Source organism: Myotis daubentonii, chromosome 4 (genome assembly GCF_963259705.1).
Source record: "Myotis daubentonii chromosome 4, mMyoDau2.1, whole genome shotgun sequence".
Lineage (NCBI taxonomy): Eukaryota > Metazoa > Chordata > Mammalia > Chiroptera > Vespertilionidae > Myotis > Myotis daubentonii.
In genome coordinates, this window is record NC_081843.1 from 22778805 (window position 1) to 22922983 (window position 144179).

Genomic DNA, 144179 nt, shown 5'->3' on the forward strand with positions numbered 1-144179 from the left:
ATTCATGGATAATAGAGACCATTCTAAACTTTTGAACAATAATAGATACAGAGGCAGAGCTGCCTCAAACAGATTGTCAAACTGCAGCGGGAAGGCCGGGGAGGGTTGGGGGGGCAGGAGGTAGGGGGGTAAGAGATCAACTAAAGGACTTGTATGCATGCATATAAGCATAACCAATGGACATAAGACACTGGGGGATAGGGGAGGCTAGGGGACTGTCTAGGGCGGGGGGGGGGGAAATGGACACATATGTAATACCCTTTGTAATACTTTAAGCAATAAAAAAAGAAAAAAAAAAGAATGATGGGTGAGGTGTGTGTAGTAAGGAAGAATGGGTAGTGAGGAAATGAGGTGCCTGAAATGATGTCTTGGGGTCTTACAGGTAGCAGTTATGACAAGGTACAAAACATGAACACAGAGGTGGGTATCTGATAGAAGAGCAGGACACTGCAGGTGAGGAGGGCTGTGAGCTGGGCACTTATGTTCTTGGGTGGGTCACTTATGTGCACAGTAAAATCTGCAGGAATTGATGTGAAGAGTCAGAATGAGAGGCAGCAGCTGGATCTTCAGTGATGGTCCGAGGAGAGCTGAAGAAACAAGCAGGAAAAGGAAACTACAGCTGACCCTTGAACAACACGGGGTTAAGGGCTCTGACCCCCATGCAGTCAAAAATCCACATAAGGTGACCAGGAACCTCCTATATACTTCTGTTTCCGGCCTATCCTCTTCCTTTCCCTGCCCTTAGCGCTTTAGCAAACATGGTGAACATTCCTAAAACCCGCCGAACTTTCTGTAAGAGGTATGGAAAGCATCAACCCACAAAGCCACACAGTTCAAGACAGACAAGGATTCTCTATCTGCGCAGGGAAAGCGGCGTTATGACAGGAAGCAGAGTGGCTATGGTAGCCAGACCAAGCCAATTTTCCGAAAAAAGACTAAAACTACAAAGAAGATTGTGCTGAGGCTTGAAGGCGTTGAGCCTAAGTGCGGATCTCAGAGAATGCTGGCTTTTAAGAGATGCAAGCATTTTGAACTGGGAGGAGATAAGAAGAGAAAGGGTCAAATGATCCAGTTCTAAGTTTCATATTTTGTTTTATTATAGGACAATAAAATTTTGATATGTTCAAAAAAATCCACATAAAACTTTTGACTCTAATACATAACTACTGTTGACCAGAAAGAAGCCTTACCAAAAACATAGTCGATAAACACATTTTGTATGCTCTATGTACTACAGACATCCTTACAATAAAATGAGCTAGAGGAAAAAAAATGTCACTAAGAAAGTCATAAGGAAAATACATTTACAGCACTGTATGTATTTACTGGGGGAAAAATGCATGTATAAGTGGATGCATGCAGTCCAAACCCATCTTGTTCAAGGGTCAGTGTACTTGGTCCACCTGACCTGAGTTTGAGAGAGAGGACTTTTGCAGAAAGGAAGATTTTATACAGGCAACAGGGAACAAGAGCATTTTCAAATTCAGAACAAAGCTTTTTAGAAGTCACAGCTTATTTCTATTTAAATAATATTCAAGAAACTTTCAGAAAGTTAAAAGGCCCACAGATATCTGGGCTTAATATAATATGACTAGAGGCCTGATGCATGAAATTCGTGCAAGAGTAGGCCTTCCTTCCCCCAGCTGCCTGCACCGGCTTCCCTCTGGCACCCGGGACCCAGGCATCCCTCGCAGCTCTGGCTTCGTCCTGAAGGTCATCTGGTCTAATTAGCATATTATGCTTTTATTATTATAGATAGCCAGATGCTAGTTGTTGCTCCCTCTATTTTCAAATCCTTAAAATGACCCTCGGCAGTAATTCTTCTAGCCCAAGAGTGCTGTGTTCCTCTGTCTCGCACCATCTATCCCTCCAGTAATAACTACAAAAACAATGACAGAAGCAACCATTGTCATTGAGAGAAAGAAGGGTATATAATCAGAGAAAAAAGCCACCACAGTGATTTTAAGAAGTAATATTAATCCAGCATAGAACAAACAGAAATGTTTGCAGAATCTACATGAAAACCCTTCTTGTGTTATTCCTTGAAACCAGGTCCTCTGACCATGAGCTTGAGTAGCCAGAATTATACCAGGTTTTACCTGTAGGATAAGGGATAGGAAAAGTTAACCTCAGATAAATCAAAGGTTGACCAGGAACCTAGCTCCCCATTTGGCATGAACTGCTTTTAGATCCAATTTTAAATTATATTCACTGTGAGTTACCAAGTGTCCCAATGGTGTAATACAGAGGGCTACTTTCTGAACAACCCGAGAATCAACATCCAAAGATAGCCAGAAAATCCAGGAGGAGTATATATTCTTAATTTCCTCTAACTATTTCTTCATGAAGCCATCTATCACAAACTTCTGGATCATTTGCCAGAGAGACCAAGACTGAACTGGTATATCACGTAGACTTGAGGTTTGCATTTTACTGAACTATCAGCATTTCATGGTCCCATATTTAAGACTGTCATACTAACTCAGATATAGATGAAATGGAACACAAAGCAAAAGCTATTCTAATTCTGACACAGGTATCATGGAACACATGCTAAAAGCAACATGCACTCCAGACAAAGCCTAACAAGCGAACTGTGAACTCCCCCAGCACAGGGGGAGGACCTGGTGCAGTTTGACACTAAGAGGGGAGAAAGCTTCCAGGTGTTTCCCACTGATGCCCTTGCCCTTGCGCTTGCCCGAGTGAACTGAAGGGGGATTTTAAGGTCATCAGACTTGAAAAGGTCCACTTGTGAGGGGCAGAGACAGCCAGCAGGTAGCTCTTGTCTTGGTTGACAGTTTCAGACAGATGAGCTGCCTGCTGTCTCAGGACCATCTGCAGATGGACGTGGTTTCTAATTAATGTGGTGAAGAGCCACAACCTCAACTGACTCAAGTAAGTCACTCCTTCCCTTTATTATTATCTCTTGTTTTTCAGGCATATGACCTGTTATCAGCAAGTACTGGTGCTGGACGGTTTTGTTAAATTTCAAGAAATATTTAAGAGGCAATGTTCTACCTCAAGATTATGAAATCTTCTGTTTTGATACCTATCCTATTCATTTTAATCCATTGGGAATTTTTGTACGTTGCTCAAATGGGAATCTGTATTTTCCCTCAATTGGATAGGTGTTTATATTAAGAAAGTGAATGACTAATGATTGGGTAAAAAAGGCTTTTACAAGATGTCTCTTATTCTTTACTGTTAAGAAAAAATGGAGGAATTAATGGAGCTGCCAGCTCAATAAAAATAACTCAGCAAAAGATTACATAACTTTTGCATGTAACTTTGAAGCAGTTCAAAGAACTTGGTGACGCAGCTCTAATCAGAGCTTTTCCAGTTTCATGTTTTTATGCATGTGGACAAGATTTGCTTTTGCTTCTATAAAAAATAAGAGCAATGGTCAGTGACTCTCTTTAGATATATCTGACTTAACTAGTAAAAAGAAACTTTACTAACTTCCAACACACCACAACTTATATTTATAAATGAAGTTTTCTATACCTGATTAGATGAATCTACTTAAAAACAGCAGAATACCTTTCATGATGAAATGTCAAACACAGTTACCTCTTTGCATTTCTTTTACAGGAGATAATCTTGACTGATTGAAATTTTCATTGGCAGCAGTTTTCACACAGCAGATTCGTTTTTTAAAATAGAATTAATCCGATAATGTGAATGCTTTGATTTTATAGATTTGGAAGAAATTCTTAATGTAGAAAGACTGGGGCCAAAAGCATATAGTTCTCTTGGAGGTCTATAAACATTTTAATAATAAAGAGGAAAGAGAAGAACTGGTTTACCTACTTGTCTTTTAGTTGGCTTTAACCTGTGGATGACTTGGTAAAGTTGTTACTAAGTGGAGGCAACTTTGAGGGACCACAATTTAGTGTTTCCCATCTTCCCTAAGCAAAGAACTCACTGGCTGCTTGTTAAAAACAGATTCCTCGGTCCCACCAACTTAGGTCTGCAGTGGGACCGGGGCTGTGTATGTTCCAAAAGTGCCACCCTATCCCTACCCCAAGGATTTCTTAACATTTTCTCTCCGTTCTTAATGAGAGACATTTAAAGGAGTAAAGTGAAGGAGGGCTGGCATGTGTTCATTACAAAATAATTTCATTAAGGACATCTTGGAAAATACAGACTGGAAAAGGAATACTTATGCATAGAAGACATACAGGTGGCAAATAAGCATATTCCTTATCAGTATCATCAGGGAAATGCAAACTAAAATACACCTATATGAATGGCCAACACCAAATGCTGGTGAGGATGTGCAGCAACAGGAACTCTCATTCATTGCTGGTGGGAATGCAAAATGGTAAGGCCACTTTGGAAGTTAGTTTGGTAGTTTCTTACAAAATCAACATACTCATGATTTAGTAATCATACCCTTGGTGTTCATCCAAAGCACATAAAACCTGCACACAGATATTTCTAGCAGCTTTATTAATAATTGCCAAAAACGACAGACAATATGTTTTTAGCACAAAAAAGAAATGTGCTATCAAGCCATGAGAAGACATAGAGGAATCTTAAGTGCATATGACTAAGTGAAAGAAACCAGTCTGAAAGGGCTACGTGCTGTATGATTCCAACTATATGACATTCTGGAAAAGGCAAAACTATAGACAGTAACAGTATCAGTGGTTGCCAGGGGCTCTGGAGAGGGGGTGAGAGCGATGAATAGGTGCAGCACAGGTTACTTTTTAGGGCAGTGAAAATACTCTGTATACTATAATGGTGGGTACATGTTACTATACTTCGCCCATAGAATGTGTAACACTAAGCGTGAACCCTAATGTCAACTATGGACTTTGGCTAATAGTGATGTGTCAAGGTAGGCTCATCAGTTGTAAATGTACCCCTCTGGTTGGAGTATGTTGATGTGGGGGTAGCTGTGCATGTGCGCAGGAGGGGGAAATGGGAAATCTCTCTATCTTAATTTTGCTATGAGCCTAAAACTGCTCTAAAAATTTTAAGTCTTAAAAACAAAAAACAGAAGGGAGCATTTGAGATAGTCTCCCAGCATGTCATTAGTTTGGCTCAAGGAAATTCATAAAAATTCTTAAAAACACACACACAAAAACAGAACACCTACTTCTAAGAATTGCCTATATGTAAGATCACTTGGTGCTATAAAGTCTTTTATTTGGCTAGAGGATGGAATTAGGAAAACTTAAAACCCCAGAAAATTGTCACATAAACCACATCTGATTATGTTTCTTTGCCCTATGCAAAACAGCACTTAAATCTTCACCTTTGAGTAAATGAAGTGAGTCTACCTGAACACTCTCCCACAGAACCTAGTCTCCATGGAAAATGTTTCAATTAAGCTAAACCCCTACCACACACACTTCTATTCATTGCTGACCTTCCCTTACTACAGTGAACCCATCACTTCCTACTAGTGTTGTGTACCCCCAACTCATACCCACTGAAAGGCTGTGCACCTGAGAAGTCAGCATATATTTAATAATCACCCAAATTTAACAGTCTCCACTTCCAGGTTTCCTATCAGAGAGGTGCCAAATCTAAGTAACTCTATATAGGGTGAGGAGTAATCTGCAGGAAGATTGGAAGGCTGAAGGAGGTTAAGTATGTACTTGCCTCTAGAAGGCAGGATTCAATTTGGTGCCTTTATAAATGATGCCATGTTAATTTTTCTCACCAAACATATGCTAACTCAGTGGTTTATAACCTTGGCCAACCACCACCTAAGACCCACTGAGATATACCAGCTCCGCATGATGGGCCAAGAAACCTGAGATGTTCCATAAATTCCACAGTTGATTTGCATGCAGGGAGCCCACCACTGACTTGAAGACAAGCTTTGGAAATATTTGCACAAACTGCTGTTCTGGAGCCAGATAAGGAAAAGGTCATATCATAGGCATTCAAGTAAAACTAACAAGATCTGGAATAGTTTACTCAGGAGCAAATGTTACACTTAATAAAAGCACTGTAATTTCTATTATATTAGCTAATACATGAAAGAACAATTTAAAAAATGGATTCAAACTACTGGTTCTTACACCCACAAACATGCATCAGAATCACTGGTGAGGTTTTAAGTCCAGGTCTCACTCTTGGAGAAGGCTGTGGCCGGGGTCAGGCCCCAGGTATTTTTCAAAAGCTTTCCAGGCAGCTCTGATGTTTCCTCCTGGCCAAGTCACTGACTTTAGGTCGGCTGGGGCACTTTGGGTTTTTGGGGCCACTGTTTGGGGGTGTGGGAAGCTTTTCTTGCAGATTTATTAGCTGTAGTGAAGAACTTGGCCTCTGGCTTTTTGGGCGTCTGTCTTGGGTCTTTTTTCCCCAAAGGAGAGTTTCTTTGCTTCTCCACTTCTTCTTTGACTCTTGGCTTCTTCCCTGGGCCTTTACCTGGGGTCTTGGGCTCTGGTGCTTTCGGCATCTCCAAAGCTGGAAAGGCCTTTCTCTTCTTCCCACGAGGTGGGTTGGAACCAGGACTCTTTACTGGAGAGTTCTCTCCTGTGGCATGTTTTTGCATCTAAATAAAGAAGAAAGTTAGGTTTTTCTGGGCCCATAAAGACAACAACTCAGAAGATACTTGGTCTTGATCAACACCCCTCTTTCTCTCTATAAACCAGGCTTCCTCCACTGACCATTAATCTCCTTACTAGCAAATATTTTCCTGTCTCCATTTCCTCCCCTGCTTCACTTCCTCTTTGCGACCTCACAACCCAGTCTTCACCACATTCTGTTGAATATGCTTCTTTTTTTGTTTTTAAATATATTTTATTGACTTTTTTACAGAGAGGAAGGGAGAGGGATAGAGTTAGAAACATCGATCAGCTGCCTCCTACACACCCCCTATTGGGGATGTGCCTGCAACCAAGGTACATGCCCCTGACTGGAACTGAACCTGGGACCCTTCAGTCTGCAGGCTGACGCTCTATCTACTGAGCCAAACCGGTTAGGGCTTATTTGTTTTTAAATATATTTTTATTGATTTCAGAGAGGAAGGGAAAGGGAGAGATAGAAACACCAATGATGAGAATCATCTATTGGCTGCCTCCTGCACACCTCATACTGGGGATCGAGCCAGATAGCCAGGCATGTGCCCTGACTGGAACTGTGACCTCCTGGTTCATAGGTCAACACTCAACCACTGAGAAACATGGGCCAGGCTGAATCTGCTTCTTAAATTCATCACAGTTTCATCCATTTCTTGCTGTCTCCATTGTCCGGGTCTGACACTACCACTTATCTAGTCTGACACTCCACGACCACTTTTCTCCTGGATTAATCCACGGTCTCCAGTGAAGCCGGAGTGTTATTTCTGAGACATGATTCTCCCTGTATCAGTTCCGGAAAGCTTCCAAATCTTTAAGTGGCTTAAAGACTTCTGAAAAACACTGAAAAATTTAGCTGATAGATCTGGTCTACCCTTACTTCCCCAGCCAGATCTTTGGCATTTCCAACTCTTCTTATTCACAATCTCTTCTCTTGCTTTCCCCTTGTCCTTCCCGTCTCTCCACCACTGACACTGTAGCCATTTATTGCAGTTCCTAGGATATGCCCTGCTCTTGCTCTCTCCCCAAAGCCTTCACTCAACACACTCCAAATCCCTTCTTTCTCATCCTTGTAAAGCAGAGGTACAGAACCTTTTTTCTGCCAAGGGCCATACAAAATTATCAACTTAAAAATTAGTCTGCGAGCCCTGACCGGTTTGGCTTAGTGGATGGAGCGTCAGCCTGCAGACTCAGGGGTCCCAGGTTCGATTCTGGTCAGGGGCATGTACCTTGGCTGCGGGCACATCCCCAGTGGGGAGTGTGCAGGAGGCAGCTGATCGACGTATCTCTCTCATCGATGTTTCTGACTCTCTGTCCCTCTACCTTCCTCTCTGTAAAAAATCAATAAAATATATTTTAAAAAGAATTAGTCACCCTAACCGGTTTGGCTCAGGGGATAGAGCGTCGGCCTGCGGACTCAGGGGTCCCAGGTTAGATTCCGGTGTAGGGCATGTACCTTGGTTGCAGGCACATCCCCAGTAAGGAGTGTGCAGGAGGCATCTGATCGATGTTTCTAACTCTCTATCCCTCTCCCTTCCTCTCTGTAAAAAATCAAAAAAATATATTAAAAAATAAGTTAGTCTGTGAGGCCATTATCAACAAGACAAGCAACAACAAGTGTTGGAGAGATTGTGGAAAAAAGGGAACCCTCATTCAGTGCTGGTGGGAATGTAGACTGGTACAAGTACTATGGAAAGCAGTCTGATGATTCCTCAAGAAATTAAAAACAGAGCTACCATACGACCCAATAATCCCACTCCTGGGTATATACCCGAAAAACTAGAAATTTATACACAAAGATACATGCACCCCTATGTTCACTGCAGCATTATTCAGGGTGGCCAAGAACTGGAAACAGCCAAAGTGCCCTACAATAGAGGACTGGATAAAGATGTGGTATATATACACAGTGGAGTATACTACACAGCCATAAGAAAGGATGAAATAGCATCATTTACAACATGGATGGATCTTGAGAACATTATGCAAAGTGAAATAAATCAAACAGAAAAAGCTAAGAACTATATGATTTAACTCATGTGGAATATAAAACTGAAACTTACGAACACAAACAGCAGTGTGGTGGTTGCCAGAGGGAAGGGCATAAACACTTCCATAGCTCTTGCCAGACAACACCCTGTCAGCTAGGCTTTCCACTCTTTAATTCCAACATATTACCTGCCAGCCCCATTATAAGCAAACAGCTTACTTTTTCTAAAAACAATTATACTGCACAGTTAATAGCATGATCATTTATGTTAACTTTAAGGATATTTAAAAAATCCACTAGTGCTCTGAGGGTACTTACTATCGAAGAGTTTAAGGGTCACTGTTAGAACGAAATACAAAACAGGTAATGTGCTGTAATAGGCCCAGGATACACACAGAGGGACCAAAAGTCCTCTCTGCACACATGGGGGGTGGCTGGTAATCTTCTAGACTCTTAGGGACTTATTTCTCTCCTTGTTTTCAAGGTTTTCTCCCAATGTTTGGACAGATATAATGAGTAGAGTAAAAGCATTACCAAAGGACCAAAAATAAAAAACCCAGTTCCTTTAAATCACCTCCTCTGAAACTCAGGAAGTCAGATTTCTGTTAAGAACCATTGGGGGTGGGGTGTTTGGAGGATTTTAGAGGCAGGGTCCAGGACCCACGGTTCCCCTGGTAAGTGATCCTGGACTCACCCTCAGAAACTGAACCACTGCCCCAAATGTCCACCGTGGCCTGCTTTTTAAAACCACAGGCAGAGTTTCTTAGATTAATATGGTCAAGTCTCCCTTGATTCCAATGTACACAAAGGGCTGTGTTTACTATACTGTGGCTCCAATATTTAAACAAAAGGTCAGGTAATTCATGGTAACTATCTCCTGAGTTCTTAGGGTTTACCCTAGTATTTCTCTTTTAGTTCAAGTTTCCTAAAAACAGTGCCTCCCATCTTACATTCACCACTCAGCAGTGCCTGTAGGACACACAGTGGCCACTAAACCAATCCACTGTGAATCTTAAACATTAGCAAACATACCTCTACATTTTCTTTGGCAGGAGCTTCTCCTATTGGGACCAGCAACGGGATTTCTTCTTCAGATTCAACTTGCACTTTATTTTTGGTTTTTATTCTGCAGGTCTCTTTCTTCTCAGGCTTAGGGGTCTCTTTCTTCTGGGGTCCAGGGTCCTTCACTGGAGAACCACAAGTTTTAGAGGCCGTCTCCTCTGTAGGTAGGGCTGGTGTAGACTTTCTACCCCGTTTCATAGGCTTTCTGTTTCTTTTCTCCTTTCGTCTCGTTTTTTCTTTTAGTTTTAATATTTTCTTTGCTTCCTACCGAAAAACCAAAATTTTAGTGAGAGATACTTTAGTTGGAAAATAAATGACACTTGCAGTTCTGATTATTCATAAGCTCCCTGAAAGGGCCTTGACCTGTACAAGCTCTGAGCAAACAAACCCCATTACCAGTACTTGAACCCCATCGCCACTTTGTTTCCGAGTCATGGCCACAGATGCATCTTATGTGGTAAATTATAGATAAGATACTCAAAATCTGGGTATCTGAGTTATGCAGTCACAAGTTTTGTGAAAGTCGATCTCATTGATAGGTGAGTTAACACACTGTATGCGGGAAACATATTTAAACGTTTTACGTTGACTGGTAGTAGAGCGCAGGACACGTACTAATACGTTTTTTATAGACTAGCGCTAGAATGCGGGTAACGTATAAATACGTTTATTTTTATACCTTTTTATTGCTTTAAAGGGATGCTAACATGCAGATATACGAATTCCAAAGGACAAAATTTGGGTCTCTAACACATACAATGGTGAATTATGTATGTACTTCCAGGTATAACGGTAATCAATCTATTCAACTGCAAAAATGGCCCGTGCCACCTGTTAGCGCGCGATAAAAACTACCCGCAATCTGTTAAGAATTATACAGATTGCATAGTATGTGATATAAATTACATCTCAATAAAGCTAACAACAACAACAAAAATCCCTGACCATTCTTTTCCTACTTCAAGTTATGGTGGAAAGTTAAAAGAGTAAAAAGTTTACATAGCTAGAGGTACTTAATCCTTACCACAGAGTACTGTTAAATAACATCTAAAATAGCATCCAAATTCCATTTTCACCAGCAATTCCAATATTTTTATAAAGCCCACAAATGACTCTGCTGACAAATGGCAAAAAAAAATCTAGCCTTCCTGCTTCCTTTACTAGCAGTCTATACTATTTTGGATCACCCTCCCAATTAAAACAAAAAGGCAAGGTAAAATGTTTTTTAAAATTTTTTCAAAAAAGCACCGATAAGCTGATTATATTGTCAGAAATTAACAACGAGGGCACAATGAAGTAAGTCCAGAATCCATTTGGCCCAGAGAGTATCTCCTGATCACTGACTTCTGTTTTACCCACCATGTGGGAAATAGGGGGTGGAGGTGGTGTATAAAGGGATATCAAATCCCAGCATCCACACTGGGCAGGGGTTCTAGGAGGAACCCCTCTTCACGACGATAAGCTGAGAGCCCATGAGTTCAACCCTCAGGGCAAAGATGAGCAGGAAAGAGTCCTACAACTTTAGCACCACCATTTGTTTGTCATTCAGAGATGTGCAAGCCTAAACTGAGAGTGCCCCAAGGTGCCTGGCAGATGTAAATGTCAGTCCTCCGGAGATAAGATCTTCTTCCTACACCTCAAGTCATTTCTACAAATAATTTTCCAAATGCCACAACCTTCAGTAATATACTAATAAGACCAGACGTCAGGACGACCGTCTTCCGGACGAAGCAGGGGCTGCGAGGGAAGCCAGTGCTGGCAGCCGGGAGAAGAAAGGCCTGCTCTTGCACAAATTTTGTGCATCGAGCCTCTAGTTTCTAGATAACAGCAAACCAAAAAAAGCAAAGTCAATTTGAAGAACAAAAAATGAAACTTCTGGAAGTAAAAAAATAAAAAGAACAAAATAAAATTCACTGAACAGGATTAACATGGCTGAAGAAAAAATAAACAAATGAGGAGATAGACCCAACAAAGAGCAAAAGTTTCAATTTTCTCTCGTTTTGGCTTCTTTTTTGCTCACCTGAGGATATTTTTTCCATTGTGTGTGTGCGTGTTTTTTTTTTTTTTTTTAGAAAACGGGAGGGGAGAGAGGGTGGAGAGCGAAACACAGATGTGAAAGAGATACACTGATTGATTCTAGTGGGCAACCGAGGTAGGTGCCCTTGACCGGGAATCAAACCCACTACCCTTTGGTCCGAGGGCCGATACTCTAACTACTGAGCAACTGGCTAGGGCTCATTCTGGTTTCTTTTGCAATAGTACCTATTAGCACCAAAAACCTACAAAAACAATAGGTACGTGTTAGCCTAATAGAATCTTAACTTTTGCCCATAAACACCAATGAACTTAAACTAAATTTTGGATTTCCCCTCTCTTAGCTCCTCTTGCCAATGAATAGGTCCTTCTAAAGCCGAATTAGACCTTTGATGAGAAATTAAAACACCTACCTTATCATAAATGTATGTCCTACTGTACTTTATTAACTAATCTCATAGGTAAAGAGGGAACAATGAACACAAAACCAGTCACTGAAAACTACTGCAAGACAAAAGCCAGGCAGAAATGGCAATCTCGTTCTCTCTTCTGGGCAGCATTTACATCCTTGACTAAGTCTACCCAGTACTTAAAATTCTACTTACTTGTTTCTTCAGACTAGAAATATTCACTCCTTTAGCTTCATCCCAACTGCTGACAAATGAAGAAAAGATAGGAAGGGCAACTGATCTCTCAGTTTTCACATACAAGAGTTTCACACTCTCCCACTTCTGAAACAAACAAAAAAAGAGTAATGTAATCTACACATGCTTTGTGTCTTTTAAATGAACGACCAATTGATGCATCTGCAAGACTATACCTCTGGCAATTTCTGTGAAAGCTTTTTCGTAACAGCAAGAATGTTTTCGGTGATGTGCTGAACCTGCATTCCAGTGTGACCGATGCGGATAGTGCTGCAATTTAAGAATTTCAGACAAAAACGATTTTTAAAAATAATTTTTCAAAATAAGGCATAGGCAGGTATGTGAGAAATAGAACTATACAGACCTAAAAAGGAAAACAGGTCCAGGAATCAGCCCACAGCTTTTCTGAGGACAATTACCTCTAGTAATGACTGCTTTGAAAGGAATGATTCCTGGAAGGGTTGCTTGCTTTGCTGTCTTTAGAGTTCCATGGCCCTGACCTAGCTGCCACCTCTACAACAAAGAGCTCTCCTCCCTCCTACAGTATCAGTCTTCTGGCCAAGAGCAAGACCATCCCTTCATTTGAAACAGAGTGCAGACATACGCCAAGTGGGAAGCCCAGAAGCGCCGGATGCTCCCCACTTTCCCTGCCAGTGCCCATCCTCCCCACCATGGGAGCCAAAAGGGCGGTGTCTCAGAAGCAGGGTGAGACAGGGGCGGGTGCCCCCACCTCCCTCCAGCCAAAGAAGGGGCTTTGATCACCTTCTATGTCTGCTGCCGCCTACCTGCAAGCACACTCTTGGCTTTGCAGATGGAAAAATAGCAGAAGGGAGGGGGAGAGAAGGGAGAAAGAGGAAGAGGGGTGGACATAAGGGGAGGGTGGGAAGAAAGATAGAAAACAACTGTGTTAGGGAAGCGTAAGAATGGAGATAAAAGAATGATTATGTTTTTGTATTGTTTTTATTAGCTCTCCACCATGTTTCTTAAGCTCTGGACTTGCCTTGGAAAAACCTTAGAGGCAGAAGATTCCTACTCCTTTATTGGATGCATGGTGCTGTCCCCTTTTCACAGCTACTCACCTATCCCATGAACCAGGCCTCAGACCTTCTAGCTAACTGCTTCCCATGAGCCACTACTCTTATGTCAGCCTATAACCAAAAAGTAGGGGCCAGGCCTGATGAACAGCTCTTCTCAGTTACCTAATGACACTCAAATAAGGGACTTCCCACCTGAAGGCAGAAGGTAACATCAGAGTCCATGTGTTTTGCCCGAATTCTGTTCTGCCATACCTGGAACCACTCTGCCAAGGACTACCCTCCCTGGCGTGTGGTCAAGAAACCCTGGTGGTCCTATTTTATAGTACGTGTGACCACTACATACACATGGGCTCCTGGGCATCTTTGGGAGAAAGGACCATACTCTACAGCTCTACACTACTGGCAGCAGCCCAGCACCACACCACAGGTGACCAAATCAGCACACTAAGTATTTTATAAAATAATTTTGAATATGTTTAAACCAAGACTGAGGTAGGTCTTCACATTAAAGGATAATATGATGCTGGTCAACACGAAAGCCCAGAACTATATGGATGTTCTCTAAGCATTTAATCTCATTCTCCCTGCTATCCTTAACCTAGAGGTGCCCTATCCAATATGGTAAGCTTTAGCCACACATGTCTATTTAAATTAACTAAAATCAAATAAAATTAGAAATTTGGTTCGTCAGCTATAGTTCCTATAATGCAAGTGCTCAACAACCACATATGGCTAATGACTCCTGTAGGAGACAGCAGGGATACAGACCATTTCCATCTCTGTAGAAAGTTCTATGGGATAGCATTGTTTTAGAGAACAGAATACGTCTAAGGAATGGATTTTAGTTTTAATAGAAGGATCTGGTTTCATTAGCGCTATCTTATAAAAACTGTTTATAAAAATCATTATTAAGTGTAAGATTAAACACATGTATACATTTACCTACCTGCAAGAACCACTTTTAGAGATGTTTAAGACAGTTCCACCTATTGAGGAGTTGATTTCTTGGGAAAGATTCTTGGCTTTCAGATTGACAGGTATTGGAACTCTGTAACGACACAGACATTTAGAATACAATGCATATACACCTATAAGTTCTGTGATGCTCAAGTCCAGTCATTGCTCAGAAACTTACTTCTTTCTCTTATAGAAATGTCTCCCGAGGTGTGAGGGTAAGAGCCGCCGGATTCTTGCATCAGAAAGGAACAAGTCGAAACTACCCAGGAGGCGGAGCTTGGCCTCATAGGCTTTATACTCCTTTTTTAAAGTTCGGAGGGGGATAATCTAGAGAACACAGAACACAAAAAGAATATGAACAACTACAAGAAATACTCAGGGAACAATTTGTATTCAGATTTTAAAATGTCCTTGAGCCAGTTTAGTGAACATGTGAGTGCCTAAAATGTGCCAGGCACTATGCTAAATGCCACGAACACGGAGACAAATAAGATGGGACGACCTCAGCTAAAGAAATGACACCAACAATTGTAAGACAGGGTGAGAAATGCCAAGTCAGAGGCAAACACAGGATCTCCAGAAGTTCAGAGTAAACGACCTAATGGAACAACTGTTTGTAAAATCTTCAAGAAAGGTACTGGTGTACAGTGAGCTTGTGGATCAACAAACCTGGACAGCTGAGCCATCAGGTGAAAGATGGAATATGTCCTACCTAAAGCCAAGGAGAATTAAGTTAAAAAGAAAAAAGTAAAAATTAAATTCCTAGGAGAGAAATACTAGGTGATACAGCCATGTATTATTTTTCGCTTCATTTGAATCAAATCTTTTCATTATCTTGAAAATATTAACCGCTCCCTACCTGAGAAATGGTTTTTATTCCATGCTTGTTTAGAAGCTTCTTATAAAAACGTTCCGTCTTTTCAGGAGTTACATTGGGTTCGTCCTTAGTAAACAGACAGACATCTGCTAAATCTGATCGAATACCATGAGGCAAGGGCCTGCAAAATACAGAAGAAACCACGGAATAAAGCATTATTATACAGAGAAAGTGTTTATACGCCATAGAGCACACAATCAATTTACTGTCATTTCAGTAAACTTCACTCACACTATTTAAGTAAACACTACAGGGTGCTTCCCCCAAATGTGAATAATTATAAAGGCAGTATTTATTAAAATACATTTAATCTTCAAAATTGAGCTATCAGCTGTTAAAGTGTGTATATGTTCTCTATATTGAGAACATTTTAAAAATATGTTTGACTTTCAATAGCACAGAGATTTAAGATGGAAGTCAACACAAATACCCATAGGTCAAAATATCAATTAATATTTGGGATAGAATAAGAGTTCAAATACAAAGACACCCAGAACAGTGCATATATAACTATTATTTCATATGTTACTATATGTGTACACATCCTATAATGTGCCAGAATCGATTTCCAGCAGGGCAATGAGAATGTGTAATTGCCATTGGTTTCTTTTCTATAAGTAGTTCACTGCCAAGTTTTAAATAGTGTCTGTATAAAGAAGCGAGTTCAGCCTGGCTGGTGTTGCTCAGTGGCTGAGCGTCGACCCATGCACCAGGAGGTCACTGGTTTGATTCCCAGGCAGGGCACATGGCAGGGTTGCAGGCTCAACCCCCAGCAAGAGGTTGTTGATCGATGTTGATATTCTCTCCCATCGATGTTTCTATCTCTCTAAAATCAATAAAAACATATTTTAAAAGAGGCGAGTCTGGGACATCAGGGGTTTTAGCTTGGAAGTAGTTTGACATGAAAAGATGACAGATTCTACTAAAGTACAAAAGCTGTTTAATTTATTCTAACTTTTGTTCTCTCAAAAAATAGATTTCGTATTCAATAGAACTGCTATCAGTGACAGCGAACCTTTTGAGCTCAGGGTGTCAGCATTTTGAAAAACCCTAACTTAACTCTGGTGCCGTGTCACATATAGAAATTTTTTTTTGATATTTGCAACCATAGTAAAACAAAGACTTATATTTTTGATATTTATTTTATATATTTAAATGCCATTTAACAAAGAAAAATCAACCAAAAAAATGAGTTCGTGTGTCACCTCTGACACGCGTGTCATAGGTTCGCCATCACTGGCTTAGGTTAATTGTCCACCAGACTGGTGAAATTTCTAAAAAATTTAAGTTTGTCTGAATTCCTCTGTGTTTTTTTGTAAAGCACAATTATTTGTATCAACTCAGATTTTTATTTTGAGTTTGCAATGTTTACACTAGAAACTAAATCACAACTGTTAACACTACACAGAATTGACTGATTAAAACAGCAAAGGCAGAAAACCAGAACTTACAATCTGGCCCTCAGTTCTTTACTTGGAATTTTCCATAATACCACCATTAAAAAGAAATTTTCATTCTCATTCAAAAGCAATCCATTCGCGTTTTTCCTGGACCTGGAATGCGCCAACAGAGTTTTCACTGCCTTTCTGGTCTGCAAAGTGAAGATAGACAGATAAATTAAATCTCAATCCAATTTAGCATTTGCCCTCTTCCTACAGCTTTTACCTTTTATTTTTCTGCTCTATTTCTAGTTTAACAGGCAACCTCCAAAACCATAGCCATTAGGATCCTACAATTTGTAGTCACAGGAATGCAAAACCCTATCAGAAATCACCTGAGTATCCGTTCGTCTGCAGAAAAGTGCCAGATGGCACACGCTTCTTCCCCTGCCCGCGATGATGAGGGCAGTGATGCCAGTAAACGCGCATCACACTGCAACTAGCATTCAGTGAGCGCCGACTGCATGCGAGGCCCTTGGCTACAGCGCCGCACGCGCACTGCCTCCTCTAATCCTGGAGAGCGGAGGGCAGCGGAGCCCGTTCTAAATACGAGGTAACCGAGGCTTACAAAATTAAACGACTTGGCCACAGTCAAACGGTAGGGAAGTAGAGCCAGGTACACCTCGCTCAAGAATCCCAAGCTAAATACCTGCATTCCAATTCAAGGGAGCCAGGCAGCAGGGTCGGGGTAAGCGAGCGCCTACCCGTGCGCATGGGAGGGCGGGCAGGCCGAGAGCACCGCGGCCAGTGACCCTCGAGTCTTCGGGGGAATCGGAGGAAGCGCGGGCCCGCCTCCAGCACCCCGCGCACCACACGGCCAAGGCCACCTCGCTTCCGAATCCCCCTCCCAGAGGCCTCTCACCTGCTCTTCATCCAGCTGCCCTAGTGCGTCCGGGGTTGCTGAGGTCGAGGCTGGGGTTGCGGCTGAGGCTGGGGTGGCGGTTGAGGCTGCGGGTGGTGTTGAAGCGGAGTCCTCCATTTTTTCCGCCGCGTGCAGACTTCGAGTGCGGAACACCACGCCTGGCTCCCCAGGCGCACGCGCGAGCTCAGGCCTGTAGCCGGAAGTCAGGGAGCGTGGGGCGGGTCCTCGCGTCACTTCCGGGCGTCGCGTCGTAGAGGTTTGGCGGGCGCGAGCAAACTGAGTGTGTGGCTCCGCCTGTAGTCGGAGTCTCTGAGGTGACACCTCTCCGTGTTTCCGTGAGGCTCGGGGAGCAGCCTGGCGACATTTTGGTCTCTCTCGTTCACAAAAGACATCGAGCAAGCTCCTGGAGGCGGGAGAGGAGGCTGTCCATGCACCCAGTGAGGTCACCCGCTCTCCGTGGACCCCGCCTTTGGGCAGGCCCCGAGGGGCGTGAGGAGAGCGGGGCGTTCTGGCCCCACCACCCACCTGTCCGGTGACTTGGGGGGAACCACTGACGCTGTCCAGCCAGTCTCCTCCAACACGAAGGTGGCGGGAACCTCCCCACCGCTGGTGAGAATTACGTGGAATCAGGCGCGGGAAACACCGCGCGCGTCGTTAAACGGTGGGGGGCCCCGAACGAGGAGCCAGAGCCTCTGAGGTGGGAGGTAAGAGCGTCCACACCGAGCGTGCAGGCCGGAATGCGGCGGAATCTGCCCCCGCCCCGCTTCCCCAGAAGTGACCACTGCCCCTGGGAACCTGCCAAGGGTACCCAAGGCATGTTTACGAAATAGTTGTAATTTTTCTCTCTCTGGATGGCTGGTGTCATTTTTTTCTCTCTGTGTGTGGCTGGGTTTGGTCTTTTTTTTTTCTGACAAGTGTAGCCAAGTCTATTTATTGTTCTGTACCTTGACTTTTTCTCTCTTTTTACGTTGATGTGAGAGGGAGAGAGACATTGCCTGGCTGTGCGCCCCCAGAGCGAACCAGCAACCCAGGTAGTGAGTGCCCTTGACCTGGAAGAACCCCCGACTCTTGGGTGCGCGTGGCCACGCTCTAACCACTGGGAAACACGGGCCCAGGCGGGTTTTTTCTCTTAATGTATCTTGGAGGTTGCCCAAGTCAATACAGAATGCTCTGCCTCATCTGTTTTAACTCGGAATGTCCTTCCAGCATGTAGATAAACAATAGTTTATTTGGGAGTTTTTCTTCGTTTTTGTTTTCTTCTTTTTCTTTTTAGGAGCTTTTCAATGGACCTTCAGGATGGATGGTTGTAGTCTTTTTGGAACTAGCTGTGGAAATGTTTGAGAGAGAAGGAATGAGAGGAGACTTTCCATATCAGTTGTTTCCCCCCCAAAAAATGCTCCTTCCACATTGCCAAAGGTGTAGGAATGGGTATTCGGCTGATCTCTAATGATGACTTTGTCTTCATTCCATTTTAGAAGAAATTTTCTTAAATCTCTGTTACTTACTCTCACTTACCTATTCTAGAATCTAGTATAAGGTGAAACTAGTTTGAGCACAAGATTATGAATTGTTACATTCGGCTTCATTTATCAGTTTTTCTAGTATGTGTTAAGAGCCTTAGGGCTGTCAGATGTGTCGTCTGCATTCAAGTTTGAGAACGAGGCTGGTAGGCCAGGGGAATGGTATGAAGTCAGGAGAAGGTGCACGGTGGTGTTTGCAAGTAGTAAGTAGCGGGATCAGGAATGTGCAGAGGGGAGGAATGGGAGATGAGGCTAGAAGAGCAGGTTAAGGAATTTTTGTTGTCTAGCTGAGGGTTTATACTCTGGAGAAATTGTACATGGTTTTGGAACTAGTGCTAAGAAAAGAAGAGGAGGTGGTGATGAACTGTGCTTCAGGAAGGTTAATAATTTGGATGTGGTATTGTGGTGGTTTAAAAAATGTCATGCTCACAAATTCTTTGATGCTTAGTGTGGGCTGGACTTAATGACTTGGTGCTATCAAATAGAATGTAGCAGAAGTTACAGGATGTCACTTCTGAGATGAAGTTATAAAGACTATAGTTTCTGCCCGGAGTGTTCTTTTCCCTCCATCTCTCCTGCTCTCTCTTTCCTTCATATTACTTGCTCTGAGTGAAGTCAGCTACCATGTCTTAAGGCTCCTCAAGCAACCTGCCAGCAACCACGTGAGTGAGCTTGGAAGTGGATTCTTCCTCAATCAAACCTTGAGATAACTGCAAAGTCTTGAGAAACCCTGAGCCAGAACCATTTAGCTATGTTGCTTCCAAATTCCTGACCCATAAAAAGTGTGATTGTAACTGCAGAATCAGTTCAGACAGGCTCTGTCCTATTTCTAACAAGACATTGAGTTGCTTTTCAGAGACACAAACCAAAACCACAAGTCATGCAGCTGAAGCATGTTCAGAGGAGACAATTTGACCTCTAGTTGCACCCAGAACCAAAGCTGCCCTTCCCCCCCACCTCCCAGAACAAAACGACTGGGACATGACCAAAACTTGAACTCTGGAACTCTTTCAGAAGCCAAGGGTCGGTTGTCCCAGGAAGATCTGGTGCTGAAGCCCCTTACCATATCTTTCAATAAATGGCCAAGGTCCAAAGCTCTTCAATCAAAACTTGCCCTGCCAGTGCTTTTATATACCAGTCTTCCTTCTCCTAACCTCTTAAAACTCACCTAGATTAGAAGAGATTTGAGCCTTGTTTTCTGTCTCCTTGCTGGTGATTTCACAATAAAACCTTTTCTCAAAAGCCAATGTCATAATATTGGCTTCTGTATGCAATGGGTGGCCAGTCCTTGTTTAGTAACAAGATAATGTTTTGTTTTGTTTTTTAAGTATATTTTATTGATTTTTTATAGAGAGGAAGGGAGAGGGACAGAGAGCTAGAAACATCGATCAGCTGCCCCCCGCACACTCGCCACTGGGGATGTGCCCGCAACCAAGATATATGCCCTTGACCAGAATTGAGCCTGGGACCCTCCAGTGCGCAGGCCGACGCTCCATCCACTGAGCCAAACCGGCCAGGGCAAGATAATGTTTTTTTAAGCCGTTGAGTTTGGGGTGATTTGTTATCCCTCAACAGATAATAGAAATTTGCAGACCTCCCATCTTGAAACTCGTCAACTGTTGATGTAGAAGTCCTATTACAGCTTCATACTCAGCATGCCCCACTATGAGCTCATTATCTTTCCCTCAAAGTGCTCCTTCTGTTTTCTCTGTCATTGGCACCCCCAACAGCCTAGTTGCCCAGAATATAGGAGTTAATCTTTTCTCATCCCCCAAATATAGTCAATAATAAAATCTTGTTTATTCCTATTAAATATCTCTTGAACTTATCCCTTCTACGTAGTAGTGTAGGGCATCATTTTTTTCCCCTAACAGCCTCCTGGGTTGTCCTACCTCCAGTTTTGCATCTTGTAGTCCATTCTGTCCTGCAGTTGGAGTGATCTTTGTAACGTCCAAAGTCATAAACAGTGCTTGTGAAGGAATATAACTACAGGTAGTTATATTAGAGCAATGGTGATAAAGGAAAACTAAATACAGGGAGTCCCAAAAAAATGTACACACACTTAACAGCTGATAGCTCAATTGATGTTTCTTCCTTCATATTTAACCTGTTGGAGTGAATAGTTATTCAAAGTGTATATATACATTTTGGGGGGACACCCTATGTAAGTATCTTGAACCAAATATGTGAATTACTCCTTTTTGTTATTAATCCCCTTTTGAGGATATTTTTCCATTGATTTTTTTTTTCAGAGATGGAAGGGAGGGAGGGAAACACAGAGAAAGAAACATCGATGTGAGAGAGACACATCGATTGGTTGCCTCCCACACACACCCCGACCAGGGCTGGGAATCAAGCCTGCAACTGAGGTACATGCCCTTAACTGGAATTGAACCTGGGACCCTTCAGTCTGTGGGCTGACGCTCTGTCCACTGAGCCAAACTGGCTAGGGCGAAATACTTCTTTTTAAATCCTCATCCAAGGATTTTTTGTTGTTGATTTTAGAGGGAGGGGAAGGAGAAACATTGATTGGTTGCCTACTGAATGTGCCCCGGGGATCAAACCTACAACCTGGGTATGTGCCCTGATTGAGAATAGAATCCGACTTCAGTGTACTCAGGATGATGCTCCAACCAAGCCACACCAACCAGGGCATGAATTATTTTTAAAAAATTAATATGTACGGACTAAGACTCTTGGGAAGAAAATAAGGTAATTAGAGCATACACTTCTAATGGCCATCATTTATTCTAGGTTGGGAAGTATATAGTTCTTCACTACAAATCTGCAGTATCCAAGGTATTGATGCTGTTTTTCAGAGAACGTCTCTGAAAGGGGTCTCATGGGTCAAGAAGTGTAAAATTCTCTACCATCAGTTTTCTGCTCACTGCAGTACATTGCCTATGTATGGTTGGATGCCCAAACACATTTAAGAAAGTTGTTTTTTCAACAACAAACCCAATGTTTGATGGACTGAGTTGGAGAGCTGGCCATTGAAAAGTGTGGGAAATGTCAAACCATTTATTTAGAACTTTCACATGAACCCCTGCTTTCATGGCAAACTTGCTCATAAGTTTTAAGCTAAGATTCATTTAATGTCAAACACCCATACTAGATATTGAGGAACAAAACCCTGAAGTGATTGCCTTCACCTAATGTTAAACAAGAACTCATCCTAACTCCGTAATAAAAGATGAGTATATACGGAAATGTATAATGCTTGTTTATCAGTAATTTCTTTTTGCCTTTATACTGTAAAGAAGGACAAGTACTATATGGTCTCTTGATCATTATTTAAAATTCTGAACAATAGAAGTTTGTAGTTTTGGCAGAATCATTGATGTTCCCTCAATTCTGTTCATAAGCCACATACTGTTATATAGTTATTTGATTTATTGTTAAGCATCTGTAACTTCCTATCAGGTTGCTGTTTTGTTAAGAATCATACACTGTACAAAGGCCTTGCATACTATATGCAAGCAGACCATGTTTGTAAATTCCTTATGTGACAGAGCTTATTAGATCCATCTAATTAGGTCCATGCTGGTAAATGGTTCCAATACTTGATACAAAAAAAAAGGATTGTACAGAAAATTGATATAATGCAGGTAATTATAAACAAACAGACAAATTCTTCAAAAGAGTAGGTGACAATTTTTATTATTACAAAAGCAAGTACTTTTAAACTTGTCATTTGAGTAATTGCAAGAGCAGACGAAGGGCTTAATCCTCACACAGGCACCAATTCAGGCACAGTAGGTAGCTACAAATCATAAGAAAAAGGTTTCTTTACCTCGGATTCCCCTAATTCCTACCTATAGCACTCTGCCATGCTTTGGAATTTAGTTTCTTAAAAAACCAGCAAACCTAATTAGCCCCCCCCCCCCCCCCCACACACACACCTCTTTTTTAAATGAGAACTAGGTACTAACCTGCTGTCTAGTGAAAACTAGATTCTAAATCTTGGCCTGAAAGAGATCCACATTTCCTTTAGAACAAACAGAAGAAACTAACTAAGATGTGTTGATTTCTGCGAGCCCACTTGCAAGTTCTTAAAATGCAGACCTTCAAAGCTCAGACCTGTTTCACCTAATTCATGTGGATGATCACCTGAGGATTGAATGCAGGAGTTCCAGCTCCAGCACAAATACTCTTCCAGGGCAGCAGGAAAGGAGGTAGCAGGGACTTGGGCTGACATCTGAAGCACTAAGCTAATGTGCCTGGCAGAGGGGACAAACCTGAGGTTTCCACGTTAATTTTTAAATGGCACAGTGGCATGTGTGACAAGGCAGAAAAGGCAATTGCCATCCCAAGAGTTGTTTAAGAAATTCTGTGTAATTTTCTGCCTAATCAGACATGGTGCCTCTGCTTTTCCCTTATGTTGGAGAACATAAAGGTTTTAATCACCATTTCCTCCAGGGCCCTTGTAACATTCCTTAGTAAACAACTTGCTAGCATATTACTGTTTCAAGGAAGCATAGGATTAGAGGTATGTGAAAGTGTATTTATTGAAGGGAAGACTTAATATGTTCTAGGATATTGAAAATCAAGAATATCCTAGAGCCAAAACCATTACAAGTTGAACCAAATCTACCCTGTCTGAATTCCAACAGTAAATTGGTTCAAATGGGGTCCACTGAACTACTACAGGAATATAAGAACATTTCTATTCCATTTACTATCAAATCTAATATCACCAACTGGCTGCTAAATTTAAATCTAGTCTTTTGAGTTGTGCTATGTAATTACATTTATTTAACAAGTTGCTGCCATGGCACGACCTCTAAAGAAAGAAACAAGATCATGAATGAATTAGATGCTATCTGCTAGAATCACTGAGAAATTTGCTGGAGGAAATAAAAACTGTATTATTTGGAGACAGAAAATCGTCCCCTAAATCCTATTGATTGCTATCTACCTTACATATGTCTGTGAGAGGATTGATAGCACAGTTTATTCTGATAAGGTAGGCCAACACTGAATATAACACTTAACCTACAATCAGAGCTATAGTGCTAGAACCAGAATTTTCACAAAGATTTTAAAGGTTGATAGTTGCCTGATGTTAAGAGCTGTAATAAAAATTGTGTATTTGTCCCTTGACTACCTTAAATCCCTACCCAAAGCAATGAAGCTACCATCCATGAAGCAGCAGTCAATGAGGAAGTCCATGCCAATGATGAAAGGTGCTATAGTGCTGTCATGTGGAATAGTCATCAAAGATCACGGAGTAATTAGTCATAAATAGTGTTCCTGAAGATTGCCAGGGAGTTTAGCTGACTTTTTTCAAAAGTTCATCATGGAAGCAGTTTTTGAGCATAGGTTCACCTTTTTCTTGGATTACAAAACTGCATCTGGTTGAAACTATGACCCAAAATATCTGTAGCACTCAGCTGATAGGATGGCATCTCACTCAAAGTACATCCCATATTGTAAAGCAGTTCTTGTACTCTATATAACTAGCAGAGAAGTATTAATTGCCTCGTTACAGTGAACAACCTGGACTTTTTTTTACAATTTACAAAGTTTTTACATTCAATTATCACACATATCAAGACTTTCAATTCAAACAAACAAATGTACATGGGCTTAATTCAACAACTTTACTATTTGTTTACATTAAGTTCATGGCAATACATACTCAGTTCAACTCTTGATTTCACATAGATTTTCACTGGGCAAGTCCTTTTTTGCAAATTAAAAGCAAGAAATAGATACTATACCAGCCCCCCACAGTAAGAAATAAGGGTTTAGAATAGCAAATTACTTAGACATTTATTTCAATGGTATCTATCTTCTCTTAAATTCAGTTAATTTTAAAAAACTATAATTAAATAATCTAGCATGAAAGTTGTATAAACAACATCAGTAATGTAAAAAGATGCAAAGACAATTGTTCTAACACATTTATGTTAAAGATGAAATGTTTAGGTCTGTAATATCCCAAATCTGCTGCCAATTGTCCTCTATTTTTGCATTGTCAACCATATAAACAAACCTGCACTTGCAGAAGACAAAATGACAGCATAGGAATCTGTATTGCTTTTTAAAGGTCCAACATCACCACACACTGCCAGTTTATTTCAGTCATTTATTTCCCCATCCAAATAACTATCCATTGTAATTTAAAATGCAGCAACTTTAAGAATACTTATCTAAAAAATGTCAAAGCTCATAAAGCATATGATGTTGGTTAATTTAACAATGAGGTTATTGTTAAATAATTATTTGCACAAATGTGCAAGAATTCATGAAGTTTTTCTTCCATAATTACCTTTTAGATGTAGGCCCTTCACAGTTAATAGCCATGTTTTACTTAAGAGTGTTGGCAACATGCACATAATATTCTAAAAATGTAAATGTCTTAATAGCAAGCATAACTGGTTTTTAAAATGTGTTCAATTTAAAAATGGAACTTGATATATCTTTAGAAGTAATTTTAACAACTCTTGAGTTTTTAAAGATTCATTAAAATCCAAGCAATTACTACTATTCTGTTATTAACTTGGAAGTACAAAAAGTTATTATGTACTGATTAAAATTCCCATATTTCCCAGAAAAATAAAAGCCCAGAGATGTGCAGACACAATAGAATTAAAATTCATGCAATTTAATAGCCATGAGTATAGTTACAGGAAGCTGCAAGAGAATAATGTTGCTCTGTTCATAAAATATAGCCCATTCATGAGATGAATGGGATTTCTATAGTTAAGAAAATAAGAGTTAAATTAAGTTTCAGGTTTTGTGATTGGAATTAGTTTGACTAGGCTTTTCTTTTCTAAGGAAGACTACAGGGAATTAAATTAATGCATTAAATAAATAATTACAGTGTATCTTATTTAGAGATAAATTATAATCTAAAAGAGGCCAAGTCTTCTTCAGTAAATGGCAACACTCAAAATCAAGGGGGGCTTCCCATAAACTCAGAAATTCTTTTCCATTTCCCATTTATTCTCATTAAAAATGTCAAAGTCATGAGTTGTAGCAGAAAGTCATCCTTCAATCTAAAAACCACCACAATGCTACATTGTGGTTCATCCAAATCATAGTTTAACAAATTTCAGCTTTATATTTAAGAAAACAATTTCAAATAGTTGAAAAAAGCTTATACTGTGCTTGATTCTACTTATCACTGTTAACTGTAATCTGTGCAAATTCTGATGGTTCCTAAGAATGTGTTCATTTAGTTGCTGGATGAGATTTATCATTAACCAGCAAGGAACACCCAAACGTTTAAAATCAGTGATACAAATAGTAAAATGAGTAATTTGTAGATCTGGCACTTCCAATTGATAATCTTCTTACTAGATGCATGCAGCTCTTATAAATTCTAAAGGAGGCAGTTTTGCCAGGTCTCACCATGCTTTCTTTATTGTAAATTCCACTAATTTAACATGGTAATGGAATTTATTGTAGGGGTACAATTATGCTTTCTTATAAAAACTACAGTATGCTTTTATTTTAAAACAATTTACTGTGTTTAAGAAATAATGTTAAAATATAAATTGACCAAAAATAACTGATAGATCTAATAAAGCAGTGTCACAGTTACAGAAAGGTATTTAATTATATGTATGCATTACCATCAAAAAGAGGTCAAACTAATTCTTTCCTTTAATACAAACTTGAATACTGTTTGTAAATGCCTCATTTAAAGTAGTGTATAGGGAAAGAGTTTAGAAAAGTCCAAGTAATAAAATGCATTCAATTACTTGGTAACGTTAAAAAGCTAATGCAACAATGTTATATCCAGATAAAAAACATTATTCAAAAGCAATTCAAATACCGAAAAGGGTTTCAAATTGAATATTTTATTAACATGGTAGTTGTCTTTGTAACATGTGCACACACACTCGCACACTCAGAATGATCTGCCTGGGGGGAAAAAGACTATGTATGCCTAAGGGGAAAATGAAAAATTAAAAAATTTCTATAGGTTTTCATTATTGTAGGCAATTATGTCCACATCACTTACAAAGCTATTGCCAAATCTGTCCAAGGAAGCAGTTTGAGAGGGGAAGAAAAAAATATTGGGAAAAATTCAACAGTGGCATAGCAGAGCTCTCAATATGAGAAAGCTGACATAATGTGGACTTTTGCTGTGAATTTTGTCTTGCAAAATATGGGGAGAGGTTTGTCAATGGGCAGAAAATATGAGAAGGCGGTGTGAAGTAGGCTTTTGCAGTCGATTTTCCTCACAGTATTGTGCAGGGTCATCGAGAAAATGCTTAGTCTTTCTCTGGAACCAGTTTCAGAACTTTTCCAATTGCAATGGTCTTACCTGAAAATGAAACAAAAACAAAAAACTTTTTCAGTAGTTAACAGCAAAGCCATCTAAGGTATTTAAAGGTTATTAATTTAAATCTTAATGTTTACAATGTGAAGTATTAACTTCAGTTTTGGATCTGACAACCCTTTCATGCTGATACCTCAGCCTGACAAAAAGCGTCTTGCTGACAACAAAGACATGATTTCTGATTAAGAAATCTTAATAAGTGGATCTTTTGAGGGGGAGAGGGAGAGATGCTGAAGAAAAGACATGATTTCCTATATAAGAAATCTCTTGCCCTACCTGGTTTGGTGCAGTGGATAGAGTGTCAGCCTGCACACCTAAGGGTCCCCAGTTTGATTCTGGTCAAGGGCATGTACCTTGATTGCAGGCTCCTTCCTGGCCCGGGGGCCCTGATCAGGGCACATGCAGGAGGCAACCAATCAATATGTTTCTCTCACATCAATATTTCTGTCTTCCCCTCTCTCTAAAAATCAATGGAAAAGTATGTTCCAGTGAGGATTAAAAAAAAAATCTCTTAGAAAAAGTAAAATGTGGAATATTAGTACACTTGAATACTATTTGGCAACAAAAAGGAATGGCATATACAATACATGATATATAACATGGTTGAATCTCAAAAAACACACTGAGTGACCCTGGCCTGGTGGCTCAATTGGTTGGAGTGTCAACCCGTACACCAAAAGGTTGTGGGTATTTTTTTTTTTTAAATATATTTTATTGATTTTTTTTTTACAGAGAGAAAGGGAGAGAGATAGAGAGTTAGAAACATCGATGAGAGAGAAACATCGATCAGCTGCCTCCTGCACACCCCCCACTGGGGATGTGCCCGCAACCCAGGTACATGCCCCTGACCGGAATCGAACCTGGGACCCTTCAGTCCGCAGGCCGACGCTCTATCCACTGAGCCAAACCGGTTTCGGCAAAAGGTTGTGGTTTTGACTCCTGGTCAGGGCAGCACATATCTAGGTTGCAGGTTCTATTGGACATATACGGGAGGCAACTGATTGATGTCTCTCTCAAATTGATGTTTCCCTTTTTCTCCTTCCTCTCCTTAAAAATAATTTTTTTTAAAAGCCACCCTCCAGTGAAGATTTTTAAAAACACACACACCATACTGAGTGGAATAAACTAGACACTAAAGACCACAAATTTTATGTTCTATGTATATGGCTTATCCAATAAGGCAAATAGAAAAAAATGCTGTGATTGCCTAGGTCTGGGGGTAGGAGTAGGAGATAACTGTAAATAGGTAAAAGGGCTTCTTTTTAGCTATAATAAACATTCTAAAATTAGAATGCGATGACTGCACAACTCTGTAAAGATATTAAAATTCATTGCATTGTACACTTAAAACAGGTCTATTTCATAGTATGAATTATCTCAAAGATGTTAAAAGGGGCTCTCCATCTTATGGGGGGAAAAAAACTAAAAATCAACCTACTACAGTGAAACCTCATTTCTCAAAGGTCTCCCATCTTGAACAATTTGGTTCTTGACCAAGATGTTCACAGAAAAAAAAAATGTCGGGGTTTTCCACCTGACAATCCTTTCATGCTGATACTTCAGCATTACAAAAGGGGTCTCAGACAACAAGCAAAGGACAGAACACTAATGTTGTCCTAGCCCAGTGGTTGGCAAACTCATTAGTCAACAGACCCAAATATCAACAGCACAACGACTGAAATTTCTTTTGAGAGCCAAATTTTTTAAATTTAAACTATATAGGCAGGTACATTGTTATTAACTTAATTAGGGTACTCTTAAGCTGGCCTTTGCTAAAAACGTCCTCAATCTGATTGAGGTACGTTCGCCGAGGTCGACCCCTTCCAAAACTCTCCCATCCACACTTGTCTTGTATACTTGTTTCAGACACACGAGTGTGGATGGGAGAGTTGGGAGGGGTCGACCTCGGTGAACCTCCCCCACACTGCGTCTCCTGTCACCTGACGGACCGACACCTCCCACTTCTTCTAACGCCACTTCTTCAAAATAGACTCACCCAGGCCAAAAACCGACTTCTGCGCATGGGCCAGGAAGTTTCAATCGCACTGTACGTGCGCGCCCTCATGTGGTATTTTGTGGAAGAGCCACACTCAAGGGGCCAAAGAGCCGCATGTGGCTTGCAAGCGCGGTTTGCCGACCACTGCCCTAGCCCGGGTTTGACTGCGGTCAAGGGCATATGCCAGGATTGCAGGCTTAATCCCCAGTGGGGGCCATGCAGGAGGCAGCGAGCAATGATTTTCATCATTAATGTTTCTATCTCTCCCTCTCCCTCTCCCTTCCTCTCTGAAATCAATAAAAAAAATTTTTTTTTTTTTTAAAAAGAGTGCTAATGTTGCCAAGGGTCTGAAAGTACTCACAAACAGCAATCAAATTTGGATAAAGGAAAAGCAGTTAGCGGGTGACAGCATTTCGGAGGCAATGATACAGAAAAAAATTCCTTTAAGGCTAGTAGGGGGTGGTTTGATAAATTTAAGAAAAGAAGTATTTATTTATAAATTAAACAGTACATTAAGCATGTACTGTATATAAGAAAAGTTGAAACAGAATCATTTGGGTGTTTGGAATGAATTAATTCAATTTACATAATTTCTAATGGGGAAAAATGATTCCGTTTTTGAACAAATCACTTCTTGAGCAGCCTTTTGGAATGAATTAAATTCGATAAACGAGGTTCCACTATATTTAGGAAAAAATAATTATTGGGGGTTAAAAATTCATGCTACATTAATTTCTTCTGTAATTTTATTTTTATTTCCTCTGTAATTTTGATATATATATATATATTTTTAAAGATATTTTTATTGTTTTAAGAGGGAGAGGGAGAAAGAGATAGAAACATCAATGATGAGAGAGAATCATTGATTGGCTGCCTCCTTCACTGCCCACACTGGGGATCTAGCCCACAACCTGGTCATGTGCTCTGTCTGGGAATCGAACCGTGACCTCCTGGCTCATAGGTGACACTCAACCGCTGAGCCACAGGCCAGTTGGGCTAACTTTGTAATATTAATAGGACAACCAGTAATCAGTGAATTTCACTAACACCAAGCAGATTTTTAAAATAAAAAATTTTAAGAACTCTATAGTGTCTTTATAAAGATTTCCCTAAACTAGAACTAAGGTGCAGCAACCACATTTATCATTATATTTCCAGTACTAAGCACAGTTTTTGACTTGCAATACAGTCAATTTTTTGCTGAATGGAATTTGAACATACAATTGTATTCTATATTTCAATGGAACCAAAGTTTTATATAAATTTTCCAATCTTAAAATAGTTATCTAAGTTAACAATCTATAGAGAAATGTTTAGTAAAAATCATTTTGTTTTCATGATACCAAAGAATTTCATGGCCACAAGACAGAAAAATTACAGCTCTTCAGATTAACTCAAAAAAGAGCATGAATATTAACCCTCTAAAAAAAAAAGTGTTAAAAGGCAATCAATCTATATATCTTTTATTCCCACCCTCGTATCAGTGCAGTAAATGTATTATATTTGATTTTTAAATGATTTCCTCTGACCACAAAATGACAAGATATGTACCTCAAGCTCACCTTGCAAAATCTTAAAAGGGCAAGATGGGTTTTAATCACATATATTATAAAGGATTACATCACAGAAATGTCTTACTTATAGTAAATACATGGCTCTCAAAACTCACTACTGGCAAAATATCAAAATTCTTCTAGAATAGTGGTTCTCAACCTTCCTAATGCCGTGACCCTTTAATACACAGTTCCTCATGTTGTGGTGACCCCCAATTTCATTGTTACAAATTGAACATAATTAAAGCATAGTGATTCATCACAAAAACAATATGTAATTATATATGTGTTTTCCGATGGTCTTAGGCAGCCCCTGTGAAAGGGTCGTTTGACCCCCAGGTTGAGAACCGCTATTCTAGAGCATTACTGCTAAAATGCATAGCTAATTTTACCTGTTGTCCAATTCATTTAACTCATAAAACATGCACCCAGGTTCTCTATGAACTGTACTCGGGTGAAGAGTCTATTTTAGACATACTACTACACATCAATTTAAAGGCTTACCCTCATCTCTCAAAGTAAATCGACCCATCTGAGGGAAGTCTTTAAAGGTCTCAAGGCAGATGGTTCCTGCTGTCCTTAAGCGAGCAATGCATACTTGATCTTGTTTCACAAAACGGGGTCGAGTCTTACTTTTTTCTCCTGATTTTTTGTCTACCAAGCAAATTAAGGCCTATCCAAGATAAAAGGATGAAAAGACATCAGAATAATGCCAAATAAAAGAATCTTTAAGAATAGGCATACAAATAAGAGTGCATCACTACTATTGGTAAGAAATTATTCAGATGAAATGGCCTTAAGACAAACAAAACCCCCAATTATCTTAATACTCACTGTTATTTCAACTTCCTCAATACAGGTATGAATATGCAGCACCGCATTATAACCTGGGCAGATGATGGATTTGTGCTCTATAATCACTATCTGTCAAACAAAAAGAAAATTCACATCTTTATACCCAGGGCAAAAAAATAATTGAATGTGCTAAAGTGTATATAGTATCACAAGAATATATAACTTACCATCTTAAAAGTTATTTTTGTGTTAGAAGTGATAGGTCAGGTCACTCGACCTCGAAGAATGAACTCTGATATCCTTAACCAACTGATCTTCTTGGCAAGTGCCCAAACTTTCAAAACAGCAGGCAGACTCTTTCCCCTAGTAGAAACCTTTCCCTTATACCTCCCCCAAGGAATCATTACTGCTCACATGCTACTGGGTTCCCTCCACCGCTAGATGTGAACATCATAGTTTTATCCATTTCTCAATATCTAAGGTCCAGTAAAAGTAAACAACCTTGCATCTGGCATCAGAATTTAATTTGATTAGTTATTATATTTTGTAAAAGAATTGAAAAATTCTGTGAGCTACACCAATAATTTATTCTGTCACTGTCCTGGGGAGGGTCAGGTTACTAATAAGAAAAAATTGGGCATGTTTTTCTGTTTGGAGAGTTATTTGCACTAAAGGAGCAGACAAACCATGACTTCCAAGGCAACTTGCTCTATTTAAAGTGAAAGACACTGAGTAATGATATAAACAGATTAGAAAAAAAGGAATTTACAAAGAATACTATCTAACCAGTAAGAAGACCTTATATTGTAAGATACCTACCTTATGGCTGTTGTGACACACACACGGATTTATTCTATTTCAATTCCCCTTCTACACACGATGACATGTCATCAATATCCCGAACAAAGGACGACATGTCATCAATATCCCGAACAAAGGACATTTAAATTCAAATTTCATTTGAACAGTAAACATCACTGAGATAACTATAATAACTGGTTTACCTGGGCATCAAATGTGCGTCCAGAATGACAAAGATTATTAGGATCACAAAGTATAAATCCTGGAAGAATCTCCTCTTCTTCAATTCCTTTCAGTCTGATTTTGAGGTTTTCACCTGGGGCTACAGAATCAGTTTCTACATCATCAGAAAGGATTCCAAGAACTTCCACGTTGTGCTTAAAAAGAAACAGAGATTGGAGGTTTTCTGACACTTTCACTCATTGCATTGCAGACCATAAAACAACCTGTTTATTGAGTTGTTGCATTTTTCCGTGCTTGCTGATTATCCAAAGTACTTATTACATTTGTATGACATGAACTTTTATAAAAATCATATGCCGAAGGACAACTGCCAATTAAAATTATCTGTTATCCATTTGCACCTCCGGGGTGGCCCCTTGGCCTGTGCACCTGGTGGACATCTTCAGATCACTCCAGATTACAACTTTACCACATCCACCAGCGACACACTCAAGGGGCAAACTCAGTGAGCACCAAAGCCCCACTGAAGCAAGTACTGTTCCATAGGGGTGTCTCCTGCACTTCCCTCTGTAGTCACAGCTGGGTCTCATATCCAATTGGCCAGGGGATCAATACCTCCCAAAGTCACTAACATCCATCAAGGCTCAACTAACTACACAGGACGGTGCACACAGCTCACACAGGAGCATACCTAGCATGCCCTGCTCAGGTGACTGGGGAGGCTGAGTCACTGGGGTCTACAGAACATCTACTACACAAGGCCACTCTATCAATTCCAGGAGACATAGCAGCTCTACGTAATACATAGAAACAAACACAGGGAAGCAGCCAAAATGCAGAGACAAAGAAACATGTCACAAATGAAAGAACAGAAGAAAATTCCAGAAAAAGAACTAAAAGAAATGGAAGCAAACTACTAGATAGAGAGTTCAAAACAATGATTATAAAGATGCTCAAGTAAATTAATGAGAGCTTCAAGGAACTTAGTGAGAATATCAAGGAACTTAGTGAGACTGTCAAAGACATGAAAAGGGACCAGTCAGAAATGATGGATATACTAACTGAAATGAAAAATTTATAGTGAATCAACAGAGTAGAGCAGGGGTCCTCAAACTTTTTTTTTTTTAAATACATTTTATTGATTTTCCACAGAGAGGAAGGGAGAGAGAGAGAGAGTCAGAAACATCGATGAGAGAGAAACATCGACCAGCTGCCTCCTGCACACCAGCTACTGGGGATGTGCCCGCAACCCAGGTACATGCCCTTGACCGGAATCGAACCTGGGACCCTTCAGTCCGCAGGCCGACGCTCTATCCACTGAGCCAAACCGGTTTCGGCTCCTCAAACTTTTTAAACAGGGGCCAGTTCACTGTCCCTCAGACCGTTGGAGGGCCGGACTATAGTTTAAAAAAAAAACTATGAACAAATTCCTATGCACACTGCACATACCTTATTTTGAAGTAAAAAAACAAAATGGGAACAAATACAATATTTGTATTTGCATGTGGCCCGCGGGCCGTAGTTTGAGGACCCCTGGAGTAGAGGATGCCAAGAATCAAATCAGTGACTTGGAATATGAGGAAGCAAAACACACCCAATCAGAAAAACAAAAAGAAAAAAATACCCAAAAGTAAGAAGATAGTGAAAAAAGCCTCTGGGACAACTTCAAGCATACCAATATATGCATCAAGGGGGTGCCGGAAAGAGAAGAGGAGGAGCAAGAAATTGAAAACCTATTTGAAGAAATAATGACAGAAAACTTCCCCTACCTGATGAAAGAAATAGATCAGGAAGTAGAGTCCCAAACAAGATAAACCCAATGAGGCCCATACCAAAGAACATCCCAGCAAAGGTATCGTTTAGAATTGAAAAGTCAGATAAAGAGCTTCACAGACAATAAAAAGTGAAAGGAGTTCACCACCAAACCATTATTACGTGAAATGTTGAATGGTATTCTTTAAAAGGAAGAAGGGAAAAAAGAAGATAAAAAAATATGAACAATAAATATGTATCAATAATTGAATCTTAAAAATCAAAATAAAAAAAATCAAAATAAACAAGGAATCTAATGAACAGAATAAACTGATGAGTAAAATAGAACCAGAGGCATGGAAACATGGAACAGACTGATGAATCTCAGAGGGAAGGGGGGCTGTGGGAAGAGATGAACCAAAGAACTTATATGCAGGCACCCACTGGGGTGCCTGGCCAGCCTGGATGACGGGCTGATGGCTGTTTGCAGCTGGCCACACCCCCTTCAGGGTGGGGGTCCCCACTGGGGTGCCTGGCCAGTCTGGGTGAGGGGCTGAGGGCTGTTTTCAGGCTGGTGGGCGACTGACGCTCCCAGCCTCTCCTTTTTTCTTTTTTCTTTGTATTCTGGGATTTATTTACCTTCTATGGCTGTCACTGGAGCTGAGAGCCGGCTTTAGCTCTGAGGCCATTGCTGGCTGAAAGCAGGTACCTGGGTTTGTTTAGATTCTATAATTGAAACTCTGTTGCCATCACTGGCCGCTCTAACCTCTGAGGCCGTGCTGGCTGAAAGCAGGTTTCTGGGGTTTGTTTAGATTATATAATTGCAACATAGTTGCATCCGGAGCTCGGAGCCCAGCAGGGGCAGGCGGGGAACGTTGGCTTCCTCCGTCACTGGAGCAAGCAAGCCTCATGTTCGTTTCAGCTGCCTGGCTGCCAGCTGCCATCTTGGCTGGCAGTTAATTTGCATATCCCGCTGATTAGCCAATGGGAAGGGTAGCAAAGTTATGGCTAATTACCATGTTTCTCTATTATTAGATAGGATATGCATTACCCATGGACACAGATAGTAGGATGGTGAAGGTCTGGGGTGGGGTGGGATTGGGCAGGGAAAAAGGGTGGAAGGGGACATCTGTAATACTCAACAATAAAAAAATATCGAACATGGATTTTAATTTTATGGATATAATTTTTATTGTGGAATTTAGGATTTAACTGACATATATTCCATTACCTGTCAATCCCCAAATACCTGAAGAGTACTTTTTCTTTTTAATCCTCACATGAGGATATTTTTTTCCATTGCTTTTCAGAGAGTGGAAGGGAGGGGATAAGGAGAGAAAGAGAAACACCAATGTGAGAAAGACACCTCAATTGGTTGCCTCCCACACGGGCTGCCAACCAGGACCAGAGAGCAAACCAGCAACCCAGGTACATGCCCTTGACTGGGAACCAAACCCACAACCCTCTCGTGGGCAGGCCAACGCTCTAACCACTTAGCAAATATGGCGAGGGCAAGAGTACACTTTTTAGATAACATTTTGATGGTTGCAAGATGGGAGAGGATTTGGAGGGTGAGAAAGGGGAGAGGATTTAAAATAAGCATACTAATGATTATAGGTTTTCCTTTGGGGTGATAAAGTATTCTGGAATTAATGGTGATAGCTGCACAAATTTTAAAAAGATATATAGATGGGGAAATGTTAAAAGTAATACCCACAAGTATTTCCATTTGTGCCCTTTGAGATAATTCAGATTTTTAAAACATCAACCAGAAAACTGCCCGAGTTGGTGTGGCTCAATTGGTTGAGCATCAACCCATGCACCAAAAGGTCACTGGTTTGATTCCCAGTCAGAGCATGTGCCAGGTAGCAGGTTGGTTGGGTGTGGGCGGGAAGCAACCAATCAGTATTTTTCTCTCACATCAGTGTTTCTCTCTCTCCCTCCTCCCTTCCTTTCTCTAAAATCAGAATGGGAACAAAAATATTTTCAAAAATATATACCAGAAAACCAAATAAAATAACCTTCAAGACAAAATGAATTATCTCATGATAGTAAATGAACAGTGAAAAATGCCGATCAATATATTCCATACCAGAATGCTACAGTCACTTGCTAAGCTCTAGTACCTTTACCCCTCTTCCGCATGATATTCTTTCCCAAAAGGTCGCTTATATCTTAATAATACCTGTTCTACTGAAATTCATCTTAAATGAAATAGAGCCATATTTGTTAGCTAAGTTCTTTGTAGTAACAGCAGGATAAAGGGGTAGATCTTAGCAGTTCTACCATGTACAAACTATTGTTCACTATTTTTTTGCCCTAATAACCCAACATAACAATCCCTTATGGCCTTGTATGGGTAAACACAATAGAGCTAGTGTAAGATTAACTTAATCCACTTGGTAATCTCAGTCAAAGTTTAAAAACAGAGCAGGCACACTCTATCCCAGTGGTTCTCAACCTTCTTAATGCTGTGACCCTTTAATACAGTTCCTCATGTTGTGGTGACCCCCAATTTCATTGTTACAAATTGAACATAATTAAAGCATAGTGATTAATCACAAAAACAGTATCCTATATAATAAAAGGCTAATAAGCAAACAGACTGAACGGCAGAACAAATGAACAACGGGTCGCTATGATGTGTACTGACCACCAGGGGGCAAGCGCAGGACATAGTGGGCATCGTTCATGGCCAGATGGTAAAGAAGGTGAGTGGGAGTGCCAGTCCAAGGCGGGTTGCCAATCACTGTCATCAGGGCGAGCCTCTGGTGGTTACTAAAAATTCTTTGCTCCCGTGCACAACAGTCCTGCCCTGCACTTCACCCACTGCCGGCACTGGAGCCACCACTCGCACCCACTGCTGGCACCTGGCGCCAGCCCCAATTGCTCAGCGCTGTCAGTGGGTGCAAATGGCGGCGCCGGCCCGATCACCCCTCAGGGCTTCTCCACCTCCCCCTGCTCCTGAGGGGCGATCAGAGCAGCAGTCACCACTCACACCCGCTGATGGCGCCAGCCTTGCTCGCACCCACTGCTGATGCTGGCCCCAATTGCTCTGCGCCATGAGTGGGTGCAAGCAGGGTCGGCGCCGTCAGTGCATGGGATTGGCAGCAACAGGAGTGGGGCTGCCAGCAGAGAGGGGACCAGGGGCCACAGCAGGAGGGGCCAGCAGGGGCATGAAGGATGGGCCAAGACCCACCCCTGTGCCCACCACAGCCTCACAGCCCACAGTTCCTTTCAAGGTGCACAAATTCGTGCACTGGGCCCCTAGTGCAATTATATACGTGTTTTCTGATGGTCTTAGGCGACCCCTGTGAAAGGGTCGTTCGACCACAGGTTGAGAACCGCTGCTCTATCCCCTCTGGGAAGCCTTTCCTTTATACTCCCCCCAAGGAGTCATTACTGTTCACCATAATTACTCAAAAATTAAGAGTGAGACCAACAACTTCTCGTAGTTTATGAAAGGTATTAAAGATAACTAAACATTTCCATATTTTCTAGAGATTCAACATGTAGCTGTGCAAGGAGTGAGTTTAGGCTATATTTAAGCAATTTGATAGGGATAAGTGGTTAACATTTCTAAGTAAAGGGTATCTACAACTGTCTTCATAGATGCCCTTGTCTTGACTGAGGTGTGATACCCTGTCTTATCAGTTCAACAAGTTTTGGAGACAAGCCTGCAATGTGTTTACCTATTATACAGTACTAGAGGCCCGTTGCAGCAAGATTCCTACAAGAATAGGGCTTCCTCAGGCCATTGCACTGCCCAGGGCCGCACATGGAGGGGGGGGGGTGTCCCACCACCCAGGGCCGCACACGGGGTCCCGGCTGGCGGTGGGGCTTAGGCAGCAAACGAGGGTCCTGGCTGGCAGCGCGCGCTGGCCCGCCCTGCCTGCAGCATGCAAATTAGCCGCCATCTTTGTTTCGGTTAATTTGCATATCACTCTGATTGGCTGATGGGAGTGGCAAAGGTATGGTCAATTAGCATCTTTGTCTTTTATAGGATATGATTTTTAATGTTTGAGTCCACATTTCTAATAACATATGAGCTGGAGTTTATACAATATCCTTTTGGTATCTCAAATTATCAGAAATGAGCATTCAGATTACTGCACTGAAGGGGGGGAAAAGCCACATTGCACTAAACTTGCAGATTCAGTTAACTCCAACTTTTTTGCATACAAACTCAAAGCCAATTTTTAAATATCAAAGCAGTACTCAGAAATGCCATCACACAGATAGTTTTTATCCTCCAACAGCACTTCTTTTGCTTCACTTTACTGCTACAGCCCAGCATAGGAAGCAGAAGTAATGCAGGCATCAGAAGCACAGGCTTCCATAGACTCCTTAAAAACCAGAAGTTAACAAACCAGCAATCTAAAAAAGATCTAAATAGCAATCTGTACATTAGAACAATTTTGTAAATAGCAAATGAAAAAATGATCAATTTTTAATTTTACTCATTAATTTTTAAATACTTTTTAAATACTGTGGTAAAATACAGAACATAAAATGTATCCCCTTGAACATTTTGTCAGTCCAATAGTATTAAGTACATACTGTATACAACCAATCTTGAGTTCTGAAAATTTTTCATCTTACAAAATTGAAACTACACCATTAAACAACTCCCCATTATTTCCTCCCCACAAGCCCTGGAAACCACCATCTACTTTGCTTCTATGAAATCTGAGGACTACTCTAGGTACCTCATAGAACTGGAATCATTGTGACTGGTTTATTTCAGTTAGCATAACGTCCTCAAGGTTCATCCATATTGTATAGCATATGTCAGAATTTCCTTTTCTGTGGTTGAATAATCCACTTATACATATGTACATTTTGATTATCTGTTAATCTGCCAGACACCTGGGTTGCTTCCACCTTTTGGCAACTGTGAACAATGCTGTTATGAACATGGGTGTACAAATATCTCTTTGAGGCTCTGTTTTTAATTTGGGGGGGGGGGTGTGGTTTACATACCTAGAAGTGAAACTACTAGATTATATATATGGTTTTATTCTATTTTTAATTTTTTTGGGGGGAAACACCATTATGTTTCCCATGGCAGCTGAACAATTTTACGTTCCCACCAACAGTGAACAAGGGTTCCAATTTTTCCATTGCCAACATTTGTTATTTTCTGGGTTTTAAAAAAAGGATTTTTAAAATTCCCACCCAAGGATATGTTTTATTTTGAGAGAGAGGAAAGGAAAGGGAGAGAGACATCAGTTGCCTCCCATACCCAACCTGACCAGGGATTGAATCTACATCCTTTTGGTGTACAGGGTGACCCTCCATCCAACTGAGCTACCTGGCCACGGCTATTTTCTGGTTTGTTTTTTATAGTGGCCATACAGATGGGTGTGAAATATTTACTGATTGTGATTTTGATTTGCATTTACCTAATGATTAGTGATATTGATCATTTTTCATGTACTCATTGGCTATTTGTACATCTTTGGAGAAATGTAAATTTAAGCTCTTTGCTCGTGTTTTTAGTCAGGTGGCTTGTTTTTTGTGTTGAGTTGTAGGAGTTCTTTATATATTCTGCATATTAGCCTCTTACCAGATTTAGGATATGCAATTATTTTCTCCCAATCCATAGGTTGCCTACCCATTAATTTTCAAATGTAAAGCAGTATGACATCTGTATCTTTTAAATATTTAACTGTTCCACAGAGATTGAGGACAAAAGTGAACTGAGTTTTCAAGGCTTACTTAACCAACTATAAGATATGCTACACCTGCCCAGTAAGTAATTAGTATACAGTGACAGCTTCCACAGAGAAAAGCCACTCTGTCTATAACAGGGGTGGGGAACCTTTTTACTGCTAAAGGCCATTTGAATATTTATAACATCATTTGCGGGCCATATAAAATTATCAACTTAAAAATTAGCCTGCTATATTTGGTCAAACATTTAATTAACTTGCCCCTAATGCCTTGGCAGGGACAGACCAAAGCTCGCAGGACGGACATTTCCCACCCCTGGTCTATAACTAGTATATTAAGGCCCATGCCTATAGTGAATTGTACTTTTCTTTCTGTGGTGATGAAATACTCACCACATAACATTTGTCTTTTTAAATCATTTTACACTGTACAATTCAGTGGCATCTAATTCATTCACACAATGCCCTACAATCATAACCACTATCTAGTTCCAAAACTTTTCATCACTCCAAAAGGAAACACTGTACCCATTAAGCAGTCACTCCCCATTCTCCCGTCCCCAACCCCTGGCAAACACCAATCCCACTTCCATCTCCCATGATCAACTATATTTCTAATGACTACTCTACACAAATTCAAATCAACTATCATTTTTATTCAGTAGTCACTGACTTTCAAGTTGCAGAAAAAGTAGGCTTTAATGCAGAAACACTTTAGAATAAAAATACTATGGTGGAATACTCTAATCCCCAATGCCTAAGGCATCAAGAAACCCCAGAGTATAATTTGTAAGGTATCAATTATACTTAAACACTACATTGACAACAGACATCTTTTCTAATTCACTGTGCCTGGAATTGAGCATGGTAAAAAAATTCTCATTTAAATCTAACAAAATCTCTGATGATTCAGATCTGTTTCCCTACATTAAACAACATTTTTAGAGTTTTAAGAGAAGCCCTCTCTGGAAAACAGGTAACTTTCTTAGTAACATGTCATCTACAAATATCACTAAGTGAGCAGTCACAAATAACAGAAAGGAATAATTCATAGAAATATTGCATGTTTTAATAAAACCCTCTCCAATGATGAAGAAATCACAATAAGTAGGAAAGAGTCAAGACAACTACCTATATATAAAAGCCTAATATGCAAAGTGTCCCCTCGGGAGTTTGATCGCTTGCTTGCTATGATGTACGCTGACCACCAGGGGGTGGCGCGGAACAAAGGAAGGCCCCAGACGGCAGCTGGCAGCCGCTAGGCACCCTACCCATGCACGAATTTCATGCACTGGGCCTCTAGTTTATGATAAAGACAAATGCTTTACTCTTATAATTAGGAACATAGCTTAAACATATTATGTGAGAGTATCCAATGTAACCACATACAAAAAGAGAAAGAAAGCTAACTGTATTGTGATTAAACCTGAGTTTCCACCCTTGGCTTACTTACTAATCCAGTGTATTAACGGAAGCAAGTCACTTAATCACTCCAGATCTCTTCCATCTTGTAAAATAAAAGAGCTGAAGTTCTCTTGGTGCAGCTTTTAGCTCTACCACTGTGCTAACACTGGCCTCTCCCCATTTGTCAGTGAATAACGCCACATATTTTTTTCTTAAGTTTTATACCTGACATTAATAAATGTAATCCTGGATTTTAAAAGTTAAGTTTATTTTCATGGAAATCCCTAACCTTTTGAAAAGTCCTGGCTTGCTAAAATTTTCAAGAGAAAAGCTAAATGGGAAAGGACATTATTAATTCTTACCTTGTTTGGCATCATCACAAGCTGCTGGCCTTTACTAATAGATCCTGATTCCAGCTTTCCCAGGACCACAGTGCCCATATCCTGTTGAAATTTAAAATTTAAAAAAAAAAAGTTTCAAATATTTATTACCACTCTACAACAGCTCAACAACCCCATGTGAAATCTTGCAGGGCTTACTCATAAAATAAAAATAAAAATCATTAGAAAAAGTGGTACAATACTCAGAATTAATCTTAAATACAGGATAGATAACAAATAATCTATAATACCTAGCTCATAAGCATGTGAACAACTATAGTACCAATAAATAAGTATGCCTAAGATTTAAAAAGAAAGCATGGTACAGGAGAGGGCACAGAATTTTGTTTGAAGATCTGAATTATTTGTTCAAATTCAGGTTCTTGCAATCTCTGAGCCTGTTTCTTTATCTATAAAATTGAGAAAAGCAATACTTGTTCAAGAAACCTAGTATGGAGCCCTAGCCAAAGTGGCTCAGTGGGTTGGAGCATAGTCCTGTACACAAAAGTCAAGAGCTCAATTCCTGGTCAGGGCACATACCCAGGTTTCAGGTTCGACCCCCTATCAGGGCACCTGCAGGAGGCAAACGATAAATATTTCACTCTCACAATGATATTTCTCTCTCTCTCTCTCTCCCCTCCCTCCATCCTTCCCTTACCCTTTTCCTCTCTCTAAAATCAATAAAAGCAAGTCCTCAGGTGAGGATTTAAGAATAAAGTATTTGAGGAGGGACAAAACATTGCACTGATATTGCAGTAAAAATAATGATGCTTTTTTTTTTTTAAAGTAGAACATCCAGTTAGGTGAGGTTGTGGTAAAACTAGAACTCATATACTGCTGCTGGCAATATAAATTAGCACAGTATTCGGAAAGGTTATTTGCCAATATGCATAAACTTTAATGTGCAAATCCTTTTGAGTCTAGCAATTTCACTTGTATGAGTTTCTCTCTAAAAGATTATTGGCTCATTGGGAAACAGATGAAATAATTTAAGTTGGTTGAATAAATTATGGTCTATACCACAAAATAATTTGCAGCCATTAAAAGAGACATCTATGTTGTTATTAAAGTTTTTTCAATAATTTAAAACAAAACACAAAACAACTATTTCACCTCCCATAAAACCCAATTTCTTGAACATTTTGGGTACCTTGTATTTATCCACAATTGGCAGCCTGATTGGTCCATCAACTGATCTATTGAAGTTTGGCAAATTATCCAGATATGGAATAAATGGTAATCCACTGAGAACATAACAATATCCATTAAAGAGAGTCAACATAAATATCAAAATATTAAGTTACATGACTGTATCTTTATACAAAAAAAATGGTTATAATCATGTTTTCATTTTACCCATGTACTCATCTCATTAATCCAATTCATTATTTAATTCATTTCATTTATTCCTCAGAAAATTAAAAATAAAATAGCTGAATATAATGTGAAAATAGCTGAGTATAATATGAAAAACCTCCCCATTAACACTTGAGATTTAGAAAAATATTTTATAGCAAATAGCCCACATGTTGTAATAAATGACTGCACTCTTTTATTTAATTTTTATGGACTTTTCCAGCTCTGAAATGAAAATTCTATAAAATAATTTCCCCTTTAAAGCTACACTTTATAGGACACATAAAATACTGTCAAGATGGCAATGCTCTCCAAACTGATCTACAGATTCAATTCAATCCTGCTGAAATCCCAGCTGCCTTTTTTGCAGAAACTGTCAAGCTGATCCCAATGTTTATATGGAAATTCAAGGAACCCAGATAATCAAACAATCTTGGGAAAATAACAAAATTCAAAGACTCACCCTTCCCAATTTGAAAACTTACAAAGCTATATAATAATCAAGAGTTCACCTTATAAAAAAAGTAGCCTAAAGTGAAATGCACACCTAAATGTCAATAATAGGGTTCTAACTCTTCCTAACTGGATTAGGCAGTTTTCCTATGTATGACACCAGTTTTTGCAGTATGTACAATTGGCAAAAGAAAAAATAACCTAGATTTAATAAAAATTAAAACCTGTTATGCTTCAAAGGACGCCATCAAGAAGGTGAAAAGATCTCCCACAGAATGGGAGAAAACATTTGCACATCATGTATTTGATAAGAGACTTGGGGTACCCAATGCACAAAGAAGTCTTACAACTCAATCACAAAAAGACAACCCAGTTAAAAATGGGCAAAGTTCCTGGTATTTTTAAAGCCAAAGTTACATTCATTATTTTCTTAAATTACTTATTAAGACATAAACTCTTTTAAAGGAAAAAAAGAATTACTTACATGTACCAAGGACAGAAATCTGATTGCTCTTTAAGATTTGCTCCAGTCAGTCCTGAGCAGGGCATAAAGTGAATATCCTTTTTGGGATTGAAGCCAACTTTTTTCAAAAATGGCACTAGTTTCTCTTTACATTCTTCGTATCTATAACATTTATAAGTAATCCAATTATAATATAAAGCAACTGAACTCTAGTTTCATTTTTAAAAATGAAGTTTAGAAAAACCACAGGGGAAAAACATAAAATACCAAAAGCATCCTTTATTTTACTAACATGTCTATAAAAAAACAGTAAGATATGTAAGCTTACCTCTCATTGCTCCAATTCACTGTGGGATCATCCATCTTATTAATGAGCACAATTAAGTGTTTTACACCTGCTGTCTTTGCCAACATTGCATGTTCTCTTGTCTGTCCTCCTTTTTCAAATCCAGTTTCAAACTCTCCTTTCCTGGCAGAGATGACCTATTCCAAGAAATCAAATAGTTTATTCTTACACATTCAGGTATACCCTTCTAGCAATAAAATGTCTTCCCTTTCGGTTTTATCAGAAGCTTTCTGCAAGAATATAGAAGAAAATTAGTCATAATATACATGCTTTCAAATATCACAATGTCTAAGTGATTTAAGATTTAAGTATAAATGTTTCTTCCGATCCTCAATATTCCAAATTCTAGTATGCCTCTATATATGTTACAAATTAAACATGCATATGATTTAGTGCTGGAACAGTGATTTAAAAAAATTGCAAAATGATGGAAGGCCTCAAAAAAAAATTGATCATTTCATATTCATCCTCACTACCTAATTTGTAGGCTTGGCATTTAGTGGACACTAAGTTCTGACACATAATAGATAATAGCAATGGCAGAGGAAAGTTGAAACATATTTTCATAAGTAAACTAAATTATAAAGACTTCTTTCACAGATCAGTAAGACAAAAGTGAAAATTGTGACTGTGTATATTATAGTTCACCACAACATAAATTCCAGCTTTTACAGATAAACTCAAATATTTAAAAATTTAAGTGGGACCGGACTGGCGTGGTTCAGTGGATAGAGTGTCGGCCTGTGGACTGAAGGGTCCAAGGTTCGATTCCCGGTCAGGGCACATGCCTGGGTTGTGGGCTTGATCCCCAGTGTGGAGCGAGCAAGAGGCAGCCAATCAATGATTCTCTCTCATCATTGATGTTTCGATCTCTCTTCCCCTCCCTCTCTCTTCCTCTCTGAAATCAATAAAAATATATTTTTAAAAAAAATTTAAGTGGGGTTGCTAACAAATATTAAGGTGAATTAGAAATGTCTTTCTTACCAGTACAGCCAAATCAGCTTGAGAAGCACCACCAATCATATTTGGGACAAAACTCTTGTGACCAGGGGCATCTAGAATTGTGAAATGCTTCTTTTCTGTTTCAAAATAGGCACGACCCACTTCTACTGTTTTACCCTTGTCTCGTTCTTCCTGATTTGTGTCTAAGGCCCAAGACAAGTACCTGAAATAATTTTAAAATAAGAATAATACTGATAAGAACATGAAAATTTCTAAGATATTCTTCTACCATTAAAGGTGTAATTGATGACATCTAGCTTTATGTCCATCATACATTTAAACCAGTAACAGAACTAGACAGAAATGACAATTAAGAGAGTAAAACTTATGTTAATGTGGTTCAAACACTTGGAAATTTTACATATATCCAGTCAACCATTTATTCTAGAAGCAAACATTATTTATGAAACAGCTGAAACATACACAGAAAGACTACTTTAAGTACCAATCCTAATATCACCATGAGTTAATAAGTTCCTCTATATTTCATTTTTATAATCATCTGTCACAAAATATAATATGAATAATGGCTGTCTAAGGATGTCTTTTTAACGTGAAGGCCATTAACCTGCCACTTGGGAGCAATAGTTACTTGCTAAAATTATTTCAATATTATTTGCCATGTAAAAATTACTTATTTAAGTTCAAATCATCCATAATAGAAGGCATTAATTTAGATTACCGAATCATCTGTATTTCATAGTATATACTCATTAAGATTTTCCCTTTACAGAGCAATATAACAACATAAAGCACACCAATGCCCCATTCAGATAAGCTTGTTAACTTTTAAAAAATAAGTTAAGGTTAGAAAACTGAAAAAAGTTGACCTTTTCTCTCACCACTCAATGGAATCATTGTCAATAATTCCTTCAATTATTTTTCTTTCCACTGTTTATTTACATAGTTAATGATCGTGTCCTAAGTACTATGATGTTTCCTGCTTTCTTCCCAAATTCCACTGTAACATATTCTATTCCTGGTTACTATAAATTCTTTAAATGCAATTTTATAGTGGTTAGATAATGGCCCAATTAGAATATATTCAATAAGCCTTTTATTATTGGATGTTTGGATGTTTCCAAACTTTCTCTGTGCAAGTTTTGAAGTCATCGGGAAATGATCTAGACTATGTAGCATGAGGGGAAAGAAACTTCCTTTGTTATGACACCATTTCAGTAGACTGCAAAAGCATTAAGTGGGCAGCATTTCCTTAAAAGTAATTTATAGTATCATAAAAGTTTAGTATACCAAGTTTCTCTGTTTTTCTCTTTAGCTTCTCTTTCATATTTCTCAAGTGTCCTTTTGTCAACCATTCCAGTCAAATACCTGAAAACATTTAAAGAAACACAAATTACTCAATGAAATTAGGAAAACTTTAAATCACTTCAAAAAGAATTTCAATTCTAAATATAATGAAGTAAAGGTACCTCTGGTGGATGCTTGAATCAGGAAACTTTCAGTAGAAAAGTTATTTGCATAGTCTCAAATTAACTCCCACAAAATAAAGGGGAAAAATCGTGACTTTATGGTGGAGAATCCTGGTAACACCTTAACCAAGTAATTTTTAGCAAATATCACCAGTAATAAATAAAGCATACTGAATATTGGTATCTTTTACCCCAATTGGATGCCCTAAGAGTACATGTCTTTGATGATATTCTTGCCCAAAATGCCTAACCTCAGCGTGATTGTAAAAAACATCAGTTAACCCCAATTGAAGACTCTATAATAGTAAAAATAATATGCTAATTAGACCAGACGACCTTCCTGACGAAGCCGTGGCTGCAAGGGAAGTTTGGGCCCCGGGTGCAGGAGGGAAGCCGGTGCCAGCAGCTGGGGGAAGGAAGGCCTTCTCTTGCAAGAATTTCAAGCATCAGGCCCCTAGTCCTATATAATAAACTAGGGGCCCGGTGCACGAAATTCGTGCACTGTGTGTGTGTGTGTGTGTGTGTGTGTGTGTGTGTGTGTGTGTAAGTGTCCCTCAGCCCAGCGTGCCCCCTCTCACATACTCAGAGCCCTCAGGCGTTGACCCCCATCACCCTCCAATCGCAGGATCGGCCCCTTGCCCAGGCCTGACGCCTCGGCCAGAGGTGTCAGGCTTGGACAGGGGACCCCCATCTCCCCTCGATCACTGGCTCTGGCCCCCGCCCAGGCCTGAGGCCTCTGGCCCAGGAATCATGCCTGGGCAGGGGACCCCCATCTCCCTCTGATCGCTTGCTCCACCCCCCGCCCAAGCCTGACGCCTCTGACCCAGGCTTCAGGCCTGGGCAAGGGAACCATCATATCCCCTCAATCCCCGGCTCCGCCCCCCACCCAGGCCTGATGCCTCGGCCAGAGGAGTTGACCCTCATCACCCTCCGATCACCAATCACCGGATCGGCCCCTTGACCAGGCCTGAGGCCTCTGGCAGAGGTGTCAGGCCTGGGCAGGGGACCCCCAGCTCCCCGCAGTTGCAGGCTCCGCCCCTGCCCAGGCCTAACACCTCTGGCATAGGCGTCTGGCCCGGGCAGCGGGGACCCGCAGCTGCAGCGGCCCCGCGATCATGGGCTTCGCTTTAGGCCCAGGCAAGGGACCCCTAGCTCCCGGGACTGCCAGCTTCGACCGTGCCCAGCTCCCATTGCTGGCTCCACCCCTACTTCCTGCTATCACTGGCCAGGGCGGCAAAGGCACCTGATTCTCCGATCATGGCTTGGGGGCAGGGCAAAGGCGGCCCCAGGGCCGCCTTTGCCCTGCCCCCTAGCTCTTAGCTCCCCCCTGGGTTTCCGATCAGTGTCAGGGGGCTTCTTCCTGCTTTCCCTTTCGCCTCCCTGCATTGTGCCTACATATGCAAATTAACCGCCATCTTGTTGGCAGTTAACTGCCAATCTTAGTTGGCAGTTAATTTGCATATAGCCCTGATTAGCCAATGAAAAGGGTATCGTCGTACGCCAATTACCATTTTTCTCTTTTATTAGATAGGATGGCTAACATGCAAATCGACTGAACGCCAGAATGATCGGTCGCTATGGCATGCACTGACCACCAGGGGGCAGACGCTCAGCGCAGGAGCTGCCCCCTGGTGGTCAGTGCGCTCCCGTGGGAGCGCTGCTCAGCCAGAAGCCCTGAGCCAGGCTCACAGTTGGCAAGCGCAGTGGCTGTGGCAGGAGCCTCTCCAGCCTCTGCGGCAGCACTAAGGATGTCCAACTGATGGCTTAGGCCCGCGTTGGACATCCCCTGAGGGCTCCCAGACTGCGAGAGGGCGCAGGCCAGGCTGAGGGACGCCCCCCTTCTGCGAGTGCATGAATTTCCTGCACCGGGCCTCTAGTATCCTATAAAATAACTGAATAGCAATCTTCAAATAATGAAGGTGGTGAAAGACAAGACTGAGGAAATGTTGCAGGTTAAAGGAGACAAAACAAACACAAAATGGAATTCTAAAACAGAGAAATATTACTGCAAAAACTGGTGAAATTCAAACAGATCTGTAGTCTAATTAATAGTATTATAGCAATGTTAGCTTTTTTGTTTTAATGATTATACTACAGTTATGTAAGATGTTTCCATTAGGGTAGGCTAAGTGAAAAATATATGGAAAGTATGTACTTTTTTTACCACCTTTCTGTAAAGTCTAAAATTAATTCAGAATAAAAGTTTATTATATTTATTTATTATTTATTTTAGAATAGTTTATTGATTTTGAGAGAGAGAGGAAGGGAGAAGAGAAACATCTAGGTGAGAGCTCAACATCGGTTGCCTCTTGCATGCACACTACCAGGAATCCAGCCCACAACCCAGGCATGTGACCTGACCAGAAATCAAACCAGCAATCTCTTTTGTTGTACGGGATGACACCCAACCGAGCCACACTGGCCAACGCAATAAAAGTTTCTTTTAAAAAGCAAGTGTAAATGCTATATAAAATGATTCCAACAGTGTTGTCCGGGCAATTAAGTCTTACTAATATACTTTAATACTTTAAATATATTATTTCTCAAAGTGAGATTATCTATGTATATAAAAGACTAAGCCACCATTACAACCGGATGACCAGAACGACCGGTTGATCAGTCACTATGATGCGCACTGACCACCAGGGGGCAGACACCCAATGCAGGAGCTGCCCCCTGGTGGTCAGTGCACTCCCACAGCCAACCTCCCACAGCCCCTCCCCCGGTCCCTTTTCCCAGCCAACAGGCCCCAGCCAGCCCGGCCCTGATCGCCGGTCAGACCTAGGGCCCCCCCCACCTGTGCATGAATTTCGTGCACCGGGCCTCTAGTTTTAAAATACTTCCTTAGGAATTCCAGTTCTAGCTTTCATCTCTATGGGGTTCTCTGTGCAGTCATCTGTAGTGCATGTTTCTAACCATTTAAGTATAGTATCCCAGTGAAATACCAATGAAAATTACAGCCCATAACCAAAAAACATACATTCTTCTAAAAAATCATCAAATTGCCCAACACTATTATCCGTAGAGCCTTAGAAGAGGATCCTTGTTTTAGAGTCTGTTGGGGAATCTTCAAAAGTGAGAATTGGAAAGATTATCAATTAAGATTACTTAACAAGACAAGATGATGACATCTAGATTCTCTGATGACAGTTTTAAAAAATGGGTCTAATCTAAGAGGGATTAAATATTTAGGACCTGTGAATTTGAAAGATTTTTCAATACTAGAATATGTTCCTGAAGGCCAACCATGGTGTCTTCATACCTTAATAACTTATATAATATAATAAAAAATTATCTTAGCATGTTAGCCAGACTACCTTATATTTGATTAAATCCACATAAATTTAAGGAGTTGATGATGAGGAAACGCCAGTTCTCTTTATGCACCAGGTTCAAGAGCTGGTTTTTATTATTTCCAAGAAAATTATATTCAAAGAGTAAAATTTCCTATAAGTGAGGGTTGGTTCTTTTATTAGTTTTTATAAAAAATGTAAAAGGTAATTTTCAGAAGTATATTTAATTCATGTTACATCAGAGTCTGACAGTGATCATGAAAGAATTTTAGTGATGGTCTATAATCCATCAGAAAATACTAATGATCACATTGCAAAAATTACTCCTTAATATCAGTCTTCTCTACAGGTAATGTCATTTTATTATTAACTAGAGGCCCAGTGCACAAAATTTGTGTGTGAGGGGGGTCCCCCCCCCCCCTCAGGCCAGCCTGCACCCTCTCCAATCTGGGACCCCTTGGGGGATGTCTGACTGCCGGCAGTTGGATATCCCTTTCATAATCCAGAACCTCTGGCTCCTAACTACTCATCTGCCTGACTGCTTGATCGCCCCCAACTGCCCCCTCTTCCAGCCTGGTCTCCCCTCATTGCCCCCCTCTGCCGGGCTGGTCACCCCACACAGCTTGCTGCTCAGTCATTTGGTCATCCATTCAGTTATTTCAGATGTGACGGCCCCTGGCTCTTTATATATATAGATTTTTCTTAACTTGGGGTAATCTCCTTTGTATGATTTTATGAAAGTTGACAATTCCCAAAATTCATTCAATTGAGTTAATTCTATTATATAAGAAAAAAATATACTTACATTATTTGTCCTCCAATGGTTGACTTGCCAGCATCTAAAAGTAGTAACATCAACAATATGCAAAGCATAGGTATAAAAAAAATTTTAAAAAGCCAACCAGTATATACATATAACAGAACTACGAAGATATGGTTTAGCATATACTATATAATTAAATCGTGCAAAAGCAACAGAAACTGTAGGAATCTATTGGTTAGTTACCTTCTCCCTTGGAAAAAGGAGCTACCAAGTCCCCCTAACAGCTTGATAATGATTTAGAACTACTTTACTGATAAAGAACAAAAGAAAGAATTTTAAACAGAGTATTCCCTGACCTTCAGCTAAGAGCCAGGCAGCAAATGAATATAAATTACGTAAGGGTAGCCCTGCCAGCATGGCTTAGTGGTTGAGCATCTATTGGTACCTATGAACCAGGAGGTTACAGTTTGATTCCTCGTCAGAACATATGCCCAGGTTGTGGGCTCAATCCCCAGTATGGGGTGTACAGGAGGCAGCCGATCAATGATTCTCATCATTGATGTTTCTGCCTCTCTTTCTCCCTTCACCTCTGAAATCAATAAAAATATGGTGTTGTGTTTTTTTTAAAAAAACAACAACCTACTTTAGGAAAAAACAAAAAAAAACCCTAAGGGAGCCTTAGAGAACAGCAAAAATAGCCAAGAGCTGAGACTACATTTAAGTAGTCTGCCTTTCACTTTTGGTAGAGATTAGTGTTCCTATACAAATTTCAAAGGAGTTCTGGCTACTAAAAAAGTAGAAGGGTGTATCATCATATTCAGGGGAAAACAGAGATAAAGGGGGGGGAGGGGGAGAAGGACACATAATTGTATTATTTTTCTCCTCAGAATTTTGGGGATAGGTTAGATGATTAAATATCTAAGTAAATCAAATGGGTGGGGGGTCGGGGGTTGCTAAATCAGCAACCTATTACTAATTCTCATATACCACAACATTAAACTACACAGTAAAGTTAATACAATAAAATTAATAAATTAAGTTCCCTAGGATATTAAGATATCATAATATGCTCAGCTATCATCAAAGGCTAATTTACACATTATATAAAAATATACTGAAGCTTTTCTCCCAGCTTCCATGCCATTACAGAATTGTTCATCTGCCCACCCTTTGAGAACAAAGTATTTGTTGACAACTTTCTGCCAGCTAAATAATCTAGCAAATCACAGTTCAGTTTCATGAAACATCTCCAAGTTATTAAAAAGATGTTCTGTTTTATGTACCCAATCATAGCTATGAGTAACTTACCTACATGCCCAATGAATACTACATTTACATGTTCTTTTTTAGGAGCACCTGGTGGTGCAACCACAGATTTAGGTTTTGGTATTTCCTCTTCTTCCTCCATCATTTCTTGGGCATTTTCTTCTGGAGGTTTTCCATCTCCTAAGGAACCACCCCCTGGCTCTGCTTCACTTATTTCTTCTTTGTGCTCCCATGATTCTTCAGGGGACATTTCTGTCTCTCCATTTTCTACTGAAAGAAGGCATTTTAAATTTAGTATTCTAAAAAAGATTTGTAACATATACAGGCACTTTAAAACATAGGTGCTTTCAATAAATGGAACTTGGCATATTTAGCTCCATTTCCTAATGTCTAGTGATATATAAGCAAGAAAATCTTTCACAACAGAAATGGATAATAGCTTTCAAGCTGGCCACACTGCTGGCATCACAGCTTGACTCAGATACTATGAGAGTTGCTATTTTATCAAAGCTTCATTTTCATTAGGACAAACAACATGTAAGCAGGAGATCTTAACATTCTTAACAGCCCTGTTATTCCAGTGTTAAGATGTCCTGACAGTAGAAAAAGAGAAATTTTTAAATCAGAACATAGGAAAGTGTGAAAGAATTTAGAAGATCTTTTCTTTTTCCTCTGCAAGTAGTAACTTTGGCTTCAAGTTTATTAATCACCTTGGGAATATGAAACCCTTAAGAGTAATAAGTTACAAAAGGGAAGAAAAATTTTCACCAACTAAATGGAACAGATACAACTATTTAAACTGACTTTAACATTCCTCCATTCAATTCTTTTGTATTTGGAACACTAAATTGTCACAGCAGTATTAATGTCTAATTAGTTCTGCTTTCTAAATCTTCATAGCAAAGACTCAATGTCAGTTTTAAATGAAGGCATTATAATAATCATAACACTTACATTTGCACCTTAAATCTTGAGAGTGAAAGAGTTTCTTATTACTGTATTAATATGGTCAGAAATTTTCTTACCAACAGGTTCTGAAAGTTCCATGCTAACAGCTGAATTTGAACCTAGACAAGAAATTGAGATATAATATATATTTACAAAGCAATATCTAGCTTTACACACCATTACACAACTAGTTTTCTCAAATCAAATAGTATAAGTGTCACATCATAGAAAATTACCTTCACACAACGACTGTTCCTCTTGAGAAGGTTCCACAGGTGCTGTTCAATAGAAATAAGTTCTATTTAAAATTAAGACCTATATATCCATTTTACTTACATTTTTAAAAACCAAAGTTCAAAACACAACAAAAATCTCAATAATTCAGATCAGTGACTAACTCAGGTATTCCAATTAGAAGTCTCGTTTAACCTACTTTAAAAAAATAAGTAACTAAAATATATTCATAAAAGCATGCTTATTCTTTTATTTTGCTTCATAAACTTTTCCTTCACAGATATTATAAAAGCAATCTGTTGCCCAGCACAGATCAAATTTATAAAATTTTTCTCAACAAATACACATTACTTCTCTAAATTCTCTTAGTAGCTCTAGACTAAGAAGGCTATGATTAGCCCTTTTTAAGATTCTATAATCACATTATCATCAAGATCCTCAAATAAATTATATTTGATAATAATAAAATAAAGTACTTCAGATAAAATCCTCCAACTATATATAGGCCTTTACAACATCTCAGAAAGGCAATTACAATGATGCCAGTTTTGCCCTATGTTAAAATTCTAAGGTAAAGCACAATCCCATTTCCACACCACAAATCTACCTATGACATCACTAGAAGAGATATATACTGTTCCCCAACTATCCTTAAATTTATTTTTTATATCTGATAAACCTAAATGATACTCTAATATGAAAGTACCCCTGCTTTAAAGAATCTGCAAAATACAAAAAGACATCAAAGAATTTGAAGTCACATAAATCCTACACACAAAGTAATATCAACACTAATAAAAGAGAAAAATGGTAATTGGCGTACGATGATACCCTTTTCATTGGCTAATCAGGGCTATATGCAAATTAACTGCCAAGATTGGCAGTTAACTGCCAACTAAGATTGGCAGTTAACTGCCAACAAGATGGCGGTTAATTTGCATACGTAGGCACAATGCAGGGAGGCAAAAGGGAAAGCAGGAAGAAGCCCCCTGCCACTGACAGTGATCGGAAACCCAGGGGGGAGCTAAGAGCTGGGGGGCAGGGCAAAGGCGAATCAGGTGCCTTTGACGCCCTGGCCAGTGATAGCAGGAAGTAGGGGTGGAGCCAGCGATGGGAGCTGGGCAGGTCGAAGCTGGCAGTCCCAGGAGCTAGGGGTCCCTTGCCTGGGCCTAAAGCGGAGCCCACGATCGCGGGGCCGCTGCAGCTGCGGGTCCCTGCTGCCCGGGCCGGATGCCTCAGCCAGAGGCGTCAGGCCTGGGCAAGGGGCCAATCCTGCGACTGGAGGGTGATGGGGGTCAACGCCTGAGGGCTCCCAGTATGTGAGAGGGGGCAGGCTGGGCTGAGGGACACTCCCCCCCCCCCCCACACACACCCAGTGCACGAATTTCGTGCACCGGGCCCCTAGTATAATAATAAAAGCGTAATATGCGGACGTCCTTCCAGACAAAGCCAGGGCTGCAAGGGAAGCTTGGGTTCCCAGTGCCAGAAGGAAGCCAGAGCCAGCAGCCGGGGAGGGAAGGCCTACTCTTGCCCAAATTTCGTGCATCGGGCCTCCAGTAAAGAATAATTAGTCTGGCTGGTGTGGCTCAGTGGTTGAGCATAAACTTATGAACCAGGAGGTCAAGGTTCAATTTCCAGTCAGGGCACTTGCTCGAGTTGCAGGCTCAATCCCCAGTGTGGGGAGGTATAGGAGGCAGCTGATCGATGATTCTCTCTCATCATTGATGTTTCTATCTTTCTCCCTCCCTCTCTGAAATCAATAAAAATATATTTACTCAAAAAAAATAATTAATTCATAACCAGCAAAAACTCATTTTAAAGTCACTGCCGGGGGAGAGGGGCTAGGTAGAAGGTAAAAGGGAGGTTAAATGGTGATGGAAAGAATCTTGACTTGGGGTGGTGAACACAATACAATATACAGATGATGTATTATAGACTTGTACCCCTGAAACCTATATAATTTTATTAGCCAATATCACCACAATAAATTATAATAAAAAATAATAAAATAAAACAACTGCCAGAAAGTATTAACACCTATAAGAGTCAAGAAAAGGTATTGGACCGAACCTTTAATAACAAGTGTTGAAGAAAGCAATTTCCTGCCCCTGAAAGGTAAAGGGCAATCAAGGCTTTCTGATAGAAATGACATATCAGGTATCACTTAGGAAGATCATTCTATGGTAGTATATAGAAGAAATAGAGAGGGAAAGACACTACAGGCAGAAAGACCAGCATCACTACTACAAGAAAGCATGCCATTATGATAACTGAGCAATAAAACTAGAGATGGGGTTAAGTGCACAGATAATGGATGGAACATCTAACAGGATTAGGAAGAAAGAGTGAAAGGTTTAAGATGACCCCCCCAGCCTATGTTACAGAAATGGGGGGGTGGGAGCAAGAAATCATTTCAACTAGATTTAGAAGGGAACAGGAATTGTACTTCAGACATAATAGAGATTAACCTTTTTTTCATTTTCCTATTTCAAAGCAAAGTTTGTGGGTAAGGAAAAAATATTCAATTTTGAGATGAAGCCAGGCAATGTTAAGTGAATAAAGTTCATATGCCACCCTAGAGATGGAAGAGGTAGCATGTAGTAGTAAAAGAGGCTAGAACTGAGCTGACTCCTGACTTTAAATCATGGCTTGTCACTAACAAGTTGTAAGATGCAATTATTTCATTGTAATTATGGAAATTACGTGCCATCCACCTGACAGGATTATTGAACGGATTAAATGAAGAAACAAAACAAAACCTTTGTTTAGTGAGAAATAACTTCTGGCACCTATCAGATATTCAACAAATGACAGTCTTCATACCCTAACATGTACTGAGTATCAACTAAATTTTATCAGCATATACTGAGTATCTATTATGGCCACACAGGGATACCAAGCTCTCACAAATCAATACAACGCTGGATGTGGGGGTAACACTAACTCCAACTAATGTTGTTTTTTTTAAATTTACTTATTTATCTTTATTGTTGAAAGCATTACATTTGTTGTCCACTTTTCTCCCCATTGACCCCTTCTAGCCCGCTTCTGTCCCCGACCCCAGGCTTTCACCACACTATTTGTCTGTGTCCATGGGTTAATATCTCCCCACCCACCCATCCTTCCCCGCCTTCTCTATGAGATTCCAGTCTGTTCCATGTCTCCATGTCTCTGGATCCAGTTTACTTTGTTCATTAGATTCCACATATGAGTGAGATCATGTGATACTTGTCTTTCTCTGACTGCTCTCACTTAGCATGATACTCTCAAGGTCCTTCCATGCTGTCTCAAAGGGTGAGATACTTCTTTTTTACTGCTGCATAGTATTCGATGGTATAAATGTACCATAGCTTTTTTTATCCATTCATCTACTGATAGGCACTTGGGCTATGTCCAGATCCTTGGCTATTGTAAATTGTGCTGGTATGAACATAGGGGTACATACATTCCTTCTGATTGGTGTTTCGGGTTTCTTAGGGTATATTCCTACATGTGGGATCACTGGGTCAAATGGCAGTTCCATATTTAATTTTTTTAAGGATACTTCATACTGTTTTCCATAATGGCTAAACCAGTCTGCATTCCCACCAGCAGTGTACTAGGGTTCCCTTTTCTCCACATCCTTGCCAACACTTGTCATTTATTGATTTTTTGATGACAGCCATTCTGGCAGGTGTGAGGTGATACCTCATTGTTATTTTAATTTGCATCTCTTGGATGATTAGTGACTTTGAGCATTTTTTCATGTCTATTGGTCTTCTGTATGTGCACTTTGGAGAAGTGTGTATTTCATTGTAATTTGCCCATTTTTTAATTGGATTGTTTGTCTTCCTTTTTTTAAGTGGAATGAGTTCCTTATATACTTTGGATATTAACCTCTTATCAGATGTATCATTGGCAAATATGTTTTCCCATGGAGTGGGCTCATTTTCATTTTGTTGATGGTTTCTTTTGCTGTGCAGCAGCTTATTTTGATATAGTCCTATTTATTTATTTTCTCCTTTGTTTCCTTTACCCTAGGAGATATATCAGCAAAAATACTGTTCCAAGAGAAGTCTGAAATTTTGCTGTCTATGGTTTCTTCTAGGATTTTTATGGTTTCACAACTTACATTTAAGTATTTTTGAGTTTATTCTTGGGTATGGTGTAAGTTGGTAGTCTAGTTTCATTTTTTTGCATGTACCTGTCCAATTTTCCAAACACCATTTATTGAAGAGACTATCTTTACGCCATTGTATGCTCTTGCCTCCTTTGTCAAATATTAATTTATATTAATTAATATTTTGGGTTTTTTGTTTTGTTAATCCTCACTCAAGGATATTTTTTTCCATTGATTTTTAGAGAGAGTAGAGGGGAGAAAGAGATAGTGATAGAGACAAGCATTGATGTCAGATAGAAACATCGATTGGTTTTCTTCCTCATGCAGGGTAGGGATCGAACCTGCAACCCAGGTATGTGCCTTTGACCAGGAATCGAACCTTCCACCCTTTGATTCACAGGCTGACACTGTAACCACTGAGCAAAACCAGCCAGGGTTTTATTGAACTTTTTTGTGCTGTTTGCTCTCTCATTTACATTCCCTCAAAAACCCTATGAAATACTATAATCACCACCATCTAACATACAGACATAACAGACTCAACTGGGCTTTTACAAGTTATACAAGTGCCTTTCCTCAAACAACCTCTGTTGAAAATCAGTCAATAAAAGTAAACTAAGCCCTAACCGGTTTGGCTCAGTAGATGGAGCGTCAGCCTGCGGACTCAAGGGTCCCAGGTTCGATTCCAGTCAAGGGCATGTACCTTGGTTGCGGGCACATCCCCAGTGAGGAGTGTTTCAGCTGATGGATGTTTCTCTCTCATTGATGTTTCTAACTCTCTATCCCTCTCCCTTCCTCTCTGTAAAAAAATCAATAAAATATTTCTTTTTAAAAGTAAACTAAGTTATGATGTACAAGTATTTTAAAACAGGAAAAAGATTGAGACAACTGTTATAGTGGGCTCCCCCTTCTCACCTAATAAGATAGCCCCCAAACTGTAAGTGAGCTTTTCAAAATGAAAAGTACATACACTGACCACCTAGTTCTAGAACCAACTCTTAGATTTACAAAAATACAGTATTTATACTTTACATACATAAAGCTGTAAAGTACTTCTTAGAACAGTGACATCAGTCATGAGACCACCTCCACATGGCTGCATAATGTAGCGTAATAAAAAAATCTGTTCCGTTTTATTTTCCAAAACATCCTACATTTATAATGTTTAAGTTTGTAAAGCTCACAGAGGCAGAAAGTCAAGTATCACAAGCAATGAAAATGCTTAATATACTGAAACTAATACAAAATAATACTGAATGTGAACTGTAATGGAAAAGAAAATAAACCCTAGCCCCGTGGTTGGCAAACTGCGGCTCGCGAACCACAGGCGGCTCTTGGGCCCCTTGAGTGTGGCTCTTCCTAAGCCTTAGGAGTACCCTAATTAAGTTAATAACAATGTACCTACCTATATAGTTTAAGTTTAAAACATTTGGCTCTCAAAAGAAATTTCAATCGTTGTACTGTTGATATTTGGCTCTGTTGACTAATGAGTTTGCCGACCACTGCCCTAGCCAGTCTGGCTCAGTGGATAGAGCTTTCGGCCTGCAGACCTAAGGGATTCTGGTCAAGGGCATGTGCCTCGGTTGGAGGCTCCTCCCCAGCCTAGGGCCCCTGGTTGGGGTGCATGCAGGAGGCAACTAGTCGATGTGTTTCTCCCACATCAATATTCCTCTCTGTCTTTCCTTCTCTCTAAAACTCAATGGAAAAATATCCTCGGGTGAGGATTGAAAAAAGAAAAGAAAAGAAATGTTTAATTACAGGTAATGACGGTATTAAAGGGCTCAAAAGTAAGAAGTTTCGTTATGTTGGAAAAAAGCTTTCCATGTATTCAGATGATGGATCACATTTATAAACCTTAGCAACATTTGCCAACTGATGTTTTGGAACAATGAGCCAGAAAAATAACAGATATAGCAAAATGTTTTTTAAATGTAAACTTCTCAATATAGTTGTACCCAGTATTCACAAATGCACGAGCAACCTTCTCTTGTTAATTCTACTCTGGTCTTATTCATAATGCATATGACATCCAGATTTTACTGACTACTAAATGAGCAGGGGTGTAGAATTCTACTAAGCCCAAAGTCATTGTTCACGGTTAGCAAACCGATGACCACTCTAATTAGAGATTAACCTATCAGATCCTGCATGGTTCATATCTGCTAGTGAAAGAGAAGTTAGTAAATCTCCTGAGGAATGAAATTATGGTTTCATATTTCCAGTGGTATCTCTATGTTCAGAAACACACCCTTATCAAATATTCAAAACAGGAACCATTCTAATTAAGTGGAAAAGTTATCTGAGTGTGGCAGGTTTTTTTGTTGTTTAATATATTTTTATTGATTTCAGAGAGGAATGGAGAGGGAGCGAGAGATAGAAACATCAATGATGAGAAAAATTGATCAGCTGCCTCCTGCACATACCACTCTATGGATAGAGCCTGCAACCTGGGAATCTGACTGGGACCCAACTGTGACCTTGTGGTTCATAGGTGAACGCTCAACCACTGAGCTATGCCGGCTGGGCTGAGTGTATCAGTTTTGAATAAAACTATCATACCCCAAATTGAAAAGAGAAACTAATACTACTGTTTATGATAAAGGAAGACTAATGAACTGGCTATTACTAATGAACTAGGTATATTACCACAAATTTTAAAACAAGAAGTGCAAAAATTTTAACAGAAGACAGTCAGTAGTTTAATACAGATGATAATCTGGATTTCTAAATAGTTAGTTAAAATTTGGTCATAGAGAAATAAACCAGCCAGACAAAAAAGGTCACATGTTGTACGATTACATTTATATAAATATTCAGAATATGTAAATCCATAAAGACAGAAAGGAGATTGGTGGTTGCCGGAAGCTGGGAGAAAAGGGAAAGTGGAGATTAACTATTTAATGGGTAGGAGTTTCCTTTTAGGGTGATAAAAATATTTTGGAGCTAGATAGAGTGGTAATTATACAACACTATTACTAAATTGTTCACTTTAAAATGGTTAATATTGTCTGGCTGGTGTGGCTCAGACCTATGAACCAGGAGGTCAAGGTTTGATTCCTGGCCAGGGCACAGGCCCAGTTGCAGGCTTGATCCCCAGTGGGGGGCATGCAGGAGGCAACCAATCAGTGATTCTCATAACTGATGTTTTATTCTCTCTCCTTCTCTCTCCTTTCCTCTCTGAAATCAATAACATATATATAAAAAAACAACAACCACAAAAACACAGGGAATTGGGGTCTGAAATGGAACAATTCAATTTACATTATTTCTAATGGGAAGCAATGCTTCAGTTTTTGAACAGCTTTCTGGAACAAATTAAGTTCGAGAACCCAGGTTCCACTGTAAATTTCCTTAGAGCAAAACCATTTATTAAAAAAAAAACACAAATTAAAAAACCCAAATACATTGATAGCCCAGCCATGCTTCTTTAAAATCTATTGAAAACAAGTATAAAACTTTTTTTTTTATTGCTTAAAGTATTACAAAGAGTATTACATATGTCTCCTTTTTTTTCCCCCCGCCCTAAGTATAAAACTTTTAAGAAGCTTTGGTATGAATCACCAATTGACAGCTAAAAAAGAAATCTGAGACCTTAGAACAATCAAGAACCTTCAGCCGGTAAACAAATTCTTGCTTCCCAAAGATTTCTAAGAATTATGAGTAGAAATTCTAAATTAGCATGCCTCACAGATACAGTAGTCAGAATTGCAGTAACCAAACTCACTGCTATTTAATGAGACGAGTGTAAAAGATATTTGATACTCAACTTTAGCAAATTCCTAGCAAACTTAAAAAACTTAAGATATTCACGGCACTTAGAAAATAGATCCTTAGTTTTATCATTAGGGTGACAAGATTGAAATTATTTACAACATAAGGCAATCTGTGAACAATTACTATTTGCAGCTTTGAAAGCCCTCTGAACCCTCTGTATGGCCCTCTCACCATGTTGTGTCTTCCATTAGAGTAAATCTGATCTCTTTCTAGACTCCTTGAGAACAATTTATTCATCTTGGTGCTGTCATTTCAAGTGCCTAGAACAGCATCCTGCATTCTGTAGGCAGTTCATTAATTGTTATACATATATCTGAGCAAAACCAGATTCACATCTCAAAAATTTCCATTCTAATACTGCTAACTCACCCCGCCCCCATAAGGTTATCCAGTCTCATTTTTTCTTTCTCTTCAACCAGAAAAACAATACTATTTCAACACTAAGACATTTCCTCCCGAGCAAACAAAAGCAAGCAAAACCAAGCTTAAAATCTGTCCTCTATAATATCTCCCTAACTTGCCCTGATTGCCCTTTCATGCAATACGATTCAGAAAAGGTGAAAAATAAAGGACAAAAGAATGCAAAAAGCTGTGTACTCACTGCACTAAGTAAAACTTGTTCCAAAGACAGTTTATTCTCAATCAAAATTTCTAACAGTTTAAACAACTGCTCAATATGGCACAGCACTTGTTCCCTAAATCCTCCTGCTCAAGTCATTCAAGCATGTAAAATCATGAAACAAGGGCCCAAATTCAATAATCTAATAATCAGTAAGTCAAGATTGGGGGGAGCGGGGGAGGAGAGACAGCGCTGCCTGTGCTATGCAGTGGTTACAGCCTCGGCCCTAGCTACCGATGGTTTGAGGAGTCAATTCCCGGTCAAGTGCAGGTACCTGAACTACAGGTTCGATCCCTGCCCATGCAGGAGGCAACCAATTAATGTCTGTCTGTCTCTCTCCCTCCTTCCCACTCTCTCTTAAAAAAAAAAAAAAAAAATCAAAAGAAAAAATATCCTCAGGTGAAGATTAATACACACACACACACACACACACACACACACACACACACACACACACGACACTCTAGGAGCAATAGTTTCCCCTGATCTCCTCTGTCCACTCTATTCCATTTACTGTCCCAAAGAAGCCTGAAAAATCCTGTATATTAGAATTGTTATTGTAGGCATTTCAGTCTTAGAGGAAAAAGAAAACAAATCTAAAGCCAAGAACCTTATTTGTCTAAACTTATCTATCAGTCAACAGGTAATCCTATATAATAAAGAGCTAATATGCAAATAGTCATCATGCCCTCGTGATGTAAAGACACTCAACACTAGGGAGAGAGAAATGGGGACCAGCCAGGCACAAATGAGCTTGCGAGAGAGGACTGGGGACCAGCCAGGCACAAATGAGCTCGCAAGAGAGGAATGGGGACTAGCCAGGCTGAGGCCTGGGAGAGGGACAAACCGCCTGTCTCATGGTCCCAGGCACCTGCGGCTACAGCCCCGGCAAAGCCGCCTACCCACGGTCCCCTGCGGCTGCAGCCAGCCCGGGTCCTGGGTGCCTGTGGCCAGCCAGAGGAGGGAAGCCCGGGTCCTGGGTGTGGGGCGATCAGGCAGGCAGGCAGGCAGGCAGGCAGGCAGGCAGGCGAGTGGTTAGGAGCCAGCGGTCTTGGGTTGTGAGAAGCAGTCGGACATCTCCTGAGGGGTTCTGGATTGGAGAGGATGCAGGCAGGTCTGTGGGGACCCCCACCCCATGCACGAATTTCATGCACCAGGCCTCTAGTGTTTAATAATAATAAAGTTTAAGAGTTCTTCTGGAGGAAGCAAGCATTAGCAGTTTGATTCTGTATCTTCTCTACTCTGGGGCTCCAAAGACATTCTTTGAGACTATTGAATGATTAATAAGCATCCACCAAGTAACAAGCCTTCTAGTGAAGGTGGATGACACTTTGTTGCATAACTTGGTGAATATACTAAAAACAACTGAACAGTACATTTTTAAAAGGTGAATTTCATGTTATATTAATATCTCAATCATTAAAAAAAAAAAAATCCCTTCCCCCCATACAGGCATCAGTGAAAACCAAGCACTACAAAACAAATATTTCTTTTTAAAATTCAAGTTCCACAATATAATGTGCTACATTTTGGAGGCAGATCTTTTCTGAGGACTGCTGGTTTTATTCTATACTTATTTTTTTAATGGCAGAGTTTTGAGAAATGTTGAGGGTGGAACAGTGGAAAGAGCATTACACATTACTTTAGAAGCCAGGGCTGCTCTTAAATCCAAGTGCTATAGTCTGAATATTTGTGCCCCACCTCTGCCCCCCAAATTCTTAAGTTGAAATCCTAACACCTGAAGTGATAGTATTAGGTGGGGCCTTTGGAGGGCCCTACGTCATGAGAGTGGAGCCCTCATGAATGGGATTAGTGTCTTTACAAAGAGCTCTCTTGCCCCTGCTGCCATAAGAGGACACAAGAAGTCAACAGTCTAGAAGAGGGCCCTTGCCCAACCAGGCTGGCACCCTGATCACTGACTTCCAGCCTCCAGGACTGTGAGCAATAAATGTCTGTTTTTTATCAGCTGTAATATTTTGTTATAGCAGCCCAAATGGACTAAGACACCAAGTAACTAACCCTGATTAGCACTGCTAAACCTATCTTTCATTTACTGAAGAAAAAAAAAAAAACTGAACTAGGTGCAAACTGGAACTTAAAGTACATTCTACCATAGAAAATGTTTGTTCTGGTATATATAACCCTTGTCTTCATATTTTCATTCATTTTAGCACCTCTACTTTGAAGAGCAATTACTTAGCCAATTTACTTGGCTCTGTACAGAGTATTGAACTGAAATGAATTACACCTAAATGGGTTCTATTTAGTCATGTCTTTGGAACCCTATATTAAATTTTCAAAGAGATCCTAGGTCAACACTGAAACCTAAGCTGGGATGGCTGGAAACAGGTATAACCAGCAGCCTTCTAGGGAAGGTGGATGACACTGTACAAAAGCATCTTCCTCTACTGATTGCTCAAGGTGCCCCTATAAAATTTTTTAAAAAAGAAATTAGCCTGTTTTCAAGATAAATGACATATTCATCCTAGACAAAAATTTTAAAAGTCATTCATCCTAGTGCTCTATCTCTAGATTCCTTCAAGTGCTCTCTGGTATCTAGTTTAAATACACACACACACACACACACACACACACACACACACACACACACACACAGCAAATTTCAGCTATGGCTTAACAACAAAAGAAACATGTTAGCCCTACTGTCTATTTCCTCACTATAAAAAAAATTGCAAACTTTATGATTCCTCCTTTGTACACTCAATCTAAGTGTTGTTTCCATTTTCCCCCCTATTGCTTCCAAGCATAGTTTTCTGCTCTGATGGTATTTTATGGACTTAAATGGGCTTGGAACATGCAATCCAACAGTCCCACAGAACTCAGGACCTCAATTTAGAAAATCCATTCTTTTTCAAATAGATATCCTACAAAGGATAATTTTTAAAACATAACTCACATTTTGTAGAAGCAGCTGGTAAAGTCTGTAACATCAAAATAAGTCTCTGATAAAAAAGAAAAAGTTGACCATAATGTAGGGACTTTCCTTACAACCACTTCCCTACACATTTTTACATCTCTAACTCCCAGTAGGTCACAGAGAAAAGAATTAAGAGTAAAACTGCAAATTAGCAACTATCAGGAAGAGGAAAGTTCTCCTGGGTAAGAGTTAATGCCTAATCCAGAACTCATTGTTCAGTATGAGTTTTGATACATATAAGAAGGGACATGAGCCCTAGCCGCCTTGGCTCAGTGAATAGAGCATTAGTCTGCAGACTGAAGAATCCCAGGTTCGATTCCGGTCAAGGGCACATGCCTGGGTTGCAGGCTCGCTCCCCAGTCATGGGGCGTGCAGGAGGCAGCCGATCAGTGATTCCCTCTCATCATTGATGTTTCTATCTCTCTCTCATTCTCCCTTCCTCTCTGAAATCAATAAAGAAATATATTTAAAAAAAAAGAAGGAACATGATACCTAAGATGCTGGTTCCAGGACTGTAGGATTAATCATTTAAAAAGCATAGAATATAAGGGAAATATCAACCATACTGCTTTAGTATTTTAATTTTGATGTTGATAACACAATAACAAAGATGACTTCTTTTTCTTATTAGGGTTTTACCTTGAGAACACAATATCTGGATTTATGTCTTATTCTTTAGGTATTTTGTATATCCCAAAGATCTGTACTATTCTAGGGAGTGATAGCTTAGGAGTGAAGATGATTTGAACTTATTCGTGTTTAGAGGGTATCTGAAATTAAACCAAGCAGATCCATCTACTCAGACCCTAACCATTGCCCTAAAGTAAATTGCTTGAAGAAATCAGTTCCCAACGATTATAGGTGGAGAGTTTTTGATGTCCATATTCAAGTGTAGATCAAAGAAGCTCAAATACAAGGATTGTGGACTGACTGAAATGACAACTGGATTGAGCAAAAAAGGGATGAAGATGATTAAGACTCAAACTCAGGATAAACTAAGGTAATGGAAGGACTCAGACAGAACATGTGAAATTCCTTAAATAAAAATGTATTAGCTTAAAAAAAATAAAAGTTAATGCCTAGTCTGCCTAATCATTCAACAACTGACCACTATTCCAGACCACTGCTCTAAGGATAGCTGTCCCTGATGACTGATGGCTGTCCCTGAATGGCTAATAGGTATAGCTAGGCTGGAAATAGGTCTAGCTATAGTGCTGCTGATGGCTCCAGAGTAAGGAGGGAGGACCAAAAAAGAAAATGTTTGGATAAAAGGGATCTGTATGATAAAGCACTGGAAATAAGCACTTTTAGGAGCTCTTAAGTAGATTAGTTTAAGTAGCCAAAATGGCTTGATATAAGCAAAGAAATAAAAGCTAAGTAAGCTTCATTGTTCAAAGGGAAAACATCAAACAACCACACAAGCAAAAGTAATACCCATCAATAAAACAACCAAATCCAAACTGTGTGCTCACATATGTACATACTTGCAAAAATTTCTCCAAAGTCTCTTTTTGCCTCTAGAGAGAAAACTGTAGCAAAAGTTTCTGAAGAAACTAAACTTTTATGGTGTCCACTTATCTAAGAAGTACTATAATATAGAACTTTAAAGAGAAATCAACAATCTGCTCTCGCAAATTGCTGGGAATAACTACGATCCAGTTCCATACCCTCACTAGAATGCAAGGACATTCAGCCCTTCCCTTTTTCTCTTTAAGCTAATACTGACAGTTCCTAAAATAAGCAACTTTTATTTATTTATGTATTTATGTATTTATTTATTTAATCCTCACCTGAGGACATTTTTTCCTTTGCTTTTCAGAGAGTGGAAGGGAGGGAGGGATGGTGCGAGAGAAACCTTGGCCGGGAACCAAACCCACGATCCTGGGCGGACAGATGTTCTAACCAGATAGCAACACCGGCCAGGACAATAAGCAACTTTTACATAAGGAGAATACTTAAGTGCACTCATTTGCTATTCCTACAAAATCAGTACCTGAAAGCATGCTATTACTGAAGCAGCCCCTAAATACAGGCAGATTTTTAAAGACCGAACTTAACTTGAAACCACTGAAAGTTTGTCTACTACCTAAGGTCAGAACCGCACATGGCTACTATTAAGTTATAACAAATGCTCGTGTCTGAATAGACTAGTTAACTGACACATAACATAAAAAAAGTGACATACCCAACAACCTGAGTAAGGTAAACGATTTTGACACACTGAAAATTCTAAGCCTGTCACTGACGGAGGAAAGTCCAAGTCCCACTTAAGAAAGGGAGCACACAAATTAATGTGATTTCCTACCCATGTCAAATGAGGTGCTCTACCTTTGTGACATTTTGTGAACTTTACAAGCTTACAAAATGCGAAGGGTGAAAAAGATCTTTGTATTGATAGCCAACAGTTTCTGTCGGATCACAAAACTGCAATGCATCTTGGGATTCCTTTAGACCGGTCGGTGCCACAGATATTTAACACGTAATTACAGTTTCAATAATAGAAGTTGCAGCAAGAGACGCTCTCTCCTAGGCCTCGGGGTGAAGAGAAAACTCGATTCGTCCTCCCCAACTCCTCGGACTTTCAACGCCCACCTACAGACTCGGGATTCCATCTGTCCTCACTTCTAGGCCTCGTGTTACTGCCCTGCCGCCGCCCCCTCTCCGTTCCATACGGTTCCCGGTAGGGGAACCGGGGCCCGGGGCCCGGCCCCAAGCCCCGCCAGTGTCCCCGGCGCGCCTCTCCCGCCCCGCCCGGCCCTCCGCCGCGGCCACCCATGAGGCCGACTCCCCGGCCCCGGGCCGCCCCACCCAAGACTGCCGGCGCCCGACACCGCTGTCAGCGCCCCACGTGCTGCCGGGCCCCAAGTCCCCCGGCACTGCGAGGCGCACCGCCTCACCCAGCCCACCCCAGCCCAGGTGGGCCCAGGCCCCCAGGCCGCTGCTCCCGCCCTCGCAGCCCGGCTTCCTCCCGCGTCTCGGGGCTGCCCCGAGTCCCGACCCTTTACCCGAAGAGCCTCCCGCGCCGCTGCCGGTTCCGTGGTTGTTGGCCGAGGCGCCGGCTGAGGGTGGCGGCGGCTGGGCCAGGCCCCGCAGGAAGGACGGCACGAACTCGGCGGCGTGGACATTGGGCACGAAGGGTTTGGCGTTGACGTTGAGTTGCCGGCTGAAGGCCGCACTGAGGGGTTCACGCTGGGCCTCGCCCGCCGCCGCCGCCAAAGGGCCGCCAGGGCCACCGCATGAGCCCGGCCCGGGGGCTTCCATGTCCGCCTGGTCCCAGCAGTCGGGCGCCGAGTCGCAGCTGCTGCTGCCGCTGCTGCTCCCGCCGCCGCCGACGCCGCCGCCACCACTGCCCGGATCCATGATCGGGGGGGCCGTGTGTGTGGTGAAGAGAGGGCGGGAAATGGAGGCGGGGGCGACCGGCCGGGAACGAGCAGGCCGCGCTGACCCCGGGAAGCGGCGAGGCAGAAGGGCCGAGGGCTAGCGACACAAACTCCGGCGGCGTCGCGGCAGCGGCTCCAGTCCCGACTCCGCACTCGCGACGACGGCGGCGGCGGCGGCTCAATCCTCCTCGTGTAAGCGAGCGGATCTCCTCCCACCCAACCCCAACCACCTCCGACAGCCTCAGCGCCAACCCCACGCCCGGCACGGGTTGACCCCTCGCCGCCACCCGTACCTTCGCCTTGGTAGTTCCCGGCCCTGTGCGTTCCCGCTTCCGGCTATGAAGCGCAGCGAAGACGGGACTACGAGTTCCGGCAGCGTCCGCGCGACCCCTCTGCGGTTTTCCCGGGGGCTGACGGGAGTCGAAGTTCTGGGGTCCGGAGCAACCGGAAGCGGCTCGGGCTCCCGGCAGGCAGCGCGAGGAAGCTGCGATCTGGTGGCGGCTCAGCAACCCCACCTGTCACGGAGTGGGGGCAGGGGTCACCGAGGCGAGTCCTGGCGCGGCTTGGCGAGTGTCTCAGCCTGCACGGCGGTCCACGCGTCCTGTGAGACACAGGACGCGGGGGAAAGCTCTCAGCTCCTGGAAATTCCTTCGTTTTCACCGCCTTCTCTGCCTCTCTGAATCCCTACCTGTTCTCTTTCTTTCCCCCTGCCTTCTCCCCTCCCCCAGCCAGATTTTTTCTTGCATTTCAAAGCCGACGCAGAGCGCGTTTCATTTTATGTATTCATTTGGTGGAAGAGGCAGTAAAACCGTGAGACATTACAACTTAAACTGTGATGTGGCTCGTAAAGCGCTCGGGCCCAGGCTCTGCCCCGGCAGAGGGTATTATTACCTGGAAAGTTTCAATGACTCACTGTTGGACTAGTCATTTAAATCCTTCACCCAAACTTTTCCATCCCCTCCTCCTCCGGCCAAGGGCTTTGCAAATTAAACGGAGGATTGCCGCATTCCTTGGTGTACCCAACTGTACCCAACTGATAGGGTTATTTTGGAAGGTCCAGCTTCTTCTGTGCACCATTAGTTCCATTAACGTGGTTTTATTTTGAATGGTCGGATTCGCTCAAGTTTATTCTCTTGGTACTTTGTTGACTGCATCTCACGCCTACAGGTTGCGTTTAGATAAGCATGTGAAAAGAAAAAAAACAAAAGATAAATACTTAGACACAACTGTATGAAGTAGGAAAATAACTCTGAGGACCCGTTAAGTTTTCCTGTAATTCATCCATGTCCAAGCAGAGAAGAACATATTGCTGATATTTTTCTGCAAGGAGTCTAGACAAAGTGCTCCTAATCTACTATTTAAAGAATAAAGGCATGGATACACAGAGACTAGCTATTTCTTAACCTTATCTAGATCTAGATATGAGTTTTAAACGCGTGTAAAGACAAAAGAAAACTCAGCTTACATACAGAAGGCCTAGAGGCATATGAAAAAATGCTCAAAGTCACTCATCATCTGAGGGATACTAATCAAAATGCCAGCGAGGTATCACCTCACACCTCTCAGAATGGCTATCAGCAAATCAGCAAAGAAGTGCTGGTGAGGATGTGGGGAAAAGGAACTCTAGTGCACTGCAGGTGGGAACGCAGACTGGGCAGCTTCTGTGGAAAACAGTATGGAGTTTCCTCAAAAAAATTAAAAGTGGAATTCCAGTTTGACCCAGTGATCCCACTTCTAGGAATATATCCTAAGAAATTGGAAACACCAATCAGAAAGAATGTATGTACCCCTATGTACATAGCAGCACAATTTACAATAGCTAAGATTTGGAAATTGCCCAAGTGCCCATCAGCAGATCAGTGGATAAAAAAATAACTTTGAGCCCTAGCCGGCTTGGCTCAGTGGATAGAGCATCAGCCTGCGGACTGAAGGGTCCCAGGTTCGAGTCCGGCCAAGGGCACATGCCTGGGTTGCAGGCTCAATCCCCAGCAGGGGGTATGCAGGAGGCAGCTGATCAATGATTCTCTCTCATCATTGATGTTTCTATCTCTCTCTCCTTCTCCCTTCCTCTCTGAAATCAGTAAAGAAATATATCTTTAAAAAAATCAAATAAAAAATAACTTTGGTACATTTACACAATGGAATACTATGCAGCTGTAAAAAGAAAGAACTCTTACCATTTGCAACAACATGGCTGGACCTGGATGGTATTATGCTAAGCAAAATAAGCCGTCAGAGAAAGATAAGTATCATATGATCTCACTCATGTGGAATCTAATGAGCAAAATAAACTGATGTACAAAATAGATCCAGAGACACAGAAGCATGGAACAGACTGAGGAACCTCAGAGGGAAGGGGGGTGGGGGTGGAAGGAAGAGATCAACCAAAGAACTTGTATGTATATATGCATAACCCGTGGACACAGACAGGGTGGTGAAGCCCTGGGGTGGGGGGTACGGGGTGGGCTAGTAGAGGTCAGTGGGAGGGAAGGGAGACATATGTAATACTTGTAACAATAAAGATTTTATTTTTTAAAGAACTCACCTTAATGAGACAGGTCAAAAACAAAGCTGTCAGTTACCTTTCAAAACAAGTTCTACATTACTGTGGTTTGAAATTGTGTTTAATGTTAAACTAGCAAATTTCCTGTGTGCTTTTTTTCTTTAACCCATAACATTTGGAAAATGTAAAGAAACCAGATACCTCCATTATAACAAGTTTCTTGTCAGGTCTGTGGTCCATGCTCCCTGAAATCTTTTGGACACTTCCCCCGCAGCCCCCCCCCCCAAAATAATGTATTCCTCTGATTAATACGAAGTTCTGGTTACAACCTAATATAGTTCTCTGAAGACCCAATTGTACGCTTCTTAAAAGTGTCCCATTTTAAAGTTGGTATTAATTGATTGCCCTCAGATTTACAGAGAACCTACATAGGAGACCTGCATTGCTATTGATTGATAAATATTTTTATCTTAGATTCACTAGAAGAAAATACAATGTGTGTGAAATAAAGTGCCTTCTCACTCAAGATTTGCACTCCCCAAACCTGTTCCTAAGAAATTGTCAATACAAGCAGATGACTCAAATAGTGAACGACTCTGTCCTCCCACCACCTTGTCATTGGATACCATACTTCAAGATGTGTCACCCATAGGGCACTGGATGATCGCTCCGATGGGTCGCTTCTTCACATCTAATTACATTAAAGTTTCTTTGTACCTTGTGCTTTTCCCAGGGACAAAGGCAGAAACTGCTAAGACTGCAGCTTAGAAAAGCAGTTGATGTCATTAACTTGCATATCCCTGAATAGGATAATAATGGATATTCAGGAAAGAATCCACTCCATTGGTTTTCAAAAGCCTTGACCAGCCAGGGTTGAGGCACTGCTTCAGCCAGACAGTGAGGAGCTCTTCTTAATAATTACCGTTGAGCTAAGACTGAGCAACTGAGGTCAGGGTCCTTTCTTCATCTTTTATTCCCAATGCCAAGTAGAATGGCATTGAAGCTTAATAAATGTTTAATGGATGAATTTTGGGTAAAGCAATAGGGAGTTTGGGATGGTACTGTCTTTTTAAAAAATCTCATTTAGGGCTGTTGAGACACAGGACTATCAACTTTAAGTTTTTCCGAGGACATTATGCTATTCTTTGTGACACACAGGGCGAGCTTAACAACAGCTGTTCTTCATAAAGCTATGCTCAGTTCAAGGCCTGAGCCATTTCACAACAGATAAATCCCACCTTCCGTTGCAAATTCCACCTGCTGGCATTCCTAATGGTCTCTCACTTTTGTTCTCTGCTGTCTTCTTATCCTTCATTAGTTATTCTGCCTTTAAACTGAATTTGTCCGTTTTAGTCAACTACACAGTACTTTCTTATGTTCTTTTCAATCTAAGAGTTTGTCTTTCATGCTTCCGACCATGAGGATGCTAAGAAAACTCACGCCTCTCCCAGGGTTTCAGTGGGTGAAAACACAAATGGACACTGATGTAGCCGTCCCATTCCTGGAAATGTTTCTACAGAAATATGAGCACAACTGTGAAAATCTATTCTTTCCAGCATTTCTGCAATAGCTCCAAACTGGAAGCAACCTAAATTTCACCAGCATGGAAATGGTTAAATAAGTGATATTATATCAATATTATGGAATAATATGTAGCTATCAAAAAGAGTGAAGTAGCTGGCCTATGTGGCTTAGTGGTTGAGCATCGACCTAAGAACCAGGAGGTAACCGTTGATTCCCGGTTAGGGCACATGCCTGGGTTGTGGGCTCGGTCCCCAGTAGGATACGTGCAGGAGGCAGCTGATCCATGGTTCTCTCTCATCATTGATGTTTCTCTCTCTCTCTCTCCCTCTCCCTTCCTCTCTGAGATCAATAAAAACATATATTTTAAAAGCATAAAGTAAATTAGGTGCCAACATGGAAATTCATTTTTAATATACGGTAAAGTCAGAGAAAAGCACAATATCTACTAGTGTGTGTAGAATATATAGTGGATCAATGCATCTAATACAATCCAATTTCTTTAAAAGTACCTATTTTTTTCCTCTCCCTGGTATGTTCTTTTCCTGCAATGTCAACTCTCTAGGTCCTTGTTATCATTCAGCTCAAATGTTGTGTCTTTATCTCAGAGGTCTCCCCTAGTCACCCTGCCCTCCACCAACCCACATCACTCTGCCCTCTTACCCTGTCTTATTTTTTCACAGCCGTTACCATGATCTGAAGTTATTCATTCCCATGTTTACTACCAATCTCCTGCAACTGGAAAATTAATTCCCTTAGTCTGTTTTATTCGCTATTGTCTTCCCGTCGTCTACAACATTGCAATTGGATAAAGTGTTCAGTAAACATTTGGGAGAGAAAGAAACATATATCTCTTTGTATGTTCTAAAACTTTAAAAGGTGTGAACAGTTACTACATATTGAATATTTAATTGGAAGGTATACATGTGAAGTGGGATTGGATATGGAGAGGAAAACCGCTGGGAGAAGAAATTGAAATTTTTTACTATATTTTTATGGTTGAATTTTTCTACAATAAGAAAATTGCTTAAAATTTCTTTTATTGAGATGAAATTCACATAATATAAAATTAACCACTTTAAATTGAACAGTGGGATTTAGTGCATTCACAATATTGTGTAACCACATGCTCCCCATTCTCTTCTTCTCCCTGCCTCTGTTAACCACTTTTCTATCTCTAAAATTTACCTTTTCTGGTTATTTCATATAAATGGAATTGTATAATATATAACCTTTTGTGTCTGACTTTTTTCACTTAGCATAATATTTTCAGACTTCATCCATGTTGTAGCAGGCATATCAGTGCTTCATTTCTTTTCTATGGCCAAATCATATTCCACTGTGTGGATAACTAATTCTTGTTTATTCATCCATGGATGAGCAAATTGGTTTTATAGCTTAAAGACATTAAAGGTAATAGAAAAGTTAAACAGATGAAATTCTAGTAAGGTGTAGAGTCTGCTCACCTGTATTGTAGCAATGTTAACTTTCTGGTTTTGTTGTTACTATAGATATGTAAGATGTTACCATTGAGAGAAGCTGGGTGATGGATACATAGGACCTCTCATAATAGTTTTGGAATTTTTTATGTCTAAAATTATTTCAAAATAAACAGTTAAAAGGTTAAAAATTCTAATATTAATGAAAAGCCATGTTTTTTGAAGTCTTACAGCCCACTATTAATTATACAGACTTTAGCCTTGGTTCCCATCTTTGCTAAAGGTTTTTTTCTGCCTTCGCTACCTAGGGGTAGCACTGGGGAAGGTTTGTTGTTGGGTTTTTTTTTACCTTTGAGAATTTTATAAATATAGAATAGTACAAAGAATCACAAATACATACCTACATAGAATCCCAAGACTGTCAATTGTTAACATCACATCATCTTGTTTCATGTTTTAAGATCAGAAATAAAGCAATTCCAATATGTGTTGCTTCTTTTACCACCATCCCATTGCCATTCTACCCCCTCAAAAATGGCAACCACTATCATAGTATATTTAATGTGATCCATCTAATCTATTTAAAAACATATTTACACCCCAGCCAGAGTGACTCAGTTGGTTAAGTGTTGTACAGTGCACCAAAAAGTTGCTGGTTTGATTCCCAGTCAGAGCACCTGCCCAGGTTGCGTGTTCTGTCCTCCATCAGGGTGTGTACAGGAGGCAACTGGTCAATGTTTCTCTTTTTATAAAAAATATATTTTTATTGAATTTAGAGAGGAAAGAGAGGGAGAAAGAGATAGAAACATCAATGATGAGAGAGAATCATTGATTGGCTGCCTCCTGCAGGCCCCACACTGGGGACTGAGCCCGTAACCCTGGCATGTGCCCTGACCGGGAATCAAACCGTAATTTCCTGGTTCATAGGTTGATGCTCAACCACTGAGCCATACAGCCAGGCATTTAACCTCTCAGAGTACAGTACTTCCATCTATGTTTTTACCTCTTTTTTATTTACCCATTTCCCTACTGATAGGCCTTTTGGTTATTTCCAAAATTTTGTTATACCAACAGTACTTGTACAAGTGTCAGGATACTTTCAAAAGCAAGTTACAGAAATTACCATTCAAATTGGATATACCTATAAGAAATGTTTTATCTACATCACTATAAGTCCTAAGGTAGGACTGACTTCTGAGGCCCTTGGTTCAGGAGCTTCATGACATCATCAAGGATCCACAGCTTTCTACCTGTCAGCTGCCCTGGCTGTCAGCTTTATTCTCAGGCTGGTCCTAAGAGGGCTGCAGAGTTCCAGATGAAAGCCAACATTCCAGATGTCGGGTCCAGGGAACCAAGAGAGAGCATCTCATCCTGCTGTTCTCTTCTAAGGATGAGAAGCTTTTCCATGGCATCTCCTCCCGTGTTGTTGGCCTGAATTGGGTCACATACCCATTCTTTTTTTTTTAAATATGTTTTTATTGATTTTTTACAGAGAGGAAGGGAGAGGGATAGAGAGTTAGAAACATGATGAGAGAGAAACATCGATCAGCTGCCTCCTGCACACTCCCCACTGGGGATGTGCCCTCAACCAAGGTACATGCCCTTGACCGGAATCAAACCCAGGACCCTTGAGTCCGCAGGCCGATGCTCTATCCACTGAGCCAAACCAGTTAGGGCCACATACCCATTCTTGAAAATGGGATCTTTCTTTTTATTGTGGTAAAATATGCATAAGACTTACCATTTTAATAATTTTTTTTAAATCCTCACCCGAGGATATTTTTCCCATTGATTTTCAGAGTGGAAGGGAGGGCGGAGGTGAGGAGAGCGAGAGAAACATAGATGTGAGAGAGGCACATTGATTAGTTGCCTCCTGTACGCACCCTGACTGGAGCTGGGGAGCGAACCTGCAAGCCAGGTACTAGTACATGCCCTGACCGGGAATCGAACCTAACACCCTTCGATCCTCAGGCCAACACTCTAACCACTGAGCAACCGGCCAAGGTTTAATTATTTTTTAAAAATATATTTCTTTATTGATTTAAGAGAGGAAGGGAGAGGGAGAGACAGATGGAAACATCAATGATGAGAGAGAATCAGTGATTGACTGCCTTCTGCACAGCCCCTACTGGGGATCAAGCTTGCAATCCAGGCATGTGCCCTTGGCTGGAATTGAACCTGGTACTTTTCAGTCCACAGGCCGACACTCTATCCACTGAGCTAAACCAGTTAGGGCGGTTTAATTATTTTTTAAGTGTGCAATTCAGTGGCATTAAGTACATCCACATTATTGTGTAACCATCACCACATCCATCTCCAGAACTTTTTCATCTTTCCAACCATAAACTCTGTACCCATTAAACAATGACTTCCCACTCTCCTCTCCCCCAGTCCGTAGAAACCACCAGTTTACTCTCTGTTGTAGACTTTGGCTCCTCTGGGTGCTTCATATACCTGGAATCCTGTGGTGACAAAAACTGTATTTCACTTAGCATATTGTCCTCAAGATTCATCCATGTTTTAGCATATGTCAGAATTTCCTTCTTTTTAAGATTGGATAATATTCCATTGTCTATATATACTACATTTCTGTCGTCAGACTGATGGGTTGCTTCTACCTTTTGGCTATTATGAATTATGCTGTTATGAAAACGAGTGTACAAATATCTGCTCAAGTCCCTGATTGCAATTATTTTAGATATATACCTAGTAGTAGAATTGTTGACTCATATGGTAATTCTATGTTTAATTTTTTGAGGAGCTGTTATATTATTTTCCATAGTGGCTGTACCACCTTTCCCCCATGAATTGGAGGTGTTTCCATGAGTAAATCTTTGTCACTTTACAGGTCTCATTCTCTCAGACCACCCATCTGGAGAAAGTGCTTAGCCAATGTAATCCTGGGTGCCCACTGTGACTAAAATCCAGGTTTATTGATCGCTGACTGATGGGTTTCCCTGTAAATGGGTTTGTCTCCCAGAAGTATAGGGGAACCACCAGGACCACCCTCAGAGCGGCTTCTTTCCTCTGCCAGCTCCCTCTGTTAGCATAGCTTAGCCATTAACAGTTGTCTAAATATCGCAGGCCCCAGGATCCATTGGCTTATTGATTTACATTTGAATAAGCTGTCTCTTTGTAATGATTATCTCATTACATCCCTTTGTGAATGTAAAAGACCCATATAGAGAGCACAGAGGAAGTCTGATAATAATCAGATGACTCAGATGGAAAGTTGATTCATCCTGTAGAAACCAGGGTTCATTATTCCTGAGCCATTAACATATTGCTCATTATGCTTTACACCTAAGAACCTGGCACATTTGTACAGACCACTTGATGGGGAAGGTGGGCAGAGGAAAACTCCAACTAGGTTCAGTAGTGTTACGCTGCATCACTAGCCTATTAAATAATATATAGATTATACAAATATCCTATCTAATAATAGACAAACATGGTAATTGACTGTACCTTCACTACGCCTCCCATGGGCTAATCAGCGAGATATGCAAATTAACCGCCAACAAAGATGGCAGCTAATTTGCATACTGCAGGCAGGGCGGGACTATGATGCCCACTGGCCACCAGGGGTCAGACGCTCAATGCAGGAGCTGCCCCCTGGTGGTCAGTGCACTTCCATATGGGGAGTGCCACTCAGCCAGAAGCTGGCTCATGGCTGGCCAGCGCAGAGGTGGTGGCCGGAGCCTCTCCCACCTCCGTGGCAGCACTAAGAATGTCCAACTAATGGTTTAGACCCAATCCCTTGGGGGCCTAAGCCTTTAGTCGGACATCCCCCGAGGGCTCCATGGCTGCCAGAAGGATGTCTGACTACAAGCTTAGGCCTGATTCCCCGGGGAGTGGGCCTAAGTCAACAGGTGGACATCCCCCAAGGGGTCCTGGACTGCAAATGGGCACAGGCTGGGCTGAGGGACACCCCCCCCCCCCGAGTGCACAAATTTTTGTGCACCAGGCTTCTAGTATAATAATAATTATTATGTATTATAAGTACAGTGGGGCCTTGACTTACGAGTGTCCTGACTAACGAGTTTTTCAAGATATGAGCCGTCTCTCGGCCGATTTTTTGCTTTGAGTTTTGAGCTAAAATTCGGGTTATGAGCCAGCTTCAGATACCCCACCACTAGTTGGCATAGCGAACATCACAGTGAACGCTACAACATCAGCCCAGCATCACGTGTCTCACTCATTCAATTTTTGATTTGACATACGAGTAATTTGAGTTACGAGCTCCATCACAGAACAAATTAAACTCGTAAGTCAAGGCCCCACTGTACTATCTCATTATTTCTATTTGTTTTATTTTAAGAAATTACGGTAGCCCTGGCCAGTGTGGTTTGTTGGTTGGGCATCATCCTATGTACCAAAAGGTTGCCTGTTTGATTCCTGGTCAGGGCACATGCCTGGGTTGCAGACTCGATCCCTGGTAGAGGGAGCCCAGGAGGCAGCCAACTGATGTATCACTCTGACATTGATGTTTCTCTTTCTCTCCCTTCCTCTCTCTCTAAAAGTTAACAACAAATATTTTTAAAAAATTATTGGAAAATATGCCTAACAACATTTACCATTTTTAAATGTACAATTCAGGGGCTTAAAGTACATCCACATTATTCTGCAACCATCACCACCATCTATCTCCAGAGCTTTTCATCTTCCCAAACTGAAACTTTATGAATAAGAATTCCCCATTCTCCCTTCCCCAAGCCCCTAATTGATAGGGTCGCCAAAGGAGGAACGCACAAGGCCAAAAGGGGTGAAGAATTATTAATTTACTAGAGGCCCGCTGCACAAATTTGTGCACGGATGGGGTCCAGCCAGCCAGCCCCAATCGGGCTGATTGGGCCAGGCTGGCTGGGGGAGGGGCTGAGGGAGGTTGGCCGGCTGGCCCTGTCCCCTGGTCAAATGCCCAGTCAAAGAGACAATTTGCATATTAGCCTTTTATTATATAGGATTAGGTCATCTGGATACCAGATGGGCTGAGCCCAAAGTGGCACCAGCCCCCAAAGATGGGGAGTCAGAGGTTTTTCAAGGGCTCCAGGTGAGCTTTTTCTGGGCAGAGAATTCTCTGTGCAGGTCCAGATTCTGGGAAACTCCAGAGGGGAGAAAGAATGGTCTTAGCAAGTGGAATGTGGTCTATGCAAGTGGAATGTCCATTGTGAAAGGGCCTAAAGGTCAGTTCCCAGGGGAGGGGATATTGATTCAATTATTTGATCAGACCTAACACTAGTAACCTCTAGTTTCCATTTCCATTAATTTGCCTACTCTAGGTACCTCATATAAGTATATCACACAGTATGTGTTCTTTTGTGTCTGGCTAATTTCACTTAGCATGTTTTCAAGGTTCATCCATGTTGTAGCATGTAACTGAACTTCATTCCTTTCTGTGGCTGAATAATATTTCATTGTAGGTGTACGTCTCATTTTGTTTATCCGTTCATTCATTGGTAAGCACTTGGCAGTTTTCATCTTTTGGCTATTATAAATAACTAATGGCCTGGTGCACAAAATTCGTATGGGGGGAGGGGGCACTGTCCCTCAGCCCGGCCTGCACCCTCTCCAATCTGGGACCACGCAGGTGATGTCTGACTGCCGGTTTAGACCCGCCTAACCACTCTGCCCTCTGGCCTGCTTGCCCCCAACTGCCCCCCCGCCAGCCTTTACGCCCCCAACTGCTCCCTCCTTGCCAGCTTGATCTCCCCAACTGCCCCACCCTCCACCAGCCTGCTCGCCGCCAACTGCCCCCCCCCGCCAGCATAATCACCCCCAACTGCCCCCCCCTGCCAGCCTTTTCGCCCCCAACTGCCCCCCCCCTCTGGCTTGCTCACCCCTAACTGGCCCTCCCTGCTAGTTTGATCGCCCCCAACTGCCCTCCCCTCCTGACCTAATCGCCTCTAACCACCTCTGCCTCGGCCCTGCCACCATGGCTTTGTCTGGAAGGTCTCCCGGAAGGTCTCCTGGTCTAATTAGCATATTATCCTTTTATTAGTATAGATGTTGCTGTGAGCATTGATATACAGGTACCTTGAATCCTTGCTTTCAATTATTTTGGAATTTCTGGATTATTTGGTTGTTATCTTTAATGTAACTTCAAAGTTTATCTACCTTTAATGTTACAACAGCCTGCTGAGCCAAACCGGTTAGGGCTGAACGATTATATTTCTTATAAAACACAATATCACCCTGAGTCTGAACAGCACACCAACACCCCTCTCACCTTCTCTCAAGGCTCTGAATCCAGGGGGAGCTGCCCATTGGCCAAGCTCTTGTCACATTCTTCTCCCCAGCTGATGTGGACTGGGGGAGGCACTCCCGGGGGACTGCTCCCAGCAAGAGAAAGATGACCCCCAGAGGTATTTCCCCAACCAGGAACTGATGTGTTATTAGAAAGAAGGAATGGATGTGGGATAGCCAAAATACCAAATGCCAGGACAGGGACTCTGTATGGCAGACACTCGTGACAAGGACACAGCATGACAAACACCGGGGCATGGATATCGCATGACAAATGCTAGGACATTTGCCCACTCAAACGTCATCCTTCCTGCTTAGTCATGCATTTAACAAATGTTATTTCACATCTACCATACTCAAGATTTAAATAATACTAACGTGCCTTTGGTTGCACAATGAATCCACTCTTGCTGATTACAGACCTCAGAAATAATAATAAGCCCTAGAGACTGGCTACTGATTCACCCTTAAAGGGCAAGGTATGGGGAACTTAAGTACTGTAGATAAATTACCCAGTTGGTTTTTATATAGATGAATCAGGTTATTGTGACCATCCATAAAGAGACCTGCTGAGAGTCTATATGTTTGAGAAGAGCCAGGGGAGGAAAGAACACAATAGAAAGAGTCCATCTTGGACTCCTCCTATAGTATACAGCTGCGTGACTTTTGACAAGTTACTTAACCTCTCTGCGCCTTTTCCTGAAAGCTCTTAGCATATTGCTTGTCCTCAGAAAGTGATGATATGTTAAAGGACATGATCGTGATGGTAACTTCCTTATATTATTACTTAAGTGAAGACAACAGAAATGGATTTGAATTGTTGCAGGACTGATTTAGGTTACACATCCGGAAGAACTTCTACTTGTTAGCAATCCCAAGTTAGAGAACAGGTTCTGGGCTGCTAGGGGGAAATAGTCAGGACTACCTGGGGGGGGGGGGGGGCGGGGCAAATAGGTACAAGCTAAGGTAGGACCGTGGGGGTGGCTTGAAGGGAGCCCCTTACCTAGAGGAAGAGAGGAAGATCTGACTTTTATATAGATGATGGGCCAGGATATGTGTAGACCTTCAGGATCAGCCCACCCACAACTACCCATCTCCCACTTCATCTTCTGCCTCTCTCTCCATCACTGGCTTCTCTGTCCAATTCAGCTGCTCTGACCTCCTTTCTGATGCCTCAACTTGCCAAGCTGGTTTCCTCTTCAAATTCTGTACTCTTGTTGCTTTTATGCCCTGACATGCCGCGCTCCATGGCTGGCTACTTCTCATCATTTAAGTCCCAACTGAGATGTTACCTCCTCCTCTGAGAGATTCCCAATTGAAAATTGACCCCCTTCCTCCTCACTATTGCATCGCCCTGATTTACAGTGGATCTTCATTATACTGTATTTGTGAATTCATCTACTCCCTTGAATTTATTTGTAATCCTCGAATCAATACTTGCAGCGCTTTTGAGGTCATTCTCAGATGTGTGCAGAGTGGCAAAAATTTCAATTACCTGAGGTGCATGTTCCCTCTGAGTCGGAGCAAGGCCTTGCTCTGCCTTCTTGCTTTCGCTCTCATATTGTAAACTAGTGTCCTTTTCGGGAGGAGCTCAGGCACAGACTATCTCAAATTGTCCCGTGTCTATGGGTCCTGTTTATTATTGCCCATCTCTGTGCTTTGGAAGTGCAAGTGCTCTGAGAGAGGCAGCCTAGGCTTCTACTCTCAGTGCTCCTCTCCCTGCGCCCCCTCCTCCCACCCCCAGCAGGCACTTCTTATTTGTCACAACAATGAGGTAATGAATGAAAAGATCAGACTGTCAGCACTCAAGAGGGAGGGTCAAGGCCTGGGAGAGTCCAATCTAAACAAACAAAACAAAGAAACAAAACTGAAACAGACTCATAGATACAGAGAACAAACTGATGGTTGCCAGAGGGGAGGCGATGAGAGGAGGGGTGAAAAAGGTGGTAGGGAATAAGAGGTACAAACTTCCAGTTATAAAATAAATAAGCCATGGGGACATAATGTACGCATAGGGAATATAGTCAATGATGTTTAATCACTTTGCACCGTGACAGGTGGGGACTAGACTCATCATGGTGGTCACAACGGAAGGTATATAAATGTTGAATCATTGTGTTGTATGCCTGCAACTACTATAATATCTTATGTCAACTATATTTTTAAAAAGAAAAAAACAAACAAAAAACAAAGAGCTGGGAGAATCTCTGACTGGATGACCACACTGGGAAGGTCGAGTAGATGGGGGTGGAAGAGATGAAGTGAAGCAGGAAGGTGCAGGCACAGAGAATCAGTCCTGCACAGTGTGGGACTGATCTGGAAACATCCTTGTCCGGGTTGCTTGCATGGACTGGGATGGACCCTTACATGGTGGCCTTCTGAGTGTTTACCAAGACACCAGAATGCAGTCTGGAGGTAGGCAGGGCAACCGTCACGTCAATAGCACCCATGGAGTGGGCTGCTTTTATGAGTCAGATGCTGAGCTTGGTGTTTCACCTCTTTTAATCCACACAACTACTCTGTGTGTGGGAGGTGGGGTGGGGGTGGGGGGGAGATTATCCACCCCCCCCCAAACAATTGAAATAACTGGGTCACAGAGCTACCAAGTGGCAGAGCCAAAATTCCAACCTAGGCCAGTCTGGTCCCTTACCAGAACTCCTTAACTGCCACCACCGTGTGTCGCAAGCTTCAGGTTTCCCATTTTTGTCATTTGAATTTGTCATCTGTACTATTATTTACTTCACACTTTTTCTTTAAACTGACACAGTTTTTCCCCCCAAATTTATTTTCAAAGGAAACTTGATTGCTATAGTAAATGTAAAACAGGCATCCCTTACCATGAAAAAATATATAAAATTTTGAAAATAGATATATATACAAAGGGAACAGAATAATATTACATTTTGGCCAGATCCTGTGGCCTGCTGGAGGCCCACTCCGGCTTTGTTCAGAACAAAGGTTAGCAGGCATTGGAGATATGTTAGACGGTAGAATTCATCTGAGACCGTCTTCTAAAGTGAATAAAGGGTGGTTGACCAGGGAGTGGCTGTCTCACTGTGTGACTCGGCATTACTTAGTCCCATGTCTCTTTACCACACACAATCTTCTCATATTCCTCCTAAAACCAACACGTGCGTCACTCTCGGCTTCGGGACGCAGCAGCAGACCTTTGTGGCCTTGTGCCCTGATGAGCGTCTTCTCTGAACACATGAGGAGGCAAAGCTAATGTTATAGAAAGTTGTAGAGGGAATTTAAGGAGCGGTAAATGCAACTCCTTCCGCTGACACTGGATCTGGTTCCAGAGAGCAGGGGGAGGGAGCAACAGCCCCAGACAATCAGAGAGCTCTGCTGTGCTTGCTTTCTAGGGAGGCATCAAGGTCATGATGTCTGGCTTTGAGATGGCGATAAAGGTCACTGGAGGAAATAAAAATTCATACTAAGGGCACAGTAGGGACGGTAATAATTGTGGAGTGGCACACAGCCCTTAATAGGGGGAAAGCCAATTTAACAGATGGACATAATGAGCCTGTCTCCCACTCTGAGTTTTCTTTGCAGGCCTTCTGGAAAACAAGTCAATTATTTGATGTGCAAAGAGGAAGTGAAAATATACTCAAAGAACTAAAGCAGAGGAGATGGGGGTGTCAAGCTGGAAAAGTTATAGGGCTCCTCTCAGAGACTTAAGTTACAGCCTGATCGTAAGAAGTGATATGGGAGGATAAGATGCATTTGTTGTAATATACATGAGACAGCCTGGGGCTTAAGTCAAATGAGATCTTATGGCATCTCAGCACTGGCAGGTAACTTGGGTAATTGAAGGGAGAACTTGCTAAAGCAGCTATTGGGAGAGAAGACGGAGCGTGAGTTGTGAAGGCATACACACTATCTTCCCACGTCTTTCTCTCTCTCTCCTGTACCCTTTACCCTTAGTCGTTTTAGAATGAACATATCTTCAGTTAAAAGGTGGGATAAGGAGATTAAGGGTTCTCTATCAGTGTTCCATTAAAATTCAATTACTTAGCAAACAATACTTGTCACCTACTATATGCCAGTCATTATGCTGGGCACCAGGCCCCTGTAGATGAATGAGACATGCTCTCAAGGGCTTCATGTAAGACCTTGAAGAGTTTGGTTCCTGCTCTTGTTCTTCTAGTTGTGCAAGTGACTTTACTTCTGTGTCTCAGTCTCCCCATCTGTAAAATGGGGAAATCAATAGTGTCTGTTTCCTAGGGTTATTTGCAAGGGTTCAATGGATTTATCCAGGTAGAGCACTTGGCACAAAGCCTGGAATACCATAAGGAGAGCTCCATACCTCATTATTGCTATCACTAATATGTTAATAATTATTACTAACACTTTAATCAACAAAGTAAAACGTGAAGTAGTGTAGAGGAGGGAATAATTCTATGGGCAGCTGGGGAGGCTTTCTGGAAGAGATTATGGTTTCTAGTTTGAGCTTCAAAGAATGAGGTATTGCAGGGCCCACAAGGAGTGCAGGGCACTCCGGGCGCATGGTGCAGCACGCATGCAAATGCACTCTCTCTGATTAGAAGCCGGTAAGAGCCCAAAAGGCAGCAAGCTGGGGACATGAAAAAGGCTGTCTATGTTGGTTCATATAACCTGCCGTTTTTCATCATTACTGCATATAATTTCTTCAACTTCCCAGCTCCGTTTCTTAACAGTTTTCTCCAACGTCGGTCCACAAGAGAGTCCCTCAAGGACTTAATGAACAATGCAGATGCCTGGGCACCCATCCCAGAGGTTCTGGCTCAGCAGGCCTGGTGTGAGGCCCAGGATTCTGCTTTTCAGAATAAGCATCCTAAGTCATTTGGTTGCCAGTGGTCGAACTGTCACACTAGGCAAACCTCTATCCTAGGGTTCCAACTCTCCATTGAGAAACAGTCCTCCAGATCTATAATGTAATCACAGCCAAGTCCCTGAGTGAGTAGAATCAAACTCAGCTTTGCCTGTCTGCTGAGTCCATCCCTCTGAGGATCCACACACCAGGTCTCACTCTTAGCCCACTTTCCCTCCAGCAGCGGAAGTGCTTCTTGTTTCTTTAGTTCTGTGTTTGGCTTATGTTAGGGGTCCACGAGGTAACCCCCAAAATGTATATTTCTAAACCAGGGCAGTTCGCTAGAACTTTCTGTGATGATAGAAATGTTCTATATCTATACTGTGGCTATTGAGTGCTTGAAATGTGGCTACAGAGACTGCAGTACTGATCATTTTATCTAGCTATATATTTATTTATTTTTAGAGAGAGGAAGGGGGATGGAGATAGAGGGAGACACCCCTCCGGGGCAAGACTTGCTTCAATGGGGCTTTGGTGCTCACTGAGTCTGCCCCCTGAGTGTGTCCTTTATGGTTCCACGGAGCTGCAAACTGGATGGTCCCACTCTGACCTCTGGGTACACTGGCTCCTGGATCTCTAGGGAGGTGCTAATCTAGTCTTTGCCTGAGGCTATCCAGCAAAAGCCTCCCTGCAGGGCTTGGGCGGGGCGGGTCCCCCAGGATCAACAGGACGGGGCTAGCAGTTATGGGTGCTCTCAGAGGCCCAGCTTCTCAGTGTCTCGGCAATCGCTGCAAGCCCCTCCGAGAGAAAGCTGCCCTCGAGTTCCGACCGATGCCAGACAGTCCCGCTTCTCCCATATGAGTCTGGGTCCCCAGAGACTCGCCTGGAACTGGAGCTCAGAGCCTGAGACTCCCTCCCGATTGAAAACAACAACTGTGCCCTCAGCCGCCAGCCCGCTCCGCGTGTGCCTCTGTACCTTAGTATTTTACTTCTGCACTGCGCCTCCTCTGAGTCTCGGTATGCTTTTCTCTTTCCTTCTAGTTGTAGAATTTCCACTCAGCCAGCCTTCCAATGGTCTGGATGATGTCCGTTCCGTCTTTTAGTTGTATTTTTGAAGTGGTTGTTGGAGGCAGCAAACTCCGGTGTTTACCTATGCCGCCATCTTGGTTTTCCCCTGATAATTTTATTTTAATTAATTTAAATAGCCACATGTGACTTACCACATTGGACAGCTGGGTTCTAAACACTGGAATCAAGCTAAGCACAGAGAGCTCACACTTTGAAAGGCCCCTGGATGGAGACAGCCTCAGGGACCAGCAGGTGTGTCTTCTGGCCTCACCCTCTGACACCTATGCTTTTTGAAGAGAATGGAGGGCAGAAACTCCTCCATTATTTAACTAGTGACTCTCTCTCTCCCTTTTGCATGTATAATTGGATTTACTAAGTTACCATGGCTCCACTGTGTAGTTTTTTTTAAAAAAATGTTTTTAAAAAGGAGACACATGTACTACTATCTGTAATACTTTAAACAATAAAATAAAATTAAAAAAATGTTTTTATTGATTTTAGAGAGAGAAGAAAGGAGAGGAAGAGAGTGATAGAAACATCAATTAGCTGCCTCCTTCATGCCCCCTACTGGGGATGGAGCCTGAAACCCAGGTGTGTGCCCTGACTGGGAATTGAATCAGAGACCTCTTGGTGCATGGGACAACACGTAACCACCTGAGCCACACTGGCCAGGCTACTGTGTAAGTTTTTAAAGCATCCACTCAAGATCTGTTTCTTTCTGTGACTTATAAAAATTTTTTAGCCCTAGCTGGTTTGGCTCAGTGGATAGAACATCGGTGTGTGGACTGAAGGGTCCCAGGTTTGATTCTGGTCAAGGGCATATGCCTGGTTTGTGGGTTTGATTCCCAGTAGGGGGCATGCAGAAGGCAGCTGATCAATGATTCTCTCTCATCATTGATGTTTCTATCTCTCTCTCCCTCTTCCTTCCTCAATAAAAATATATAACAAATTAAAAAATTATTTTAACCCCACAGAATGGGAGACACATATTATAACTTCATATATCTGACATGTGATTTATATCTAGAATATATATGGAACTCCTATAACTCAACAATGGCAACAAAAACAATCCAGTTTATTTACTTATTTTAAATTGTTCTATTTATTGATTTTAGAGAGAGGAAGAGAGAGAGAAACATCGATTTGTTGTTCCACCTATTTATATATTCACTAGAGACCTAGTGCATGGGTGGGGGCCGGCCTGCCCCATCAGGGCTGATGGGGGGGGGGGGCCACACAGGAGGTTTGCCCTGATCAGGGTGGGGCGCCGATTGGGGGTGAGGCTGGCTGGGGGAGGGGCCGGCCCCGCCCCCTGGTCGAACTCTGGTGGAACTCCCAGTCAGTTGAACTCCTGGTCCAGGGGACAATTTGCATGTTAGCCTTTTATTATATAGGATTGGTTGATTCTTGTATGTGTCTTGACTGGAGATTGAACCTGCAACCATGGCACATTGGGGTGATACTTTAACCAACTGAACTTCCCGGCCAGGGCAGAACAATCCAGTTTAAAAATGGGCAAAGGACTTGAATAAACATTTCTCTCAAGAAGATATACAAAATGTACAATAAACACATGAAAAGATGTTCAATATAACTAATTATTAGGGAAATGCAAATCAAAACCACAGTAAGAAACTACCTCATACCCAGGATTATATACCCAGAAACAGTACACCCAGAAAATAATAAGTGTTGGCAAGCATGTGGAAATTGGAGCCCTTGCTGGGAATGGGTTCCCAGCTGGGAATGTAAGATGGTATTGTTGCTATGGAAAATGGTAAGGTGATTCCTCAAAAATTAAACATAGAACCAATATGATTCAGCAATTTGACTTCTGGGTTTATACTGAAAACAAGGTAAAGCAGGGATGCAAACAGATGTTTGCATACTCTTATTCATAGCAGCATTATTCACAATAGCCAAATGGTAGGAGCAACCCAAATGTCTATTGATGGAAAAATGGATAAACAAAGTGTGGAATATTATTCAGATTTAAAAAAGAAGGAATTCTGACACTATAACATGAATGAACCTGGAAGACATTATACTTGAGGAAATAAGTCAGGGACAAATGGACAAATACTATATGAAGCCACTTCTAGGAGATGCCCTGAATAGTCAGATTCCTTATAGACAGAAGGTAGAATGGTGATTGCCAGGCGCTGCGGGGAGTAAGGGTTGGGGAGCTATTGTTTATGGGTACAGAGTTTCAGTTTGAGGAGATGGATGGTGGTGATGGTTGCAGAATGATATGAATGAATTTAATGCCACTGAACTGTATACTTAAAAGTGACAAATTTTGGTTATTTACTAAATAACCACAATATATTTACCACAATAAGAATGATGAAAGAAAAAAATAAGGCAGTAAGATCTTGACGTTGCCTACCTGCCTTTTTTTAGTCATCACAGCCAGCAGGAAGGGTGGAGGATTCCTAGTCTAAAAATTCCCCCAACTTGATGTCCACACACCTTTCCTAATCTCTGTCCAGAGTGGATGCTATTGAATTACTTCTCTGGCAGACAGAATGCATTACTGAAGATGAAAATCCTTGGAAATAACATTGCATAGAGTGGTTATCGTTGACTCTATTGATAAACTGCTCCCTACATAAATAACATGTGAATTTTGAGGTGTAGCCACAATTACAGTGTAATCACCTCATAAACACTGAAGAATCAAATCATTCTTGTGGCAACAACCTTAATTGACACTATTATTAGTCAGCTCTACAGGTAGGCTGAACATTTTATCTATTTGACGATAGCAACCACCTTTATTCGGTCCTATGCCATATTCTGGTTTTGCTGGATTTTTTCTGAGCCTGTCAGTTTCAGAGTGCTTATAGTAACAGTAATGAGTATAATGAAATACCCTACTTTGTGCAAAAAATATATCGACAGCCCTGGCTGGTGTGGCTCAGTTGGTTGAAGCATTGTCCCATACACCAAAATGTGGCAGATTCGATTCCCCGTCAGGGCACATGCAGGAGGCAGTGGGTCTCTCTCTCTCTCTCTCTCTCTCTCTCTCTCTCTCTCTCAAATCAATATATATATATATATATATATATATATATATATATATATATATATGTATGTATGTATTTCAAGATATAGTAAGAAAGAAGAAATTAGCTTGTCCTGAGGAATCAGTTGTTTACTCTTCATCAGACTGGGCTAACAGAGATAAAGCCATTGCAAATTGTTCTGGCTCTCTCCTTTGAGTAAGCACTGCCTTTTTACTCACTGAGAAAATTTGTCCTACAAAGTCATCGGCAAGCAGAAACTTTATTGTTTGAAACTATACCAATAAGAACATCCCACTCTTATTTGGGGGATCTAAGTCACTTTGACACAGAGAAGCTGCCTCGAATGCCAACCCAGAGCAGCATATCAGATGAGAGGTTTCTAAACAGGACAGTCCATATCTAGCGTAACTACAGTTTCCAAGGCAACAGGACCCTGGGTGTATTTTGCCCTGCAGACCTGATCTTGAGCCCTACTTTGCTCTGAGCCTATCAAAAACCTGCTTCATTTCAATTTCACCCAGACTCTACGCTTTCCCTAAATTTGATAAGAATGCTACTTTTCCCTCTGTTTGGTGAGTTATCCCACCGTTCCTCTCCTGTGTCATCCCCTTGTTGTAACAAGTCAATACTCCTGACTCTATGGTCTACAGATTTGTCCCAGGTGACCCTGAGATGATAGGGCTAAGATAATAGAAACCTCAATTGAACAATAACAACAAAAAATTAGTCAATCAGGGTTTAATATGTGTATGTGTGTGTATGATCACAGGGTCTCTTTAAATTGTGGAATTCTCCCTACTTTCCATGCATTTAAAATTACTAATTTAGATTTACTTGCTACATTTCATTTAGACATTATTTGTGGATAAACAAGACACAGTGGCACTAGTGCTACAGAACCTGTTGCCTTTTTTCCTGACACACTGTTGTCCTCATTGGATTCCAGGGGCTCCCAGCGGAGACGGAGCTGAGCAGGGAGCCTGTGCCTGCAAGCGGTTCCGGTGTCCAGGGTCTGGTGAGTTGGCTTTGTGTATTTTTGTTAAGTCATTCAGAGATGATCTTATTCAAGGATTGATTCATAATTATGAAAATCATAAGACGCTGATAAAGGAAGAAAAATGGAGTAGCGACTGCCTCACCTCAATGTGAAGGGGGGTGGAGTGCGGGGGGGGGGGTGGAACTAGCATTAAAAAAAGAGAAAGAAAAATGTCAGTTCATACATGTACCTAGAGAAATGTTATGGCCAAGTAGGCTGGAATGCTGTGTTGGCTTGCTCAACAATTCTCTCCTATATAGAGAAGTGTACTTTAAACTGTGATGACTTGATTTTATGCATGTGTTCACCTATCCATGCAGTCATGCATCCATCCATCTATCCATGCATGCATGTCAAATAGATGAAGATAATACTTTTTAAAAATATATATTTTTATTAATTTCAGAGAGGAAGGGAGAGGGAGAGAGAGATAGAAACATCAACGGTGAGAGAGAATCATTATTTGGCTGCCTCCTACATACCTCCCACTGGGGTCTGACCACACAATCCGGGCATGTGCCCTTGACGGGAAGTGAACCTGGGACCCTTCAGTCCACAGGCTGACGCTCTATCTACTGAGCCAAACCAGCTAGGGCTAGACCAAGATAATAGTTACAAATATTTATTGAGCATTCATTATATACTAGGTAGTATTCTAATAATTTTACAATTTTCTACTCACGTAAAGTTTATTAGGATCCTATGAGATAAGTCCTATTATTCATTCTTGCAGATGAGGAAACTGGGCACAGGAATAGTGAACAACTTTCACAAGCTCACAACCATGTGGCAGAGGCTAGATTCAGCATAGGCCCCAGACCCATATTCTTTTTGCCCTTTTTGATTTATGGGGAAAGTTATAAGAGTACTGTAAGAAATTCCTGGAAACTTTTCACCCAGATTCCTCAAATGTTAACATTTTATTACATTTGCTTTATTATTCTCTATCTAATGTTACATAATTTTTTTCTGAATTGATATAGAGTATGTTTTATCAGTAAATACTTCAACATGTGTGTATCTTAAAATCAATGGCATATCAAGATTAGTAAATTAATGTTGATAAAATATTACTATCTAACATACAATTTCATTCAATGTCACTAATTGTCCCACAATGTCCTTTATAGCAAAGAAAATTCTGGATCATGTTGCATTTGGTTATCATGTCTCTTTAATCCCTTTTTAAATTATAATTTTTAAAAATTCTCGCCTGAGGACACCTTTTACTGATTTTAGAGAAAGGTGAAGAGAGAGAGAGAGAGAGAGAGAGAGAGAGAGAGAGAGAGAGAAACACTGATTGGCTGCCTCCCACATGCACTCCGACCAGATAATGAACACACAACCTAGGTCTGTGCCCTGACCAGGAGTTGAACTGGCAACCTTTCAGTGCACAGGATGATGCTCCAACCAACTGAGCCACATCAACCAGGGCTCTTTAATCTTTTTTAATGTAGAGCAGTTCTATGGTCTCTCTACAGGTTTAATGTCATTGATGTTTTGAAGAATACAGACAAAACTGTCATGCAACTTCACAATCTATCCTATCTAATAAAGAGGAAATATGCAAATTAACTGTCATGCCATCACAAAGATGGCGGTGCCCAGTCCTCTCAGCCCCGGTGGAGTCCCCCAGTACTTCAGCCCCGCTGGGGGCATGGCAGGCACGCGGTGTGTCCAGACCCGCCCTCAGCCCCCCAGCCACCCAGGGCCAGCCTAAGGCACAGGTAAGCTTCTAGTAAGAATATACTGACAAATTAAGTTAGTTCCATCACAAGGATCTCTCATGCTAGTTTTTATGTTGAAGTGTTTTTTTTTTTTTTTTTGGTGTTGTCTTTGTGCATCCAGTTGCTTCAGTACCAATTCTTCCTCCATTGAATTGCTTTTTACAATTTTATCAAATACAATTCAGCCTATTTGTGTGCGCCTACTTCTGGATCCTCTGTTCTGTTCCATTGATCTGTGTTTCTATCCTTTTACCAATACCACAGAGTCTTAATTACTGTGGCTATATAATAAGTCTTTATATTAGGTAGACTGATTCCTCTCTTTATTCTTCTTTTTAAAAATTGTTTTAGCTACTTTAGTTTCATATAGAGCTTAGAATAATTGTATATATACTATTAAGAAATCTTACTTGGATTTTGATAGGAATTGCATTGTTTATTTATCAGTTTGGGAGAATTTACATAGATATTATGTTGAGCCTTCCAATCCATGAACATGGTATGTCTCACCATTTATTTAGATTTTGTTTGATTTCTCTTATTGGTGTTTTTTAGTTTTCAATATATAAGTTCTGTACATGTTTTGTTAGATTTGCACTTAAGTATTTATTTATTTTTTAGTTATTGTAAATGGTATTGTTTTTGTTTTGTTTTTTTTTTTCAAATACAAGTGAAATTTTATTTTGAAAGCCACAGAGGTAGAAAAAGTGAGTCAAGCCCTAGCCAGTTTGGCTCAATGGATAGAGGTTGGCTTGCGAACCAAAGGGTCCCAGGTTTGATTCTGCTCAAGAGCACGTACCTTGGTTACAGGCTCCTCCCTGGCCTGGGCTCTGGTCAGGGCTCGTGCAGGAGGCAAACAATCAATGTGTTTCTTTCACATCAGTGTTTCTCTCTGTCTTTCCTTCTCTCTTCCACTTTCAAAAAAAAAAAAAAAATCAATGGAAAAATATGCTCAGTTGAGGATTAACCAAAAACAAAAAGAAAAAAAAAATGAGCCAGCTGGATTGTGTGAGCTCAGGAAAGAAGTTACAGAGGCAAGAGAAGGGCCCTTGGAGCTTAGGAAAGAGAGAGAGAGCAAAGGTATGTGCCTTGAGGGAAGAAGAGGGGGAATGGTGTGGGCATGCTCCAGAGAGAGAGAGAGAGAGAGAGAGAGAGAGAGAGGAAGAGAGGGCCTGGCATTGTATTTTTAGTCTTGGTGCCTACAAGTTTATTGTTAGTATATTAGAAAATGCTTTTGAAAAAAGTACAAATGTCTTTTTTCTTTGCTACTAATTAATTAATCTATCTTTATTGTTGAAAGTATTACAGATGTCCCGTTTGTTTATCCCATTGATCCCCTCCCCACAAAAATATACAAATGTCTTAATGTTTAGGTCCACTCCCCCACCCCGCAGAGATTCTGATTCTTTTTTTCTGGGTGGGACTGGCGTCGATATTCTTTTGAAGCAGGTGACTCTGAAGTGGAGTCAAGGCTGAGAACCACTCTGAATGAGCCTGGCTTTACACTTGCTCCGCGCCCAGAATCCTCTTTCCTTGGCTGCTTATCGTATGGGCTGAGGCTCAGATATCACCTCCTCAGAGAGGCCTTTCCTGAACACATTATCTAAGGAGGCCATGTCTCTTTCCTTAGATACTCTCTATCTAATTACTCTCTTTTATTTTTATAGCACTTTCTCATCTGAAATTATCACCGCTTTATTTCCTGGGATAGCTCTCTCCACTAATCCCCGAAAGCAGGCACTGCTTCTATCATTTACATATTGCATCCTCAGGGCTTGAATTGTGCCTTGCACACAGTGGATGAATAATTAATTAGGTTTTTTTAATTCTCAGGTGGATGATATTCCCAAATCACTTTGTTAAAATTGGTATTTCTCAAGTCTTTATTAGTAACACATTTACAAACTATCTTTTGAGATTCTTTTATCTGGCTAATTTTATATGCTATATCTGTATTATATTAAATATTAAAATTTGTACAGTCCTAGCTGGTCAGGCTCAGTGGATAGAGCGTCGGCCTGTGGACTGAAAGGTCCCGGGTTCGATTCCGGTCAAGGACACATGCCTGGGTTGCAGGCTTGATCCCCAGTAGAGGGCATGCAGGAGGCAGCCAGTCAATGATTCTCTCTCATCACTGATGTTTCCATCTCTCTCTCCCTCTTCCTTCCTCTCTGAAATCAATAAAAATATATTAAAAATTTAAAATAAGTTGTACAAATTTGTGTTCATTATATAAAAACTAGAAAGAAAAATCTCACAATTAAAAAAATTGTGTCCGACTGGCGTGGCTCAGTGGTTGAGTACCAACCCATGGCTACACCATTTTACATTCCCATCAATAGTGCATAAGGGTTCCAATTTCAAATCCTCATCTACATTTGTTGTTTTCTGTTTTTGCTTGTTTGTTTTAAATAATAGCATACCTAATGGATATGAAATGGTGTCTCTCTTTGCAGTTTCAATGTGCATTTTTAATGATTAGTGATGCTACGCATTTTTTCAAGTGCTTGTGGGCCATTTGCATATCTTCTTTGGAAAAACATTCTTATAACTAGATCTTCAAGTGTCTTCAAGTCACATAACTTTGTTATGCGCCAGGATGTCTAGTTCTGTAGCATCTTTTTTCATAGCTATGTAGCACCCATTGTATAGATGTTCTATGTTTGATGAAACCAATTTCTCATGGTAGGAGGTTTTTAAAAATGTTTTTATTGTTTTTTAGAGAAATAGGAAGGGAGGGGGGAGAGAAAGAGAAACATCAATGTGAGAGCAAAACATGTTTCCTGCACACCCGCTACTGGGGATTGAGCCTGCAACCCAGGCATGTGCCCTAACTGGAAATCGAACCAGCAACCTTTTGGTGCGCGGGACGATGACCAATTCACTGAGCCACACTGGCCAGGGCTCGTGGTAGGAGGCTTTTCACTATTTTACACACCGTGATGATGAACATTCTTATAACCAGGTCTTTGAAGGCTTCCTTAATACTGTAAAATAATTTCTTGGATGTAAACTTTTGGATCAAAGAATATATATTTTCCAGAGCCTTTCAATTTACATTGCTTAAGGGGCAGGAGTACTGCCTAGACTAGCCGTGGGCAAACTACGGCCCGCGGGCCGGATCCGGCCCGTTTGAAATGAATAAAACTAAAAAAAAAAAAAAAAAAAAAAGACCGTACCCTTTTATGTAATGATGTTTACTTTGAATTTATATTAGTTCACACAAACACTCCATCCATGCTTTTGTTCCGGCCCTCCGGTCCAGTTTAAGAACCCATTGTGGCCCTTGAGTCAAAAAGTTTGCCCACCCCTGGGACTGCCACCCTCTTTGTAAAAAAGAGCTATATTGCATTAGTTCAGTGTTCAGAAACACATTTTTAGCCTTTATCCCTTATAAATTATAATTATGTCCTGTTTCTTTGGGTTTTAGATTGCCTTTGCCAGATTAGCTGGCTGGTGGGTGCTAATCCTTGCACCTGTTACTAAATGCTACTAATGTTACTAAGCTAATACCAGCAGCAGCATTATACTCAGGGCAGGTTTGCCTTTCATATCCAGCCAGGCAATTAAAGTCTGTTTATAATTGCTTGGTGCAAGGACTGGCTGATTTCCAATCAGCAAACCAGACAAATATTATTCATTTGAATTTTTTGTTCATGTACAATAAACTTGGCGTTTCCATGATTCAATTTCTAATTAAATATAAAGTCAGAGAATGATCATTTGTCTGATACTTTCTGACTAAATATTTGCACACTCATTACTTAGTGATTGTTTCTGAAGATGCACTGGATTTGTCTCTACTTTCCCATAGTCTTTCAGCCTTGAAGTGTTACATAGAGGACTGTTTACAAATGGCTTGGATAGATCTGGGCAAGGATATTCAAATGACAGTGGCTTTGTCATAGTGTACCAGCGAGAGAATGAGAGAGAGAGAGAGAGAGAGAGAGAGAGAGAGAGAGAGAGAGAGAGAGAATGAGAGAGAAACACCGATCAGTTGCCTTCTGTAGGTGCCTGGACTGGGGATCGAACCTGCAACCCAGCCAGGTATGTGTCCTGACTGGGAATTGAACCGACAACCTTTCGAGGTACAGGATGACGCTCAACCAACTGAGCCACTCTGGCCCAGCATGCTCTCACTTTTCTTATGTCTCTTCCATTGAGTCATCTATCATGAATGGATGGTCTAGTTCATGTGACTTAGACAAGTAATGAACTCTCTCTATGCATCAGCCTCATATATAAAAAGGCATAATAATAAAAATAATAAAATAATAATACCTTCCTTTTAAATAAGAAAATGAATGTAAAAATGCTTAGCATGTGCCAGGAATATGACTAGCTCCTCAGTAAATATTAGCAAATATTATTATTGTCTTTTTTAAAAATATATTTTATTGATTTTTTACAGAGTGAAAGGGAGAGGGACAGAGAGTCAATGCGAAAGAAACATCGATCAGCTGCCTCCTGCACACCCCCCACTGGGGATGTGCCCGCAACCACAGTACATGCCCTTGACCGGAATCGAACCTGGGACCTTTCAGTCCGCAGGCCGACGCTCTATCCACTGAGCCAAACCAGTTAGGGCATTATTATATCTTTTTTTTTTTCATTGCCAGTATTAGGATCTTCCAGTGGAAATTTCTAGTAGAATTTTTAAGAACAAAGCTGTAGCCCTGACCGGTTTGGCTCAGTAGATAGAGCATCGAGCCATGGACTGAAAGGTCCCAGGTTCAATTCCCGTTGAGGGCATGTACCTTTGTTGCAGGCTTGATCCCCAGTAGAGGGCATGCAGGAGGCAGCTGATCAATATTCTCTCTCATCCATGTTTCTAATTCTCTATCCCTCTCCCTTCGTCTCTGTAAAAAATCAATAAAATATATATATTTTTTAAAAAGAACAAAGCTGTATAAAAAGAATTATATTCATGGTGTTAAACATTTTTTCAGGTCTATTAATGTTTTTGGGTTCTAGCCTCCCAAGGGCAGGGACAATTGAACTTGTTTTGAACTTAATCTGAGCTCTCAATTCTGTAATAAACGTATCTTACCAACACATAATCTTTACGTGGGTTAAGTAGAGTAGAGTAGATGCGCAATAAATATGTATCGCATATTGCCCAGGGATTTAGCTCTTGGTAGTCTGGGGCACACCATCACCATTGCATGGATTCCTTTCTCTTCCTTTCTGTTCTTTAGAAGTCCCCTCACTATGCTCTCTGGAGCGGTGGCCCTAGGTGGTCATGTTTATACCAGTTTATTCCACCTACTTGGCAGGGATGATTGGACTAAGGTGGGCCAGAAACCGCGATTCCTTGAGGAAAGAGCCCTGGCCCCGTTATAGACAGCAGTCTTGGCCTTCTCTGGCTTGTGGACGCATCACCCCACCTCTGTCTTCACATGGCCTTCTCCCTGTGTGACTGTGTCCAACTTTCCCTCTTATCGGGACACCAGTATTAGGGCCCATCCTAGGACCTTGTCTTAACTCAATTATATCTGCAAAGACCCTCTTTCCAAATACAGTCACATCACAGGTACTGGGGGGTTAGGGCTTCAACAAACCCCATTCTAGGGGGACATAATGCAACCCATAATGAGGGGGTGCATGCTGCTATTTCGGGTCAGGTGTTCTGTGGGGGACAATTGACAGAGACGAGGGATGGAGGGCTCCAGTCCTGAGCTTATTTTGTGGAAGAGCAGTTTGAGTCCAGGACAGGGCTGAGGTCCTCCCGTGGGAAGGAGTTGGCTGTATCTAGAAATAGCTAAGAGGACGGTGTGGCTGGAGCAGAGTTTAAGAAGGAGCTGTGTTTAAATGTGTCATGGGATGAGGGACCCAGATGGGGCCGCGGGGGGTGGGGGGAGCTCCTTTAATGGGGCGGGCCCTTCCCCTAGACCCCACTCTTCCCTCAGGGCAGTTCTTGCCCAAGACTACCAAAGGGCCCATTTTTTTTAAGCACCCATTTTATTTTGAAAGAGATGCTAGAAATCCAGATTTTACAAATGTGCAATCTGCCCTAGCAGTTTGACTCAGTGGATAGAGTGTAGGCCTGTGGATTGAAGGGTCCCAGGTTCAATGCCCCCTTGACTGTACCTCAGTTGCAGGCTCCATCCCTGGTCCTGGTCAGGGTGCATGTGGGATGTGTCTCTCTCACATCAATGTTTCTCTCTCTCTGTCTCTCCCGCTCCCTTCCACTCTCTCTCTATAAAAAAAAAATCAATGAAAAAATATCCTTGAGTGAGGATGAACAACAACAAAAAATGTGCAATCCCCCAATTTTTAAATGTTAATAATGAATTCACATTAAAACAAAATTTCTTTGAGGCTGCCAGATTGGAGGGTGCAATTGGAGGAGGAGAGGAGAGGGAGTCAGAAGAGGTCTCAGAGAAGGTTTCAGATGGTGAATAAAAAATAAAGGACAAATCAAAATGTGGAATGAGGTGGCTACCCTCCTCCATGCCCTCCCCCACCCCCTCCAGCAGTGGCCTTTTTTTGTTTCCCTCTCTTTTGGACGTCTGGCGTCATCTTTGCAAATATCCCCACTCACCAGCTCTGTGATCAGGGTTAAGTCATCCAGACTTTCTGTACCTCAGGTACCTTACCTGAGAAACGGCTCAAGTCTCTTAACTTCCCTGGGCCTCCCTTTCTGCTCTGAGAAATGAGCTACCATGGGGGCGGGTTAGGGGCAGCAGTTGTGAGGATTAAGGACTATTCAGTGTCTGATTCACAATAGGTGGTTAATAAAAGCCAGTGCTTAAAATCCTCCTCCTCTTCGCACCCCCATCATCTCCCCACCCCCAGCCCACTGTGGAGGATCCATCAGGAACCCCGAATCAGCCCCTGAATGGAGAGCAGCTGCCTCCCGCCTCTGCCTCCTTGGGAAGCATTTGGGTACATGGGGACCTGGCATTCTTGGGCAGAACCTGGTGGAGGAATTTCTTAGCAGTGGTTCCAGCAGCGCCGCCTAGTGGGCTGAAGAAAGACCAACCCTTGCTGGGCAGGGAAGAAGGTGAGACTGAAGAATGGACTCTCAATTACTCCTATTGTTCTACCTGGATGACCCCTGGGCTGTGCGTGTGTGTGTGTGTGTGTGTGTGTGTGTGTGTGTACACGTGTGTGTGCTCTGTCACTGAGTGAGGCTCCTAGGTGTGGGAGGAGGAACACCGAGGCCCAGCCACAAAAAGGTCAGAAACCATGCCAAATGGTTCTCAGTCATCAGGTCCCCCTGCGCGCCTCTGCCTTTGAAAACTATTCACTGTGAAGGTTTCTTTTTTGTGTTAAACTGAGAGGACCAGATATTTGCTTAAACCGTATTCTGAGCCCAGCTGGCGTGGCTCAGTGGTTGAGCATCGACCTATGTAGCAGGAGGTCACAGTTCAACTACCTGTCAGGGTTGTGGGCTCAATCCCCAGTAGGGGGCGTACAGGAAGCAGCCAATCAATGATTCCACCTCATCACTGATGTTTCTCTCTCCCTTAAACAACAAGCTTATTCTGAGTGTCTGTAAGAGTGTTTCTAGATGAGAATAACATTTGAATGAGTAGACTAAGCAAATTGGATTGCCCTCCCCAGTGTGGGTAGGCCTCACCCAAGCCACTTGAGAAATGAGTAGAACAAAAAGGAGAAATAAAGGGAGCTAAGGATATGAATACCCCAGCCTCTTTCCTCCTGTGTTACTATCTTGCCAGGGTCTCTCACTGGCTGAACCCAACTCTAAGCAAGAGGGCAAGGATCCACTATTCTGGAGTAGCCCATACTCCCCAGCCTCCTGGGGCAGAAAGCAGGGTAGAGCAGGTAGAAGGTAGACATGGATGGGTAAATGGAAACCATTCAGCACAGGGAGCAACTCTAAATGTCCTCAGCGACAACAGGTAGAACTGTGCAACAGTCCAAAAGGTAGAACATTCCACCTGATGGAAGAGAATGGTGTTTATAGGTAACCTGGTGGGATCAGACATCAGCTGGGAGAATGGACTACATGACCATTAAAGTCCTTATCAAGGACTTTCAGACATTAAATTATTATCAGAAAGGGGACCTGGCTTTGGCGGGTCTGCCTGGGACCAGCCATGAGGTGTGGGTTCTTGACTTTGTGCAGGAGAAATTTCACAACACGAATCCAGGTGAGTATGAGGGAACATTTATTAAAGCTGGGCAGTGAGACAAGGAAGGGCTTAGCATAGAAGAAGCAACAGGAGAGCCTAGGCTGGGCTACCCTAGCTCTCTGGAAAGTTAGTGTTGTAGTAATCATTATAGTACTTAATGTTAGGACCTTAGAATGTAAGACTTAAAGCATGTAACGCTGTGTGGACTGTTATAGTAATGTTAGATATAGGAATGTGGTGTGGGACCCAGGAATGCACCCTTGTAGCTCTGCTTGGTACTGATAAACAACCTATCTGATGGGAACGCCCAAAGGCCATACATACCCATAGATTAACAGACCCCGGGTGGATCCACATATGGCAGCCGCTGATAACACACACACACACCAATGAAGACCATGTCTACAGAGGGGTATATAATCAGACAGTCTGATCAACTCAGCAGCTTTCACAGCTCTCCTGTCGCCAGAGTGTGAGGACCTGTGTGTGCTCACGTCTCGGTTCCCAGCACGAAACTCTGCCCAATTAACTGTCGATCGACGAAGGAGCCAGCAGCCAACGGCGCCGTCTACCCCTGTGTGTGTGTCAGCGAGCATCGCCGGGTGGATCCTTCCCAGCGTCTGAGACCCATCAGGAACTGGTAAATAAACCCCCTGTGTGCTTGCATCTAACGTGTTTGTCTGTGTGTAATTTCTCCGGCTCGGCTCAGATCTCGGTGCTGTCTCTCTGAAAGTGTCTGACCAGAAGGTATTGGCGCAAGCCTCAAGCGGAGGGTCCAGACCACCTGTGCATGTCCCGCTTAGGAGCAGCACCTTTATGGGAACCTCCTGCACCTCGACATAGGTGACGGGCCTTAAATATATAAAAATAGAAGCTTATTTGGGACAGTTAGAGAAAAGGGGACCTTGGGGTCAGGTTCAGGGCTTAGCCTGGGCCGAGCTGCCACTGTCCATTCGTGCCCTGGTGGCAAGCCTCATGGGGTCCTTTAGAGTTTAGGAGATGCAATGCCTGTGGGAGAAGAAGTGGGGGAAAAAGAGGGGAAATGAGATGGTGGGGGCTGCTCCTCACAGGGAGAGTGTGTGCTGGGTACTTTGTCTTGAGGCTTTAATCTCTTTCTTACAGGCAGGAATCTTAGGAGAGGTCAGGGGAGTGTTTTAGCAGAATATTCATCCATTTTCTAGGTGTGTTCCACCAGGACTGTGGTCTCCACCGACTGGTCAGTGTCAGGACAGGGGGTCCTTAGTCACTGCAGCTGGTCCTGGTGTCTCCCACCTGGTTTTGCTGCTTCTCTGGGCCTGGATCTGAAATACAACCGAGGCCTAGACGTGCTCTCTAGGGAGGTGACCTCCTGGATCTGCTGTGAATTGCTCTGCCCGTTTGTTCAGCTATCTGTCTCATTTCCCCGTTCCACTTGTCCTGGCTGCCTGGCCTGTCTCAAAACGTTTCTGTGAAAGCCATTGCCAACAGGTGTCTTTCCTCTTTATTTTCAGATGGGACAACAGTAATAGTAATAGTAATAATAATAACAACAACAACCATAACTACTAATGTGTAATTAGCATGTAATAGGTGCATGTACCTGAGGCGCTGTGCTAAGCCATTTGCGTGCATCACCTTTATTCCTCATAACAACTGTAAGAGATAGCTACTTTTACTGATTTGATTTTTAAAATAATTTTTGGTTTTCAATTACAGTTGATGTACAATATTATATTAGTTTCAGGTTCAGGGGTTGGGCATTTATGTAACTTATGAACTGATCTGATACCATGCATAGTTATTACAAGGTTATTGACTATATCCCCTACGCTGTACTTAATTAATTTATTTTTTATTTTTTTAAAAATTGATTTCAGAGAGGAAGCAAGAGGGAGAGATAGAAACATCAATGATGAGAGAGAATCATGGATCGGCTGCCTCCTGCATGACCCCTACTGGGGATTGAGCCTGCAACCTGGGCATGTGCCTTTAACTGGAATCGAACCCGGGATCCTTCAGTCCGCAGGCTGACGCTCTGTCCACTGAGCCAAACCAGCTAGGGCCCTATGCTCTACTTTATATCTTTATGACTATTCTGTAACTGCCTATTTGTACTTCTTAATCCCTTCCTTTTTCACCTATCCCCCCAGACCCACTCCCATCTGGCAACCATCAACATGTTCTCTGTATCTATGAGTTTGTTTCTGGTCTACTTGTTCATTTATTTATTTATTTATTTATGTATTTATTTATGTATTTATTATTTTTTAAAATCTTCACCCGAGGATATTTTTTCCATTGATTTTTACTGAGAGTGAAAGGGAAGGAGGAGACGAGAGGAGAGGAGAGGAGAGGAGAGGAGAGGAGAGGAGAGGAGAGGAGAGAAGAAAGAGAGAGAGAGAGGAACATTAATGTGAGAGAGACACATTGATTGGTTGCCTCCTGCACATGCCCTGACCAGGGTCTGGAATGAACCTGCAACTGAGGTACATTCCCTTGATCAGGAATGGAACCCCAGACCCTTTGATCTATGGGCCGATGCCCTAACCACTGAACCAAACTGGCCAGGGATTATTTTGATTTTTTAGATTACACATATAACTAAAATCACATGGCATTTGTCTTTCTCTGTCTGACTTATTTCACTCAGCAGCATATGCTGTAGTTTCATCCATGTTGTTGCAGATGGCAAGATTTTATTCTTTTTTTATGGGTGAGTCATATTTCAGTGTATTACACAACTTTTTCTTTATCCATTCATCTATTGATGGACACCTAGGTTGCTTCCATATCTTGGATGTTATAAATAATGGTGCAATGTACCTATGAATATACTAGAAGTCCGGTGCACAAATTTGTGCACAGGTGGGATCCTTTGGCCTGGCCGGTGATCGGGGCCCATTGGGGCCATCTTGCCCAGTCCAGATCGGGACAGTGGGAGGTTGGCTGGCCCGGGAGGTGGGGGGAGAACTGCAGGAGGTTTGCCAGCTGGCCTGCGGGGGGGTGGTGAGAGGGAGGGACCGCGGGAGGTTGGATGGCTGTGGGAGGTTGGCTGTGGGAGCACACTGACCACCAGGGGACAGCTCCTGTGTTGAAGTCTGCCCCTGGTGGTCAGTGTGCATCATAGCGACTGGTTGACCGGTCGTTCAGTCGTAACAGTCACTTAGGCTTTTATATATATATCGATATATGTCTTTTCAATTTAGAGTTTTGGATTTCTTTGGATAAATACCCAGAAGTGGAATGCTGGATCTTTCTTTGTCTTTTGTTACAGCCTTTGTTTTAAAGTCTATCTTGTGTGGTATAAGTATTGCTTCCCCAGCTTTTTCTTTTTTTTTTCATTTCCATTTAATATTTACTGGATATTTCCAGTAAATATCCCTTTACTTTTAATATGTTTGTGTCTTGTGATCTGAAGTAAGTCTCTTATAGACAACGTATGTAAAGGTCTTGTTTTCTTATCCATTCAGCCACACTGTATCTTTTGATTGGACATTTAATCCATTTGCATTTAAAGTAATTATTGATAGATATGTATATATTTCCATTTTATTATTCATATAGTTTTTCTTTTTTCCCTTAAAGAAGATCCTTAAACATTTCATATAATACTGGTTTGATGGTGATGAATTTCTTAATCTGGGAAGCTCCTTATATGTCCTTCAATTCTAAATAATACCTTTTCTAGGTAGAGTCATCTTGGTTGTAGGTCCTTGCTTTTCATTACTTTGAATATTTCATGTCAGTCCCTTCTGACTTGCCAAGTTTCTGTTGAGAAATTAGCTGACAGTCTTAGGGGAGCTCCCTTATAGATACTTGGGCTTGTTTGTCTATTTCTTTCACCAGGTTAGGGAAGTTTTCTGTAATTATTTTTTCAAATAGGTTTTCAATTCTTTACTCTCTCTCCTTTTTTCAGCACCCACATGATGTGAATGTTGGTACTTTTGATGCTGTCCCAGAGGCTTCTTAAACTATCCTCACTGTTTTGGGATCTTTATTTTCATTTTTATTTTTTTCTGTTCTGATTGGGTGTTTTCTGCTTCCTTATCATCCAAATATCTGATTTGATCCTCTGCTCTATTTACTCTACTGTTGATTTCCTATAATGTATTCTTCATTTCTGACTTTTAAAAAAGCATTTTCTATGCCATTTTTATGTTTCCCATCTCTTTGTTGAAATTCTCACTAAGTTCATCTATTTTCTGCTAAGTTCATTAAGTATCCTTATAATCAGTGTTTTGACCTCTGCATTTGGTAGATTGCTTGTCTCCATTTTATTTAGTTTTCTTTTTCTTTTTTTTCTGGAGTTTGTTCTGTTCTTTCATTTGGAACCTGTTTCTTTGTCTCCTCATTTTGGCTGCCTCCCTGTAATTGTTTCTATGTATTAGGTAGAGCGGCTTTGTCTCCAGTCTTGGTAGAGTGACCTTTTGAACTAGGTGCCCTATAGGGCCCAGTGGCACAGCTTCCCCAGTCACCTGACCTGGCTGCTCCAAGTGTGCCATGCCCCAGTGTGGGCTGTGTGACCCTCCTGTTGTATTTGAACCTTGATTGCTGTTGGCATGCCAATGGGAGGGATTTACCCTCGCTGATGGGCTATGAGGACTGGCTGATACTATAGCAACTACAGTGGAGCTTCTGTGGAGGGGCTGACCCCACAGAGCAGGACTCTCTTTAGTGGGGCTCTGCTGAGTCTGCCCCTTGAGCATGTTGCTCATGAAGGTGGTTGAGTGGTGCTTCAGCATAGTTGAAACTGCCCATGAGGTGTGCTGGCTCAGGGGCCTCCCGGGAGGTGCAGGGCAAGATTGAACGTCACCTGTGTTCTGCCCGGGGCTATCTGAGCATGAACTACAAAGCAATCTGCAGATGGCTGCTACTTGTGCTGGGCTTGGAGGTGTCCAGGAGAGGCCAGGCTGTAAACCAAGGGGTCTGGACAGCCACTTAGCAAGAGGTATGGGCCACGCTGAGGCCAGATGCGGCTTGTTTGGGGTTTGTGAACCTTTGAGAAATTTTAGGAAAGTTTGCAGTATGAACCAAGACAGGTTGTTTGGATAGAAACACCACTGGAAGCAGCTTGGGTGGGCCCCCAAGTTGGGTAGGGTGGCAATTACAGGGAATCACCAGGGCAGGGTAAACAGTGTTGATGGAAACTCAGATATGGTACTCACGTGTCAGCTCTGGGGTGGAGGGGAGAGCTCAGCAAAGAACAGTGACCTCTGCCAGCACTTCTGTCTGGGAGAAAACTGGCTCTTCAACTCTCACCCCAAAGCCAGAAGATTCAGTCCCTCCGTATGTCCCTGGTGCTTTTCAAGCTGCTGCCCTAGCACTGGGGCTCAGAGCAAGTGAGTCTGAGTAAGTCTGTGCATGGGCCCTTTAAGAGGAACGCCTGGGACTCCAGGAACCCTCTGTCTCACTCAGCCACAATCCCCTGGTTTTCACAGCCAGAAGTTATGGTTCTCTTCCTGGCACTGGAACCCTGGGCTGTGGGGCCTGGTGTAGGGCTGGGACCCCTGCTTCTTAGAGTGGCTCTCCAGAGCGAGATATTCTTCCCAATATTTAAACACTACACGTGGGTGTGGGACCAGCCGGTCCTGAGTCTCAGCCGCTCCTACCAGTCTCAATGTAGCTTCTTCTTTCTATCTTTAGTTATAGGACTTCTGTTCAGCTAGATTTCAGGCAGTTCTGAATGATGGTTGTTCTGTAGTTTAGTTGTAATTTTGATACGATTGTGGGAAGATGCGAGTACTGCATTTACCTATGCCACCACCTTAGGTGGAAGCATTCTGATTCTGTTTTATAGATTAACTAGAGGCCCGGTGCACAAAATTCACGCATGGGTAAGGTCCCTAGGCCTGGCCAGCAATCAGGCCCAATTGGGGCCTTCCAGCTGCCGGCCAGGGCCTCCCTTCTCTGGCTGCCAGGTGCTGGTCAGGGCCTTCATTCCATGCTGCCCCTGGTGGTCAGCACATGTCATAGTGAGCGATCAGTCTCCCAGTCAAACTCCTGTGGGGACAATTTGCATATTAGGCTTTTATGTATACAGATAAACCAAAGCTTTGAAAGAGGTTCAGTAACTTGCTGGAGGTCACATAATTAGTAACTGTCAGAGCTGGGATTTGAACCTAGGTGTCTGCAATAGATAGGTATAGCCTAAAACCCAGGAAACAGTAGTGTTTTTGCAGGGAGAGTGAGGAAGATTTATTTATTTTTAAATCCTCACCTGAGGATAAGTTTTTCATGGATTCTAGAGAGAGAGGAAGGGGGGTGGGGCGGAGAGACAAATATCAATCTGTTGCCTCTCATATGAGCCCAGACTGGAGATTGAACCTGCAACCTTTTGGTGCACAGAATGACACCCAACCAACTGAGCCACACCAGCCACAGCTCCTTTGACCATTTTATAATCAGATACATTTAATCTAGTTTTCTTAACAATTATACACTCAAACCACTGTAGTATCCGGATTCACAGTGGATGCTCTTCATGAAGTCCATGGCCTGGATTTGAATCACAGCTTGGCCACTTATTAACAATGACCTTGGCCATTCTCTCTGGGCCTCAGTTTTTCCCACCTACACAGTGGAGATAGAAATAGTAGGGTTGGCTCTAACCGGTTTGGCTCAGTGGATAGAGCATCAGCCTGTGGACTGAAGGGTCCCAGGTTCGATTCCGGTCAAGGGCATGTACCTTGGTTGCGGGCACATCCCCAGTAGGGAGTGTGCAGGAGGCAGCTGATTGATGTTCCTCTCTCATTGATGTTTCTAACTCTCTATCTCTCTCCCTTCCTCTCTGTAAAAAATCAATAAAATATATTTTAAAACAGAAATAGTAGGGTTGTTGTGAGGATTTAAAAAAAGACAGTGTATGTCAAATGCTTACTTAGTAAGGCTCAATAAGTTCTCAGTAATGGCATCACTTGCTAAGCATTTTCTGTTTTATAATGTGCACATAGTTGATCTCATTTACTATACTTGGCAGCCTTGCAAAATAGGTATCATCATCTCCATTATACCAGTGAGAAAACTGAAGCTCACGGAGATGAAGGAATGTGTCCAAGGCTACATAGCAGGTAAGAGGGAGAACAAAGGTTCTTACCAGATCTGGATGACTAGTTACTCCCTGGAAAGGTGTTAGCCCAAATCTGTGTTTCCACTTGAGGCTTCTGCTATTCCAATGCAACTGTAATTAAGCAAAAGCTATCAGAAAGGAATCAGAGAAGAACCCAGGAATGAAATTGTAGGGTTTCTGTGTAGTTCCCCATAGTGACATTGGGTGTCACCTTTGAGTTGTCTGAAGACAATTTCCCCCAGATACTGACAAAAGGCTTTGTTTTCCGAGTTTCTGGCTCACTGAGACCCAGGTTGGAGATGTTCATTACCAGCACTTCTGCCCCCAGCTCAGCCTGGATAATCTGGTTCTCTTTTATAGGGCCAAGCGCTGTCCTGAAAGAAGAGGGCTCCTGTAGCCAGATAAGCTTTGAGTTTGAAAAGGGCTGCATGGCCATGACTTTGCAACCAACTTCTGTGAAAGGGGGGTGATGCCATAAGGATGAGAGATGGTTTATGCAAAACCCCTACCAACTAGGAGCCTTTTTCTCCCAGAGTTCTCTGCAGTGTCCCTTTTCAGAAAAGTCATCTGCTCACACATCTGTGTCAACACTTGGCTATGAGCCACTTGGGAACAGGGACTCCCTCCCTCCCTTCCTCCCTCCCTCCCTCCCTCCCTCCCTCCCTCCCTCCCTCCCTTCCTCCCTCCCTCCCTTCCTCCTTCCCCACCTCCCTCCCTTCCTTCTGTTACATATATATTTATTGAGTACATATTATATGCCAGACACTGGGGCTATAACAGAGAACAAAACAGCAAAGTTCTCTTCCTTCATGGAAGTGACATTCTAATTTCTTATTTATCTGTATGTTCTCAACACCTAGCACATAGTAGCCATTTAATAACTGCTTTAATGGCTCATTCTATTCTCTTATTTCCCAGTTTTTCTAAAATGCATATATTAACATATGTATACGATATTTAAATTTTAGATGGAAATAGAATCACTCCTTAATACTATTCTGTGACATTCCCCCCCCCCCCCCACCACCACCTAATAGTGTATTATGGCCATTTTCCAAGTTAGAACATAAAATTGGCTTCTGTGGCTCAGTTAGTTGGAGCATCATCCCATATACCAAAAGGTGGCAGGCTCGATTCCCAGTAAGAGCACATACCTAGGTTGTGGGTTTGATCCCCGGTTGGGGTGCGTACGGGAGGCAACCGATAGATGTTTCTCTCTTACATCGATGTTTCTCTCTCTCTCCCTTCCTTTTTCTCTAAAAATGCTATAGATGGGCATATCGTCATTCCTATTTTACCCGAGAAGAATAGGAGGCTCTCAGAGAGATTAAGGAACTCACTGAAACTTATATAATGAGCAGGTCAAGAAACCATGCTTTTGAATCCAGGTCTTCAAGCTGGAATTTTGACCCTAAGGCCCTCATTCTGATGTTTTGATGTGCTGTGTGTGTGTGTTTAAAAAATATATTTTTATTGATTTCAGAGAGGAAGGGAGAGGAGGAGAGAGATAGAAACATCAAAGATGAAAGAGAATCATTGATGAGCTGCCTCCTGCACGCCCCCTACTGGGGATCGAGCCCACAACCCAGGCCTGTGCCCTTGGCTGGAATCGAACCTGGGACACCTTCAGTATGCAGGCCGACGCTCTATCCACTGAGCCAAACCAGCTAGGGCTGTGTGTGTGTGTTTTAAGATCCAGTAAATCAGACAGAGAGCCCGCCTAATAAAACCCACCTCTGAGGAACAACCTGAGGAATCCAAGATAAGTAAGATCAGGTAGGAGGTGACATGAATATTGGCCAATGACACTTTTCCAGGTATAGGCCCAGGTGATGGAACCTTCCAATAGGAAGGTCTGTGAGCGGCAATGAGGAGACTTTCTAGCTCAGTGATGGGGAGCCTTGGGGCCTTTGGTATGTTCTCACATCACAGCCTATGCATTTATGCCAAGTCAAGGTCTTTGTCCAAGCAGAGATGCTGGGGCTGGGATCTACTCTGTCTACACCATCAGACTCAGCCACCAGGGAGCTACAGAATGCTAACATGGTAGAAAAGAATTTGCCCTTCGAAGGGTTGTGCTTGATAACAAGAGAAAGGATTTCATTATTTCCACAGCTGGTGCAAGAACACTCTGACCCTCAGGTGAAAGGTGCCCTTCCCATACCTGGAGGGTAGAAGGCATCCTTATCCCCAGAGATAGAGAATTTAGGGCCCAGAAGGCTATATAAACAAACCTTGTAAATTCTTCACTGTTTACTACCCCCAGCCCAGATCCTCCTGCCTTACCAACTCTTCACAAATTGATTGTTTCTTTGTCTAAAAGGTACAAAAAGTTCCTGCTCTGGTCACATCTTGGAGTCACATAACTTTGTGGGGCTCCCATACATATGTACATAATTAAATTTGTATTTCTCCTGTTAATCTGTATTTTATTACAGGGGTATCTCAGCCAAGAACCTAGAAAATTTTTTCCCCTCTCCTACAACATTTATCTCCATTAAGTAAAGGTGCATGATGGGGAGATTTCCAAATGCAAGCTTTGACACGTGTCCGTGCTCTGTCATCATTTTGCACAGAGCTGCTCCTCCCCCACCAACCCCAGTTAGTGAGTTTGTGACATCACCCTTCACTTGTGGCTCTTAAATAAAAACCTCAGGCTCATCTTCCCTCTCCCACACTCACCATGGCCAAGCACTTATCATTGACTTCTCCAATTTATTCTCTCTCTACATCATTTCAAACTTTCAGTAAATCCTTCAAACACATCTTATATCTGCTGACTCCCTGCATGTCTATTTACACCGCCCTGGCTTCTCTTACTTGAGGGGGGTGGGGTTGTAACCAGACAAACAATGGGTCTGTGTTGCCTGTCACTACTCGAGCCAATTAAGCAGAGACAGGGTTGAATCACATATGAGCATTTATTACAATACTAGAGGCCCGGTGCACAAATCTGTGCATGGGCAGGGTCTCTCAGGGTGGCCTACAGGGATCGGGCCCCAGCTCACGCCCCCAGCCTTGCAGTCCTGCAGCCCTGCCTGGCACCTCGCCTTGGCCTGGCACTGCCCCCTCACTGGCTACACCATCCTGCCTGCTGGGGGATCCATTAGGGCCTGGGGGTGCATGGTGGGCTCCTTGCCCAGCTCCCTCAGTGCCTGGGAGCGGCAGTGGCCCTGCCCTCCGCCACTGCTGCTGCTGGTCGCTGTCTGGGGGGGCAATCGGCAGGGCAATTGGCCACCCCCCCCATCCCGCCGCGGTCCTGCTCTTGTCAGGGCCCATTGGGGTTGGCAATGCCTCCAAAGCCACCCGCCATGTTCTGTGCTGCCCCCTGGTGGTCAGCACACATCATAGCGAGTGGTCAAACTCCCTGTCAGTTGAAAGACCACCCGAGGGGGCAATTTGCATATTAGGCTTTTATTATATAGTACTAGAGGCCCGGTGCACAAAAATTTGTGTAATCGGGGGGGAAGGGGGGGGATCCCTCAGCCCAGCCTGTGCCCTCTCGCAGTCTGGGACCCCTCGGGAGATAACGACCTACTGGCTTAGGCCTGCTCCCGGGTGGCAGAGGGCAGGCCCAATACCTAGGTGCAGCCCCTGGTCGGGCTCAGAGCAGGGCCGATTGGGGAGTTGGGGCGCCTTCCCCTGTCATGCACAGAGCAGGGTGGATCAGGAGGTTGCGATGCCACCCTCAGTCACGTTCAGGGTAGGGCTGATTGGGGGGTTGGGGCACCGACCCCTGTCACACTCAAGGCAGGGTCGATGGGCAGGTTGTGGCGCCACCCCCTGACATGCACAGAGCAGGGCCAATCAGGGGGTTGGGGCGCTGTCCCCTGTCACTCACAGAGCAGGGCCCATCAGGGGGGTTGGGGCTCCATACCCTGTCACGCACAGAGTAGGGTCGATCAGGGGGTTGGGGAGCTCCCCCCTGTCACTCACAGGGTAGGGCCGATAGGGGAGTTGGGGCACTGCCCCCTGTCACACACAGAGCAGGGCGGATCAGGGGGTTGGGGCGCCGCACCCTGTCACACTCAGGGCAGGGCCGATGAGGAGGTTATGGCTCTACCCCGTCACACACAGAGCAGGGCCTGTGGGGGAGGGGGTGTTGGGGCGCCGCACCCTGTCACACACAGAGCCGCAGGGCAATCAGGGGGTTGGGGAGCTACCCCCTATCAGGCACAGAGCAGGGCTGATCAGGTGGTTGGGGCGCCTTCCCCTGTCACGAACAGAGCAGGGTGGATAGGGAGGTTGTGGCCCCGCCCCCTGTCACACATAGAGCCGCAGGGCAATCAGGGGGGTTTGGGCGCTGCCCACTGTCACGCTGATCCTGGTGCTGGGAGGCATATTACCCTTTTACTATATAGGATAGAGGCCTGGTGCACGGGTGGGGGCGGCTGGTTTGCCCTGAAGGGTGTCCTGGATCAGGGTGGGGGTCACCACTGGGGTGCCTGGCCAGTCTGGGTGAGGGGCTGAGGGCTGTTTTCAGGCTGGCGGGTGACTGAAGCTCCCAAGTGCTCCTTTTTTTCTTTTCTTTTTTTTTTTATTCTGGGCCAGCTTTAGCTCTGAGGCTCCAGCTCTTAGGCCTCCGCTGCTGAAAGCAGGTTTCTGGCCTTTGTTTACATTCTGTATTTGAAACAATGTTACAATCCTGCTGGCTGAAGCCTGTAGACTAAAGCAGGTTTCTGGGGTTTTGTTTAGCTTCTATATTTGTAACATAGTTGCTTAGAGTTGCAGCTCAGAGACTGGCAGCGGCAGGCGGGGAACGGTGGAGTCCTCCATCACTGAAGCAAGCAAGCCTCATGTTCGCTTCCAGCTGCCTGGCTGCCGGCCGCCATCTTGGCTGGCAGTTAATTTGCATATCGCCCTGATTAGCCAATGGGAAGGGTATCGGTCGTATGCTAATTACCATGTTTCTCTTTTATTAGATAGGATTGCTGGCAGTATGGGAGAGCAGCAGGTTAGCCACAAAAATCTGCTCTGCAGCCCACCATAAGCCAATTGCTTATATAGCAAAAGGGCAGTTTACACATATGCAAAAGGACTAGGGGTCTTCAAAGGGTTTAGTGATATGCAAGGGCTGGGGTTACATGGGCAAATAGCCAAAGGGAATGCCACATGGGCAATTAACAGGTAAGCAGGCTGGAGGTTTGCAAAGGCCTGCAGGTATGCAAAAAGGGCTGGGGATCTTCAAAGGGCTGGCGATTCTGGTTTCTGCAGCATAACTGTCCATCTTCCCATGATAATAGGCAGCTCCAAATGGGGAGGAAGGGCTGCATCTCCAGGTCAGCTCCAGCCAGGATAGAATGTGCCCTCTTTAATCATAATAAAACAATCATGGTTAACAGAGCGTGATGAATATTTCTTATAATACTAGCTGGTTCCCCAATATTCTATTTCTGCCCCTTTCAGGGTGTCAGCAGTTCCCTCTTAGCTGTCTGCAACCTCCCTTCTTTCCCCCTGTATTATATTCTCACAACACAGGCAGAACGAGCTTTCATCAACACAAATACCAATCAGATCGTGTAATTATTCTGCTTAAAATCCTTCAGTGGCTGTCTTCCCATTGCATGAATGAAAAATTCAAATTCCTTCCCCAAGCCTCCAACATTCCTGTGAACTGGCCCATTCCTGTCCACCTCTCTTGGATGGCCTTTGTTGCAGGCACACTAGCTTTCTTAGCACACTCTATGCAGCCCCAGGACATTTGCACTTGTAGCTTCCTCTGCCTAATTCAAATTTAGGTAGTTTAAGGAGAGGGGAACAGAAGTTTCTCTCGAGCCCATACTCTGTGAACCACAGAGGCACTTTTTGGGATGACTTGTTCTGAGCCCCTATACTGTATTAGCGTGGGCACTAATCCATTGGCTAATGTACTTATGAGAAGAGGGAAATTTGTAGAAACACAGACACAGAGAGAATGCCATGTGAAGAGGAGGCAGAGATTGGTGTGAGATAAGCCAAAGATGGTCAAGGAAGCCCCCAGAAGTTCGGAGACACAGGAAGGATTTTCCTCTTGAGTCTCCAGATGGAACCAACCGTGACAACACTTTGACTTCAGACTTCTGGCTTCCAGAACTGTGTGAGAAAATAAATGTCTGTTGGTTTAAGGCACCAAGGTCTGGACATTTGTTACCTAGGAGATCGAGCTGCACCCTGGGCATGTGTCCTGGCTGGGAATCGAACCATGACCTTCTGGCTTATAAGTTGATGCTCAACCACTGAGCTACGCCAGCTGGGCTTTTAAAAAATACATATGTTTTTATTGATTGACTTTTAGAGAGAAAGGAAGGGAAAGTGGGGGAAAGAGAGAAACATCGATGTGAGAGAGAAACATCAATCAGCTGTCTCCTGACATGCACCCTGACCAGGGATTGGGCCTGCAACCTGGGCATATGCCCTGACCAGGAATCAAACTGGCAACCTTTGGGGGCACAGGACAAAGCTCAACCAACTGAGCCATCCCAGCCAGGGCAAAATACAATTCTTGAAAGCATGCGTTTTGCATATCATTATGCACACAAGGAAAATACATTAAGTGAAAAACGTCACGTATACTCACACTTCTATTAAAATCATATCATTTGGTGTTCTCTTTGGCAGCACATATACTAAAATTGGGATGATGCAGAGAAGGTTAGCATGGCCCCTGTGCAAGAATGATGTGCAAATTCATGAAGCGTTTTATATTTCTTAAAAAATCATATAATTTGTACCATAGGAATAATCTTAAATATAGAAATAAAGGAATTCATTTTTTTTTGGAATTCATTTTAATAATGACTCAGAATTGATGCTCTCCTTTTCTGAAAACCTCTTACTCAGGAAATTTCAAAATAACAAACAAAACACAAACATGTTTAAAATTCATGGTAAAACATTTCAGAGTAATTCCAAACATTTTTAAAAATCCTCATCCAAGTATATGTTTTTCATTGATTCTCTAGAGAGAGGGAGAGAGAAATATTGACTGGTTGCCTCCCACATGCACGCTAATCAGAGATCAAATCTGAAACCTAGGTATGTGCCCTTACTGGGAATTGAACCTACAACCCTTTGATGCATGGAATGATGCTCCAACTATCTGAGCCACACTGGTCAGGGAACAATTCCAAAATTTAACATGTGCAAATTATTCATATGTTCATAATTTTATTACAGCACATGAGATTTGGGGAATCAAGAGCAGGGCAAAGGGAATATTCATTAGCTGCTTTAAAAAGCCCATAAGTAAAATGAATTTAAATATTGTAACTACTTTCTTATTAACTCAGAGCTATTGCCAAAACACTAGCTATTTAATAAGATTGGGAGTTCTCATTGACTTTGAAAGGCTGAATTGGTGAGAACTTTCCTTTTTTAAAAAGCTTTCTTTCAAAAAGTCAGGCTTTCTGTAGAGTTGAACCGAACTGTGATGTGGTCAGCTGCTTTTCTGAAGTTGCTTCAGTTTGATTGGAAAGTTTTAAAAATAGTGCCAGCAAGGAAGGGAGTAAATGATTGAAAATGGAAATATGAACATGCCTTGATAGTATAGCTAGCCCCAGGGAGCTCCCAGCGAAATGAGTGTGCTGTTATTTATTAAAATTAGAAATTCTCCTAAAAGTTAGTAGGAGAAACAGAGAGGCTTTTGGTCAAAGTGCTATAGCCCGGGGGATAAAATTGATGAATCAGGCAGCTACCTCCCCACGCAGCACACTCTGTCTGTGATGTATCTATTTCTGGACACAAACCAGCAGTAGTTATAGGTCCTCCGGTTCTTAGAGTCACTCAGAGGAGGCAAAGACTGTTTGACAGGAAGACTCTGGGAAGATGTTACTAATCTGGGGAATGTTCCAAACCATGAGAATCAAATAATGACCTGGCCATGCCCCGGAGGAGAGGGAACTCTCTCCACTGTTTTAGTTTGTGAGAAAGTAAAATCTTCTGAAGTGTTCTCTACACAAGGATACCTTCCTCTGTCTCCAAAATCAATAAACATTTTTATAACTATGAATCTATTTTTTTAAAAAACTAATTTAAGAAAAAAACGTTTAAGAAAATACCACATTTGCCTGGCTGGTGTGGCTCAGTGGTTGAGCATCGACCTATGAACCAGAAAGTCATGGTTTGGTTCCTGGTCAGGGCACATACCTGAGTGGGCTCCATCCCCTGTGTGGGGTGTGCAAGAGGCAGCCGATCAATGATTATCTCTCATCATTGATGTTTCTAACTCTCCCTCTCCCTTCTTGTCTGAAATAAATAAAAATATATTTAAAAAAAGAAAAGACAGTACCACATTTACCTGTGCTGCCATCTTAACTGGAAGCTCTATGCATTTTCAAGCATATATCCTAGCTAATAAAAGACAAAAAGGGTAATTGACTGTACCTCTGCTACGCTTCCTGCTAATTAGGGCGATATGCAAATTAACTGCCAACAAAGATGGTGGTTAATTTGCATACATAGGCACATGATGGGAGGCGAAAGGGGAAGGACGGAAGAACAGTGATCGGAAACCCAGGCAGCAGGCAAGAGCCGCAGGGGTGCCGCCTCGTCTGCAGCCCCGTGATCGCATGGCGATCAGAGGGAGAGAGAGATGGGGCGCAGGGAGTGCCGCCCGGCCTGCGTCCCGGTGGTCACCATGGTGATCGGAGGGAGAGAGAGCCGGGGCACAGGGGGTGCCGCCTGGCCTTCATCCCGATGGTCACCATGGCGATTGGAGGGAGAGAGAGAGAGAGCCGCATAGGGATCAGAGAGCCGGGGCGCAGGCGAGGTGGCACCCCAGCACCTGACATGCAGAGGTCAGGGATGAAATGACTTTTCCCAACCACATCTGCAAATATCCTGGGGAAGGCATCACTGAAGAGTTCACAACAACTCTCTTACTGGGCAAGGAAGAAAACAGTTGGCAACGGAAACAATCCCTTACATCAAAGTTAAGGTCCCTCTGAGTAAAAAAGAATATTTCCAACGTAAAGGAGGGAGCAGGCAAAAATAATAGGTTCTCATGACTTCCACTGAAGTTTGAGCATATGACAGAGTCAAAATGAACATACAAATTATAACAGACAGTGGACATTCAAATGACCCGAATCAACTGTCACTGTTTGTCCCAATAGCAGCAATGCTTATGCGATAATATAGTTTAACAAACATACAAAACAAGTCACATGATAAGAGAGGTTCAGCTTCTCAAGTAAATTGAATATGTTCTTTAAAAATTCTCATGTCCTACCCTCTGACTATAGTTCTTAATTTTCCAAACAGAAAATTACCCCAGGTGGATTAGGGCCCCATTCATCACATTGAATGGGGTTATCATTCACATTGGATTAGGACGCCACCCTAATAACCTCATTTTACCTTAATCACTCTCTTAAGGACCCATCTACAAATAGTCACATTCTGAGGGTGGTGTGTGTGTGTGTGTGTGTGTGTGTGTGTGTGTGTGTGTGTGTGCTACAACCTGAACATATGAATTTGAGGGACACAGTTCAGCCCATAACACTAATTATTTACATCATCTCACATCCTCCTTTGCTTCACTCCCCTCTTTTCTCACCCTTGCTGCCCTGTTTGCATGTTCCAAATAAAATATTAACACATTCGTTCTTGCCTCAGGGAATTTAGGCTAATGTAGTATAAGAGGGGAAAAAACCAAATCCCACAGTTTAGCCTCAGATCTATATTCCATGTCACAATGGAGTTAAGTGAAATAGTTTCCGTCCTAAATTGGGTCATAACATTTCCTTGTTTAAAATGCACTGATGGGTGGCTCTCTCTATGGAGCCCGCCCCCACCCCCAGGTGAGTTTTTCTCATTTGTCTCTTTCCTAAGCTCCAAGGGCCCTTCTTTTGTCTCTGTAACTTCTTTCCTAAGCTCATTTCTTCTATAGCTCACTTCTACTTCTCTGACTTTCTAAATACACTTTCTCTTATTCAAAAAAAAAAAAATGCAGCAATGGCTTCCCAATGCACTTGATCTTAAACCCTCCCTACAGGGCCCTACCTGACCTGTGCGGTGCTCACCTCTCCATTCTTAACTCCAACATGCTCCAGTCACACAGGTCCTCCAGCCTACTTGTTTCCTTTGCCGGGTGGCATACACAGCTGCCTTCTCTGGATCTGGTGGATCGCAGACTAAATATCTTGTATCTTGTACCTTTTGTATCCATTTCCTAAGGGCTCCCATAACCAAATACCACAAACCTGGTGGCTTGCTACAAGATAAATTACTTCTCGCCTAGTTCTGGAGGCCAGACGTCTGAAATCAAGGTGTGGGCAGGGCTGCTCCCTCTGAAGGCTCTAGGGGACGATCCTTCCTGCCGCTTCTAGCTACTGGCGGTTGTCAGCAGTGCTTGACCTTCCTTGGTTGTAGACACATCACTCCAGTTTCTGCCTCTGTCTTCACATGGCCTTCTCCCTTGTGTCTGTGTATATGAAATTTCCTTGTTGTTGTTGTTGTTGTTAATCCTCAGCAGAGGATATTTTTCCATTGATTTTTCTTTTTTTCTTTTTAGAGAGAGTGGAAGGGAGAGGGAGAGACAGTGAGAGAAACATTGATGTGAGAGAGACATAGCAATTGGTTGCCTCCCGCATAATCCCTGACCAGGGCTGGGGATTGAGCCTGCAACCAGGTATGTACCCCGGACCAGAATCGAACCCAGGATCCTTCAGTCCCCAGGCTGATGTTCTATCCACTGAGCCAAACCAGCTAGGGCAAAGTTCCCTCTTCTTGTAAGGACACCAACTAATGGATAGTGCCCACCCTAATGCAGTATGACCTCAACTTAACTTGATGACATCTGCAAAGACCCTATTTCCAAACAGGCTGCATTCACAGCTCCCAGAGGTTAGGACTTCCACATATTTTTTGGGGGGCCACAGTTCAACCTGCAGCACCTCCTTAACACAAATCCTCTGAACAGAAGTCCTGAAGCACCTTGTTCCTTCCACCCTACTGAAAGGTGTGCAGCCATGAAAATGAGCTTCTTAGCTCTCCCGCTGTGGCAAGTGGGATTGAGGGCCCTGCTGCCAGTGGGTCCTCATGGGGCTCCAGGTCTATCCTGAGTTAGTCTGAATATGACGTGGTCTTTCCCACTGGCAGATTCTCAGTCAGCACCACTGTCTGGAGGCTTATGGAATGCCCAATCTGTGGGCACGGAATCCCACATGACAGCATTTGACCAGGGGACCTGCTTGGCAGTGAGGGAGGCCCAGGACCACTGGTCATGTTATATTCTGACTCATAGGTTGGCACTCAAACACTGAGCCATGCTGCCAGGCGCTCATGTTATATTCTGTACCATCTGGAGCAGCTGTCCCATAGAGTGTTGCATGGCTGAGCCAGCTGACATGCTGTGCTCTGAACGACGGGCCGTCATCCTCCAGGATGCAGCACATGCATTAAACCAGAGGCTGCTCTGTGGTCCCACAGGAGGAGTGCACAGGTCCAGGAACCGAGGGAGAGAAGCAGGAATGATCCACTTAGCATCACTCGCAATGATCCACTGGAGATGCAGCAAGGGTCCCGTTGAAGTCCATGCTGTTCCAGGACATTTGGGCCACCTGTCCCCAGGCTAGCAGGAGGAAAGGGACAGCACCATACTAGTAGGGGTTATTGGTGCTGATCAGCAGGCAGAGGCAGGGCTGCTTTTGTGCTGCAGGGCCAGGGAGGAGTATCTACGAAGCCCAGGTGATCGACTTGGGGGCCTCCTGGCACTCCTTGTCCCACTGAAACTGTGCGTGACCTGTGCAGTGACTGCTTCTTGGAGGGCCCCCAACTAACAGTGGATTTCTTTTCCCTCCCACTCACTCACCTCGTTTCAGTCTGTGTCTGAGCGCCATGCTTTTTCTGTAATAGCACTTTCATAATTGTCTGTACTTTACTTATTCATTATTTTTTCTGTTTCCACCACCACACTGTAAACTCCATTAGGGCAGGAGCTACATCTGAAATAAGCTCACTGTGGTACCTCAGTGCCTGGCATGGTGCCTCGTATGTAGTGAGCACGAGATCGACACTTAGGAAAGGGGCACATTGGTCAGCTAATGCTGCCGACACAGCGGTCAGCATGCTCTCGGTCTTGCGATGGTTGGTGTTTAGAGTGGAGACAACAAGTGTCACAGGGAGAAACCAGTGAATTGAAAAACAAGGAAGCAAACTTCCCTGACACAGTGAGCCAACACCCTGAGATCGGAAGGAAGCCACTTGGAAACAGTCTCGAGAGCTGACAGAATGTGGCACTTGTGTTAGGGCTGAGAGGAAGCAGTTCAGAGGAGCTGCTCTTCAAAGGCAGTCTTCATGGAAAACGAGCAGAGGACCTGAGACGTGGCCCCAAATCAAACCAGCCTTTTCATGTCCACAAGCCACCAAGGCTTCTGCGGGATGTGCAGAGATCTGAGTACCGGGGAGGGAGGAGGGGCCCGCGTGTTTGCACTGGAATCTGCCAGTGCAGGGGCTTCTGAGCTTTTCTGAGCTTTTCTGAGCTCTGCGCTTTATTAGATCCTGGCTCTGAGCTGTTTCATCTCCTCCAGCTCCCCCTAGCACAAGGCCTGACCCCCTACCCCCGTTTCAAGTTGAAGAAGAAACTTGACCATCTGCAGTTTATGGGTACACCAGAGGGCCAATGTTTCTTCTGGTTTAGTGTTTGCTGTTCCTTTGTGCTCTTGTTAGTTCTGTGTTCTTTTGAGGTTTCTTTCATTTTGAACTGCAGGACACGAGAAAGGACTTGTTTGCTAATATTTAGTTCTCATAAAGGAGATTTTAGTGGCAGTGAAGAGGCAGTGTTGCTCAGTGGTTAATACCATGGCTTTGGACTCTATCAGTCAGGATAGACCAGGTAATGTTGCAGGAACAAGCAACAAACAAATCTCCTTCACACAATGTGTCTATCTTAGCTCAGTCTGTTATACAAAATATAGGCTAGGTAGCTAAACCACAGAAATGTATTTCTCACAGTTCTGGAGGCTGGAAGTCCAAAACCAAGGTGCCAGCAGATTTAGTGTCTGGTGAAGGCCCTTTTCTTGGCCTGCACCTAGTGCCTCTTCCCTGTGTCCTCCCAAACTCTGATGTCTCTTCTTGTATGGGCACGAATCCCATCATGGGGCCCCACGCTCCTGACCTCATCTACACCTAATCACCTCCCAAAGGCCCATCTCCAGATATCATCACATTGGGGGGTAGGTGCTGAACATATGAATTTTTGGGGGGGGGGAATGTTAAGCCCATAACAGTGTCCCTCCTGGGCCAGTCAGGTCCATGTTTCATCCTCCTCTCATTGACACTGAGGCCCACAGACCTGTTATCATCTGGGGCATTGCCATTTACCATGACAGAAAGAAAGAGAATGTGGTGAATTAAGCACAGGTTCTGAAAGCTTCTGCCTTCACGTGAGACATGTCCCTTTGCTCCCATTTCCTTGATCAAAAAGCAGGTTACACATCTACACGTAACTTCCAAGAGGGGCATGGAAGGAAGGTACAGCCCTGCCTTGAGCTCAGGAGAGAACTGTGTTATTGGGAACAGCTCTGATGATCACCAGAGTCACATACTCTTGATATTGCTGTGAAGGTATTTTCTAGATGTGACGACTATTTAAATCAGCAGACCCTGAATAAAGCAGATTACCCCCCAGAATGTGGGTGGGCCTCATCCAATCAATTGAAGCCTTAAGAGCAAAGACTGAGGCTTCTCAAAGAAGGAATTTGGCCTCAAGACTGTAACATAGAAACCCTACTCGAGTTTCCGGATGGCCTGGCTTGCTCTGTGGATTTTGGACTCAAGATTGCAATATTAACTCTTTCCAGAATTTTCAGTCTGCTGGCTTGCCCTATGATTTCAGAATTGCCAGCCCTCACAATTGCATGCGCCAGTTCCTTAAAATATGCCTGTCTGTCTGTCTGTATCCATCTATCTGATCTCCGATGGGCTCAGCTCCCCTGGAGAACCTTGACTGACATAGTTATACCCCAATTATAGAACTACCCCCACACTATGCCAACACCCAGCCCAGAGCAAGGCCCGTTTCCTTGAACCTTCTCCCAGATCACCTAACGCAAGTCCAAATCCTATAATAAGAACTTTCTAAGCTTCTCCAACTCAGTCAGTAGGATGGTTTCCTGACTTGTGAGGCCCAGGGCAAAATGAAAATGCAGGGCCCTTGTGAAAAAATTACTAAGAGTTTCAAGATGACAACAGCGGAACACTCAATTGAGTACAAGACCTGCGGCCTGTTCCATTGAACATGGCCTGGCGCTCACAGGTCACATGCCCACACAGGCGGGCCTGGAGCACCTCGCGGTTCCCCATGGTTGTGCACCAGGTCGGTGTTCAACTACAGGTGTGTTCCCTGTGGTTTTTGGCTGGAGGGTATTTATGAGAATTTCCTTCTAATCTTTTATATACAGGGTGTCTTCCCAAAATGTATACACACTTTAACAGCTAATGGCTCCATTTTGAAAATGAAATGTATTTTAATAAACTCTTCCCTGATAGTTATTCAAAGTGTGTGTATACATTTTTTGGGACATCCTATATACATATCTTTTACTTACATGAGAGAGAGAGAGAGAGAGAATGTGTGATATCTATGTCTATATCTAGCTATATAAATGTATGTGTGTATATATATACATATCTATGTCTATATCTAGCTATATATATGTATGTGTATATATATATATATATATACACATACATATTTTTTATCCTGTACTTGTCTCATAAAATTAAAAATTCTTCAAAAAGAACATTGATCAGCCCTGGCCGGTTTTGCTCAGAGGATAGAGCGTTGGCCTGCAGATTGAAGGGTCCCGGGTTCGATTCTGGTCAAGGGTACATATACCCAGGTTGTGGGCTCAGTCCCTAGTGAGGCAGCCGATCATTGATTCTCTCTCACCATTGATGTTTCTATCTCTCTGTCCCGTTCCCTTCCTCTCCAAAATCAATAAAAATGCATTAAAGAAAGAACATGGATCAGCTGCATAATATTCACTATTATATGGCCTGTGTCCATATAGGCCCGTATAATAGTGAATATTATGGATGGACCATGTTCCTTGTTAAAATATACTATCTATACCCGATTGCTTTTATTATTATTATTATTTTTTTAGTTTTTGAACTTTAAAGATAAGATTTATTTGGAGAAAACAAAAAAACCCCACAACCCAAAGGATGGGATTCACATCTCAAGACATCTCCCAGGTAGTAAGTCTACAGATTACAAGTCATTTTCATAGAAGATATTTTTGTACAAATTTTACATGTATTGAGTAGGACATAAATCCCTGTTTCTGTTTTAATGGGGGGCCCGATTGCTTTTAACTACCTGAAGTAGTTAAAAAGAAATTACCCACAAATATGTGAGAAAGGAGCTTTACATAATACACATGAGAGCGTCTAGAGAGAAAAAGCATGCTTGTGATATTTAAAAAACACACATATATGAGTATTATAGAAAGCACTAAATAATAATTACCAAAATAATTACCAAAATAATTTATCATAATAAATACCATCTATAACCACCAAAGTAAATGACATTGAAGCATCTAGCTATAGTCGCAGTATTGCAATGATATTTGAATTTCTGGATATTTCTTGACTTTGAGAAAATGTAAGGGTTGTGGTCTGACTTGTAGGTTTTCCAGAGGCCACTGTGCCTGCTCTGTGCTACAAATCAGTCATCCTATAAAAAGGGAATTCTGGCATTTGCCTGCAACGCCATTCCTTAGTCCTAAGCCCTTGCCTTAATTCATTCCTCAAACTCAAATGCAGCCTGCCCTCCGGTCTTGCACTGCCTCCTTTCCTCATGTTCCCTCGCAATTCTAACATTGAATGCAGAGTGCGGTTTTCCTGGCTTTGGTTTTGGGATGACCCTATTTATGTAGGGTCTCCCTCTGCTGATACTGCCTTAGCCAGCCATGCACAAACAACCTTCCCAGAAAATGCCTGGCTCTGAGCTTCTAGTTAATAATAACAAAATCACTAAAGTGTTTTGGTTTTTTTTTAAAGATATTTTTATTGATTTCAGAGAAGAAGGAAGAAAGGAAGAGAGAGAGAAAGATAGAAACATCAATGATGAGGGAGGATCATTGATTCCTGCACGCCTCCCCCTGGGGATGGAGCCCACCACCCCAGTATGTGCCCTTACCTCCGGTTCATGGGCTGATGCTCAACCACTGAGCCACGCCAGCCAGGCACTAAAGTTTGCTGAGCACTTACTCTGGGCTAGGAACTTTGATCATAAATTATTTGCATATAAGTTTATGTGCTCTGTAAATTAATCCTTTCAACGATCCCAGGAAGTTGGTACTATTATCAAGGACATTATTACAGATAAGGAAACTGAGGCTTAGGAAGGTTAAGCCACCTGCCCAAGGCTGCACAGGATCCACTGTGGTGCAGCTGGGCTTCAGGTTTTTCTGAATCTAAAACTTGTGTCACTCTGTGGGCAGGATGTGGACAGTTCTGTGTGAATATTTAAACTGCAAGTTCCAAACAACAACATTAAAGATGTGTATTGGTCAGGATTGGGCAGGGGAGCTGCATCACTATGAGTATTACAGCATAAGAGATAAATCAGATGCAGTGGTTCTCAACCTTCTGGCCCTTTAAATACAGTTCCTCATGTGGTGACCCAACCATAAAATTATTTTTGTTGCTACTTCCTAACTGTAATGTTGCTACTGTTATGGATCGTAATGTAAATATCTGATATGCAGGATGGTCTTAGGCGACCCCTGTGAAAGGGTCATTCGACCGCCAAAGGGGTCGCAACCCACAGGTTGACAACTGCTGCATTAGAGGACTCAGACCTTCCACAATTGTGGGAGGAGCTGGGGAGGTGAGAACTAGAGGAGTCACCTACCAGTTGATCTGAGAGATCAGGAACATTCAGTTGCTAACATGGGGTAGTGAGGGGAACTTTTAGGAGGGTCCAGGTTTCCTCGGTGTAGCCCCTACCTCTGTGAATCAGGAACCAAGCATGTGGTGGGGGGACTGAGGCCACTATTGGTCAGCAGGGCCAGCAGTTGGGAAGAAGAGCTGGAAGTGGAGCAGAGGAGGTTGAGCGTATACTTGAACCTATTAGATTATCTTTGTGACCATGCATCACTGCTTGCGATGATGTCCTTCAGAGAACAGTGGCTGCTGTCTCCCACCTGTTTTCCAAGTCTCACATATGTTTCTCTTTGGACAACTCTTTCCTGAAACCATACAGGGATGGAGATTTGGGGAGACACAATTCCCAGAGTAACTAAGTGGACATAACACAATGTAGTACAGAGGTTATTCAAGGAAATTGAAAGAAGGCAAGGCTTGGTTGGATGTGTAGTCAAGGGCCTTGTGATGGTTAATTTTATGTGTCTGCATGGCTGGGCCATGGGCTGTCCAGTTAGTTGGCCAAACATCATTGTGGGTGTGTTTTGGATGAGATTAACATTTAAATGGCTAGACTGAATAAAGCAGGTTGCCCTCCCCAAGGTGGGTGGGCCTCATCAAATCAGTTGAAGACCTGAATGGAATAAAAAGGTTGACCTTCCCTTGAGTAAGAAGGAACCCTCTTGCCTGACTATTGAGTTGGGACATTGGTCTTTTCCTGCCTTTGGACTCAAACTAAAACACTGGCTCTTCTTGGATCTCAAGCCGGCTGGCTCTTCCACAAAATGCCGGCTTCTGCGCATGGGCCGGGAAGTTTCAATCGCCCTGTATGTGCGCGCCCGCACGTGGTATTTTGTGGAAGAGCCACACTCAAGGGGCCAAAGAGCCGCATGTGGCTCTCGAGCTGCAGTTTGCTGACCACGGGACTAGCACATACACAGTTGCCTATCCTGGTTCTCAGGCCTTTAAACTGAGACTGCAACTACACCATTGACTCTCTCCAGCTTGCCAACCTTAGATCTGAGGACTTCACAAGCCTTCAAAGTTGTGTGAACCTATTTCTTGTAATAAATCTCATTCTCTCTATATATACATCCTGTTTCCCTGGGGAACCCTAACACAGGCCTAGATTTCCCTTTCTGAGTAAAAAAAATCTACTTGGAAGTTCTTGGAAGAAATTGTGTACTTTTGGTTTGGATTTAATTGCTAAAGGTCAAAGCATTCTGCTGTGGAAACTTGCTTGTAATTGAGTAATTTTGGAAAAAGAATCTTTTAGTTGGATGGAATTTTCCTTGCAGAACGTGCTAATGGCTTTGGACATTTGAGGCAGCATCTCTCTGCTTCTTTGGAGCTGTGAGTGAGTGCAGAGGCCTGAAGGTGCCTTGGGAGGCTTTCCTCTCTGTTCTCTGGAGAGGGAGGCCAAGACCAGCACCCTTTTGGTGATGTTATTACATGAACAAACGCTTTCTTGAAGCATTTAAACATCATTTTTTTAAAAACCAGGCTACCTCTGTTTTGCTGTGGTCCTGCTAAGTCCCAAAATTACAGTCTTCGAGAACTGGAGGGAATCATGGAAATAATGTAGTCAAAATTTTTCCAAATTGTGTTCCACGGAATATATATTCCTAAATGTTCATAGATGGACCTTGAAAAAAGGGATTCTATGATCAAGTCGGTTTGAGAAGGGCAGCACACTCCCTTTTGGAGAATCCAAATGCACGTTAATAAAGTTTGAGCCCGGCCAGCATGGCTCAGTGGTTGAGTGTCAACCTGTGAACCAGGAGGTCACGGTTCAATTCCCGGCCAGGGCTCATGCCCCGGTTTCAGGCTGGATCCCCAGTGGGGGGCGTGCAGGAGGCAGCCGGTCAATGATTCTCTCTCATCATTGATATTACTATCTCGCTCTCCCTCCTCCTTCCTCTCTGAAATCAACAAAAATATATTACAAAAATAAATTAAAGAATAAAGTTTGAGACACCTCTTTGAGGTGGAGACATCAAGAAGGCAGTGGGAAGGTGGGTCTGGATTGCAGGGACAAGGTTGGAGTTGGATACATAGGTTTGCAATTTAACATGTTTAAAACCATGAGAGCAGATGAGATTTCTCAGGAGAGAGTTTAGAAGAAATAAGAGTATGTGAGGTCTGGAGGTGTCGTAGCTTACAGGTGACAGTGAGGGGAGGACCTGAGGATGGAGCCAAGACTCGGAAGATGACATTGCTGAGCCAAGTGACCAAGAGAAACCAGGATACTGTTGGCCATAACTCAAGCCACTAAAGCTGACTTTACCATTGTACTTTTCAGCTACAATGCCAGTAAATTCTTTTTTAAGTTTTTATGTCGTATCTCATGGAAAGAGTTCCGACTACTAGGACATTTCCCAATCTCTTTTGCACACGTATCTCTGTCTCCTCCTAGCCTCTGTTTCCCCATCCGCTTACCTGTCATGGAGGAGAATCAGCTGAACCTAAGATGTCACCCCCACCTCGAGGCGCAAAGGGAAAGCACGACTTGCCCCAGCCAGTGTCGGTTGTCAACATTTCAGGCATGAGTGGAGGAATCAGTTAAGAATTGGTTAATATGGTTAAGGATTTTATTTTTACTTTTGGGCTGTTGGCAACCAACCAAAACTGACTCTGGCTAATTTAAGCCAAAGAGGGACTCTATTGGATGATTCACTAGGCTGCCCCACAAAATCAGAGACAGAGCTGAGCAAGCTGCACAACAGACTGGAGAAGGGAGGAGCCAGAGTCACCCGGGGGAGCCTCCCTGGGCTCTCACCAAATCCCTCTCTGGGCCGTTTCCAAATGGTGCGACTACAAGGCCAGCGCTCTCGGTGTTCAACCTTGAGATGACCAGGACAGAGAATAGACTCGAGGGGCGACAGGGTAAGGCGAGGAGGGAGAGAAGGCAAAGGCCTTTGGCCCTGGTTCCTGCGAGTGCAGTCTGCACATCCGAGAGGCTTGGGGACTGGCCAGGAAGGGTCTGCTGTAACCTCTGAGGAAGGAGCCACCCCTGGGCCTCTCCAGGTTGCCTGCGGCCTAGAGGTGATGAAGAAAAACCTCTGGGTCCAGCTGGCGTGGCTCAGTGGCGAGCATCGACCTACGAACCAGGTCACGGTTCGATTCCCAGTCAGGACCTATGCCCCGGTTGCGGGCTTGATCCCTAGTGTGGAGTGTGCAGGAGGCAGCCGGTCAATGACTTCCTCTCATCATTGATGTTTCTCTCTCTCTCTTCCCTCTCCCTTCCTCTATGAAATCAATAAAAAAGAAAATTAAAAATAAATAAAAAGAATAGCCTCTGTGGGCTTCAGTGCTCTTAAGGCCCAGGGAGTGCACCTGGGGAAAGGCTTCCTTCAGTGCTTTTGGTTTTCAGGCCTCACGCTGTCCCAGATTCTGCCCAGGTTGGTCTCTCTGACATCTTCACTCTATATATTTTTTTTCCTTAGTGTGTGCTTTCAGCCTTAGGAAACCTCCCTTTCACTCTACTTTCTCTTCTCCTCAAAGTTCCCACCCGCTATAGCCTGAGTGTTCGTCCCTACTCCCCAACTCACATGTTGAAAATGAACCCCCCATGTGATGGTAATAGGAGGTGGGGGCCTTTGGTAGGTGTTAGGTCAGGAGGGTGGAGCCGTTATGAGTGGGATTAATGACCTTATAGAAGAGGCTCCAGAGAGATCGCTCGCCCCTTCTGTCATGTGGGGTTATAGTGGAAAGATGGCTGTGAAGTGGGCTCCCACCAGACACCAGATCTGCTGGTCCCTTGACCTTGGACTTCCAGGCTCGAACTGTGAGAGACAAATTTCTGTTATTTCTAAGCCACTCAGTCTGCGGTATTTTTTATAGCAGTCAGAACAGACTAAGACACCACCCTTTAAAAAAATGATTCTTATTTAAAAAATAATCTTTATTATTAAAAAATAATTATTCAGTCCTGGCCAGGTAGCTCAGTTGGTTAGAGTGTAGTGCTGATATGCCAAGGTTTCAGGTTCTATGAATGCATAAATAAGTGGAACAACAAATTGCTGTTTCTCTAAAAAAACAATTTAAAATTTTTAAAAAAAGTATTCAAATAGTGCCAAAGATTCCGAGTTCAATTTAGGTATAGGGCATCTACCTGGGCTGCAGGTTCATTCCTGGTTGGGGTGGGTAAGGGAGGCAACCAATTGATGTCTCTCTCTCACATTGATGTTTCTCTCTCTCTCTCTCTCTCTCTCTCTCTCTCTCTCTCTCTCTCCACATCCCTTTCTCCATTCCACTCTCTAAAAAATCAATAGGAAAAATATCCTCAGGTGAAGATTAATAAAAACAAACAAACAAACAAACAAACAAAACACTCCTGTCTTATTCTTTTTTATGGCTGTGTAGTATTCCACTCTGAGGCCCCCACTGATGGGCAGGCTTTTGCAAATACAAATGATACTGCAGTGAACACCTTTGTAAAGGGTGTCTCAAAATTCACGCAAGAAGTAATTTTGATAGAAAGCACAGGTTTATAATTAAAAATTGTAAATTTTTTATTCATTCATAAAGTATACAGTATAGGGTTATGTATGGAATAGCACATCGGGTAAATGGCCTCCACGGCTTTGCTGGCACATACGCAAAGCTGTGGTTTTCATTGGTCTTCATTGTCCCGGCTCCTGGGCCATAATTGGTACTTGGTAATGCTTATCAAATTGAAGGGATTGAAATCAAAGGGCAACAGATATTAGAATCTGATTCAATAAACCAAGTAAAATTAGGCTTTTATTTATTTTTGTTGTTGTTGTTAATGCTCACGCAAAATTCAAATCTTGGGTGAATTTTGGGACACCCTTTACATGTGACTTCAGGCACCTAAGTAAGCACATCTGTCAGAAACAGCAGTGCTTTCTTTTTTTTTTTTTATTGTTTAAAGTATTACATATGTCTCCCTTTTCCTTGATTGACCCACCCCTCACAACAGTGCTTTTCTTCCCAAGAGTTATCAAAGCTTTGTTCTTCCAGTTTCCACCAGACTTCCCAGGCATTGCCCACATTGACTGCCTCCTCTTGTTTGTTTTTTTTTGTCAATCCTCACCTGAAGATATTTTTCCATTGATTTTTAGGGAGAGTGGAAGAGAGAGGGGAAGACAGAGAGAAACATCAATTGGTTGCCTCCTGAACGAGCCCTGACCAGGGCCTGGGCGGAGGAGGAACCTGCAACCTAAATACGTGCCCTTGACCAGAATCGAACCCAGGACCCTTTGGTCTGAAGGCTGACGCTCTATCCACTGAGCCAACTCAGCTAGGGTGACTGCCTCCTCTTTCTCTCTACTCTCTAAATATCTACAATACGGTTTCTATCCGCTGACACACTCAGAGGCTACCAATGACTTTAGCGTTTCACCTCTGACTTTTCCATAGACTTTGACCCTCACTACTCATCCTGTCCTGAAATTCCCTTTTTGCCTGGCTGTTTTGGTGAGATAATCTTTGTCCTCCTCGTTCTCTAATCATGCTTCTCCTGTGTCCTTTACCTGCCTTTCAAAAGTCCCATTTGACTGGAGCTTGAGGGAGTGGAACCTGCTGGGCCAGCCCTTTCAGCTCCTGGCTGTCCCACACAGGCTTCCGCCTGGACCCCAGAGGAGTGTAAGGTTTTGATCAATGTCCAAGTCCAAACTCTCCTCAAGGCTCAAGTCCTTCATTAAAAAAAAAAAAAAAAAAAGGTGCTAGTCCGGCCAGTGTGGCTCAATGGTTGAGCATCGATCCATGAACTAGGAGGCCTTGGTTAGATTCCCAGTCAGGGCACATGCCTGATCCCCAGTAGTGGGCATGCAGGAGGTAGCCGATCGATGATGTTTCTTTCTTATCGATGTTTCTCTCTATCCCTCTCTCTTCCTCTCTCTCTCTCTAAAAATCAAGAAAGGAAAAAGAAAATTAAAACTACTCCAAACATCTTTTCCTTCAACCCTCGGGCCAGTTAGCTTTTACCCTAGACTTCCCTCTTTCGGTCAGAATTCTGGAATTCTTCCTAGGTTCACACCCTGGTAGGCGTGCTTGACACCCCTTTCCCTCGTTCACTTTCCATCAGTGCCGACTATGCTTGGGGTTCCATGCGTGAATTTTGATCCCCTTTGTTAGACTTTATGTTTTTAAGGGGCACAGGCTTTGTCTTACCTAGCTCCCTGCGGCCTGTCACACAGCTCAGCTCATAAACAGATGCACCAAATATGGTTATAGAACTTTCTGCCTGGTGCCTCAGGCCTGTCTATATCTTGCAACTGTCACCTGGCTGAGACATTGTCACTATAAATAAGCAGTTTCTGTTTCAGGTACGGCTTGCCCTTGATATTGACACTCCATCTCTTACCCCACCCAAGCCTCACACGACGAAACGGGAATTAGAGTCGGTATTCAAATCTTTGGCCGCGGTACAGAGAGGCATCCCATCGATGTGAGCTTCCTTTATTTCCTCGAAGTTGTTCGACGTGGTAGCTGCTGCCATTCCCCTTGCTGGGGAATTCTTGAAGAGATTTTGCTTGTCTTTCCATGCGGTTCTCTCTGTGGCTTCTTTGTTTCTTTTTGTGATCAAGTTCCAGATGGCTCAGCAGTGCCCTCAAAATGAATATTTTGACAGATTGCTGAATGCTTGCAAACCGTGTCACCTTCGGTGTTCTAATACCCCTCCTCTCATATGTCAGCGTTATTGTAATACAGGTAAGTACTACTGCTTGAACAGTTATTCGTTGGTGTGAAGTATTCTCTCTATACTAAGTGTTTATTCAAAGAATAAACATTACAGGGAAGGTGGTGAGATTTTCTGAATCCAAAAAGAGAAAGGTAATGAGATCGTTATTTAAATGCCAACAGGAATAATTATTCAGAGCTGAACTCAACTTGATGCAGCACTGTTAGCAACCCAGTATTTTATCAGCTCTTCTAATTAAGTGCTATTTAGAATTGGAAAGTCAATGCTGATGAATTAGGGGAATTGGATAGCAAATAATCTTTACTTGATGTAGATGTTATCGGTTCATTCTCTCTCTCTGACATTTCTTTTAACTCAGTGAAAGGAACAAATGCCATTCTCTGGACCTGTTTGGGCCTGAGCTTGCTGCTGTCTTTGACAGTTTTCGTGCTGATGATCTTGCTAAGGAAGATGAGCTCCGAACCATCAAAGGACAAATTTAAGAGCACAGGTTAGTTTGGTGGCCAATCTTAGAAATCTGTTTCCCAGGGGTGGCTTTTGCGAGTTTCAGTTCCTCTTTTTTTTTTTTTTACACTGAAGATTTCATTAGTTGGAGCCCTTCTGAGTGTGTCAGAGGACAGATACGTGAAATGCACTTCTCTCCTGTGTTTGCACCTTCTTTGCAGGGGTCCTACAGTGTCAGCCTCCTCCCATGTTCTTCCCTTGAAAATCACTCTTTTGAATTACTGAGGCTTTCTTGGGAAACGTCCATCTTTTTGATCAAAGTTCACACATTGACTAAATGTCACTGCTAGCCAGGTCTGCTACGATCAGGAAAGGTGCATTCGGCACGATCCGTGGCCACGTTTCTAATACGAATATGTGTTATTTGCTCGGGTGAACATTTTTCTGCTGAAAAATGTTAGAACTTCATAGCCAGTTGCTCCTGGGTTACATAAGCAATCACCTCAAAGATTAGCATCTTTTTCATCAGTAGAGAACCAGTCCCAGAGGACTGAATGTTCCAGAGAAGTGATTGTTCCTTCACACCCTCAAGGTCTGAAGGGCTTCTTAAGATAAAACTACTTCTGCGGCACCTTTGCTTACTATCTGATTCCCAAACACTCTGCAGCCCCTGCCCTATTTCTTTCTGCATTTTTGTGCACGATCTGCAAAGCATCCACCTTACTCACTTTCCTGTGCAGGAAGGAGAGGTAAATGGTTGTCCTATCTAATTTACTCATTTTTATTTTTGTTTTGCTTGGAATTTGAGGAACAGGTGGGGAAAGATGTCTAAGTCTGATGTTTTGGAAGGTGGAGTTATACCGTGGAAGGCTGGGGAAATAGTAAAACATCTTCACAGGCATATGGTGGGGGCATAATGGAGGCTCCTTCCTTATGTCATCATGGAGAGTCATTGAAGTTTTTTAATCTGACACAAAATGTGAAAAGAGAAGCATCTTTATTTTGAATTCTAACGTGTTACTATAGGCTGATTTTGGTGTGCTGTAACATACGGTAATTTGTGTAAAATAAGATCGAGGCCAGTCTAGATTTGTACGTAAAATCACTTGATTTTTAAAAATACTTTTATTTTTTTAATTCAAGAGCGAGAGCGAGCGAGCGAGTGAGAGAGAGACATTGATGTGAGAGAAACATCTATTGATTGCCTCCCCCACACCGGGAATTGAACCTGCCACCTCTTGGTGCACAGACAAGACTCCTACCACCTGAGCTACACTGGCCAGGGCAATCACTTGATTTTAAAATGTGGGTCAACAGAAGCAAACACGTAAAAACACTCTATGCCCTACAGCATGTCTTTGAGCCTCTTGTGTCCTGTGGCCTGCTAGTTCCTGGCTTCTAGTGTAGGACATACTCATTGGTTTTGTAGGGGAAGATCTGTCTGGCACGGCTTTCAGCCTGAGGTGTACTGCTAAGACTGTCACAACTACACCCCCTGGGAAGTTCAGGTTAACTTTTCTGTTTCTGTGTAATCAGGATTGCCTCTCCAGAACAAGGCGAATGCTGACCTGGATGATAGAAAAGCTAGCAGGACCGGTGAGGAAATTCTTTCCAGAAGCCTGGAGTACACAGTAGAAGACTGTACCTGTGAGGACTGTGTCAAGAGCCAACCAAAGGTCGATTCTGACCATTTCTTTCCACTCCCAGCAATGGAGGAAGGCGCAACCATCCTTGTCACCACGAAAACGAACGACTACTGCAGGGGCCTGCTAGCTGCTGAGAGTCTCACAAGGATGGAGAAATCCATTTCCACCAGATAGTTAACCATTTGGAGTGATGCAGAGCTACTGTGAAAATGTTGTCAGAGGAAAGGATGGGGTATCAGGTGTCTTTAGGGTGATTGTTGTCAGTGGCCGATAGAGCTTTCTGTCCCCTAATTCTAGAAAATCATTATGTTCGATATATTTCTCTACCTTACTGTGGGGAGCTTAACTGTGGAAACTTCATTGGTTTCAATGATTAAATTCTTGACTCACTGAAAAAAAGGACTGCAATGTGTAGATCCCATAGTGACGCCTTTCTGCGGCTGGCCCACTTCCCTCCTATACATGCACATGTGCACTTCAGAACAATTGAATTTTTCTCTTTATGGTTAAAGGCAAGCAAGATTATTTTGTGTACTTCTGTAGATGGGAGAAGCCTAGAGTCAGTCGTGCTGATTCAGTGTGCAATGACCTTGTGAGTTTCCAGTCTACTGGAGGCCTCAGGCATTATTATAATCATATAAATACGGATCGAATTACAAATGGCGATTAAAGTTTACCAGGTATAATTTTCAGACCCAAATGCGGGTTATAATGATCGCTAACACTTACATCGTTACTAATGTGCAGGGACTGTTCTAAGTGCTTTACCTGTACGAACTTATGTAATGCATACAATAAACTACAAGGTGGGTGGACCACCATCATCTCCATTTTACAGATTATGACAGAAACTAAGGCAGAGCAAAGTAACATAGCCAGTAAATGGCAAAGCCATGATTTAAACCCAGACATCCCGATCTTTTTCTTTTTTTTTCTCTTCACATCAACTTAGTTCCATTTCCGAGTTCCTCATCTGTTTGGGTTACAGTCTTAGTCATTATAGGGCAGTGATGTGAACCTTTTGAGCTCGGGCTGTCAGCCTTTTGAAAAATCCTAACTTAACTCTGGTGCCGTGTCACATATAGAAATTTTTCGATATTTGCAACCATAGTAAAACAAAGACTTATATTTTTGATATTTATTTTATATATTTAAATGCCATTTAACAAAGAAAAATCAACCAAAAAAAATGAGTTCGCGTGTCACCTCTGACACGCGTGTCATAGGTTCGCCATCACTGCCATAGGGGAGGGTTCCTCTTCTGGGTTGTGCAAAGCTCCTCGTGGAAAGGCTATGCAACAGATGCTGCACTGTGATAATCAATTGACTTTGTTCATTTAGATGCCCATTGGAGTCACAGCATAGATCTTCAAGGTCCTGGGGCTTTGGGGCTTTTGTGTCAGGATGGGGATATGGGGAACCTTGGTGGGATCTTTTTACCCAGTTGGGGCCCATCATGGCTCCATTTCAGGCCCTCGAGGGCCACAGGAGACAAAACAGTATAGTGGTTAAGGCACTGGCTCTTAGAGCCTGACTGCCTGGGTTTGAATCCTGGCTCTGTTAGTAGGTGATGACTTGGGTGACTATAAGGAAGTTACTTAACTACTCTGTTACACAAACACACACATTTTCCCCCCATAAAAGTATCTGGTTCATAATAAGCAATTTGGTTCATTACACTGCTATGATTTTTATTAGTTCCTTTGAGGCCGAGTCTCTCTGAGGGCAGGCACACACTCCTTTACTATTATATTGCTCCTAGCTGCTCCTTATCCCCTCACATCCAGTATAACCTCCTCAATGAATTTAGATTTTTCAAAAGTTGATGTTAGGCTTTTGATTCCTGGTCTTCCAGGATCAGGCTGAAGTCTCGGGAAGAAGGAATGATAACACTTCGAGGGGATGGTTGGTGGTGGAAAACATTAAGCACACGCTACAGTTTCAATAACATATCCTGCATCAGGTGATGTGAAGGAAAGGTGCAGGGTGCGATGAGAAAGTATAACACAGCATCCTCGTCACGGCTCCGTGAAACAGGTATGTGATGGTCTACCAAAGGTTACAATGAGTAGGCAGACCTAAGCTAGGTTTTCTAGGGGAGGATGCAGACACATCCACTCTTTCACTAGAATAACAAAGGAGCAACTGCCAAGTATAATTTTGAAAATGGAAAGCAACCCCACCAAGGAAACACACAGTATTTTCAACTACAGTTGAAATATATTAGTTTCAAATATACAACTTAGTGATTAGACGTTCAGATAACTGACAAAGTGATTACCCTGATTAGTACCCATCTGACAACTATTTTCATTTTTAAATTCTCCCTACACATGGCTGTATTTTGACAAAATTATCATCATGGTGTGTACAGACCATTTTGCATGGGGCTTTTTTAAACTTAATGTCTTATTAGCGGCCTTTCCCACTTTCTCATAATCTTTATAATTAATTTTCAATTACTGCAGAGATTCCTGATGAGGTGGGCCATAATTTTCTCAGCTACTCTACTGTAGTTGGGTTTTGGTGCTTTCCACTTTTTCACTATTATAACAATATATTTTTATTGATTTCAGAGAGGAAAGGAGAGGGAGAGATAGAAACATCAATGATGAGAGAGAATCACCCATCGGCTGCCTTCTGCATGCCCCCCACTGGAGATTGAACCTGCAACTTGGGCATGTGCCCTTGGCTGGAATTGAACCTGGGACCCTTCAGTCCACAGGCCAATGCTCTATCCAGTGAAGCAAACTGGATAGGACAACTTTTTCACTATTATAAAAAAACTAGAGGCCCAATGCACGAAAATTTGTGCAAGAGTAAGCCTTCCTTCCCCTGGCTGCTGGCACGAGCTTCCCTCCGGCCCCGGCTTCGTCCGGAAGGACGTCAGGTCAAATTAGCATATTATCCTTTTATTATTATAGATGCCCCTGAGCATCATTCTCCAAAGAGCTCTTGAACTCTGCTGAGTCCAAAAGTAAATTCCCAGGGGCCAGAGATTAAGTTTTGAGAGGCAATGTAGCAGAAAGGCCATGCTGGAATTCTGGCTCCTTTTCCCAGTGGGGCGTGGTCCGCAACTCAGTGTTTTCAACTGTGTTTCAAGGCATATTTGTGGATCAATCCTCTTAGTCAGCATTTAAAAAAAAGGTAGGCTCTTCCTTCCAGGAGCATGCCCCTGTCCTTCCCTTTCCCTTTCCCCTCCTCCACTCCCTCCCTGAGGGGGGAAAAAAAAAGGAAAGAGAATACATTAAGTTCAGAATTGTTGGGTTAATTACTTAAATAAACGCATGTGTGTATTGAGTTGTGATGAAAAAGGTACTCTTTCACTCTGGGTTGCAGGCAAACACGTTGAGCAAATGCTCCTTTAATATTTCTTGGTCCCCTAACCCCTACCTGGAAGATGGGGCAGTAAAATGGATTCTTAAGATTGTTGTGAGCATGTGTTCACCCATGATGATCTATTTTCATCTCCATTGCCACCATGTTAGCCCTATGCACTATTATCTCTTGCTGGACAATTGCAATGCCCCCCCTAACCAGCTGCCCCCGCTCTACCACCCTGCTACAATTCATTCTCAAACCCTAAGAATAATCATTTAAAAACCTAATTCAGACTGTATCATTCCTCTGCTTAAATTCTTGCAATGGCTTTCTATTCCCTTACCTACCGTGAGTGAAAAGGGGCCACATGCCAACCTGACTAATTCAGGGAAGGCCTGTGTGGCAGCCTTGCAAACTCAAGAGATCTAAAGTAACCACAAGTGATGGTCTGAAATTAAAACTTTAAATTAAAAAGCAGTTTAGCCGTGGCTGGTTTGGCTCAGTGGGTAGAGCGTTGGCCTGCGGACTGAAGGGTCCCAGTTTTGATTCTGGTCAAGGGCACATGCCTGGGTTGCAGGTTCAATCCCCAGTAGGGGGCGTGCAGGAGGCTGCTAATCAATGACTCTCTTATCATTGATGTTTCTATCTCTCTCTCCCTCTCCCTTCCTCTCTGAAATTAATAAAATTACATATTTCAAAAAAGCAGTTTATAGTGGGTAGTCATGTCCTAGGTTGGTATTTTCCCTGACAGAGATCAACTTTGATCTTAACTGAGCTTATTTAGTCTTTTAAAAAAATTCTTTAAAGAATTATATATGTCTCCTTCCTCCCACCACCCCCCAATTCCTACCCCTCAGGACAAGCTCCCACCGCCCAGTGTTTGTGTCTATTAGTTATGCTAATATGCATGCATACAAGTCCTTTGGTTGATCTCTTACCCCTCCCCCGCTTCCCAGCCTTCTCTCTGAGGTTGGAGGGTCTGTTAGATGCTTCTATGTCTCTGGATCTATTTTGTTCATCAGTTTATGTTGATTATTATATCCCACATATGAGTGAGATCATGTGATATTTATCTTTCTCCGACTGGCTTATTTCGCTTAGCATAATGCTCTCCAGGTTCATCCATGCTGTTGCAAATGGTAAAAGTTCCTCCTTTTTTATAGCAGTGTAGTATTCCATTGTGTAGCTGTACCGGTTTTTTAATCCACTCATCTGCTGATGGGCACTTAGGCTATTTACAAATCTTAGCTATTATAAATTTGCTGCTATGAACATAGGGGTGCATATGTCCTTTCTGATTGGTGTTTCTGGTTTCTTGGGATATACTCCCAGAAGTGGGATTTCTGGGTCGAGTGGGAGTTCCATTTTTAATTTTTTTGCATATAGATAACATACCTTTGGAATGTCACCAGTAACTTGTACCTTCCCTTTTCCAGACCCCTTAGGGCACAATCAATGCGCAAATTCCCTCAATGTTACTGTTATCCTTAATTGTTAACTGTGAACTATCCTATACCCACCTGTGTAAAAGAAGCATGTGTCTATCATTTTTTTTTCCAATCTCAGAGGTTTTCTCGCTTTGCTTTCTACCACTTCCCTAATCTATCACCAATGGATTTCACGTAACCCACTTACTCTCCTCCTTTGATGGTAATTTATAAAAATAGGTGAAAAACTGCCATTTACCGGAGCATTATCTCAATACGTTGAGATTCTGTTTCCCAGCAGTTGTTGACAGTTTGGCTCAACTAAACTCATAAAGATTCTTTACAGGTTTGAATGTTTCTTATGCTAACACTAAGAGTTAGGTTGAAAAGTCCAAACTCCTTACAATGGCTTGCAAGGCTCTCCACCCAACTCTTTTTTATTTTAAAATTTTATTGTTGAAAGTGTTACATAAGTCCCCCTTTCCCTGCCCACCCCCCCATCATCTCCATTAACCCCACCACCCCCAACCTTCGCCCCAGGCACTCACCTCCCCACTGTCTGCATACATGGATACACAGGTCTTTGGTTGATTACCTCCACCCACCCACCCAGCCCCACCTTCCCTCTGAGATTCGGCACTCTTGTTCCACGCTTCCATGTCTCTGGATCCACTCCCTTCATCAGCTTATTTTGTTCATTAGATTCCACATGAGTGAGATCATGTGATACTTGTCTTTCTCTGACTGACTTATTTTCACTTAGTATGATACACTCCAGGTCCTTCGATGCTGTCTCAAAGGGTAAGAGACTCTTCTTTTCTACTGCTGCATAGTATTCCATGATATAAATGTATCACAGCTTTTTATCCACTCATCGGCTGATGGGCACTTGGGCTGTTTCCAGATCTTGGTCTATTTTGTCAGACATGAGTATTGCTATTCGTTTTGTTTTTCCCCCCACCTCCACCCAACTCTTGGTCTCTACTACCTTTTTCTCACTCACCCTCTCCCTCCAGCCAATCCCTCTAGGCAGGGCCTTTTGCACTTGTTCCTTTCCTGCAGATTTTCCCGCTGTCTCCTTATCATCCAGGTCTCAGCTCTGAAGTCTTCTCCTTAGAGAGGCCCTCTGGGACTGCCCATCTCCCCGTCCCCACGCTTTAGCCCATTCCTCTTTTCCTTTCTCAGCTTCTAGCAGTGTCTGGCGTCGCCTCATCTCCGGCCTTCCCTGTTTACTGTCTGGCTTTCCGGCAGAGGTGTGAGCCCGAGTGGGCGGGGAGGCGTCCTAATCATCCCGCTGGACCCCAGGACTGACGGACCACCACGGGTCTCCACGGAGGTTCCAGTCCGGCTCCCGGCTCCCGGCTCCCGGCTCCCGGCCCCGCGCCGGTGTCGGTGTTTATGTTCCGGGTCGGGGGGCGGGGCCACAGCGGCGACGCTCCACTTCCGGGGCGGGGCGGGAGGACGGACCGGCGGGGCGGGGCGGGGCGCGCGGTGGCCCGGCCTGTCTGGAGCTCCGCGGCGGCAGGAGCGGCAAGGCGCAGGCACCGGCCCGGAGAGCGGCACCATGAGCGGTGAGTGGCGGCTTGGCCGCTGTCACCCGCCCCGCCCGGCCCGGCTCCCGCCGCTTCAGCTGCACACTTCGCCCCTAGTCCCCGCGTCCCGCTCCCAGACCCGCGTCCCAGCGCTCCGTTTCCTGACCCCGTGTAACCAACCCCGTTCCTGCCCTGGACACCTGCAGTTCTCGGGCGTCCCGCGCTCAGGCACTCCTAGTCCCCTGACTCCTTGACCATCACTTAAAAGCAGCCCTCCGACACCTGTACCCCCGTCCGCCAGCCCTTCCCAGCCCTCCGACCCTGTGCCCAGTTACCGGACCCCCAGTTCTCAGACCTCCTGTGTCTCAGCTCCAACTCACTCGTGGACTTCCTGAGTCCCAGTCCCAGCTCAGGCTCCCCCTGCGCCCCAGTCATCCGCGCACTCAGGCCCTCGGTCTCCAGCCTCTCCAGCCTCCACACAGGCTGAGCGTCCTCTCCAAACACGTAGTTTGCTGACCCCTGCACCCCGTGTCCCCGAAGCTCCAGGTCCGCAGAGGACCGGGAATTCTCCAGCCTCTTTGTTTTCCCGGCCCCTCTTATTCCCCTGCCCCGGTGCTTTGCTGTTCCAGTCACCAGCTGTTCCCAGTTACTTTGTTTCCCACTTTGGTCCTTGGTTCTTACCCTTTTTTTAAATTTTTTTTTTTTATACTCCAGCCCTTTCATTTTCTTAGACTATTTGAGATCTCCCTTGTCCTGTCCTGCAAGCCGTCCCTTGTGCAATGTTGAGCCCGTCTGGGGACCATTGCTTGCCCTGCCCAGTCCACCCCTCTCCCTCCCACAAGAGGAGGAGGCTGGTTTTGGTGGGGAGGTTGAGAGGGGGAGGCAGTTTCCTGGGAGATAGTCCTCAGTGTTTCGGAAGTTTAGTCCTGAGACTTGGCCGGGGATTCTCAGTCGTTTCCTCTGTTACTGTTTTGGTGCTAAGTCATTCCTGGGTGTTGCATGTGGAGATGGGAGTGGCCCAGGGAAGTCTCTCAGCTCACCCTGACTGGGATCTGGATTCACTTAGGAGGACTCGCCTACCCTCCTTCTGCCTGGTTTCTCTTCACTGAAAAGTCCAGCCCTAGCCCTAGCGCTAGCCCCTTCACCCAGGCTAAGGCAATATATCTCTTTTCATTTTTAACTTTTAAATGATCTCTGTGAATTGTTTTCCAAGTTAGGTGCTTTTGTTTTTGTTAATTCAAGAGTAAGATTTGTGAAATTGATGGTCCTGATGAGGGAACTGGGGATGGGGGGGAGGGGGGGAGGATTTCCTGGGAGACAGTCCATTTTCTGGGTCCAGAGTGAATGAATTTTGGTTTAATTAAACTTTCTGGTCCTTGAACATTAGTAATACCACAACACAGATGTGATGAGCTGGTGTCCACCCAGGAGGTAATATAGCCTGGAGTAAGTGCAGGCCCTGGAACTAGACAGCCTGGGCTCAAATCCTGGTCCTGCCACATAAAGCTGTGTGATTTAAATAGAGTAAGGTGCTTGATCATTCTGGAAATCCTAGCAAAATGGGGATACATAATGGTACCTGTCTCTAGGCTTGTTGCATTGACCAAATAACATTACTCAGGTGACGTGATTGGAACTGTGCCTCTCCATGGTATGTAGTCAGGAAATTAGAGCTGCTGTTGTTGTTTCCATAAGGACATGGGGCTCAGGTGGGGTTGCTTTGTGGCCCAGTTCTGGGCCCTAAAAGGCTCTTCCCTTTATTGTGACCAAGGAGGCTCTGTCTCAGGCTCACAGTTCTGCCTTCCTCAGAGGAGTAAGTGAAATTGACAAGCCAGGGGAAATGAATCAATGTATCTTTTAAGGAGCAACTTAATATCAAAGATCAGTTTTAACATTTAATTAAAAAATAATTAGGTCTAAGGCCAAACGAAAGGAAACCAACAAATGTGTTTTTTTTGTTTTGTTTTTTTTTTTTTAAAGGAAAAAGCATTAAGAATGAAAGCCTTCTTTTGGAAAGATTGTAATTGAGGCAGAAAAAGTGGTTGCTGAGGATGGCAGGGGAAGTCCAAGGTATTTTCAATCGTTTCTTTTTTTAAAGTAAAACTATTTCCTCAAATTGTAAATAATACACATACAGGTTTCCAGCAATCATTTCTTGAGACTACAGTTGAAATAGGGTTTTCCCACCTGTGGGATTGATAATTGGCACACAACAAAATAACATGACATGGATATATTTTCTTTCTTCTGTTCTTTTTATTAATAGAAACTTTTAAACATCAGGGAAGTGGGCAGAATAGTTTCATGAGCAATTATTAACTCATGGCCACTTCACCTATTTACTTTCTACCTCTCTCCCCAGTTTGTTTTGAAGCAAATCCTATAAATGGTATCATTTCACCAGTAAATATTTTAATATGTATCTCTAAAATACAGGTGCTCTGCCTTAGCTGGTTTGCCCAGTGGATAGAGCATCGGCCTGCAGATTGTCCGGCAAGGGCACATGCCTGGGTTGTGGGCTCGATCCCCAGTAGGGGGCGTGCAGGAGGCAGCTGATCAGTGATTCTCTCTCATCATTGATGTTTTTATCTCTTTCTCTCCCTCTCCTCTGTCTGAAATCAATAAAAATATATTAAGAAAAATCCAGAAAAATACAGGTACTCCTTTAAAAACACAATTCCATTTCCATATCTATGAGAAATTAGTAATAATTCATTAATATCAGATACTCAATGTTCAAATTTCCATACTTGCTTTGTAATTTTATTTTATAGAATTATATGAAATATTTTTTAAAACCCAGGATCTAAATAAGGTTTAAACAATGCAAATTGGTTTGTCTTGTAAATCTTTTAGGTCTCTCTCTAATTTTTTTTAAAAAATATATTTTATTGATTTTTTAGAGAGGAAGGGAGAGGGATAGAGAGTTAGAAACATTGATGAGAGAGAAACATCGATCAGCTGCCTCCTGCACACCTACTACTGGGGATGTGCCCGCAACCAAGGTACATGCCCTTGACCGGAATCGAACCTGGGACCTTTCAGTCCGCAGGCCGACGCTCTATCCACTGAGCCAAACCATTTAGGGCTCTCTCTAATTTTTAAGTTTGTTATATTTTTAGTGTTCAGTATATTCACAGAGTTCTGCAAACATCATCATAATCAATTTTAGAACATTTTCATTCCTCATTCTCCCTCCCTTAAGCCCCAGGCAATCACTAATCTATTTTTTCTCTCTGAATTTCCTATTCTGTATATTTCATATAAATTAATCATACAACATGTGGCCTTTTGTGTCTGGCTGTTTGCATGAAGTATGTTTTCAAGGTTCATAATGTAGCATAATATCTGTACTTCATTTCTTTTTGTGGCTGAATAATATTCCATTATATGAATATGACAATTTTTTTGTGTGTGCATTAAAAGGAGAGACTATTCAGGTGAGTAGTTTGCAAACCAGAGAAGTGCAGCCATGGCCAGAAACTGAAAGTGCATTCCACTGAGACAAAGGGGAGGCCCACTTATATAAAATGCCCACAGTGGTCACTGATTGGTCCATTTTTAAGCAAATGAGGAATCCAAATTTGCAGTTTAATTGGTCCAAATAGCACTGTCCTAATAGGTCGGAATTGCACATCCTGGTTGGTTGTTATGGATCTACTGATTGATTGGTCAGTAAAGGTGCAAATAAGGCTACAGCTGTGCAGCTCTAATTGGATGGGGCAGGTATCGGCCCATTGGCCAAAGTACCATCCCAGGAACTCCTTTATAAGTCCAGCTCTGCTGACAGACACACAGTGCAGGAAGCTGGCCCCTCAGTCTGTGGCTTTTCCCTGAGATGCAAGACACATGTATGGCCTCTGTCAGGAACGGCTGCTAGACTCTGGTTCTGAATTTGGACCCAATTAATTGCTAGGAAGTCCTTTTTGGCAGGTATATTCCTTCTCGGGGTCAACAGTTATAATACAAATAGTGAATATTGAGTGCTTAGTCTATCAGGCACTAAGCTTCATCTGGATTACATTTTTAAATCCTTTCAGAAACATTATGAGGTAGTTATATTGTAATCCATCGTTTACAAATGATAAAACTGGAGCATAGAAAGGTGAATAGCTTGCCAAAATTTACACATCCAGCATTTAAAAAGGAGTGTCATGTAGGTGTCAGGGAAGCAGTAGGCGGAGATGTCCCATGCAAGTGTGGGTCACGTAAAACAGCAGCAGAGCTCTGTGGACTTTAGGTCTTAAATCCAGGTATGTACAGAGCTTTCAAGCCTGCTGGCCAGAGCGGCATGGTTTATTACATCGTTAGGAAGGTTTAGAGCAGCGGTTGTCAACCTGTGGGTCGCGATCCCTTTGGGGGTCAAACGACTCTTTCACAGGGGTCGCCTAAGACCATCGGAAAACACATATATAATTACATATTGTTTTTGTGATTCATTACTATGCTTTAATTATGTTCGATTTGTAACAATGAAATTGGGGGTCACCACAACATGAGGAACTGTATTAAAGGGTCCCGGCGTTAGGAAGGTTGAGAAACACTGGTTTAGAGCCATCTGAAAGAGAATAAGAGGATGGACTGGTAACCAGGAAGAGGTAAAGAAACCGAAGGGAAAGCAATAGCTTAAAAAACCTGTTAAGTGTCCTCTTAGGATGCGTCCGCACCACAGGTCAGTATTTGTTCCAAAACACCTTGAGGAGAGACCGGACGAAAAGCATTTCCCAGTCTTCACCTGCTCCACAGGATGTGGCCAGTGAACTGGAAAACTTGCACATAGCAAGGATTAGACTAGCTCGACCACACTGTGAATCTCCTGATGGCAGATGAGGTTATAGTGTTGATGAAGGCTTTTCCACATTTACTGCACTGGGGAGGCCGCTCCCCATAGGGCTTCTCTGGTGCTCCATGCGGAAGGAGTGAGGAGCACCGACCGTAACTCTTCCAGCACTGGCTGCACTGATGGGGCTTCTCTCCCCTGTGGGTCCTCTGGTCCTGGATGAGGCTGGCACTCTGACTGAAGGCCTTCACACGCTCCTCACAGTGGTCCGATTCCTCGGTGATTAAAAAGGCCAGCACTCTGCCAGAAGGTTTTCCCACACTCATTACCTTCACAGGGTCTTTCTCCGGTATGAATTCTTTGATGTTGAATGAGACCTGAGCTCTGAGTGAAGCTCTTCCCACATTCATCACATTCGTGTTGTCTTTCTCCTACGGGGTTTCCCCAGGGCCCTTCTGTCGGAGCCTTTTGCTCATCAGCCCAGCATGCTGGGCATCCTGGTGTGATACCTCCCAGCTCTCTCCATAAAACACTCTCCTATGTCACTCCACTATCTCAGGACTATTTCCTTCGCACCACTGTTCTTCCTCAGTCCTGGTCAGTCTATCTGTCTCTCCAACAGGGCGGGACTCCTGAGCCTGGCTCCCATGTGAGCTGGGGCTTCTCAGGCAGGAACTGAAGGCGCAGTGATGCCTGCTCCCCTGGAGCCACTGTCTCTCTTCTTTTTATTAAATATATTTTTATTGATTTCACAGAGGAAGGGAGAGGGAGAGAGAGAGACTGAAACATCAGTGATGAGAGAGAATCATGATTGGCTGCCTCCTTCACGCCCCCTAT

General features: G+C 42.6%; 4 protein-coding genes, 1 non-coding gene and 1 pseudogene across 12 annotated transcripts in view; 4 read left to right on the forward strand and 2 right to left on the reverse strand.

Annotated features, from left to right (window-relative positions):
* Positions 1-758: 758 nt before the first annotated feature.
* On the forward strand, positions 759-1078 carry LOC132232349 (large ribosomal subunit protein eL42-like; annotated as a pseudogene).
* A 3355-nt stretch (positions 1079-4433) lies between these two features.
* RSL1D1 (ribosomal L1 domain containing 1) lies at positions 4434-17610 on the reverse strand. Its single transcript, XM_059693194.1, has 9 exons — positions 17439-17610; positions 16589-16728; positions 15120-15258; positions 14439-14587; positions 14250-14351; positions 12443-12536; positions 12228-12353; positions 9559-9852; positions 4434-6511 (listed from the first exon to the last, which is right to left on the reverse strand). Exons 1-9 carry the CDS (start codon positions 17553-17555, stop codon positions 6185-6187), a joined length of 1488 nt encoding a protein of 495 aa, XP_059549177.1. The 5' UTR covers positions 17556-17610; the 3' UTR covers positions 4434-6184.
* A 9139-nt stretch (positions 17611-26749) lies between these two features.
* On the reverse strand, positions 26750-68590 carry GSPT1 (G1 to S phase transition 1). 4 transcript variants are annotated; one of them, XM_059693193.1, is made up of 15 exons: positions 68451-68590; positions 53350-53391; positions 53191-53232; positions 52208-52435; positions 50942-50975; positions 46665-46742; positions 45396-45576; positions 44394-44548; positions 44087-44227; positions 42944-43037; positions 41776-41856; positions 32603-32776; positions 31638-31727; positions 31308-31476; positions 26750-27239 (listed from the first exon to the last, which is right to left on the reverse strand). In XM_059693193.1, the coding sequence occupies exons 3-15, from the start codon at positions 53210-53212 to the stop codon at positions 27187-27189; spliced, it is 1500 nt and encodes a 499-aa protein (XP_059549176.1). In that variant the 5' UTR covers positions 53213-53232; positions 53350-53391; positions 68451-68590; the 3' UTR covers positions 26750-27186. The 4 variants fall into 4 exon arrangements, with proteins under 4 accessions (XP_059549176.1, XP_059549174.1, XP_059549173.1 ...); XM_059693191.1 differs by lacking the exon at positions 68451-68590 and adding an exon at positions 67783-68406 and having other exon boundaries at positions 52208-52432; XM_059693190.1 differs by lacking the exon at positions 68451-68590 and adding an exon at positions 67783-68406.
* A 44656-nt stretch (positions 68591-113246) lies between these two features.
* LOC132233911 (U6 spliceosomal RNA) lies at positions 113247-113353 on the forward strand. Its single transcript, XR_009452762.1, has one exon. It is a non-coding gene; the product is annotated as a U6 spliceosomal RNA (small nuclear RNA).
* Positions 113354-129926: 16573 nt separating this feature from the next.
* On the forward strand, positions 129927-133095 carry TNFRSF17 (TNF receptor superfamily member 17). The gene is made up of 3 exons (XM_059693195.1): positions 129927-130200; positions 130551-130682; positions 132173-133095. Exons 1-3 carry the CDS (start codon positions 130083-130085, stop codon positions 132454-132456), a joined length of 534 nt encoding a protein of 177 aa, XP_059549178.1. The 5' UTR covers positions 129927-130082; the 3' UTR covers positions 132457-133095.
* Positions 133096-138491: 5396 nt separating this feature from the next.
* Positions 138492-144179, forward strand: part of SNX29 (sorting nexin 29) — a 438387-nt gene continuing 432699 nt past the window's right edge. For 4 of the 5 annotated variants that reach the window (XM_059693196.1, XM_059693200.1, XM_059693197.1 and 1 more), the window contains exons 1-2: positions 138500-138601; positions 140543-140632. In XM_059693196.1, the coding sequence (XP_059549179.1) occupies positions 140614-140632 (19 nt within the window). In that variant the 5' untranslated portion in view covers positions 138500-138601; positions 140543-140613. Of the gene's footprint in view, positions 138602-140542; positions 140633-144179 lie in introns of all 5 variants that reach the window. The other variant, XM_059693199.1, reaches the window with a different exon arrangement.

Coding starts and splice junctions, on each gene's coding strand:
- RSL1D1 (XM_059693194.1), bottom strand. CDS start 17,555: ATGGAGGACTCCGCTTCAACACCACCCGCAGCCTCAACCGCCACCCCA. Junction 9,853..12,227: donor TTTCTAGTCTGAAGAAACAA/GTAAGTAGAATT, acceptor GTTTTTCGGTAG/GAAGCAAAGAAAATATTAAA. Junction 6,512..9,558: donor CTGCCAAAGAAAATGTAGAG/GTATGTTTGCTA, acceptor TTCTTTATTTAG/ATGCAAAAACATGCCACAGG.
- TNFRSF17 (XM_059693195.1), top strand. CDS start 130,083: ATGGCTCAGCAGTGCCCTCAAAATGAATATTTTGACAGATTGCTGAAT. Junction 130,201..130,550: donor TCAGCGTTATTGTAATACAG/GTAAGTACTACT, acceptor CTTTTAACTCAG/TGAAAGGAACAAATGCCATT. Junction 130,683..132,172: donor GGACAAATTTAAGAGCACAG/GTTAGTTTGGTG, acceptor CTGTGTAATCAG/GATTGCCTCTCCAGAACAAG.
- GSPT1 (XM_059693190.1), bottom strand. CDS start 68,137: ATGGATCCGGGCAGTGGTGGCGGCGGCGTCGGCGGCGGCGGGAGCAGC. Junction 53,392..67,782: donor CGGCGCGGGAGGCTCTTCGG/GTAAAGGGTCGG, acceptor TCTATTGAACAG/CACCTGTGGAACCTTCTCAA. Junction 41,857..42,943: donor CAATTGTGGATAAATACAAG/GTACCCAAAATG, acceptor AAATTTCAACAG/GATATGGGCACTGTGGTCCT.